At 36.2% G+C, this 144,179-nt stretch overlaps 1 long non-coding RNA gene across 1 annotated transcript; it reads left to right on the plus strand.

Moving 5' to 3' along the window:
• Positions 1-12,384: 12,384 nt before the first annotated feature.
• On the plus strand, positions 12,385-92,620 carry LOC145686135 (uncharacterized). Its single transcript, XR_014131518.1, has 4 exons — positions 12,385-12,486; positions 66,218-66,345; positions 72,420-72,558; positions 92,094-92,620. It is a non-coding gene; the product is annotated as an uncharacterized LOC145686135 (long non-coding RNA).
• The last annotated feature ends 51,559 nt before the right edge of the window (positions 92,621-144,179 follow it).

Consider the following 144,179-nt stretch of genomic DNA (forward strand, 5'->3'; position numbering starts at 1 on the left):
TCCTCATATTTTTCAATGAGCATAATAATAGCATCCCTACTCCAACTCATTTTTCTTTAATACAATTCCACACCAAGAGCATAGATATTTGGCACAATATCTTTCGCTTCCTTTTAACATACCACGACGCTGCAATCAGATCAGAAATGCTGGGGAAAATGCTACGCACTAGAGCAGGTTCTATCGACAAGAAATGCCATAGGATATACCATGGCATGGGAAATGCTATAAAATTTGCCACTTTACACGGTAGTATATCGATGATATGATTTTTGGTACGATAAATGCTTCCGTCTAAAACTAGCCTTAGGACTTTTAACAAGTCATAATTTTATAATCGTAATAGTATGACAGGACAGGAATAGCGTGCACAAGGTCTGGGTTTCGGAATTCATCTCCCTTTCAGCAATATATTATGGAAAAATAAATGTTTACTAAATCATGGTTTTATATATATACACATCAGTGTGGTAATTGAAGGGGAAAGGGGGCAAGTTCCCAGGCATTTCTGAACACTTCGCCGGAACCTCGATTCCTTTGTGCTTTCTAAGAGGGCGAAACTTGATAATGGCATCAAACCTTCATGTGTAATTTAATTTATAAACAAATAACGAATCATCAGTTTTTCAACTTACTACTAAGGAATCTGTATCGAAATGGAATCTACTCCGAGAGGGCAGAGTACAAAACTTTAGTACAGTGAGTTATCCGAAACGCTGAAAAGTAACATCTTCTGAACAGTGAACAGGTTGAAGTGTGTTGCAGTCTCTCAGGTTTAGTTCTGTGTGCCGTTGAAAACTATTTTACTGCGAACAATGGATATAAGACATTTTTCAAACGCAAAGTAAAACACTTTGAAAAATCGAAAACGTCTAGCAAACATAAAGAAAATCATGACTCGGAATTCTCCAAAAATACGCCAGAAGTTACATGTAATTCGAGGACAACCAGTTATGTTCTCGTACCAGAAATATGTCTCTCGACGCAATTCAAAAACTGATGAATGAAACGAAAATGGTTAAATACAATTGAGCATGGTAGTGGAGAAGTGAGGATAATTTGTAAAGCTTGCAGTGATTTTATGTTAAGTGGCGTAGACATTCAGAGTGGTTTCTGCGCTGTGCCTCAAGAATGGATTGACAGTTTAAGTGCAAAAGTTCTAAAAAGCTACTGGGCAAATTATACGATCACGAGAACAGTAAGAGGCATAAGAAGAGGGAAGAAATTAACCAGAAAAAAGTCCAAAGAATTTATTGCGAAATCGATTAAGTCTACTCATAAACCGTGGCTAGAAGTAAATAAATCTCGTACCAACATGTAGAGTGTTCAGAACTGCGTAGGCCTAGTAGCACAGATCTGCGTAGTAGCACAAAATTATATTCTTTTCGAACATCACAGATGTTATTTTACTTCAAGAATTAAATGGACTTGATATTGGTAAAATATTGTCACATACGAGGTGCAGCAAAATTATAAATTTTGTCTGAAGAAATGAGAAAAACACTTATGTCTCATATACTTAGGTCTGATTCACCTTTTTCATTGATGATGGATGGATGAACTACTGTATCTTCTAAAGTACGTTTAATCGTGTACTTGCGTTTTTTTTTCTTTGGTACAATTTCACACCTTGTAATGTGTTACTTAATTTGGTAGAGTTAAGTTCAACATCAGGGAAACAAATAGCAAAAAAAAAAAAAAAAAAAAAATGCTTAAAATGTAGGAAGATTTTGGAAAAACAAAATGCGTTCTAAAAGAAAGATTAATTGCCGTATGCACAGATGGTGCAACGTGCATGTAATTTCCAAGGTAAGTAGCTGTAAGGAGCAGTGAAGGTCATAAAAACACATTGGAAAAAGATTATCTTGTAACATTGCACTGCATGAGTCATAACCTTGAACTAACAGTACATGGCACAGTAAAACTTATTTCTGAAGTTTCTCATTTACAACAACTAATTGAGTAGTATCTACTCCATGTCACCAAAGAATTTACTTGAATTGAGAGAACTTCGCAAGCAGTCATCCTTAGAAACATTCAAATTAGGTAAAATATTTGACATAAGGTGGAAAGTTCTACTCACAAAAATCTGAAGGCTCTGTGGTCAAGTTATGGAACGTTGTGTCTTCATGTGGAACTTCATGTATGATAGAACTGCATACATTTTAATCATGCTCGACCCTAGCCATAGGAGCTAAATACAGTTCTGATTAGTTGAGTTATCCGTTTCTCGACATGTAGTATACATATAGCACAAATCAAACGCCAGATGCTGCCGGTCATTGTAGCTGAACGTGCTAGCGAACGAGCTAGCAATGAAAATCGCTTTTCGCGTGGGTTCAAAGTCGGTCCAAAGAAAGTTTTATTTATTTTTTAAAAAATTTTAGTAACATTTTTATCATTAAAATAAGATGAAAATAATATTTATTTGTCCTTGTACGTAATATATAATGAATAAATTGTGCTTTTTCCACAATTTACCTAGAGATATCTGATAGCTCTTATAAACAATGACGTTATAAACGAACAGAAGAGTAAGAAGTGAGGCCCTTGAGAAGCGAGGGTTTGTAGAGGTAGTGGGGAATTAGAGAGGGAGAGGTGCCGGAGGGGAAAAGATAGGCATACGTTCCTTCCCTTTCCCTGAAATGATTTACTTACGGTACGAAACAAAGGTCAGCAAGCGAAGGGGGTCAGAAGCCCCGCAGGGCTAATTTCATTCCACATTTGCCTCCATGATAATGTCACGTGACATTACGTCACACTCGGATGGTGCAACTTCGCTAACCTCACTCACTTCCTTGCGAACAACTCGAAAACAGTTGGCTAGTGTAGCGCGTGAAAAAAAATATGCGAACAAACCTAACAGACGAAGTTCTGAAAGAGTTAAGTGCAAAGTTATGTTAAACAAACTGACAAGTTATTGTTTTGGTTTAGCATTAGCACAAGTTAGCATTTGTGTATGATGCTATTCAGACTATTTATTGTTTTGGACAATTCTTACAGTCTCTTTCTTCGAGTGTGTTAGTAGCAATATCACATTTTGTCACATGGAATCTACATGAAAATGAATTACAAGGTTTAAAGAGAATTAAGAACAGGAAAGACATAATAGTGGAACAAGCGGATAAAGGGGCTGCAATAGTGGTTATGGAGAAAGATTGGTATGAAGAGAAGTTCAATCAGTTGAATGACAGTACATATGAGGAAGTAGCAGAAGCAGGGAAAGAAGAGGAGAAGAAGATAAGAAGACAGGTAATAGAAGAAGGTAAGAGAAAAGGATTCTCAAAGTTTCTTGATGAAGAAGGAAGGATACCGAAGATGAAAGGTTTTCCTAAAATACTTAAGAAGGAAATAAAACTAAGACCTGTTTTAGACTGTAGGAATAATTTCATGGAGAAAGAGATTGGAGAAAAAGATAAAGAAGATTGCAGAAGCTCTCAGAGGAATTCAGGATAGCAAGAGGGTAGTTAATTCAGCAGAAGTGAAAGAATTGATAAAAGGTTTAGGAACCAGAAAAGAAAGAACTAGTATGTTTAGTGTGGACGTAAAAAGTATGTTCCCCAGCATCAAGAGAGAAGAAGTTCTAAGAATAGTGGACAAGATAATGAAAAACAGAAAAATAGAAAACTGGGAAAAGGAGAAAATGAAAAAAAGTTTTAAGGTTTGTGTGGGACAATAGTTTCTGTAAGATAAGTGATAAGATAGTAAAAATGAAAGATGGGTTGAGCATTGGATCATGTGTAAGCTCAGTAATAGCAGATCTGATAATGAATGAATGGGAGAAAACAGTGATAGCAAAAGGTGGTGATAAATTACTATTGTTTTGTAGATATGTGGATGATTGTTTTGGAGATTGGAAAGGAACTAGAAGGCAATTAGAAAAAAATATTAGAGAATTGAATGACGAAAGAAAAGGTATCATCTTAGAGGAGGAAATAGAAAAGGAAGGTGTGATAAATTTCTTAGATATCAAAGTAATGAGAACAAAGGATGGAAATTTTATAACATCGTGGTTCCAAAAAGAATGTGCAGCAGGAGTTTACTGCATCAAAAGAAGTGATGTTGATGAAGGAACAAAAATGAATTTAATTAGGAATATGGAAGAGAAGATCAGAATGATAAATATGAAGGAAGATCAAAAGGTAAAAGATTTAGAAAGACTATGGAAACAGCTGAAAGAGAATGGTTACAGTGAAAAGGACAAGAAAAAGAGCAGGAAGAGAAAGAAGAAGAAAAAGAAGAGGACAAGAAGAAATGTTGGCATGGTATTGAAAGTGCAGGGTTGATATCAGAGAAGATAAGAAGAATTCTTAAGAGAGAAGGTATTAAGACGTACAGGAAAGGAGGAATGAAGATAATAGATATCATAAAGAAAAAGAAGATGAGAACGGCAGCGGAATTATGTAAAAAAGGAAGTGATATATGAAGTACTATGTGGGATGTGTAATAGGGTGTATATAGGGGAAACCAAGAAGAGAATGCATGAGACTCTTCAGTCCTGGCTGTGAAAAGCAAACTTGAGACAACCCTATGCTGGGGTGTCAACCTGAAACGCACGAGTCCGATTCTATGGCTGGATAAGCCGACCTGAAACAACACAATTTACGGTAATTAGATTCTGAACTGGAAAGCCAAACTTGTAACGACCTTATAATCTTGTGGCTGGAAAGCCAACTCTGTAATGTACAAGTTTATACTTATTGTTTACACTTTCATTCGTAGCTAATATTATACTGGGGGAAGAAAGAAAGAAGGAAAGAAAAAAAATCAAGTGGGTCGCCGAAACTACTTTCTTCCTTATGCTACGATCGTGGGCCAGTAGGCACAACGCTATTTAATTTACAGATCCTTGCACACCAATGGTATCATCGCTACCATGAGGGGGAAGAAGAAAAAAATCAATTTCCAAAATAACACCATATAATTTGCATATTATATTTATTTATCCTTTTAGCGAACAGCGAATAGTTGCAGGAATTATATCAATGTTAGCTATTATAGGTTCAACTAGACTCAATAACCATAGTAAAGAAAATCACCAGACATATGTACTTCAGTCTCTTGAAAATTTTAGAAAACTTCTCACACCAACGCAACAAAGTAGCCAATAACAACAGCGTTTTAGACGTTATCCTTAATAATACATTAAACAGTTGTTTACATTCCTCGACCAAACATTTGAAGTAGATAGAGAATTTAGTGAGCTACATTGTGATTAATGAAGGGAGAATACAAAGGTACATTACTGCTTACAAAACATCTCGGTACAGAGGGAGTAATTATGCGGCTGAGTCGACCAACCTTTCTCCCCAAAAGCATAACGTTTCCACTACTCTTCCGGAACCAACTGTTAAGAGGGCGCCACACCTCGATCTGGCTTACAATTTAACAGCGGCGGTAATAATACATATACCAGAAATATTCATAGGAGGTACTAGACCAGCCAGCAATCTAAACTCTACATGACAACTATAGAATAAATAATACGGAGTGCCCACTAATGAGACGAATATGAGCTAGCTGTAAAGCGAATGATACATTATACTTCTGCTCAACTTAAGAAATTAATTTCGTTTAATGCAAGAGAGAAATGGTGTTGACATTGGACTACCCCGTCGGCATATGAATTGACTTACTGGATGGAGGACTCACTTCGGTTTACTCAGACATGTTACAGACGAAACGTACGATAATAGACAACATTGTATACATCATAAAATAAATTGAGAATTGAGTGAATACACTAAGTAGCGAGGCAATTGATAAGTGATATATTGTCTTTCTCTAAATCAAGTGATTCGAAACAGAGTAAATACACGGTATTGATATTATTTAACCAATTAGTCACGAACAGAGACAAAATCAATTGTATTAGTTATGTGAATTATTGACGAGATTTCTTTACAGTTCCCAGAACGACGTTCACTTCTTCAACAAACCGTGTCGGAAATAATAATGATAAGAGTTACCTGGAGGCGGTGATCAAAGCTAGTCCAACTGCTACTTACAGTATTCCACTGGTAAACAATATCAGCACCGCAGACTAGTTCCAAGGGCACAGCTTCAGGCAGCATCGTGGACAGCAACCGATCTCCAACAATCCTTCAGGTCGCTCGACGTGAGGTGATAGCAGACTCCAGCCAATGGTGTAGATTTACCCAATGGCGACCTATTAAGTCGACAGCAAACTGGGAGCACATCTTCAACTTCAACTGGACGGACGTAAGTCAACCGTATAAGTCGTTGTAGCAATTAGTCCACACCGACGACCACAGGCGATAATCCAAGGAGGACAGCGGGTCCAAATCAAACCTGGAAGAGGAAGAGGAGAGGCCACTACGGAAAGTACCTGCGCTGACGGCGTCACAGACGAATGATCCAAGGAAACAGCAGGCCTAGATCAAACTAGAGCAGGAGGACGGTTTCCAGCGTCACTGCAATAAGTCTACACCGACAATGTCATGATGAACAGTTAGAAAACAGCAAGTAAGACCAAACAGTAGCAGGGGGAGACAGTTACTGTTATCATCCCAAGGAATGTCAACACCACGGACAAGATTACAGATGAGCTATTATCGTTTATCACATATTACGCGGATTTATACAATATCACTTCAATACACCATCTTCTATATAGAATTCTTGACAGGAACTAGTAACATCACTACGCCGGTATAAAGAAACTTCGTTTTCAAAAGATGGAACGGCGCACTATCAACTACCTTTCGACACCATAATTTCAGTACAGAGAGGTAGAACAAAGGAGAACGCGCTCAGAGATCCCGCTCGCTCTCTGATTGGTCGCTCCTAACTACGCAGCATAACGCAAAACTAAAATAAAGATTTTAATATAACGAAACGAAAGTAAAAATTATATAAATTGTTATATAATAATATATACCCACAACAGATTACTCAATCTTAATAAAAATATAAAACTCCAGTTTCAAACTGCTAGCGCCCTCTCGTGGAATTGAGAAAAATCCAACTCGACGCGGGCCATAGACTTACAAAGAAAGTAGCATACTTTAACTACACATACTGGCCCAGTTGTCGACCATCTTGAATCCTTCAAAAGGGTCGAGAATTGGGGAAAAATAAAAGAGAAAGAAATAACACTAAGAGCTAATTAAATGATTCTATAAAATAATCTCTTTGAGAAAATGCAACGTTCAAAGAGGATCGTTACATGCAACAACGTTTGAAATAACATAAAGACGATGTAAGATTGAAGAGAGACACTACTGCCATTTATAAGCACGTAGAGAAAACAGGTCACGAAGTAAACTGGAAAGGAGAGAATATATTGGAATATGAAGGGAGACAACTGGTTAGAAAGTGGAAAGAAGCGAAGAGGATAAAAGAAGTTTACGATAAAGCTATGAACTTGAATAGTGGTCTGAATATTAATGAAGAGTGGGAAGACATATTAAAAAGAGAAGAAAGAAGAAAGGTAGAATATAAGGACAATATAGGGTTAAATTTTTGCGTTTTAACAATATTCAGGTAATAAATTAATTTTCAATACTCAGGTAGAAAATTTCAATATTTAGGTAGTTAATTAGTGTTTATTTTAGTTAATATATGTTAAAAGAAATTGTTAACAATGTATTATGTATGTTAAGAATTTAAACGTTACGACACTGGACATATATATTGAATTTTAAAGAAAAGTGATTCCTGATTGGTAGAGATAACAATTTATGTAATATTATTTAATATTTCAGTTGGATTAGTAGTCTGAAGAAGGAAGTGATATACTTCCGAAATTGTAACATTTCTAATTAATTTATAATAAATATTATAGACAGCCTTGTAAGAAAGTTGTATTTAGTTTGAATTCCTCGTTGTGAAGTTTCCGCCATTCCCCATTCCCGTTCCTCTTGGGTCCGAATATTCGTCTCAGGATCTTGTTCTCAAATACTTTCAGTCTATGTTCTTCCCTCAGAGTAAGAGACCATAAGAACAACAGGCATGATTATCGTTTAATGTATTTTAAGCTTCAAACTTCTCGACAGAATTAGCGACGACAAGAGATTTTGAACTGAATAATAACATGAATTTCCTGGTTTTAGTCGACATTTAATTTCTTCTTGAATATGATTTTAGTTTGTTAATATTGATCCTAGATATTTGAAAGTATCCACTTTATCAAAAGTATTATTTAACATTTCAACGCATCCATAATATGCCGTATTACGGTCCCGACGCACTTCCATGTATTTAGTTTTCTCTGCATTTACTTCTAAACCAATGTCCCTGCAAGCGTTTAATAAGACTTCTGCATTTCTTTCTATTGTTCTCCTATCATCCCCTATTAGATTTACATCATCAGCGTACGACATAACCTGGTGAATACCGTTCAACTCTACGCCCTGGTTGTTATCTTTGAATTTCCTTATAGCATATTCCAGACAAAGTTGAATAATACTGGCTACAACGCATCTCCTTGTTTCAGGCCATTCTCGACGTGAAAGCTCGTGGACAAAAATTTTCTTGCTCGGACTTTACTTTGGGATTCATTTAAACATGCCTTAATTAATCTAATTAGCTTTTACGGTATTCCAAATTCTGTAAGAACGTTGTATAATGTTTCTCTCCTAGCCGAGTCGTAAGCCTTTCTAAAATCAATAAATAGTTGATGTACCGGGGTATTGTATTCCCACTTCTTTTCGAGTACTTTGCGAATGGTAAATATTTGGTCGATAGTTGATCGATTTTGTCTAAATCCGCACTGATAATCCCCAATAATTTCATCTGCTTATGAGGTCAATCTTGCTAATAGAATGTTTGAAAGGATTTTATAGGATGTTGACAGAAGAGAGATGCCTCGATAATTATTACAGGCAGTTTTGTCGCCTTGCTTGTAGATTTGAGCAATGATTGATTCTTTCCACTCATGTGGCAATTTTTTTTTGTTCCAGATAAGGAGAATGAGTTTATGTATCTTGTTCCATAATTTTTCGCCTCCAGCTAAAATTAACTCAGCCGGAATTTCGTATACACCCGGAGATTTGAGTTTCTTTAATTATTTCTTTAAAGCGATTTCTACTTCTATTTGGTTGGATTCTGGAATATACGGTTCTGCGGTGTATATCTCCCTTTCTCCACGCACACTAGTTTTTGACTGCGTGTTAAGCAAATCGTCAAAGAAATCTTTCCATCTATTTAAAATGCTATCTGTATCAGTGAGAACTGTTCCGTCAGCTTTCTTTAACATATAAGCACGAGGTTGATAGCCTTTCTTAAATTCGCTGATCCCCTTATACATGTCCCGAATGTTTTTATTTTTACTATTATCTTGAAGTTTCTTAATTTTAGCTTTCAAAAAATCGTGTTCCTTTGTTTTAAAAGTTTTGGAAGTTTCTCGCCTGATGTCTACGAAGTTTTGTGTAGTTACTTCATTCGGATTTTGTAGCCAGCGTAATTTTCCTGTTTTCTCTTCTCTGTTAGTTCAATGCATTCCTGGTCGAACCATTCTTTGTCCCTACGTATTTCCGCGTGTTTCAATTTTTCTTTTGAGAAAGGGTGCTTTGTAAGCAAAGAAAAGAATTTAATTGCTGGAATATTTATCTCCATAATCTTAAGGTTACATCTGTTAACTAAAGAGTATATGGCATGCGTCAGATTTCTATAACGATTCATGTAATGCTATTGAGATTTTCATCATTGTGTTCAAATAAGAGTGTTGTTGTGTCATACGTAATTGCAGGGCCGGAATTAGCATTTTGGCGCCCCTAGGCCCAATAATTTTTTCCGCCCCGTAGTCTGGTTAAAGTTACTAGTCTGGAGCAGTGATTTGAACATTGGCACGCACACGGTGCATGCGCCCCAAATCACTCCGAGCAGTAGCGCTGAGCCAGCCTAGTGGCAGTGGCAATACGATGCGTACCGCTCAACGACATCCCTACAGCCAGTTCTTCCGTGTTTGAGATCAATGTTGTAACGAAGTTGATGTATAATGTTGAGAAATAGTTTAACTTCACCAACAATTATTTGTTCCAATGAACTTCAAAATCAGAATGCTTTATTAGCCTAAGTTTTTAATCAATTCAAAAAATATGTTAAGTTATGGCTATTTATTTTTGTTTCTAGATATCTTTTTATTTTTTATCTCGGCCGTGCACCCCCTGGGACCTTTCGCCCATAGGCCCGGGCCTACCGGGCCTATTGGGAAATCCGGCCCTGCATAATTGATATTCTTTCTTCATAGTTTTGGGGAAGTCATTATTTATATTATTATAAAACAATTTTAACTTGGATCTTTGTGGATGCCTAATTAGAAACATAACAATTATAAATATGCATGTATTCAGAGTGCAGAATGTGTTCACGGCAATGATTTGTAATACTGATATATACTACTACTTCATCTACATTGCCTAATATATAATATACTCTACAACAGGTTCACCTCAGAAATCAGATTCATCTACCGTAATGTGAGTTTCATCTCCCGTCCCTAGAATAAGCCTCAAATCTGCCCACCTCCCAATGTTGAAGAAAATTAATGGCGTATTTAGGATTTTGTTTCGAGGGGCTATGTCCAACACAGGAAAGGAAGTGGGCAATTGCCCACCTGAGTTTGAGAATTAAATATATTTTAATTTATGCGTAAATTGAAGTTGTAATGGTAAGAATTGCAGACCGATAAATCCTATAACTATGATATGATACAAAAATTTAGGAGTGACTCTAACCCTTTATTTTATTCATACAAGAAAAAGGAAGCATCCTCTTGCCCTACCTAATTTTCCGGGCTAATTATTCCCCCGTTTTGATTTTCTTTAATTCAAACATTTTCTTCTTTTAAAAATAACTAAACAATATAATTTTTCCTTTGTCATAATGACTAAAGTCCCGTCATGTAGATATCCGAGCAAGTTGGTGTGGAACACCAGTTTTGCTTATCAACTCCTCTTAGTTTTGGTGTTACTGATGACGACCGACTTGAATCACAAGTGACAACGGTCGATAAAGTATGATACACGAAACGAAAGAAAGTAAACCAAGAAAAAGAAACGGAAAAGTAGAAAGGACGAAAGAAAGAACAAAAGGACGTAGTTCTTACATGAAATGAAATTTAACAAATACAGTATTATTTCTGAACAAAAAGCATAAGAAAATGGAAAGTGAATGACATTCTTAGAAATGGTAAGAAGGATTATTGTTGTACGTGGAATGCGAAAAACTAACAAATTTATTTCGGGAGAGCTTGAGCCCGATAGCCCCCTAAATACGCCACTGAAGACGATTCTGCTCCCCTGATTCTCCACAGCATTGTTTTTCAACTTCATAAATATTTTGAGCATCGCTTATATATAATGTGGGAACGGTCTTACCCGTCCCTCCAATGTTGAAGACAGATTTGCGCCGATGGCAACAGCTGTGGCTTCTTGTTTTATTTGATGGTATTCTTTGATTTTCTTCAATTCCTCTCGGCTGGGCTCTCTCAAAGTTAATTTAGTTTGGAGACGTGATGCGATATTCAGTTGTGAAAATATTTTTGATAGCATCACAGTCAGAAATACAAAATGGAAGGAATCCATGACATTCGCCAATCGCTTTGCATCTGATATTTCAATTGAGTGAAAGTTTTCGGAGAGTTTTCATTACATCACCATACCTCAACCTGATAGCTACAATGGGCTCATAGCGTGAGACCCATCTAATTGGATTGAGTTCTTTTTTCAAAGTGATATCTGATTCTTCTGTCAATGATGACAGAATATTCCACCTATTTATATTTTGACCCAAAAATATATACAAATCCTGGAGCGCTGTGAAGTAACTGGCAACTTCTTTTACACCTTTGAAGGCATAATTATTGACAAGATTTAGGTTATATATTGTAATGAAACCATGAACTAAGAATTTAAAAAATCATTTTTTCATAAAAATTATAATGGCAATTTGGTAGGCGAAAATGGAACGAAGTTTTTTGTAATATTTTAACTTTTGGATACGTGCATAACATTATTTTTAAGAATCACAAGGACAGTACTTGTAATCAAGAAATCGTTGGAAGCAGAAGCAAAATAGTCAAGAATCACCTGTAGTCAAATAACATTGCTTGTCAGTAGTAATTAACAATTCGGATAAAATCACGAAAAAAGATGAAAGCAAACCTCAGGGTAAATTAAAGTTCAAAAATACTTATCTGTACATCATTAGATAACAACAATATTTTTCAGAAAATATAATTAGGACTTTGTAAATTTTTAGATTAGATTCTATTTTTAGATTAGATTTTTAGATCCTAAGATTTTGTAAATTTTTATGTTGGCTTTTGGCAAAGTAAAAAGGAAAAATAATTAAAGTAAACGAGGACAATAGTCCATATAAAATGACCAAGTTTGCAAGTAAAAAAATCATTCTGCATTCTGGGTCCTGCATCCAGCATCGCAATGGAATGGTCTATACGAAATTACAAATACCGCAAGAAAGACCATTGTCCGGTCAAGACCAAGCGAAATATGGAATAAGGTAAAGTATGACTACAGAGAACTTTAACTGTCTATTTTGCATGTTACATGATATTAGGAGGTCTCTGAAAGTGACAGGCAGATTTGAATGTTTAAATATTTAGCTTATTTCTGTTACAATTGGCCTAGCATTGAGTGATTTTAAAAATTATCTGTTATACATTTAAGCTAACCTACTGTCTGGTTTTGAATTCAATACTCTTGGTTGTTCCCAATCAAATAATTATATTGTTAGAAAAAAAAAGACTATACACTATACTACCATTGTAAGCTAATTGAGTCATCAATAAAATATTGTCATTTGTGACAATAAGAGATTGCAACCATTCGTTTGTTTTCACTCTTTAATTGAGGTACAAATTCGCTATTCCTTTTGTAATTTATATAACACAATTTACGATATGATACAATTTATTTTGATTTTTATTTTTTTAATATTTTAATTTTTTGACTTACGGTACAATATATAGCTCGTTCCTCAATTTCTTGAAGTCTCTTCTGAACACCTGAGTAAACACCACTCATCACATTAGCGCCATCATATCCCTGCCTTCTGTATTTTTTCACAGACAATCCCAATTTCTCCACATGACTTGACATTAGAGTTGCAAGTCCAGATGCAGTTGGATTTCTTACAAGTAAAAATCCTAAAAACAGTTCAATCTCGACCCGTCTAGAAACTTCGTTTTTTAAGCTATCGTTTACTTCAGTAAAATTTGCATAGCGAATAATGAAACTTATTTGATCTTTTCATTTTGAAACTCATTTGATTAATGAGAAAAATGGCATTCATTTAATTTCCCTCTGCAAATTAGTTTCTAAGTTTGAAGACAGGCAATGGCTGATTTGATATTGAATAGGCCTATCATGGTTGAGATACTAACTCTAGTAATGGGTAAATTCCCGGGAAGATATTTTTTCGGGAATATTCCCTAGGAAAATTCCCGGGAAGATTCCCAAAATGGGAATTTATCCGGGAATTTATGTACAATCAGAAAGAAAATTGCATTCTATTATTATATTATGATTTCAAAGTTGAATTAATTTTATATCACAGCATATTATTACTGTGGTCCACAGAGGATTCTTTAAAATCTATATATTCTGAACGGTACTATATTACTTTATTAACATTTTATTATATTTAGAGAGTACGCATAAGTGTATATTTATTTACAATATGTTCTATCAATTAAATATGTGCGAAAAAATTAACAGTTTAAATTTATATGTAAGTGTATTTGCTCAACTTGACTCTATTACTGATATTATAAACACATTAAATTTATAAATGTTATAAACCAATTAGATTGGATAAATGCTAGAAGATACATGTCTCACCAAGTTATCAACATTTGTGCATACATATTTATGTTTACAAAATTTGCAAGATATTTACTTATCTTTATATTTTAGCACGCAACATTGCCATACACGACCTTTCATTCTACCTATTTCTTGAAATTCCATACGTTAATTCACATGTAAAGGAAGTCCGAATACCTCTTCAGAAATTCGAGTCAGAGAGAGGAGACAGACCGACGTCTATTACTAATAGTGGTTCAGGGTTTATTAATAGTACTTCATCTCTATTTCTACATAATTCTAAATTACTTTACAAAATGGTTCCTTTTCATCATTTGTAAATTAGTATTTTGCTAATTTTGGCTGTTCTTTAGCATTGGGGGCCAGCTTTTGCACCTACTTTTTTGCGATATTCTATTCCGATGCGGTTGTTTTATGGGTTCATACGTTAAATTAAGTTACCAACATTAAATTCAGACAGCGTTGCGAAGCGACCGTTAGCGAATGAAGACGGGTTAAAGCCCCGCATGGCACGTTGTTTTCTATCTTCGTTACTAACAATTGATTTTCTTTTCTCACATAAATCACTTCCACTTACCTTTCCGTTTTCTATAAATCCTCTACTGCCTTAAAAAAAAAAAAAAAATATGTTCGATACTTTCTTGACTACTTGAACATCACTATCAACTCATTTCTTCCGTAAATCATCCTACTTTTTGCTAGTTTTGGCCTTCAATACTAAACAATTACCCTACTTTTTAGTGCAAATGGAAATGGAACTTAAAAAATCATATTATTAGTTATATAAAGCACCGTCAAATAATTTAAAATTTTTAACCTCCAAATTATTTAAAACCTAGAAGTAAATCATCATATATTAAAATAAAGTAATTAGTCATATGATTCTTATAATTTGGAGGATAAAGTAAAGAAATGAAAATAAATTCCTTCCCGGGAATTTATAGGCCAGGGAAAGAACCCGGGAATATTCCCATTTTTAAATTCCTTCCCACCGGGAATATTCCCACTGCCCATCACTAACTAACTCTGGCCTTTGCGTAGACTGATTGATTACCCATGCCATTGTAAGATCACATGTGCACGAGACAAAATAATTCCATCGTAGCTTCCATTATGCTCTTTAGTTTCTAAATGCTAATGTGTTTTTGCTAAGTGAGTGTAACATATATATATATATATATATATATATATATATATATATATATATAACTCTCGAGAACCTAAACCCAAAAGTTTGCTTCCAATTTCCTTTCACTCTCCAGTAATCATCATTGGTTTCATCCAGAGTGTTATTAAAACACTAGAAGGACCAGATGGGTCAAAATGACCCATCACCAAATTTTAATATTCCACTGTAAACGTACTTGAAATACTAAGTAAATAATATTTTATGAATTTGTTAATGCTATTGGCCTTAACAAATTCATAAAATATTATTCACTTAGTATTTCAAGTACGTTTACAGTGGAATTTTAAAATATGGTGATGGGTCATTTTGACCCATCCGGTCCTTCTAGTGTTAAACGAATTGCGCCTGCCCATTTCAGTAGTGTTGCAAGGGGCACAATTTGCAGATAAGCTTATTTTTAAACCTCTCGAAATTAAGAAACGGCTTGTGTGTCGTTGTCAGTTCTGGTACCGGTAGCTCAGTAATTGGTTCAAGTAATTAAATTACTGTGAAAATATTCTTTCTCAAGTGTTTTAAAAATTAGTATTTACAGGCAAGGTACAGGGGGGACCTTTAAAGGTCCTTAGGGTTCGGGTCCCCCGTACCGCGAGGTCTTACGGTTTGTAGATCCAGCACTGATTATAGGGCTACTTATAATTTAGAACAAGAAAAAGATATGATGTTTAATGTTGAGTTTAAAAATTAATTTATGTCTTCTTATAGGGAATATGATCAGGGTGAATTTCGTTATAAAAAGCTGCAATGAGATCATGTTTAATTTAAATGAGAGCTAGATCTTGTTAAATTATACATAAATCACAATTTTTTTCACCTTTATGATCTGCAAATTTGCATTACCTGATTCTTAAGCAGCACTAATAAAACTTTTAGTATTATTATTAGAAATAAATTGAATTATTACATTATTTATTACTTAAAATAATTTTGGGACACTATATACCCCCTATACTTAATACGCAATATTTTTTGTCATTTCAAATATGCTCAGTAGATGGTAGCACATCCTAAAGCTCATTTTGAAAGTTTGTAAAAGAGACAAAAGTAATTCCACTCACTGTCGAAACAAACAGTGCATAAAAACTAAAACTTGATGCAGATCTTCTTTAATGATGTTACATAATTCAACAGCAGTGCATGTAATACTTTACCTTCTCTAAACAACCGTATATACACTTTATAAAAGATTTTATTTTCACATGCTCATCTTGGATGCGTAATACTAGAGTTACAGTGAATAACACAAAAGTTTCGGCCTCGTGGCCGGGGTATATGCTATTTTTTTTGAAAGCGCAATTTGTTTGTGCTTTGCTTCGTGGTTTAAAATTACTGACAGAAATGTGTGTTCATTTTAATATACAAAAGTAAATCGTTCAGCTTGTGATCAGTCTTGTTTGCGACTGTCATTTATCCATGTAGTGGCCAACTTTGATAATTTTTAAAGAGAATTGTGTCACACAAAAACAACATTTTTTTCTTTTTCTTTCTTTTTTCGAGTAAACGTCTGAACCTCTGGAAAGGATAAATTACAGAACCATTATGGGAGTTTGTTTTCCTTATACTGTATTCTGGATTCAGAGGCGCCTTTAGAATTTTAATTTTGGGTAGGCCCGCTCCCTCTCTTATGGATACATATTCACATTTGATTGATTAATGAGAGTAGGAAATTACTTTTACAGTAGTGGTTGATGCAATTTGTTAAATAATTATCTACCATTAATATAAATAGTGAAAGATATATTTATTCTTTATTGTATCTTTTAGCGTATATATTTTTCAAAATTTTTGGGTAGGTCTGTACCAACCCGGCCTACGCGCTAAATCCGCCACTGCCTGGATTGTTATAACAAATACAGAGAAAACTGAACAAAACCATAACTTTTCTCTACATCTGCAATTACTCGTTACAATAACTAGTATTATTATTAGACTTCCAAACTATGCTATGTATGTGTCGGAAGTCTGCCTGTCCCTCCATCTGTCGACATGTATCAGAGCAAAAACGGTAAGACATATCAAGATGTGGTTAATTGCAATCGATTCAGGGTCTCGAGAATATGTTCCATCTCCTCCGTTAACCCTCTATTCAAACCGGAAGATGTTCAAATTAGACATTTCCGGTTTCGAAATTTATCGCCATAGAACGAAAACGGTAACAGATACTGAGAAGCGTTTGTTTTTCTTTCTTTCTTTCTTTTTTTCTTTTTCTTTCTTTCTTTCTTTTTTTTTTTGCAAACTATTCAGCGTGTAAAGACAACAAACATATCATGACTGTCCACAATACTTTACTAAAACCGGAAGTGATCACATTTAGTATTACATCTGGATTCAATAATGATTTCCGTGGATAGGAAAAGGTAAGATTGATCAAGAAGCGGCTTTTTGCAACCGATCACCATCACAAGAATATATATATATATATATATATATATATATATATATATATATATATATATATATATATATATATATATATATATATATATATATATATATATATATATATATATATATATATTCATACAGCAAAAACTATAAGGAATATTGAGAAGTGGTTCTTTGCAATCGATTCAGCGTCCCAAGAATACAGTTATCTCCCCTAACCTTCTATTCAAACCGAAAGTAGTTCAAATCAGCCATTTCCAGTTTTAGCATTAATTTCAACAGAACGTAAAGATTAATAGATAGCGAGAAGCGGTTTTTTTTTTTTTTTTTTTTTTTTTTTTTTTTTTTTTTTTTTACAAATGACTGAGCGTCGTAAGACAATAAAACATGACCATTCACAACGCACTCCCAAAATCGATACTAATTCAAATTTACTATTACATTTGGCTTCAATATTGATTTCTGTAGAGCAAAAGCGGTAGGAGATATCGAGATAAATTTTTTCCAATGGATTCACCTTCCCAGAAATAGGTTTGTTGTCTTTCACTAACCTGTTATCATACCCGAAATGGTTCAAATGAATTATTTCCGGTTTGAACGTTTATCGCCATAGAACAAAAATGCTAATAGATAGCAACAGTTTTCTGCAATCGATTCGACCTCTCAAGAGAACATATAATCAAAACCCACAATACTAAACGAAAATCGTATGAAATAATATGAATTTCACTACTATGTCTGGTTTCAATACTGATTTCCATAGAACAAAACTGTAAGAGATATCGAAATACATTTTTTTCGTGATCGATTCAGCCTGCCAAGAATAGGTGTCGTCTTTCCCTTAACCCTTAATTTAACATTTATCTTTTCCTTAACTACTGGTTTCAACATTTATCTATGCTTTAAATTAACCATTTCCGGTTTCAACATTTACTGCCATAGTACAGAAACGGTAATAGATAGAGCAAATAATGTTTTTTACAATCAATAGAATGCATCAAAAGTAAATATATAAACTTCGAAGTGAATACTACACATTATCAACGATATAGAATCACCATGAGCAAATGAGCAAATGAGCAAATGTTCTGATTTCAAGGTTCATTGCTGTTTCAATGTCTTCATGTGATCAAAAGTGAGTTTCACGCAATGGCTCTGTCAATTTTAGCATGAGATCAAAATCGCAATGTGATAAGTCTGGCGAATAAGATGGATACTAGAATATTTTCCATCATCATTGCGCGAATTAGGATTCCGGAAAATTTTACCCATTCCTAAGTAGAAGCCGCTGCTTGCAGCGTTAGAAATCGATTTTTTATTTTATATTTTCTGCAGTATAAATATATTTAAAAGAACCCGTGTTGTGCACTTTTCTTAAGTTTGTACTTTCACACTCACCTTATATACTTATAAATTTGAAAGAAAAAACAAACTGAAAAGAGAACTCTGCATAAAAATACCTTTTAAAGAATGTTTTTTATGAGAGCTATACCTATCAAAAACGTCAAATCCAAGATGGCGGAGGTTTCTAAATATTGCGGGTTTTGTGTTAATTAGAACACTTTCCTGGACATTTTCACCAATTTGTAGCGTATTTCTCGAAAAGTCCGCGTCAAAGTCTAGTTTATGAGCCCTTAGATGCAGCAGCCATACTAGAAATGACCTCTATATTGAATGACGCAAACTTGGAGCAGCGGCGACTTTTGGGGAATGCTTGTTAGGGTCTTGCCCACCAACTTACGAAAATTCACTAATTTTCTGTAGGTTTCACTAATCTTTTATCCCAACAGACTGATCTTTAACTCCTACAGCATCACAATAAATTTAATAAGAGATTACGGCTTGCTGCACATAAAACTGAATATCTCCGTTAGGTTTAGAGATACAGCAAAGTAACTGGGCTCGTTGGGAAACTCTTGAAACAAGAAATAACGATGTATTCAAGATATTTCCTCGTATATGCACCCTTTTCCAAGCTATTTACAGTTAAATCTGAAAAAAAAAAAAAAAAAGAAACATGTCAAGAATGCACATTATTTTCATTTTGAGATACTCTATTTAAAAGCAGCGCAATTTCCAATGTGTTATCTGCAAAATGAAGCAAAAACGAAGTTCCTATCTTGAAATACGGAACAGATATAACGTTTAAAGTTTAAGGGATAATAATAATTTTTTTTTGGGGGGGGGGATGAGTGAGTTAATTAGGATAATATTCTGAACATCTCCACCAATTTTCAGCTTGTTTATCAAAATGTCTGAGATGGGTCATTTTTCTGTCTAATTTTCCTGGACTAAACACCTTGCTATCGCTTCACTTGTTACAATTAGAACTTGATTATAACTATATATGACATTTATTGAGTCCGCTAAAATCGAGGGCCTTGGAAAGTCTGAAGCCAAAATAATGATCGACGAAGCGTATGGAAAGGACTGCATTGGTACAAGTACGACGAGAGAAAGGTTTGCCAACTTCAAGAAGGAATATTTTGACCTCAAGGACAAACTAAGAAGTAAAAGACCTGAAGAATTCGAAAACTATGATCTGGATAATCTACTCTAAGAAGACCCGTGAGAAACAACCAAGAAACTGGATAAAAAGTTTGAAGTTGACCGAAAGACATGCCTGCATGCGCTTGGCAAGATAAAGAAAGCGAATAAATTGATCCCATAGGGTTTACAGAACGCAGCATAGAGACTCGTCTGAATACTTATGTGCCACTTCATGCTCGTCTCGTCGACAGCGTCACAAACTGTCGTATCTCAGTTTTCTAAACTTTATAGGAGAGCGATTTTTAGGTTTTCACACAACTTTGAACAGCCATAACTCAAAATCTATTTTACTGACAGGAGAGAAAATTTACCAAGTTATAACTTAAATCATAAGAAATCAGTGTAGAAAGTTTTATGGAATTTGCCTGTAAAAGTTTGTGAAAAATTTGGCGGGAAAAAAATACGACAGTTTGTGATGATGGTAATCCTCTCTTGTATGAAAGATACGACGCATATTTTTAATACTGGAAACTACATTAATAGATGAACAATCGGAATATATTGCACTTTTATTGAGAAACTTCGTGTTTATTACACAAAATAATTTAACAAACTCTTCCTGAGATTCTTGAGGGTAAAACGAAATTCCTGAGAACACACAAGAAACATAATATTAAGAGCATACTAACCATAACATAAAATAATGCTATCAAGTTGTCATTGTCAGAATATAAAATCTTGCAAAGTAATTTGCATGCTTTGATATTGCACTTGAGAAGGATGGCTAATGTGGTAAGTTCCTGTAAAATTGAACATGTTCAGGGTTTCGAATGATTGGAGTTGGGCCCAGACACAATGATAACGAGTACTCGTAGGCGTGGGAGACCAGGGTTCGATTCCCGGCGGGAGCTCATGTGGTTCGGATTCCACGTTAATCAGTAGGTTTACGTCTCATATAGCCTCACTACTGAAAGGGACGTTAAAAATCAATCCATTAATCAATCAATCAAAACGAGTCCTCATACTTCTCTGGAGCGATAATTTTTGGCAAGTCTGCAAAGTAGGAACTTCTATCTTGTGCATTCAATCTGCGTTCTTTTCAGGGAAATAGCTATGTAACACAATGAACGGTATATGAGTTCTTTTTCCTTGCCAGTTTAACAATCGGTTCAAGTTGCGAGGGTACAAAATTACTGCCACAGTGCTTAATAGATGTGCTTATAGCACTGTGGTCTGAATCTACCTCATTTTGTCCATGCCTAGATTCAAAGAATCGGACAGAAATTTCTCTGATGTTCTTAAATGTTTCCATCGCATACCCCATCATAGCAACCAACCTGAACTCCTACTAGGTCCATCCTGTATTTCTCTAACTCATTCGTTACGGATTTTAACGCGCCTGCCCTATAAAGAATTCTAATATTCCATGTTGCAAATCTCATGTCCATTTTCTTTTGCTGAGGTCGTGGCAAGTTATCAGTCTTGGCAGGCACGTAGCCAGGATTTCGTAAAAGGGGGGGTCCGTGACGAAATATTGCGGTTATCACACCAGGACCTTGATCATTTTAAACTATTTTACTGCAAATATATATTGGTTCGTTTAGCCAGGATTTCGTAATGGGAGGGGGAGCATGATATGAAATACTCTATTTACACGTCAGGGGCTCCATCAATCTTATTTTACTGGCAACATGCCCATATTTGTTACGGCAATAAAATGAGGATATGTTAATAAGTATTTTAACAACGAACTATGAAGAATCTCCAGTAAAAGAATATAACAAAAGTATTGAAAAAGATAAAATCTTCCGAGTTTCTTAAGTTCTTCTGAGTCTATCTGATCGAACCGGTTTATCGATAGTCATTTGCAGTCCATAGGATTAGTATGGAGTTAGATAGAATTCGGAATGCTCCGTTACAATAATATCCATTTTCAGCTTGACTTCCCCCAGTTTCCTTCACACAAAGCTCCTCATAAGAAAGAGTAACCGAACGCTTGCTGTAGCCTTATATTTTTAACCCTGATTCTTCTTTTTCTCGTTTCTTTTCGTTTCATCGTTTCTTAATTTTTTAGATTTCTGGTTCCGAAAGGGGGGGGGGGGGCTACGTGCCTGGTCTTGGTCCGAGGCTTCTGTGGTTGTTTCTGAAAAAAGTGTCTTTTTTTATATTACAGGATAACTTTGTTAGCCTCACCCAAACCCCCAAGCTGGAGGGCCACTTCTTGTCTGCCCGCGACTTCTTATTCAGTATCTTCGCAGCTGAACTCTATATCTAAAGGCCTTCTCCTCGATCCGCAATCTGGGGCCGCGGTGGCTTAGTGGTAGAGCGTTCACCTCTGGTTCATGAGGTCGCGGGTTCCAACCCTGTTCCCGCTAAGTGAACTTTGTGGTGGACAAACAGCGTATGTGGGGATTTCCTCGAGGTTCTCCCGTTTCCTCCCACTTTCTTCATTCCATCATTTCATTCATTTCTCATAATCACCGTCTCCTTTAGCCTAACCGGCATAACCGTGGGACGTAAAACTCAAAAATGTCATGTCATGTCGATCCGCAACCTGAGGACGCTCCATGCCGTGTAAATATATATGTATACAGCCCCGCATTGATCAAGCATAACATTCTAGCTGATAAGTTTATTTGCTTCGGCTGTTCCGAGCTTAAGATATAAGTAAAAATACATTAGGAACAATGGATAAAGAAACTAAGTCTACCTGATGGATAACAATAGAAATGATATAAAAAGCAATGAGTTTATCAGTACGAGACTGTATACCTACTTCTGGGCCACTTTGTATATATAAACAAATTGATTTGAATATAGGCGTATCTGTCCAGTTGCAAAAGATTTGTTGCTCACAAACTGTCGTAACTCAAGATACGACTGTTTGTGAAAATGGTTTATATGCTTCATCTTAAGATACGACACAGTGACGTCATCACCACCGTCAAAACAACGCACATTACAGATGTGTCGTTTTGGGAAATTGTAGAAGTCAGTGTATGCAACTACATAGTAAAATATCTCAATTTTCGATTTTTTTGAGATACGACACTTTGTGACGCTGACGACGTTATGTGGAAAATCGTAACGAGAGATGAAAACTGGGAGTACTACGATAACCCTAAAAGTCGAAAATCACGGATAAATCCTGATCAACCACCAATTTCCATTGTTAAAATGAATGAATGTTAATGCAAGGTTTTACATTTGCTTCCAACACTACATTTAAACAAAATTCACACGACAATCACGATCGGTAAGTGATGAAAATCGTGCAACCTACAAGATTTATGGATAAAAGGAACCAGAACACCGCATAAGGCATCAATGTCCACCAATTAATCATCACGTCTAATCTCTACGACGCCTGGTCTCTGTAAACACCTTACCACTCCCTAGGATGCCCAATTTCTGGGTTTTATCCCCCTCTCTCGGATACCTGGTCCCTGAGCTACGTACAAGCACCTTGGCTGCAAGAGCCTTGCCCTAAAACGCTTGGTCATTTGTTTCCTACATACTCACCAACAGAACATCTGAACCTCTAAAGATAATTTTATATTTTATATCAAATATTTATTACTGCCGTATATAAGAAAACTTTTATAATAAAAGGTGATTGGAAAACATCCAAAATTCCCATGTACCATCTTTTAGCTTTACCCTAAAAGAGAATATTGCATGGTAGAAGCGTCAGCGTCTATCCGACGGACACATTTAGACCTACGGGCCGTGATTTTTAACAACAATACCGGATTTACAATTTTTCACATGCGCGTGTCATTGTCAATATCTGAGGACTGTGTTAGTGTACTATAAAAAGACAGCGTTATGAACACATTATCACAGTATATGTGTTGTCAAGACATATCGCTGCGTTAGCATAGTATTTCTTTAGAACGGTACAAATTGGTTCGCTTTAGCTTGCAGGTATTTATGCCGATAACTCGTTCAGGCAAGAATACATATTGCAACATTCCGAGATAAAAGTCATACTGGAAAATGAGATGGCAAAGCCGGAAGCATTCTATTGGACTCTGATTTGTGCTGCCATCTATCTAGAAATTACGTGCGCTGTTCTCCCGCTCACAGCCGCGTAATATCGACGGGTGGTGTTGAAAAATTAGTGAAAAGTAGATATTTAAGTGAAATAAGTTTGAAGAGCGGGTAAATTGTGTACAAATGTACACATAGTGTTGAGTGGGTTGCATTTTTGCGGATCCCAAGAGTTTCAGATATCCTCTGATCTTATTGGCCGATACAGATAAGACATCAAGAGTCATGCCCTACATATAGCGGAAAGTAAAAGCCAACTGCTGACGGCCCTCGTAGCCGAACCTGCTGGCGCAATATGCTAGTAATGAAAATAGTTTTTGGAATGGGTTTAAACCCTGCCCAAGGAAAGATTTTTTATTACTTTTAAATTTTCATAACACTTTTTTCATTAAAATAAGATTGAAAATAATACTCAAAAAAGTGATTTACCGATTATTTTTTAAAAATTTCATAACACTTTTTAAATTAAAATAAGCTTGCAGTTTTACTATGCGGATCGATAGTAAAAGTAGTTATAGTAGTACTAGTAGTAGTAAAAGTAGTAGTACTGGTAATAGTAGAAGTAGTAGTAGTAGTAGTAGGAACGGATTAGAAGACCCACAGGGATTGGTTAGGTTTGTTCTCTTGCCCAAATTTATCTGTACATTTTACATGACCAACTTCAAACGCCTGGCTAGGGTAGCGCGCGAAAAATAATATAAGGTAGCGCGCGAATACTGAAACTCTTGGGATCGGCGTAAATGCCAGTGGGTTTATTTTTTTTAAATTTAAACCTAAAATATTCTATTTTTTCATTTTATTTTGACAAATAGTCATTTTAACTGAGCTTACTGAGTGCTGGTGTGCAATTGCACACAAGGAACGACACGTTATTTGGCCCTTCTGGCATGTGTAAACTTGTTTTAGGAAGATCTATTGAAATTGAGACCTTAAAATCGTGGAAATTTGTACTGTTGTCCCATTATTACTTTTCACTACTGAATTGGTAAATAATTCAACACAAGCTTAAAATTAAAGTCACCTTTCGTAAACTATTTAGAAGATTTGTTTTGTTGGAATATATATAGTCGTTCTTTACATATGCTGAAAACTTATTATAATAAAATGCATGTTTTCGAAGGGTTCGTATTTCTTATTCCACGTATGTTAGATGTTCACCTCAACCAGCGATTTACGTAAACTAATATTAGTCTTCTGCAGAAGGATTAACGTGTATGCTTCCCTACCGGGAGCAAGTTATGTTACAAATTACCTGTGGATATTGCCTAACTACTTGGTGTTCTAATGGTAACTACAGCTTAGGAAATATATGAATCGAACCGTGGAATGATAAAAACTAATTCGTTTTGAATAGTAATTATTTGGATAATATTAACCTTTGAATGCGTAACAGTTATGTGCAATTTATGGGACAGGTGTATTTTGGGTGATCCATGTAAGTGAAAATTAGACGATAGTTTGGCAATTGAAAATAGAAATGTAGAAAATAGTGAGAAATTGAACCACTTGGTAGATTTAGGCAGTAATATGACAGTGAACTGTTCTGTCTTTAATAGTTTAAGGAGCAGTAACCGAAACGTTAGTCCGCCTTTAATAAATTTAGGCGACGTGAGTAGCATTGTCGGCTGCTAAGGCGTACAAAATCCGGAAGTTGAGGATTTGTTCGACTTCACATGGAGTACGATTACCACAAGTTCGCCTGTCAATGACATTAAATAGTCCACCAGTTAAATGTAACCTTGGAAAGCAGTTTTCGAAAAAAAAAAAAAAAAACTTTTCAAGTCACTAGAATTGCAGGTATGGGAATTAGCTGAAGTTACAGGAACTAATGATATGATCGTATGTGATTTTTTATTAAAAATAAATATGATGATTGAACGTAAATTAGCACCTACAGAGATGCAATCTAGTACTCGAAATTTTAGTCATCGAGAAATGTGGAGCAGGAGGTGAATCGAGACCAGATGAGTACGAGTTCTGAGAGTAGTGGAGTATGTCCGACGCCAGATTATGAAGATGTACCACTCGGGGTTTGCACTTTTAATCCTAACCAAAAGGAATTTTGCTAGGCACCCGGAGAAATGCAGGATACAGTAAAAGGTAAAGTAGATATTGAGACTGATATTTCTTCACCTTATTTAATTCCACACTTAGTATGTTAAAAAACTCACTGTTGATTTTTAGTATGTGATTACCGAAGAGTTAGGAACAGTTAAGAATTATGAGTATGAAATACAATTAACTGATAATGGTCCTAGTATTCTCCAGGCCTACCCTGTCCCTAAGCATAAGCTTTCAAAAATTGGATGAATTTATTGAGGATCTTATAACAAAAGAAGTGGTGGAAGAAATTTCTGGTTACCCTCTTATATCACCCTGTTTTATGGTTAGAAATAACGACAAAGTTCAACAACAAGTAGTAAATTACTCGGAATTTAATAAAAAGATTTCAATAACTGGATTTCTGCCCCACATGTAGAATTCTATATGGCTAATATTGGAAGGCATAAGATTTATTCTGTTTTCAATTTAAAATTTAGTTGTCTCCATATCAACTTAAAACCTGAATCAAGAAAATACACTGCGTTTGCTACGCCTACTAGAGTGCTCCAGTTTGTCAAGATGCCGATTGGGTTCGTTTATAACCCGTTTACTATTTCTACCCTGATGCTCAGGATATTTAGGAAAATGGATGCACAGGATCATATGTCATGCTGACACATCAGAGAAACACAATGAAATTTTGCAGAAAGTAATACGGAGAGTGAGAGAGTGGGTTCGTAACTATCTCTCCACATAAAACTAGATTATGTGAGCGTAGAATAAAATTTCTGGGGTATAAGTTTTCTGATGGTAAAATGAAAATAGATAATAAAAGAGTACAAGCAATAGAAAATCTTCCCATACCAAAGAATAGGCGAGAATTAAGTAAACTTTCAGGTCTTCTATCTTACTTTCTACGTTTTGTTAAAGATTATAGGAAGCTTTAAGGTCCTATATATGTACTTAAGTCTCCAAAGTAGGAAGAATATGAACTTCTAGAACAAATTAAGAAAGCAATAAGTAATCATGTAGTATTAAAAATACCTGATTTTTTAAAACCCTTTCATTATCCATGTGGATAGTTTATCTCGCTGTTGTTGTTCCGTGCTTAGTCAATATGATGAAAATACTTTTTTGAGATCTGTGTATTTTTATTCGAAATTAATTCTTCCTTACGATTGGTCAAATAATATATTCGAAATAGAACTCCATAGTTTGGAAATTGCTCTTCGTAACTTTGGTAGGTACTTGTTTAACATATTTACCGTGTACTGCGATAATGCAAGTTTAAGTTGAATATTAAAAGATCATAAGCTCCAGAGGAAGTATTATAGGAAATGAAAGTGTGCATAAGGAAAGTAATTACAGGTGCGCTAGACACGTGAACTTTCCAACATCCATAAACATTATCGTCAAGAGTATATAATTCCCACATCGCTTGGTTCATAAACGTACACTCATGTCCAAAATGATTGTCGCATATCTATAACTGTCTTCTTGTAAGAATATAATTTGAAAAAGATTTTGCAGGGTAGTTTTAATAGTGTTACTATGTGTATAATCGAGAAATGTATATTTGTAGTAAATTTCATACAAAAAGAATTATAAATAAGAAAATTAGAATAAGCAAAAGAAAATGTTGCTAAATGAATAAGAAAGTTTTATTTTCGTTTTATTGTTCTTATTTACTGTTCTTTTGCCATGAAATTTGCCACATACATGTCTTTGCCAATTATACAGATACTAACATCATAAGAACTACCGAGCGAATTCGTTATCAAATTATATTCCTATAACAATATATTTATAGACATGCGACAATAATTTTGGACATGAGTGTACTTGGACCTCACCGAACTTAAAAGCACATAATCAAACTGATCATGTTTTAGTAGATAGAAGACAGTCTAACAGTGGTGGTCGGTCGTTCGGAAGAGCTGACTGTGACACTGATCACTATCTGGTACAAGCGATAATAAGAGAGAGATTATCGTTGAATAAATGAAATATAAGACACCTGAAAACGGAGATATTTAATTTAAAGAAATTAAAGGAGAGCCAGGTGAGAAGAAAATACCAGATATAAGAGGCGAATAGATTCTCGGTTTTAGAACGTTTGTAGCGCACTAGCGTTCAAGATTCTTGTGTTGAAATTAGTACTAACATTAACATTTCAGGAAAAGAAAAATTAGGCAGGCGGAAATTCATAGGATCAAACCATGGTTCGACCAGGAATGCATTGAACTAGCGGAGAAAAGAGAACAGGAAAGCATGAGATGGCTTCAAATACCGAACGAAATAACTACACAAAATTTTGTCGATATCTTCTGAACTTCAAAACTTTTAGAACAAAGAAACGCGATTGCTTGAAAGCTAAAGTTAATGGATTTGAAGATAATAGTAGAAAATAAACATTTAGGACATGTATAAGGGCATTAACGAATTTAAGAAAGACAATTAACCACGCATTTATATATAAAAGAAAGCGGACAGTTTAATTCTAATTGACACAGATAGCGTCTTGAGTAGATGGAAATATTTCTTTGAAGATTTAGCTCTACCCTAAAAGACAGAACTTTACAATTTCCCTTACAACAAAAAAGAAATTGTTGTAGATTTGGTAGGATATGAAGAGCGTGCTGAACGCTGCAGAAACAGTTGTTCCGTTTGAGCGAAAATGTCTAGGAAAAACTAGCTTTTACTGGCTAAGGAACGAACGAATTCCTACTGTTGCATCAGAACTCTCGACAATATGTGCGTTTGTCAAAAAAATCTTCAACTCGGGTTAGGAAATTTTTCCGTATACATCATATTCACTAGATTTTGCGCCTTCAGATTATCATCTGTTTAGGTCCCTTCTACATATACGTTCTGGTCAGGGCTTTGCAAATATAGATAATACTAAAATTTTCTTCGACAACTTCACCCCTGTAAGTCACGGTCTTTGTTTGAGCAAGGAATACACAAGCTACCTGTGTTATGGGCTAATGGGAAAGAAAGTCAAGGAAAATACCTTGATGATTAAGATAGTATTTCGTTATTTAAAACAGCAATTTTTATTCTCGGTAAAAGAAAAAACGCTGGAAATTTATGCACATACCTAATACCAAAGATGCTTGAAAAGATGATTAGGGATCCAAAATGACATTTGGGATATGGTGGATGAGTAACATACATTTGCTGGCAACAACTGTAATGCCAGTTTGAAAAAAAAATCGAGACACTCAGTTTCGGACTGAACATTGGAGATACAAGGGAAAAAGTGGAAGTTGAACCAGAAAATTTTCGTTAAAAAAGGAAAGTTTCATCTCGAAAAACCCGGCTTTTTTTGCACGTCTACTCTCAGATGAAAAATATTGATTATTGTCAAATTCTTTGTATTTATTATTCCATTCTCTGTACAGAGTGTTTGCTTTAAATTAAGTGGATTCCTAAGCATTAATCTCATAATATTAGAAGACAATGGTGAGAAAAAGTATGTAATGATATGAAACTTGAATAGTGGATTTTAAAATTCTAACATCATAAAGTTTTTCTCGAAACTCAAATGGGGCAACTTTTGTCGTGCCTCCATGTTGCGTACTCTGTGGACTCAATAGTTAATCAGTTATGCCACTGCTAAATGAACTAGTCTTTCGATTGAACTAGTTCAGAGTCCTCGGTTCACTGAAATGGGCTAAAATGTTTATTACTTATCAGAAAACATCAAGTATGAGTATTACTGGAGCTGCATATAAAGACTGCAATTGAAATACCCGAGAACATATGTAGAGCACGAATGTGGATTGGTAAAGAAAGCTACGAAGTATACGAAGTCACCCTAAGAAGCTTATAGAGGGCAGAAAGCATACTGAGTAGGGAGGACCTATTTTGCTACCACATACAGAGAAAGGAATACAAACCGGGTTGACACCTGGCCGGAAATATTGGCTATTTTGATTAAGGCCGGTGACCATACAACGATACATGTATTTATACTTGTATTTGAATCCTTGGGCAGAATTTACTTTTAAATTATGCACAAGCTGTTTAAGAAAGGAAGAAGAAGAATATGAAAAAAGGATATAGATGTAATTTCTCTTTAAGTTGTTATACGTTGCTATTTTGTTAATATAGTAATTCGACGATGTGAAATTGGTTGTCATAGCAACACAAAGTAAATAATGCATAATTGAGGATCCATCTTGTGAACTCGATGTACGATTTTTAAGGCGTGTATAAAGTTTAATGTGTCACATCCTACAATAAAAGGTAATATCATGATACCGTGTCTAAATGGTTTTTGATGAAAATCAGTAACCTTGTAGTTATATAAATATCTGAACTGTGGGTCATTATAAACGATAGAAACTTGTTACCAGCTCCTTTATGACCTGTATTTTGAAATCTGTAATCCAGAATAAAACATCGAACATCGAAATTCTTCAACAGTACCTTTACAAATACAAATTTCCGTTGTTATTATACGTTAAACGATATTTTTAAATGTATGGCTGTTTTTTTATTTATTTAACGCAAGAAATTTAATAGCAATTAGATTTTATTGTGAAATATTGTTTTTAACAACGAAGACCGAATTGTATAATTTGTCATAATTATCCGATATAAATATAGCGATAAATTTAAATTATCCATCGATTACTGGCAGATACCTCTTATGCATTTGTTAGTACGATGCAACGTATATAGAATATTACGATATAAAGTACGATGTTTGCTGCATTGTTTAGTTTCACGTCCCTAGCTATTGCATATGGCAACTTCCCTTAAAACTCCCAACTTCCTTAGCACGTCTGAAAGTAATTTCCTGTAGTTGAAATATAAGTTTATAGAATAAATTTCACTTTGTAAATGCAAGATTGTCTGTATGCATTAATATACTTTTGTTCACTGTCTCGATAATTTTAAAGTAGTAGTTACTGGTAAATAAAATAAAATGATCAATACCGACTTCAGTTTCTCATTTGTAATATAAGGTGTATGTATTATGCTTATTAGTGAATGTACTGAGGGTATGCAGAATGCAGGTGTTAATGTACCTTTGTCCACGGCATGAATGGATTCTAACAGAGATACTTCAGCCTATGTAATAGGGAATTTTGAGGGAGTGTCGGTAATTTTATTTTCCAGAGTTGGCAACCCTAAGTACAAAAATGTTCAGTTGAAAAAAAAAAGGACTTAAATAACATAAAATTTCGCTGCCAGAGGTTTGATTCTGGCCCTCAATTTGAGTACACTTTTTTGCTTTCATTCTAATGAATGCTTAGGGGTTGAAGTATGAAGAAAATTACCTAAGTAGTGTTGGAGGATTATTATTTTTTTAAAAGGCGAACTACCCATTATGCATTTTAAAATACGAATTAAGTACGCCAAAGTGAAGTATTATTTATAAATATTAGTAAGTGATTTCACTATGTGACACATTTTAGCTACAAAATCAAGAATTTATATGAAGTCATAGTTCACATTCTAGCTTAAATTGTCAAGGTTGCCAGCAGTAGTAACTTATAATGTTCGTCATTAGTCATTCTATGCAGTTAATTAATATTCAAAGACATCTGATCTAATATAAATACTCCAAACTCTGTGGATATACATAATTCTATTACACATTATAAGGCTACGTATAATTTATAACCAGAAAAAGAAATGATGTTTAATGTTTGAATTTAAAAATTAAATTATAACGTCTTCTTATAGCTCTTTCGAGATAGGGTATTTTTGGCGTTTTCTTAGACCCTCAGTTAATGAATTATAACTCAAAGACTATTTACTCGATTAATATGGTTAAGACTTGATTTTTAGAAGAATGATGTGGCAATTTTATGGCATTTCGATGGCAATGTTACCAACGGGAGGGAAATATAGGGATGAAAATTCACAAGTGTTTCCTATCCGAATTTAAAGATTTTTGGAGCTGGAACCACTGTTTCCACATGAGTCCAGGTCACCTCAAAAATTCTTTACTGTGTCGACAACACATAGTAAAAATGTAAAGTTGTTGACTATCATACAAAGAAAGAAAGAAAAATTATCTCTCATCACACAAAATTTTGATCCTTTTTCCACCTCAGAAGCACAAATCAACAGTTATGTAGGTGCTGCAGCTTCCCTAATTATTCTATTGAAACTTTCTATAATGCGTTGTGTTGGCCAAAGACGAGGCTCTCAGATAGTGATACGTTTGTTCAAATGTAGCCAACAAGAGGGAAACTATAGAGAGGAAAGTGGGATACTTTCCGAAATTTTCACCTAAAATTGGGAAATAAAATTTTCTGTGGCTGGAAACACTGATACCACCAGACAGACGAAACTTGGTACCCCACTAATATATCCTAGAAGTATCAAGACATCTAATAAACTAAACATATCATTAAAAATGCTCATTCTACCTAAAAAAAATCACAATTATCTTTCCACTTAGAGAACAAGGTCTATTGTAAACTTCAACTCTACTTTCCCTAATCCAATTTCAAGTGTTATCCAATTGAAATTTTACCTGACATGTTGTGTAGGCAAGGGATGAGGCTTTCAGTTGCTCGTACGTTTGTTTGAATGTAGCCAATAAGAGGGAAATTATAGAGGGAAAAATGGGACTTCTAAATTTTCCCCCTAAAACTGGGTATTACAATCTTGTGGCTGGAAACACTGCTGCCAGACAGAAACAAACTATTTAAAAATAAACTTTGGTACACCACTAATAAATTATAGAATTATCATGCCGATGTCTAACGTAAGCTTATAATTTTTTTAAAATATCTTATTCTACCTAAAGTAGTCACAATTTTCTTTCCACTTACAGAACAAGGTCCGCTGTAAACCTCAACTGTACCTCCCCTAATCATGTAATTGAAATTTTCTCTGGTGAATTGTGTAAGGCAGGGATGAGGTTTTCAGTTGCTGGTACGTTTGTTTGAATGTAGCCAATAAGAGGGTAATTATAGAGGGAAAATTTGACATTTTCTGAATTTTCTCTCTAAAATTGGGTATTACAATTTTCTATGGCTGAAAACATTGCTACTATATAAACGTTAATAACCTTAAAATAAACTTTGCTACACCACTAATATATGCTAGAAGTCTCGTATCGATATCTAAGAAACGAAACTTTTAATTTAAAAAATACAAATTCTGTTTATGGTAAACAGAAAAGCAAAGAAAGTCAAGGATTAGAACCTAAATTCGAATTTTTCGTGCGGCCCCTAATTACCTAATTGTAACAATTCGTTAGGATTTTAAAAACCATTTTTCAAGTTTCATATCATTACATACTTTTTCTCACCATTGTTCTATAGTCTTCTAATATTATGAGATTAGTGCTTAGCAATCCATTTAATTTAAAGTGAACACTCCTGTACAGAGAATGGAATAATAAATACAAAGGATTTGACAATAATCAATAATTTTCATCTGACAGTAGACGTGCAAAAAAGCCGGCTTTTTCGAGACGAAACTTTCCTTTTTTTAACGAAAAAATTCACCTTCCACTTTTTTCCTTGTAACTCCTATGTTCAGTCCGAAACTGGGTGTCTTGATTGGTTTTTCAAACTGGCATTGCAGTTGTTGCCAGCCAATATGCGTTACTCATCCACCATATCCGAAATGTCATTTCGGATGCCTAATCATCTTTTCAAGCATCTTTGATATTAGGTATGTGCATAAATTTTCACCGTTTCTTCTTTTAGTGAGAATAAAAATTCCTTTTTAAATAAGGAAATACTATCTTAATCATCAAGGTATTTTCCTTGACTTACTTTCCCATTAACCCAGATGAGTACGAGTTCTGAGAGTAGTGGGGTATGTCCGACTCCAGATTATGAAGATGTACCACTCGGGGTTTGCACTTTTAATCCTAACCAAAAGGAATTTTGCTAGGCGCCCGGAGAAATGCAGGATACTGTAAAAGGTAAAGTGGATATTGAGACTGATATTTCTTCACCTTATTTAATTCCACACTTAGTATGTTAAAAAAACTCCCTGTTGACAGCTTGTAGATAGCTTGTGTATTCCTTGCTCAAACAAAGACCGTGACTTAAAGGAGTGAAGTTGTCGAAGAAAGTTTTGGTATTATCTATATTTGCAAAACTCTTGCCAAAACGTATATGTAGAAGGGACCTAAACAGATGATAATCTGAAGGCGCAAAATCTAGTGAATATGATGTATACGGAAAAATTTCCTAACCCGAGTTGAAGATTTTTTTTGACAAACGCACATATTGTCGAGAGTTCTGATGCAACAGTAGGAATTCGTTCGTTCCTTAGCCAGTAAAAGCTAGTTTTTCCTAGACATTTTCGCTCAAACGGAACAACTGTTTCTGCAGCGTTCAGCACGCTCTTCATATCCTACCAAATCTACAACAATTTCTTTTTTGTTGTAAGGGAAATTGTAAAGTTCTGTCTTTTAGGGTAGAGCTAAATCTTCAAAGAAATATTTCCATCTACTCAAGACGCTATCTGTGTCAATTAGAATTAAACTGTCCGCTTTCTTTTATATATAAATGCGTGGTTAATTGTGTTTCTTAAATTCGTTAATGCCCTTATACATGTCCTAAATGTTTATTTTCTACTATTATCTTCAAATTCATTAACTTTAGCTTTCAAGCAATCGCGTTTCTTTGTTCTAAAAGTTTTGAAGTTTAGAAGATATCAACAAAATTTTGTGTAGTTATTTCGTTCGGTATTTGAAGCCATCTCATGCTTTCCTGTTCTCTTTTCTCCGCTAGTTCAATGAATTCCTGGTCGAACCATGGTTTGATCCTATGAATTTCCGCCTGCCTAATTTTTCTTTTCCTGAAATGTTAATGTTAGCACTAATTTCAATACAAGAATCTTGAACTCTTGTGCGCTACAAACTTTCTAATACCGATAATCTTTTCGACACTTGAATCTGGTATTTTCTTCTCACTTGGCTCTCCTTTAATTTCTTTAAATTAAATATCTCCGTATTCAGATGTTTTATATTTCATTTATTCAACGAGAATCTTTCTCTTATTATCGCTGGTACCAGGTAGTGATTAGTGTCACAGTCAGCTCCTCTGAACGACCGACCACCAATGTTGTTAGACTGTCTTGTATCTACTAGAACATGATCAGTTTGATTATGTGCTTTTCCGTTTGGTGAGGTCCAAGTATATTTATGAACCTAGCGATGTGGGAATTATATACTCTTCACGAAAATGTTTATGGATGTTGGATAGTTCACGTGTCTAGCGCACCTGTAATTACTTTCTTTATGCACACTTTCATTTCCTATAATACTTCTGGCGCTTACGACTTTTTAATATCCAACTTAAACTTGAATTATCGCAGTACACGGTAAATTTGTTAAACAAGTACCTACCAAAGATACGAAGAGCAGTTTCCAAACTATGGAGTTCTATTTCGAATATATTGTTTGACCAATAGTAAGGAAGAATTAATTCCGAATAAAAATGCACAGATCTCAAAAAAGTATTTTCATCATATTGACTAAGCACGGAACTATAACAGCCAGATGAACTATCCACATGGATAATGAAAGGGTTTTAAAAAATCAGGTATCTTTAATACTTCATGATTACTTATTGCTTTCTTAATTCGTTCTAGAAGTTCATCTTCTTCCTACTTTGGAGACTTAAGTACATATATAGGTCCTAAAGCCTCCTATAATCTTTAACAAAACGTAGAAAGTAAGACAGAAGACTTGAAAATTTATTTAATTCTCGCCTATTCTTTGGTATGGGAAGATATATTACTTGTACTCTTTTATTATCTATTTTCATTTTAACATCAGAAAACTTATACCCTAGAAATTTTATTCTACGCTCACATAATCTAGTTTTATGGTAAGAGATAGTTACGAACCCACACTCTCCGTATTACTTTCTGAAAAATTTCATTGTGTTTCTTTAATGTGTCAGCATGACATATGATCCTGTGCATCCATTTTCCTAAATATCCTGAGCATCTGGGTAGAAAAAATGAACGGGCTATAAATGAATCCAATCGGCATCTTGACAAACTGGAGCACTCTAGTAGGCGTAGCAAACGCAGTGTATTTTCTTGATTCAGGTTTTAAGTTGATAAGGAGACAACTAAATTTTAAATTGAAAAAGAATAAATCTTATGCCTTCCAATATTAGCCATATAGAATTCTACATGTGGGGACAGAAATCGTGTTATTAAATTCCGAGTAATTTACTACTAGTTGTTGAGATCCGTCGTTATTTTTAACCATAAAACCGGGTGATATATCAGGGGAACCAGAAATTTCTTCCACCACTTCTTTTGTTATAAGATCCTCAATAAATTCATCCAATTTTTTAAAGCTTATGCTAAGGGACAGGGTAGGCCTGGAGAATACTAGGACCATTATCAGTTAATTGTATTTCATATTCATAATTCTTAACTGTTCCTAACTCTTCGGTAATCACATACTGAAAATCAACAGGGAGTTTTTTTTAACATACTAAGTGTGGAATTAAATAAGGTGAAGAAATATCAGTCTCAATATCCACTTTACCTTTTGCAGTATCCTGCATTTCTCCGGGCGCCTAGCAAAATTAATTTTGGTTAGGATTAAAAGTGCAAACCCCGAGTGGTACATCTTCATAATCTGGAGTCGGACATACCCCACTACTCTCAGAACTCGTACTCATCTGGTCTCGATTCACCTCCTGCTCCATATTTCTCGATGACTAAGATTTCGGATACTAGATTACATCTCTGTAGGTGCTAATTTACGTTCAATCATCATATTTATTTTTAATAAAAAATCACATATGATCATATCATTAGTTCCTGTTTCTCCAGGTAATTCCCATTCCTGCAATTCTAATGACTTGAGAAGTTTTTTGTTCGAAAATTGCTTTTCAAGGTTACATTTAATTGGTGGCCTATTTAATGTCATTGACAGGCGAACTTGTGGTATCGTAGTCCATGTGAAGTCGAATAAATTCTCAACTTTCGGATTTTGTACGCCTTCGCAGCCGCCAATGCTACTCACGTCGCCTAAATTTATTAAAGGCGGACTAACGTTTCGGTTACTGCTCCTTAAATTATTAAAGACCGGACAGTTCACTGTTATATTACTACCTAAATCTACCAAATGGTTCGATTTCTCACTATTTTATAAATTTCTAATTTAAATTGCCAAACTATCGTCTAATTTTCACTTACATGGATCACAAAAAAAAAACCTTTCCCATAAATTGCATATAACTTACACATTCAAAGATTAATATTATCCAAATAATTACTATTCAAAACGAATAAGTTTTTATCATTCCACAGTTCGATTCATATATTTCCTAAGCTATAGTTACCATTAGTACACCAAGTAGTTAGGCAATATCCACAGGTAATTTGTAACATAACTTGCTCTCGGTAGGGAAGCATACACGTTAATCCTTCTGCAGAAGACTAATATTAGTTTACGTAAATCACTGGTTAAGGTGAACATCTAACATACGTGGAATAAGAAATACGAACCCTTCGAAAACATGCATTTTATTATAATAAGTTTTCAGCATATGTAAAGAACGACTATATATATTCCAACAAAACAAATCTTCTAAATAGTTTCCGAAAGGTGACTTTAATTTTAAGCATGTCTTGAATTATTTACCAGTTTCAGTAGTGAAAAGTAATAATGGGACAACAGTACAAATTTCCACGATTTTAAGGTCTCAATTTCAATAGATCTTCCTAAAACAAGTTTACACATGCCAGAAGGGCCAAATAACGTGTCGTTCCTTGTGTGCAATTGCACACCAGCACTCAGTAAGCTCAGTTAAAATGGCTATTTGTCAAAATAAAATGAAAAAATAGAATATTTTAGGTTTAAATTTAGAAAAAATAAACCCACTGGCATTTACGCCGATCCCAAGAGTTTCAGTATTCGCGCGCTACCTTGTATTATTTTTCGCGCGCTACCCTAGCCAGGCATTTGAAGTTGGTAATGTAAAATGTACAGATAAATTTGGGCATGAGAACAAACCTAACCAATCCCTGTGGGTCTTCTAATCCGTTCCTACTACTACTACTACTACTTCTACTATTACCAGTACTACTTTTTTTATTACTAATAGTACTACTATAACTACTTTTACTATCGATCCGTATAGTAAAACTGCAAGCTTATTTTAATTAAAAAAGTGTTATGAAAATTTTTAAAAATAATCGGTAAATCACTTTTTTGAGTATTATTTTCAGTCTTATTTTAATGAAAAAATTGTTATGAAAATTTTAGAAAATGTTTCCTTGGGCAGGGTTTGAACCCACTCCAAAAACTATTTTCATTACTAGCATGTTGCGCTAGCACACTCGGCTACGAGGGCCGAGAGCAGTTGGCCTTTACTTTCCGCTATATGTGGATCATGACTCTTGATGTTCTATCTGTATCGGCAAATAAGATCAGAGGATATCTGAAACTTATGGGATCCATGAAAAAGCAACCTACTGAACACTATGTGTACATTTGTACGCAATTTAAAATCTACGTACAAACCCGTTCTCCAAACTTATTTCACTTAAAGATCTATTTTTCACTAATTTTTGAGCACAAACTGTTACATGAAATGAAGCACAAAATCAAGCATCCTTCCACCTGTCGATATTAAGCGACTGTGAGCGGGAAAACAGCGCACGTAATTTCTAGATAGATGTCAGCGCAAATCAGGAGTCCAATAGAAAGCTTCCGGCTTTGCCATCTCATTTTCCAGTATGACTTTTATCTCGGAATGTTGCAATATGTATTCTTGCCTGAACGAGTTATCGGCATAAATACCTGCCAGCTAAGCGAACCAATTTGTACCGTTCTAAAGGAATGCTGTGCCAACGCAGCGATATGTCTTGACAACACATATACTGATAATGTGTTCACAACGCTGTGTTTTTATAGTATACTAACACAGTCCTCAGATATTGATAATAACATGCGCATGTGAAAAACTGTTGTCCGGTATTGTTGTTAAAAATCACGGCCCGTATGCCTAAAAGTGTCTGTCGGATAGACGCTGACGCTTCTATCATGTAATATTCCCTTTTGGGCTAGAGCTAAAAGATGGTACATGGGAATTTTGGATGTTTTCCAATCACCTTTTATTATAAAAGTTTTCTTATATACGGCAGTAATAAGGATTTGATATAAAATATAAAATTATCTTTAGAGGTTTAGATCTTCTGTTCATGATAACGTCATGATGGCTACTTGTCTGCAGTTTCTAAACTTACGTGATGTGATGAAATCAGTTACTAAGGTTACCGATTTGCAACAGAATGTACCTTTAGAATCTTAGCTAGCCACCTTTAGAATCTTAGAATCTTAGATAGTATTCTACCAGCAAGATATTTATCCATGGAAGCATCAAAACAAGAAGAACTATTACGTTTCTTAAACACTGTATCTGTATCTTTATGCTATAAGAGATTCGTTGGATGGAGTCATCAATTTGAATTTACTACACAACCTGAAATAGAAATTTGGTTTTGTCAGCATGACGTTAGCAATTGTGATGAAATCATGAATTCAAACGTCAGCACATTCTTTTCTAATGATGTTGGGAATAGTGATCAAATCATCAATGCAAACGTCAGAAAATTCCGTGTCAGCCCCTGAAATCATTCGAGCAAGTGCGTTTCAGGAGGAAAGATGTTTACTTCTAACGATAAAGAATTCCTCTTAGCAAGCTATTATCCAATAAATATATTTAAAACAAAACATGTGATGATTGGTATATGTGCTACAACACTTGAACCTGTGATTGGATTGCAGAACAATTTGGTGTACAACTGAACTTTGAAGAATGGCAGATGTTATGTACACGTATCGATCAAATGAATGATTATTTTCATGATCAGCTAAATGTGACGATAGTCAAATCATTAGGCTCAAATCATGAAGTGGTGCTACCTACAGTCCTCGAGAAGAAAATGGTGCTGTTACGTGAAAAGAGTACATTGCATGAAGCCCCAACATGGTGTATCTAACTCAAACGGAATGGACCAAATTCATCAATGTATTCCAGTGTGTAAAACACTCAGTGGAAGTGCGCAACAAAACAAGTATATTCCTGAAATGTACTATTTTCAGAAATGTGTTATGCATATTTTTACAACATATCTGTAAATGGTGTGATGGTCGTCAACACCATTCGTGGGTGCATACCTGTATTGATAAACAGTTTATTTGTGATCAAATGGTCATTGAGTTTCCGCCAATTGACATTGACATAGACCTTAAAAGACTTCAATTGGAATTAAAATTATACGCTAAAGACAAACTAGTGCAAGAAGTTCAAAATACATTGTAGCGACAATATCCAGATCCTTTATTTGGTATGGATGTAAGTGATTAACCAGTGCAGTGTAATAAAATGACCAATTTCAATGATTTGTGTTTTTTCATTTCAACTACAAACCCATGTTCTGACGTGTACTATTGCATCATGATAAACAACGTTGCCAGATGTTTTTGTTCTAAACAGTTCGAAACGATTCTTTACTAATGAGTCCACAAACTTAAAATTTTGAAATCAAAATTTTCCAAACAAAAATTTCAAACAAAAAGTTTCAAACAAAAAAAAATTACAAAAATTTCAAACAATTTTGAAAAAATGAAACAAAAATTTCAAACTAAACTTTACAAACAGAATTCAAACAAAATTTTGAAACGAAAAAATTTTCAAACAAAGTTTGGAAACGAAAATATTTCAAAAAAAATTTCAAGCAAAAATTTTCAAACTAAATTTAAGAAAATAAAAAAATTCAAACAAAAATTTGAAAAAAATTTAAAACAAAATATTTCAAACTAAAATTTTGAAAAAAATTTCAAACAAAAATTTTACTTTTCGCGGTTATACATATATACATATACACCGACAAAGCAAGCACCTATAAAGCAAGTGGGCTGATAGTATACGGTAGTGTCGGGGATGATGACGTCTTCATCTTCGACGTACCTACGAGTAATTTACTGTATATTCGTGTATTGAAACTGGTGAAACAAATTTCAATGTTTCAGCATGTAAACAAAAAAAAAAAAAAAAAGCCAGGGTCGAGAAGCCTCAGATAACTAACAACAGAGATATATTATCTTGTAAACTATTTGTCCTTGCCTTGTGAGCTTATTTGAGTTTATTTTCTAAGGCCTTTAGGCAACTTTGGCCCACTCCGAATAGATGATGATGGGAAAATTAGTGGAATGAACAAAGTGGTAGGATACAAAACAACTTCGAGAAAACACACACACTCAATGTTTGTCCACCACAAAGCTTACATGGCACTAACCTAGATCGAACCGACTACCACACACACCAGGGGTGAATGCTTCACGGTGTAGCTACCGTGACATTTCTTGTCTTGTGTGTTCTGGGTAATAACTTAGTTGTATCTTGATTAGCATGGTGCAGTCTGCTACACTTTACTTTCGTTCCCATGGTATGCTGCTATAATTTTTACGAGACAAGACGAGACAAAACGAGACGAGATATGACGGGACAGAACCTCTCGAGACGAGACGGGACGAGCACATTTTTTCGAGACGAGACACGAGACGAGACATGCTTTGCACGAGACGAGACGAGACAGCCCGAAGTCTCGTCTCGTGGCAACACTAAGGTTAATCATCTCCGTCAATTGTTTACCTTAACAGAACCAACTGTTGTCCAGAAGTGTATACTCAAACTTAAGAAGTACCACAACAAATGAAATGAATCCCTGTACACTACCGTATCAAAGAAAATAAAATAGGTCAATTGCCTTCAAAATTTCAATATTTGGCCATAAGAGGGACACCGAAATTTTCAATGGATCCTAGAGAACGTTTACCGAATTTTATTTGGTAATTGCCAAATTAAAGAACTGGCCCTATGTACCCCAACAAAATTTAAGAAGGAAACATCAAAGTATAAAGGAAATGACCCCTAACACATCCACCCTTATCATAGGTGTCAGTCACTTTCGAAATTTACATTTTTGTCAATTTTCTACCCGAGATTTATAATGGTATTTATTAGGGCACTATACTAGTATACCAAAATGGGTAATTTCCAAATTTTAAGGGGTGAGTCAATGTACCCTCCTAAATTTTCAATGTACCTATATCTTAAGAAAGAAAACAGACCTCTGTACACGTCCGTATAATCATATAAGGTAATAAGACTTTATCAAATGGAATAAGTTGGGTCAATAACCGAACACATGGTCGTACTAATTTTTATCAATTTTTTAACCGTAAAAACGAACGAGATGGATCACCGAAGTTTATAACTAGCGATACATATTAGAGTCCTATATTATTATATCAAAGTTTTAAATTGGACGATTTCCAAAATATAAGGGTGGGCCAATGTACCTCTACCAAAATTTTAAGATGGAAGCATCGATGTTCCTATATCTTAAGAAATAGAATAGACCCCTGTACATGCCCTCATAATCACATAAGGTAATAAGACCTCTTCCAAAAAGAATAATATGGGTCAATAACCTCCAAAATTTGACTTTTGACAATTTTGTTACTCATGAAAGGGAACGAGATGGACCACTCAAACATATTGAGGGCCTATACTATTATACCAAAAGTTTATATTTGGCAATATCCAAAATATAAGGTAATAAAACCTCATCAAAGGGGGTCACTAACCTCCGAAACTTAATTGTTTTGTACCCATGAAAGGAACGAGGTAGACCATCCAAATTTATAGTCGTATATATTGAGGTCCTGTACTATGATACCGAATGCTTATAATGGACAATTTCTAAAATTGATGGGGTGAGCCAAGGTACCTCTACCAAATTTTTAAAGGGGTGCATCAATGTACCTATGTCTTATGATGGGAAATGAACCCCTATACATGCCCATATAACCATATAAGGTAATAAAACCTCATCAAAGGGGATAAATTGGGCGAAAAACTAAATACGTGGTACAACGTATTACTTACGTATATATTTTAGCAATTTTTTACCCATGAAAGGGAACGAGGTGGACTACCCAAATTTATCATGATACGTATTAAGGTCCTGTACTATGATACCGAATGCCTAAATTGGTAAATTTCCAAAATTGAAGGGGTGGCTCAATGTACCCCTCCCAAAATTTAAAGGGGTGCATTAATGTACCAATTCTTATGAAAGAGAATGGACCCCTGTATACGCCCATATAACTATATAAGCTAATAACACCTCATCAAAGGGGATAAATTAGGTCCAAGACCTTCGAAATTTGAGTTTTTGGCAATTTTTTTACCCATGAAAGGGAACGAGGTGGACCCCCAATACTGATCGAGGTACATACTATGGACCTAGGCTACCATACCAAATTTTTAGATTTGATAATTTCCAAAATTTAAGGGGCGATCCTAGGTACCCCTACCAAAATTTAGGGGGTGGGCCAAGGTACTCCTGCCAAAATCTAGAGGGGATGGTCCTAAGTACCTCTAGGTCATTGACCCCGGGCCAAGGTCATTGACCTTTGACCTATGACGTCACAAAGGGCACTGAGATCAAAGTCCAAACTTCGCCATACGGGCGCCCCTACTACTGTATTTCTAGTTGAAATATTCACAGATTCTGTGGAACGAAAATTAAAAAGGTTTCTATATAATATTCATAAGAATGTAAAACACAAGAGGAATATGAGAAAACAATAAAAAAAATATTGCAGCAAAAAGAGAACATATGTACAATGGTCTTTCTTAGTTCCGGAGGTAAAATATCCCCCCATTCGTATCTCCGGAAGGGGGATGGCTTGAAAAGGACTATTGGACGAGAAAGTAATAATGGAAGGGAAAGACAAACAGAGAAAGAAAGATAAGGAAGAGCAAAAAAGTTTAGGATAGGGACATGGAACGTACGTACTATGTTACAGGGAGGAAAATTAGAAAATGTTAAAGAAGAAATCAAAGAAAATGATCTAGATTTGATAGGAGTTTGTGAAGTTATATGGGAAGGTAATGGGGTGTTGAACAGCGAAGGATATAGAATGCTTTGCTCAGGTAATGAAAAGGGCGGTCATAATGGCGTAGGAATAAGTCTTGGAAAGCGCTTAAAGGAGAAGGTAGTGAAAGTAGAATTTATTGATGATAGAGTTATGATGTTAAGACTTAAAGGGAAAATGAAGGATCTAGTGGTGATACAGACATATACACCGACCATTTTGCATGCAACTGAACAAGTAGAGGAAAATTATGAGAAAATAGAAGAAATTATAGATAGGGAGAAGAGGAATGCATGAGTAATTCTAATGAGAGATTTCAATGCAGTTGTGGGAGAAAAACAAGAAGGTAGTATCGTAGGCAAATATGGTTTATGTGAAAGAAATGAAAGGGGAGAGGGACTGGTAAATTTCTGTAGACAGAATTCATCAGTAATTGGGAACATTTGGTTCAATCAGCACAAGAGAAGAAGATATACTTGGAAATCACCAATAGACGGCGAAAGATATCAGATAGACTATGTTATGATTTAGGACAGGTATCGGAATAGCTTAAAGTACGAGAAGACCCTTCCCGGGGCTGATATTTTCTCTGATCATAATCTTGTGCTGGCCGAAGTAGATATTCAAGTGAAAAATGTGAGCGGAAGAAAAGTAGGCAACAAAGTGTTGAATACTGAAAAGTTGAAAAACGAGGAAAGAAGAAATCTTTTCGTTGAAAAATTCGAAGAAAAATGTTCAAACGAGGAAAAGATGGGAACAGGTAGTAACGCACGGTGGAAACATACAGTATTAAACGTTGGTTTCAGCAGACTGCAGAAGAAGCAGTAGGTTACCGAGAACAGAAAACGGCTAAGGAACCATGGGTTACAGAGCAGATGTTGCAGAAAATGAGGGAGAGGAAGAGGTGGAAACGTGTTGATACAGAAGAGGGCAGAAAGATGTACAGAAAGATGTACAGAAAGTTAAATAATGAATTACGAAGAGAAACAGGCAGAGCGAGGGAAGAGTTTTACAAAAGAAAATGCGAGGACAGAAGATTTAGAAGGAGTTGGGAAATATGAGGAAATGTACAAGTAGGTGAAATCTATGGAATATCGGAGGAAACAAGGGTGTGAACCAACAAGTAAGTGTTAGGATAGGTTAAGAACTGACGGAAGAGAGTGCAATTGGAAGGGGAGTTCGACAAGGATGCTGCCTCTCGTCAACACTATTTAATGTCTATCTAGAAGAGATAGTGAAAAAGAGCCTATATGATGACTGCATTTCGATAGGAGGTAGAATGATTAGATGCATAAGATTTGCAGACGATATGGCTCTTGTTGCAGAATCTGAAAAGAAAACCAATAAAATGTTAGAAAAATGAGGAAGGGCTTTGAAGAATATGGGATGAAAATAAATGTTAGAAAGACAAAAGCCATGGTGATTGGAACGAAGGGGTGTGTGTCAAATATAAAAGTGGAAGGGGAGAAGATAGAACAAGTGAATAGTATTTGATATTTGGATATTATTCTTAGTAATAACATGAAGTGCGAACGTGAAATAAAAACAAGGATAGGAATGGCGAAAGAAGCCTTTAGGAAGAAGAAAAGTCTGTTTTGTGGGCCCTTGAATAAAGATTTGAGAAAAACTCATAAAATTCTTCGTGGAGTGTTGCACTGCATGGGGTGGAAACGTGGACATTACGTAAAAGTGATGACAATCGACTGGAAGCCTTCGAAATGTGGGTGTGGAGAAGAATGGAAAGAATTATTTGTGTCGAGTGGAAAACGAATGAGAGAGTGTTAGAAATGGTGGGGGAGAAACGAACACTTTTAGATATTATTAAGAAGAGAAGGAGAAACTGGTTGGGACATTGTCTAAGAAGAAATTTCATCACGAGGGACGTCTTAAAGGGTATGGTGGCGGGAAAGAGAGGGAGGGGGCGAAGGAGACTACAATTAATGGATTATATAAAAACAGAAAGATCATACGTTAAGACGAAGAGGCTAGCAGAAAACCGTGGAGGATGGAAGTTTCTCAGCTGCGGCAGGTGACCTGGGCTGATACCTTTGATGATGATGAGTTTCATTATAATTATTTTGTGTCTCCTACCATTATACAAAATTTAATGTTTTTCGGTGTATATTTCATTTATGGTTCAAAAAGTATTTTTACGATCAATAATTGAAATGATCATAGTTGAATATTGATAAAGGTGATGATAATATGTGCGGTGTTATGCAAAAACCAGTCAACCCACAAAATAAAATAAAAAAAGTGATTAACCATGCTGGAGGGTTTGAACATATGTAAGGAACATACTAAAGGATCCTGATAACGCGTTTGCGATCGGTCTGCCATCTATGAAAAGAAAAGCCAACCCACATACGGTAATATCTTATGGGGTGGAGAAACCTATAACTTCGATTTCCCCAAAATTGAGTCGTTGTGGGTTGAATGGTTGTTGCATAACACCGCTCATATTATAAACCATATTTAGTTTTAAGTACTAGAAAGAATTCACAGGAGAACGAAAGAAAAAGAACTGTCTCTGAGATCAGCCACACTAAAAAAGTTCCAGAAATTCACCACACTTACGAAGGGTTAAGACACTGAATCAGTAGCGTAGCCAGGATGTGTGTTTGGGGGGGGGGGGGCAAGTGCTGTTATAGGTACATATAGAAACATTACAAAGAAATATATAAACATAAAAATATATAAAAAATTACGAACGTCAAAGTATTGAAGTACATTGTCGGGCCTCTTTGGGGGGGCTCGGCCCCTCTGCCCCCCTTCCCTACGCCACTGCACTGAATCGATTGCAGAAAAGCGTTTGTCGCTATCTATTACCATTTTTGTACTATTACGATGAATGTTTTAAAAAAACGTAAATGATTATTTGAACTATTTCGAGTTTGATTATAAGTTAATGGACAGAACCTATTCCTGGGAAGCTGAATCCATTGGAAGAAATTTATCGAGATATCTGCTACAATTTTTGCTCTACGGAAATCAGTATGGAAACCAAAAACAATAGTAAATTTGAATTATGCCGGATTTTGTAGGACGGTAGTGGATTGTCATGGTTTGTTGTCTTAAGGCTCTGAATCGTTTACAAAAAAACGCTTCTTGCTATCTATTAACGTTTTCGTTTAACGGCGATAAAAGCTGAAACTGAAAATGGTTGATTGAACCACTTGCACTTTGAATAAAAAGTTAAGGGGGGGATAGAACCTATTCTTGGGACTCTGAATCAGTTGCAAAGAACCCTTTCTCAATATCCCTTATAGTTTTTGCTCTATGAAAATAAGTATTAAAGTGAGAAGCTCTAATAAATGCAGCTACTTACCGAAGGGATCTTAGCAGATATCTGCAAACTTTTCTAACCAATAAATTCAGGGTTGACAGTACACCAAAACAAATCATACATGCAATGAATTCAATCATGGGCGGTGCCTTCCCGCTTTCACATAAAATCATAAAGCGACTTATTTCATAGATAATCAATAGTCTATCAGATACACGGCAATAGTGTAGCCTCATTGAAAAACGGTTTAAAAATTTAGAAATATACAGGGTTTGTCCGGAAAGTAATAGGACTAAGTCGATTTTTAAAAAAATATTGAGCCAATCGTTACAATTGTTTAAAAACTTTGAAAATAGGCTCCTTCTGCGTCGATGCAGCATTGCCAGCGCGATTTCCAAGCATTGAAGGCGTCACGGAAGTCATTCTCCGGAATAGCCTTGAGAGCCGCGGTGCAAGCTGCTTGGATCCCCTCTGTCGTCTCAAAATGCTTGCCTTTCATCGGGCGTTTCAGGCGAGGAAACATAAAGAAGTCCGGGGAGCCACATCTGAGCTGTAGGGCGGCTGCGGAAGCGTTGGGATGCCGGCCTTGGTCAGGTAGCTGTTCACAAGAAAGGCGGTGTGAGCCGGGGCGTTGTCGTGGTGCAGCTTCCAGTCGGCTCCGATGTCTGGTCGGACCCGATTGAACCTTCGTTTGAGTCTCTTGAGCACTTCCACGTAAAACTTGGCGTTGACGGTTTGTCCAGGCGGAACAAATTCATGGTGGACGGTGCCTTTGATGTCAAAAAAAGACAATGAGCATCGTTTTCACTTTGGATTTGCTCATTCTTCCCTTTTTTGGGCGTGTGCCACTCGGAAGATTGCCTCTTTGTCTCGGGATCATACTCAAAGATCCATGATTCGTCACCTGTGATTACGTTATTCAAAAATTGGGGGTCACTTTCACACATGTTCAAATTTTCTTGGCCCAATTCCACTCGCCGCAATTTCTGGTTGTCAGTGAGCACTTTTGGGACAATCTTCGCGCACACCTTGCGCATGTTCAAATGCTCCGTCACAATTTCATGAACCACAGTTTTTGGTAAATTTAACATCTGGACAATTAAACGGATACTTAGTCGACGGTCTGAGTTCAAAACTTCGCGCACACGAGTCACATTGTCGGTGTTTGTCGAAGTCGAAGGTCTTCCAGCACGGTCTTCATCGGCGACCTCTTCCCGGCCCGCCGAAAAGGCCTTGTGCCACCGAAACACACCACTTCTTGCTAAAGCATCATCTGGATAAGCCTGCTTGATCATATCACACGTCTCTGTCGCAGATTTACCGAGTTTAACACAGAATTTAATCGCGTACCTCTGCTCTAACGAACGCTGCATTTTCGGCTTGCACCACTCACAGAAACACGTCGCGCGAAAAAGCCTGTCCTGACTCTCCGTGTGCTCCGAGACAACTGACCAGCCGCTCGTTCGTTAGCTAGGAACGCCCTCTACCGGATCCAGCCGGTGCGCGCACGCACCGAAGTACAGTCATGGCGGAATAAAATCAGTCCTATTACTTCCCGGACAAACCCTGTATTTTAAAAAGACAAAAAAATAACGATTCTTTAAACATCACTGTTGACTCCCTTAGAATAACCTTACTTGTAGACAGAAAAAACTCTTTCACAAATCTTAGTACGTATCAATGTCCGTTAAAAAGCACACACAGAATAGACCATCGAAAAAAAATATATACTAATAGCTCTTTGTCAGTCTATTTCTATATCTCTGGTGATCCCCCTCCGAATTAAGAACTAAACGGCTTATTTCAAAGACAGAGCATATATCTACTACATATATGAGTATCAAAGTGCGCTAGACAATGCAAGAGGTAGAAAAAATCATAGAATACTAGTCATAATTTACATATATTTAGTAACATTTCTTTGTGAATCTCATTCTATATCTCCGGTGACCCCCTTCCGAATTAAGAACTAAAAGGCTTATTTCAAGCACAGAGCGCATATCTACCACATATATAAGTATCAAAGTGCGCTCGATAGTGCATCAGGTAGTAACAGTAATAGAATCCTAGTCATAATTTATAAATATTTAGTAACATTTTTCGTGAATTTCATTCTATTTCAACGGTGACCCCTCTCCCAATTAAGAACTACATGACTTATTTGAAAGTCAAGGCACATATCTAACACATATATGAGTATCAAAGTGCGCTCTATAGTGCATCAGATAGAAAAAAAGTCATAGAATCCTAGTCATAATTTACATATATTTAGTAACATTTCTTCATGAATCTCATTCTATATATCCGGTGACCCCACTCCCAATTTAGAACTAAAAGGTTCATTTCAAGGACAGAGCGAATATGTACCACAGATATGAGTACCAAAGTGCGCTCGATAGTGCATCAGATAGAAAAAGTCATAGAATCCTAGTCATAATTTACGTATATTTAGTAACATTTTTTCGTGAATTTCATTCTATTTCAACGGTGACCCCTCTCCCAATTAAGAACTACATGACTTATTTGAAAGTCAAGGCACATATCTAACACATATATGAGTATCAAAGTGCGCTCTATAGTGCATCAGATAGAAAAAAAGTCATAGAATCCTAGTCATAATTTACATATATTTAGTAACATTTCTTCATGAATATCACTCTATATCTTCGGTAACCCCCCTCCCATTAAGAACTACATGACTTATTGGAAAGACAAGACACATATCTACCACATAGATGAGTATCAAAGTGCGATCAATAGTGTATCAGATAGAAAAAAGTCAAAGAATCCTAGTAATAATTTACATATATTTAGTAACATTTCTTCGTGAATCTCATTCTATATCTCCAGTGACCCCCCTCCCAATTAAGAACTACATGACATATTTCAAAGACAAGGTACATATATACCACATATATGATTACCAAAGTGCGCTCAATAGTGCATCAAGTAGAAAAAGTCATAGAATCCTAGTCATAATTTACATATATTTTGTAACATTTCTTCGTCAATCTCACTCTATATCACCGGTGAACCCCCTCCGAATTGAGAACTAAAAAGCTTATTTCAAGGACAGAGCGCATTTCTACCACATATATGAGTATCAAAGTGCGCTCAATATTGCATCAGATACAAAAGGTCATAGAATCTTAGTCATAATTTACATATATTTAGTAACATTTCTTCGTGGATCTCTTTCTATATCTCCGGTCACTCCCCTTCCAATTAAGAACTAAAAAGCTTATTTCAGGGAGAGAGCGCATATCTACCACATATATGAGTATCAAAGTGCGCTCAATAGTGCATCAGGTAGAAAAACTCATAGAATTCTAGTCATAATTAACATATATTTAGTAACATTTCTTCGTGAATCTCATTCTATATATCCGGTGACCCCCCTCCCAATTAAGAACTAAAAACCTTACTTCAAGGACAGAGCGCATATCTACCACATATATGAGTATCAAAGTGCGCTCGTCAGTGCATCAGATAAAAAAAAGTCATAGAATCTTAGTCATAATTTACATATATTTAGTAACATTTCTTCGTGAATCTCATTCTATATCTCCGGTGACCCCCCTCCCAATTAAGAACTAAAAAGCTTATTTCAGGGAGAGAGCGCATATCTACCACATATATGAGTATCAAAGTGCGCTCAATAGTGCATCAGGTAGAAAAACTCATAGAATTCTAGTCATAATTAACATATATTTAGTAACATTTCTTCGTGAATCTCATTCTATATATCCGGTGACCCCCCTCCCAATTAAGAACTAAAAACCTTACTTCAAGGACAGAGCGCATATCTACCACATATATGAGTATCAAAGTGCGCTCGTCAGTGCATCAGATAAAAAAAAGTCATAGAATCTTAGTCATAATTTACATATATTTAGTAACATTTCTTCGTGAATCTCATTCTATATCTCCGGTGACCCCCCTCCCAATTAAGAACTACATGACTTATTTGAAAGACAAGGCATATCTACCACATATATGAGTATCAAAGTGAGCTCAATAGAGCATCAAGTAGAAAAAGTCATAGAATCCTAGATTTTATTATCGTGAAGGCAATGGACGATATAAGTTTACAAAATGATCTTACTTAAGCAGTTCAAACGAGATGAATGGTAAGAAACATATATCAGAGGAAAGCAGTTTCTCCCCTTTTTCCAAAAGAATTTCGTTAAGAAAAAAAAAAAGTTACATAATGAAAAGGTTTAATATAAAAGCCTAAAAGCAAAACAACAAACATCGAAAAGAAACGGAAAGAAAGAGCAAACACGGACTAAAAGGACCTCATTTGCGTAGCAGACTTGTGCACTACCGCGCAAGTACCATGCAAGATAAACCGATGGGACCATAGTTTTAAACACAATTCTTAAATTTGTTAAAATAAAAGTAGTTGTACTTTCCCCTTAATAGAAATCTGTTACTGTAATTTACCTTTTACTTCTGTTTCTGGTTGGGTCGCGGACAAACACCGTGCTCGTGGGTTTCTCGAGGTTCTATTGTTTCCGCCTACTTTCTTCATTCCACCATTTCATTCATTTCTCATCATCACCGTCTCCTTTAGCCTAACCGGGATATCCGCGGGACGTAAAACTGAAAGATTTCATTTCATGTTTTTCTTTCCGACTGTCATCACAAATCAGCGAGAGTATACATACTTTACATTGTATAGCAATATATTCTATTATTTTTCACAACCAAGCAAGCTGGAAGATGAATATCCTGTGATATTAAAGTGGAATGTTCTACAAAATAATCATAATTCTTTGTCCACATTTCAATCAGTGCTTTTGCCACGGACTGAGAGCTACAAGACTAAGAATTGGATATAGAATTAGATATAGATTCACGCAGAAACGTTAATAGGTGTATGTAAATTATGACTAGGATTGTACGGCTTTTTCTACCTGATTCACTTTCGAGTGCACTTTGATACTCAATAGTGTCGTAGATACTTGCCTTGTCTTTGATATAAGTCAATTCGTTGTGATTTCGGAGGGGAGTCACCGGAGATATAGAATTAGATTCACGAAGGAGCGGTAATAAGTGTATATATTTTGTGACTATGATTCTGTCTTTTTGTACCTGATTCACTTTTGAGCACACTTTGATACTCATATATGTAGTAGATATGTCCTTTGTCTTTGAAATGAGTCGTGTTGTTCTTATTTCTGAGAGGGGTCACCGGAGATGTAGAATTAGATTGACGCAGAAGCGTTAATAAGTGTATGTAAATTATGACTAGGATTCTATGGCTTTCTCTACCTGATTCACTTTCGAGCGCACTTTGATACTCAGATATGTGGTAGATATGCCCTTTGGCTCTGAATTAAGACATGTTGTTCTGAATTTTGAGGGGGTCACCGGAGATGTAGAATAAGATTCACGAAGAAGCGTTAATAAGTGTATGTAAATTATGACTAGGATTGTATGGCTTTTTCTACCTTATTCACTTTCGACCTCACCTTGATACTCAGAGATGGGGTAGATATGTCCCTTGTGTTTGATACAAGGCATGTCGTTCTGAATTGCGGGTGGTCAACGGGGATATAGAATTAGATTCACGAAGAAGCGTTAATATGTATATGTAAATTATGACTAGGATTCTATGATCTTTTCTACCTGATTAACTTTCGAGCGCACTTTGATACTCATATATGTAGTAGATATGACTTTTGTCTTTGAAATAAGTCGTGTTCTGATTTCTGAGGGGGGTCACCGGAGATCTAGAATTAGATTCACGAAGAAGCGTTAATAAGTGTATGTAAATTATGGCTAGGATTCTATGGCTTTCTCAACCTGATTCACTTTCGAGCGCACTTTGATACTCAGATATGTGGTAGATATGTCCCTTGTCTTTGATATAAGTCATGTCGTTCTGAAATGCGATGGTAGTCACCGGAGATATAGAATTAGATTAAGGAAGAAGCGTTAATATGTATATGTAAATTATGACTAGGATTCTATGATCTTTTCTACCTGATTCACTTTGGAGCGTACTTTGGTGCTCATGTATGTGGTAGATATGTTCTCTGTCTATGAAGAAAGCCATGTAGGCACCGCCCATGATTGCATTCATTTTTATGTAAAATATATTTTGGTGTACTATCAACCCTGAAATTATTGTTGATCAAAGTTTGCAGATATCTGCTAAAATCCCTGCGGTCAGGTTGAGTGGGTAATATTACAAGACTAATGACAATAATAACAACAATAGGACTCATTGCTAACTAGCGCTAGCATCTTAACAATGTAGAATCCCGATTGTTCGTTGCTAAGCAACATAATTTAGACCGCTTTTCCTCAAATTGTACTTTGTATTAAATCGAATATAAAAGTGGAGTTGAGTTGATTGTGAGTTTATCGTCCCGTTCAGCAGCGAGGCTATATGAGACGCGGACCTACTGATTAACGTGGAATCCGAACCACATGAGCTCCCGCCGGGAATCGAACCCGGGTCTCCCACGCCATAGGCGCGTACGCTAACCGCTTAGCCACGGAGGAGCTCTCGAATATAAAAGTGAAACGCTTTCGGCGCAACACTTTACCACCTTTGTTCTTTCTTCAATAACACGTAACTCAGAAAAGTATCTTTCGTTAGCTAGCAACAAGTGTTTCTTAAAAACTGACAGGATCCACTAAGCGCTTTAGAAAATTTCGAAAATGTCAAAAGCGAAGACCTAATATGGAGGGCGACGATTTCTCTGTAAATTTGGGGGGCCCTTTCAGATTGTGTTTGCTTGTAGAAGGCCTATATGAGATTTCAAGACAAATTGAAATCAAATTATGCTAAATATTATATTATTTATTCATAAAAACAATGCGGGAGCCCAGTTCCTCCAGGATGGGCGTCCTTGCTTAAGACTAATATGAGAAGCGTTCAGAAAGGCCTTTTAGTTACATTATTCAGGTAGTTTCGTTGGGTAGCAACGAGTCTATTGTTGCAATTATTATTATTGGGATTATAATGTGATATTTCAACGTATGATTTTATGTTTTTACAAAACAATGTGCCCAGACACATTAATGTTGTGGTGGAGCTTTATAACCATATGTGATCTTAACTTTATAGTGGAATTTGGAATTTCATTGAAAATAATTATATTGACACAAATCAATATTATATCTTGGGACAGGGGGAAGTCGAAGAGTACCCTCAGTCTTAAGAGCCGTAAGCCTCTCGGCCTTGAGAGCCGTAAGCCTCTCGGCGTGTGAGAAATCCGTATTTCCGTCGGCCAATTTAAATATATTGACACAAATCAATATATTATATCTTGGGACAGGGGGAAGTCGAAGATTTCGGCTTTGAGAGCCGTAAGCCTCTCAGCACATATGTGGGAAATCCGTATTTCCGTCGGCCAAAATAAATATATTGACAGATATTATTTTGGGACAGGGGGAAGTCGAAGATTTCCCTCGGTCTTGAGAGCCCTAAGCCCTTGGCGTTTGGGAAATCCGTATTTCCGTCGGCCAATTTAAATATATTGACCCAAATCAATATATTATATCTTGGGACAGGGGGGAGTCGAAGATTTCCCTGAGCTTTGAGTGCCGTAAGCCTCTCGGCACATATGTGGGAAGTCCGTATTTCCGTCGGCCAAAATAAATATATTGACACAAATCAATATATCATATTTTGGGACAGGGGGAAGTCGAAGATTTTCATCGGTCTTGAGAGCCGTAAGCCTCTTGGCGTGTGCGAAATCCGTATTTCCGTCGGCCAAGGTAAGAATATTTCGGCAAAATTGCAAAATGCAAAAGCTATCCGACTAAGACGTTAGCTGCCAAGGGTGAATTTTATTGTTCACCGATAGAGTGACAAACGCACTTACATTATTTTTTTGTTCACATTTTTTTTTAACATACTGTTAACATAGTGTTAGACATAATCTAAGGCGACGTATTGAAAGTTGGGAGTCCGATCGTCCCTACTCGTGTATTTTTTGTTTATGGGCAAAGGTATAAATTACAGTGGAACTGGAAACTTCGTTTGATAGTCATTTTTTTTTTATTATATGAAAAAGCTAGCTTTATGTGAGAACTGTGGATGAGTTTCTGTTGCTTTTAGCGCTAATAAGTAGCTTCTTTCTCGAATGAAAAACGAAGAAATATCCGAAGAACTTTATCTCATTTGTAATAAGAGTGTAGTGATCTAGACCTTTCTCAAAATTCAGCAAATTGACGGGGACTTCACAAAAGTGGCATCTTGTAAAAGTAAATTAAGTTGGTGTAAACGGATACACTATAATCTTCGTCTCTTTCTCGTCTATTGTTTTACCTCTCACGAAAATATACAATTTCTCTTACACATTTCAATCTAGAGACTTCAAATTTTTAGAGAAGGAACTTCATAACCTATTGAAGGGAACAGTCGGTGGTGATTTTTTATTTAGAATTTTCTTCATTGTTGAAATGGCTTGATTGTTGAAATGGATATCGGCCGTTCCATCGTAAAGGGACCCATAGACTATCCGTGGTTTGTGCAAACATCATGTTTGTGCAAAGACTCGGCCATACATGGTTCAACTGTTTGCACAAACTTCAGTTCAATTTTTAGTTTGATCGCGTAAACATGTCCACTGAAGCAGCTAATTTAGCGATAATAATCGCTTGTGCTTTGGAAGGGGAAAGACCCGTGAAACGAAAAAGGAAGAAGAGGGTGTGGATGAAAGAGTGGTTCAAGAAACGGTCTAGTTTTGCCATCAAAATATAATAGCCGAGCTTGAGATAAGTTCGGCTGTGGACTTATTTACGAATGGATTCAATTATATTTGATGAAATATTGGAAATGGTTTCATCTCTTATTCGAAAACTGGATACAAATATGAGAGATGTGACATCTCCCAAGCAGAGGTTGTTTGCCACTTTGCGTTATCTTGTGTGTGGAAACACGTACGAGGTATAAAATTTGAAACAAACAATGCACCCCAGGCGCTTGGACAAATTATTATAAAACATATGAGGCCACATTTTGAAGATTCCTGTTTTTATAATCTTCACTCTTTACTTTCCACATTTCAGGTAAATTTCGATAAAGTTCAATAATACTGTAATTTACCTTTTACTTCTGTTTCTGGTTGGGTCGCGGACAAACACCGTGCTCGTGGGTTTCTCGAGGTTCTATTGTTTCCGCCTACTTTCTTCATTCCACCATTTCATTCATTTCTCATCATCACCGTCTCCTTTAGCCTAACCGGGATATCCGCAAGACGTAAAACTGAAAGATTTCATTTCATGTTTTTCTTTCCGACTGTCATCACAAATCAGCGAGAGTATACATACTTTACATTGTATAGCAATATATTCTATTATTTTTCACAACCAAGCAAGCTGGAAGATGAATATCCTGTGATATTAAAGTGGAATGTTCTACAAAATAATCATAATTCTTTGTCCATACTTCAATCAGTGCTTTTGCCACGGACTGAGAGCTACAAGACTAAGAAATGGATATAGAATTAGATATAGATTCACAGGATTGTACGGCTTTTTCTACCTGATTCACTTTTGAGCGCACTTTGATACTCAATAGTGTCGTAGATACTTGCCTTGTCTTTGATATAAGTCAATTCGTTGTGATTTCGGAGGGGAGTCACCGGAGATATAGAATTAGATTCACGAAGGAGCGGTAATAAGTGTATATATTTTGTGACTATGATTCTGTCTTTTTGTACCTGATTCACTTTTGAGCACACTTTGATACTCATATATGTAGTAGATATGTCCTTTGTCTTTGAAATAAGTCGTGTTGTTCTTATTTCTGAGAGAGGTCACCTGAGATGTAGAATTAGATTGACGCAGAAGCGTTAATAAGTGTATGTAAATTATGGCTAGGATTCTATGGCTTTCTCTACCTGATTCACTTTTGAGCGCACGTGAATACTCAGATATGTGGTAGATATGTTTTTTGGCTCTGAATTAAGACATGTTGTTCTGAATTTTGAGAGGTCACCGGAGATATAGAATTAGATTCACGAAGAAGCGTTAATAAGTGTATCTAACCTATGACTAGGATTCTATGGCTTTTTCTACCTGATTCACTTTTGAGCACACTTTGATACTCAGATATGTGGTAGATATGTCCCTTGTCTTTGATATAAGTCAAGTCGTTCTGAATTCAGAGAGGGGTCACCGGAGATATAGAATTAGATTCACGAAGAAGCGTTAATAAGTGTATGTAAATTATGGCTAGGATTCTATGGCTTTCTCTACCTGATTCACTTTCGAGCGCACTTTGATACTCAGATATGTGGTAGATATGTCCCTTGTCTTTGATATAAGTCAAGTCGTTCTGAATTCAGAGAGGGGTCACCGGAGATATAGAATTAGATTCACGAAGAAGCGTTAATAAGTGTATGTAAATTATGGCTAGGATTCTATGGCTTTCTCTACCTGATTCACTTTTGAGCACACTTTGATACTCAGATATGTGGTAGATATGTCCCTTGTCTTTGATATAAGTCAAGTCGTTCTGAATTCAGAGAGGGGTCACCGGAGATATAGAATTAGATTCACGAAGAAGCGTTAATAAGTGTATGTAAATTATGGCTAGGATTCTATGGCTTTCTCTACCTGATTCACTTTTGAGCGCACTTTGATACTCAGATATGTGGTAGATATGTCCCTTGTCTTTGATATAAGTCATGACGTTCTGAAATGCGAGGGTAGTCACCGGAGATATAGAATTAGATTAAGGAAGAAGCGTTAATATGTATATGTAAATTATGACTAGGATTCTATGATCTTTTCTACCTGATTAACTTTCGAGCGCACTTTGATACTCATATATGTAGTAGATATGACTTTTGTCTTTGAAATAAGTCGTGTTCTGATTTCTGAGGGGGGTCACCGGAGATCTAGAATTAGATTCACGAAGAAGTGTTAGTATGTGTATGTAAATAATGAATAGAGTTTTATGACCTTTTCTACCTGATTCACTTTGGAGCGTACTTTGGTACTCATGTATGTGGTAGATATGTTCTCTGTCTATGAAGAAAGCCATGTAGGCACCGCCCATGATTGCATTCATTTTTATGTAAAATATATTTTGGTGTACTATCAACCCTGAAATTATTGTTGCTCAAAGTTTGCAGGTATCTGCTAAAATCCCTGCGGTCAGCTACTTCGGGTTTCAATAGTGTTGCGTGTGGCCGGATTTAGGGGGGTGCAAAAGTGCACGTGCACTTCTCCTTGTTGTAAATATACACTGCCTAAAGTGAGAAGTTAGCAGTGAGTTTTGCAAAATCAATAGTTTAAGTCAATTTTTAGAAGGTTGAAGGAAAATAATTCATCGGGAGCAGACACTTAGCATTTCCATAGGAATTCGTCATTCACATCGCAGATGCCTAAAGGCATTTAAAGAAGTCAAATTTAATTCAAATGTACTGGTAGTTATTGGTGCACCCCCTCAGAGAATCCTGGATCCGGCCCTCTATATATTAGTAAAGTTTTGTAAACTCTCATGATATGTTATCTTTAGAACCTGAATAGTTGGCAAAATTTAAAAAAGAAAAACTGTTTTCACTATCTATTACGTTTTCGTTCTATGGCTATAAACGTTTAAACCGGAAGTGTCTTATTTTTAAGCGCTTCCAGTTTGAATAGAAGGAACACATTGGAGATGGGACATATCGCAAGACCCTGAATCGATTGCATAAAAAAAAAAAAAAAATCTTGATACCTTTTAGCGTTTTTATCCTGATACCTGCCGACAGACGGACGAACAGACAATGCCTTTCTATAAGACTTCTAACACTTAATAATACTAGTTTTGTCCATTTTTCTCTGTATTAGTTATAACAACCCAGAACTCAATATAAGGAAATCAAACTCCCATAACTAATTTTGTGATGTATCCTTTCGAGACATTTCGCCCTTTTTTTTTTTTTTTCTGTGGTGGTTTGTAATTCTGTATTGAATTATCAAAGTTGGTCGCTACACAGATATCAGTGACATTACTCGCAAACATGACTGATCACCACAAATTAGACGGTATCAGATTAATCAGCTTATTGTTCTATAGCGAAGTGAAACATATATTGCATTTATTGATTAAGCACAAATCAGTTGCGCTTTCAAAAAAATACTCTATTCCTCGGCCACGAGGCCGAAAGTTGTTGATCTTGACCTTGAACTACTTGAAGGCCGAAATGAGTATTTTAAAATAAAATCTTAAATCCCATGTTCCTACGGTTGCTTTAGAAAAGTAAAGTATTTTGTTGACTTCTGTTAAATTACATAATGTATTTAAACACAATCTGTATTTGTTTTTAGTCTGCTGTTACCTTTTGTTCTCACGTTGAGTTGATGTGATATAATTTCTTTCAGGAATCATGAAAATGAGTCTACGGAGGTAGTGTCATCTAGTGAGCATATTTGAAATGACAAAGAAAATGTAGTGTAATAAGTACGTAAAGTGTATTTTTTCTTTACATGTGTAGTTCGGCAAATTATTTGAACTTACCCGACTGGATTTTACAGCAATATCCCTTCGTTCCTCCATCCCTCTTTTGACCGCATGTGCGGGGTTGCAATGTCTCAACATCCACTGTTTCTCTGTCTCTCGCTCGTATGTGGCTACCCGCTAATGTGAAACAGATGTCAGGCAATGTAAGAACAAGTAAACATCTTGGGATCAGGCATTTCTTTTAAAAAGGAAAATAATGGAAATCTGTAATTTTTATTTAATATATGATATGAATAACTTGTGAAGAACAGATTTCTCTGCTTACATGAGTATCAGTAGTGGTTAATTCGTAATAATCACTCCTGGTCAGGCCTGTGTTGGGATATCAATGAGGGCGGGGACAAGTCTACTAAAAGGGCGCCCATACAAACGAAATATATATATATATATATATATATATATATATATATATATATATATATATATATATACTTTGAAAGTATGGGTGCCATTTTATATCAAAATCGCCACCAAATTTGTTTCAGTATTCACGTAAATAGCTATTTTGTTTCAACCTGTAATCGAAATCCTCTTTACTAGAGAAAAACGTTTTAGTTCCTGTAATAACATTTCTGTCAAACAAAAGAAAACAAAAAAAAAAAAAGCTAAATATATCAATAACGTAATATAGCTCTATGGCCTATGGACGCAGGAGGTTCAGTGCTCTCTAGACCCTACTGATTACAAAACCTCTCCATTGATTTCTGTCCTTATCCAGCTAGACCCAGTTTCTACTTTATATTCCAATCTCTGCGAGAACCATTTTAATATTATACTTCCATCTGTACCTCAGTCTTCCTAATGGTTGTTTTCCTATTTGGATTTCAGTTAGAGCTTTGCAAGCGTTTCTAATTTCTTCCTTTCTGGCTACATGACCCGCCCACTTGAGCCTCCTAGACATAATGACCCTAACGATGTCTAGTAAACGTATAAATTATGCAAATTCGTTTTGAAGTTTCCGCCATTCCCCATTCTCGTTTCCCATTCTTAGTTGTTATGGTTTTGGTCTGTTAATAATGATCCTAGATATTTGAAAGTATCCACTTTGTCGAAAGTAAATATTATTTGGTATTTTAACGCATCAATAAAATGCAATATTACAATCCCACAAACTTATATGTATTTAGTTTTCTCTGCATTTACTTCTAAATCCATATCCCTGCAAGCGGCAATTAAGATTTCTGCATTCCTTTCTATTGTTCTATCATACCCTATTAAATTTACATCATCAGCATAACTTGGTAAATACAATTCAGCTCTAGGACCTGATTGCTGTCTTTGATTTTCCTTATAGTGTTCTCCAGAACAAGGACCAATAATAATTTGGGCTTCATTTAAACATATCTTAATATTATTAATCAAACTTTTCGGTATTACAAATTCTGTAAGCATGTTATAAAATGTTTCCCTCCTACCTGAGTTTAAAGTCAATTGATGTGCCAGGATATTGTATTCCCATTTCTTTTCAAGTGTTAGTCGAATAGTAAATATTTGGACGATAATTGATCGGTTTTATCTAAATCCGCTCTGATAATCTACAATAATTTAATCTGTGTATGGAGTCAATCTTGCTAATAGAATGTTTAAGAGGATTTATTGGAAGTTGACAGGAGAGGGGAAATGCCTCAATAATTCTTAAATCAGTTTTGTTGTTTTTCTTCTAAACTGGAACAATGATTGATTCTTTTCACTCTTGTGGTAATTCCTCCTTGTTCCAGATAAGGATAATGAGTTTGTGTATCTTGCTCTACAATTTTTCGCCTCCATCTAAAATTAAGTCAGCCGGAATTTCGTCTACACCCGGAGATGTGTGTTTCTTAAATATTTTTAAAGCGATTTCTATTTCTGTTTGGTTAGGTTCTGGAATATACGGTTATGCTGTATGCATTTCACTTTCTCCACGAACATTAGTTTTTGTCTTTTGTGTTAAGCAAATTGGCAAAGGAATCTTTTCATCTATTTAAGATGCTATCGTGATTATTGAGAACTGTTCCGTTGGCTTTCTTTAATATATAAGCACAAGGTTGATAGTTTTTTTTTTTTTTTTTAAAGTTCGTTGATGGATTTATACGTGTCCCAAATGCTTTTGTTTTTACTATTATCTTCAAGTTAATTAATCTTAGCTTTCAAAAATCGCGTTTCTTTGTTCTAAAAGTTCTCGAAGTTTTCCGCCAAATAACAATGAAATTTTATGTAGTTATTTCGTTCGCATTTTGTAGCCAACGCTGTTTCTTCTGTTTTCTCTTCTGTGGTAGTTTAATGCATTTCTGATCAAAGCATGGTTTGTTCCTACGTATTTCTGCGTGCCCCAATATTTCTTTTAATGAAACTTTAATGTTATCTCTAATTTAAACCAAGTATTCTGAACACTAGTGCATTCCGAACCTTCTAAAACCGAGAATATATTCAACACTTCAATCTGACTCCCCTCTCACCTGACTCCTCAAATTTCTTTAAATTAAACCACTTCGTTTTCAGATATTGGATATTTCCTTTACTCAACGATAGTCTCTCACTTATTATCGCTGCTACCAGGTGATACCGGTAATCAGTATCACAATTAGCTCCTCTGAACGACCGAACATCAGTTGTGTTAGACTGTTTTCTTCTGTCTACTAAAACGTGATCAATTTGATTATGTTTTCCCATCTGATGAAGTATACCGGTATTTATGAATGTCGCGATGTGGGAACTTTGTAATCTTCACGATAAGGTTTCTCAATGTTTCAAAGTTCACGAGTCTAACGCCGTTGCCACAACCTTCCTTATGCAGACATTTATTCCCTATAATCGATTTGAAAATACCCTATCGTCCTACCTTCGCATTGACACCGCCTAACAGAATTTTCATATGGTATTGCGGGAGATGATCAAATACCCGTTCTATTCGTTCGTAAAAACTGTCTTTTATATCATTATCATTATTTTCTGTTGGGACATGCATTTAAAACAATAATATTACACTACCGACCCTTAAGAGAAGTAAAAGAAAATCTATCATTAACAAATTCAACCCATGTAATTTCTTATATTATTCGATTGTGAACAGAAAGTCCTGTTCCTAGTGGGTAATTTTTAATTTGTTCCCCGTAAAAGAACGTAAAATTTCCCGACTTGACTCCTTCATTTTTTTCTTATCTAACTTCCTGATATCCCACTAAGTTAGGGTGACCAACCGTCCCGTAAAAATGGGATTGTCCCGTTTTTTCATTACCATTCCCAATGTCCCAAGAAAATCCTGGGACGCCAAAATGTCCCGTGTTTACATACATTGGTTAAAAAAAACTTTCCAATCTAAAATTTCCTAATTTATATTATTATTTTCTAAGGTATGTGATTATATTCTAATATGTCTAATTACTGAGCAACGTCATTACGACGTTTGCGATATTGGATATGGTTGCTACACTGTCTTCCCTCCTAGCAGGGGCGTCATTTAGGGGGGGCAGGGAGGGGCAATTGCCCCCCCCTGAGTTTGAGATTTCTATAGATTTTATCAACAAAATAGTAGTAAATCAGTGAAATACGCGAAATTTTACTTATATCAAGGGGTTTTGCCCCCCCCAAGCAAAATCTGAAATGACGCTCCTGCCTCCTAGGTCTCCCCCTGCAAGACTCCCACTCCGCAGATGACAGTGCAAGGGCCTGAAAGTCTTATGAAAAACAAACTGTTTTTACTCTGTTTCGGGCGGTGGAAGATTGAGGCGCTGTCATCAGTACAGTACAGTGTTTCCGTGATTTGACTAAGATGTAACACTGTCATTTACGAAAGGGGAACAAAAGTAAAGAACTATAAAAGTGAAAGTAGAAAGAAAACTAGTTGTAAGTAAAATAATGTTTAAAAGTAAGAAAAAGCAAATAAAGGGAGTTGGAATCCGATGCTGAGAGTAGTTCGTTATAAATTCTGCCGGTGACGACAGATTTTGTTGATTGACAGATGTTGATAGATTTTTCATATATTTTTAGTAATGTTTCCAAAATTTCCCTTTTTGTTAGTTGCTAATAGTTACTTGTTATTATTTAATTCGACAACCATTTCAATAGGTTTTAAAACGAAAAAGTGTAAATTTTCCCTTTTCTGTGAGAGATACAGAGAGAGGGAGAGGGAGAGAACGGAGAAGCAAAAATATATATTTAGGGGAGCAACCTACCAAAAAGTAAAAAGTTCCTGTTTTTTCTGGCTGACGATTTGGTCACCCTACACTAGGTTCATCCTCTATTTCTAAACTCATTTGTTACAAATTTTAACGCGCCTGCCCTATAGAGACTTCTAGGTATATTCCATGTTCCAAATCTCATGTCGATTTTACTTTGCTGACATGTGCCAAGTAATCAGTTCTGATCCGAGGATTCTGCGAATATATCTGAACAAACCTTTTTTTTACAGGATGAGGTTGTTAGTCCCACACCAAATCCCCAAGCTGGAGAATCACCCCTTGTCTGTCCGAGACTGCTTATTAAGTATATTCGCAGCTAACCTCTATATCTAGAGGCAGTGTGGTAATTGAAGCACTTCGAGGTGGGGGAGAAGTTATTGAGTGCCTAAACTATACTTGTACTAAGAGAGTACACTTGCAGCAGTGGCGTATACTGGTTTGATGGCTTGGGCTACCACTAACCTTTGTAACACCCTTACATTATTATTATTATTATAGTTTAGTTTCCACGTTATTATACAGTCTTCAAAATAAGTAAAAACTTACATCACCCTTTTATCAAGTAGATAAATATTTTTCTTCACTAGCAAGACTTACATTACCTTATTAGTATTACAGGGAAACGATCGTACATTTCTACCTTTATTTGTTGCATGAAGTATCGCTACATTTCGCATTGGGTAGGTGGTAACCCTACTCACTAGAGTGAATGGAAGATGTCCGAGCAATAATGAACGCTGAAATAGGCGATTTGCAAAGAAGGAGCCTCAGTCTGTGAGAGCTTCGCAAACTGCTGTAAAACAAAATTTTCTTTGCGTTAACACAAATCGCTATGGAACGAGGCTCATGATGTCTAAAACAATTCCCAGAGATCCCCAAAATGCACTGTCCTTACTTGTACAATTTCCCTTTACTCTTCCCACACGCCCAAGAAACTGATTTCTCTAGAGGCAACTGCTGTAGCCTGGCAGCCCGTTCGTACGCTGTGACCAGAGGTAGAGCGAAGGAGAATGCTCTGATACGATTCTTGCTGTAGTAAGTAGAGAGTGGTTTCTGCTGCGGTGTCATATCGAAGACCTTTTAAGTTCGCGAGACAGGCTGTGTGCAAAGAAGTTAGTGGATCTTTCTAAATAATACAGTTCTGAGAAATTTGTATCATTGAAAAACGATACTAAAGTATAAAATTATTAATATAATTTAGTTTATATTATAATAACTTTATTTTGTAATATTCTAGGGCTACCGCCGGTAGGCCCAGTAGTCCACAAAATACGCCACTAAGTGTTAATTTCTCAACGCATTCCAAAAGGAACTTTTACTCGCAGGAAAATACTCCTGTACAATATGGAAAAGATATGATTTCTCAGTTCACAGTATTTTCCTTACAAAAGACTTGAAAAATCAATATAGGGGAGACCAGGGCTGGTTGAAACACCGTCTTGGTTGAAAGAGTAGCGAAAAATTATGAAAAAAGGGGCCTAGCAACTCTGTCTTCCTAGTGTAGCAGCATTAGTCAACTGTCTTCATTGTATATGAGTTTCATGGAGGTTGCCGTGATAGTTCACAGTTTATCTGGAAAAATCTGTTTTCGAAGGTGTCGAGTAACTTTTAAGATTGTTTTTCTTTTATTATTTCAGAACAACAATGTTATGGAAATATAAGTAGTATTTAGGAAGTGATTTGAAGTATCGTGTACAATTTACATTGCTTACATTTTGATTTTACGAATTGTGTGTGTCACTGTTTTCATTCTTATCATGGCGGACAGCAGGGGATTGGTTGAAACACAAATTTTCTAGTCTTTCAACCAATCTCGCTTATATTTCCTTATAGTCAAGGCTTATGTAAACGATGAATTTATTTTTTTGAAAAATGATTTGAGTTCTTATGGTTGAAATAATTTAGTCATTTCAGAAACTACAAACATGAAGCACAAGCTTAGTAGTACTATACCGAAAAAGAAACTGTTTACTAAATCAAAGAAACTACCTCCAAACAATAAATCAAAGAAAGAGAAAAAAATATGACCCTAGTTCCAGTTCAGAAGATGAATACTTTTGTATTTTTTGTTGGAATACATATTCTAACAGCAAACCTCATGAAAAGTATGTTAAATGTACATCATGCCACTTTTGGGCTCATGAAATGTGTACTGATGGAACAGTTCCTTTCGTATGCCAGAACTGCAATTCCGACTATGATTAAGGATGCAGTTTTCGCGAAGCTACATAACAAATAATGCCGTACTGCAATGCTATGTTCTATCATTGTCACAAGCATATTTTCTATATGGCTATGAAAATAGTTTTGATCTGTTTCACAATTTGTATAGAATACACATTATATGATAGCTAATTACATTTTATAAAGGCTAAAATAAAACTTAGAATAATATATTCCCATTGTTTCAGTCAACTCCACGGTGTGTTTCAACCTGGCCCGTGAGCGGTGTAGCTTGTAACATTTGTAGACCTGAAGAAAATCGTGTTTTACTCCGTAATGTGGACCAACAAAAGGATGAAACTGTACATAATACGAGGTGAGACTTCAAACTTTAATTTGTTTGATTTTTGTGAATTTGAAATACATATTACAAAAGTTATGTGGGCAAATCTAAAAAATGTTTCAACCAGCCCCGGTGTCCCCCTACATAGCTTATAAAGGTGCTTGGATGCCTTCTGTGAGAGCGCTCAATAAAGTGTGCTCATAATTGCAATTTGTGTAATCACTAGAACACCACGTTAAATCTTAGTTACAATATGCATAACTGCAATTATGATAATTATTTATTCAAAGTAGTTAAACTTCTAGTTTAAAAGAGGTGTATTATACAAGAAATAAAAGGTAGTACAGATATTTGTGAAAAACTATCGTATATCCATTGCTAACAGTAAAATAGTTTTTAACGAAACACAGAACTAAACCTAAGATACTGCAACACATCTCAACCTGTTCACTGTTTAGGAGATGTTACTTCTCAGCGTTTCGGATAACTCACTGTACTAAAACTTTATACTCTGTCTTCTTGGAGTAAAATCCTTTTTGATACAGATTCCTTTGTAGCAAAGTGTCCAAACTCATGAGGTCGGCGCTCACGAGTTCGGAACTCACGCTCACTTGACCTCAACCTCACGAAGCGAGCGTGAGGTTGAGTGAGTGTGAGGTCCGACTGGTGAGATAAGCGTGAGGTTGAGTGAGCGTGAGGTCAGACTGGTGATGTGAGAGTGAGGTCAAGTGTACGTGAGGTCGATATGAGTATGTGAGCGTGAGGTTGAGTGAGCATGAGGGAAGACTGGTGAGGTGGGCGTAAGGTCAATTGAGCGTGAGGTCGAGTGAGCTTGAGGTCGAAATGAGTTTGTGAGCGTGAGGTTGAGTGAGGTTAGGTCTGACTGATGATGTGAGTGTGCAGTCGAGTGAGTGTGAGGTCGAAATGAGTTTGAGAGCGTGAGGTTGAGTGAGGTTGGATCAAAGTAGACACCTAATTCTTCCATTAGCAGGGAGAAGTACATTGTAATTCGAAAACAGTGTAGATTTTTTGTTCTCTACAGAAAAGCTTCTTTTTCTCTATTTGAGGATAACACCTGCTGTGAAACGACCTGCTGTGAAGGTAAGCAGGGAGTATCTTTGGTCTGCTACCTTTTTTCTTTTCATTGGCCAACTGGGGATAGAAGTTTTAGTATCTTTGTGATCATGTATTTCTTGGAAGCAAGTAGAAAATAATCATGGAATGTCTTGATGTTTTATCAGGCACACTGGAGTATTTGGCCTCGAAATCAGGTCAAGAATATTCATCATTTAGTATCATAAAATAACCGATTAAATTAAATTGTTTTGTATTTACCTACATTTTTAAAGATACATTACCGCCAAAACTGCTTTGAATATTTTCCTTTGTCCCTTTAACCATAGTTTCCTGTTGTGATTTCGCTTGCCATTGTTTAATAGGGATTTTGTAGGCTAAGTCAGTGTTTTATTTACGAATTTTCTAGGGGGGAGGGGAATCTTGAATCTTGTGCTAGCAGTTAACCACATAAGAATTGCAGCCCTCCCCGCCCTCGGACGAGGGGAGCCAATCTCTCCAACTACTTGGGCGCAATTTCCCCCCGAATATACTATTCACCCCCAAAACAGAGTGCTTAAATTCTTAGCGAGATTTCCCCTCCCAAATGAGTTTCCACACTGGTTTTCATGTCGAATACATTGCAGGCGACATCACTTAGTAGTCCTTGTCCATTCTTTCTAAATAGGATCAGTCTATACCAGGCCTGCCCATGAATTGGCTCCCGAAGCCGAAGCGTGAGCGACAACGAGCGGAGATAAGAACAGGTGAGCACAGGTGTTGGTAGCTCCGCCCCTTCCACTGCATCCGATAAGTGTTGCCAACCACACATGATGGTAAAAAACCTACGGCCAAGCCTGGTCACAAATTCGCACGATGTTGAAGCATTGAGCAGACGCAAGCGTGAAATGTGCAGGTGTGCTCTCCCCCTCCTCATTTCGAAAGCAGTGACGCGAAAACACTGCAGGAAATAAAATTGGTGCGTTTTTTGATTCAGGAAGACGCATGATAGAGGTTACAGTTAGCGTTAAAGTAACTAACAAATGAAAAAGAAAGAAAGAAAGAAAGAAAGAAACTAATATTAAACATGTCAGCTTACAGACGTAAAAACGACTGCAAAAATCGAAAACGAATTGTTTCAGGCCTTTTTTTAGCTTGCTTACACAATTCGTGACATTGTATTACATTAGCACTCAGTCTGTAACTTGTCACTCGCTTCATGTTTGCTAAGTTGTGAACGCCTTTCGTTGCTAGATTGATAGCAGAACGACGGGAGGTTGAAAATAATAATAATAATAATAATAATAATAATAATAATAATAATAATAATAATAATAATAATAATAATAATAATAATAATAATGCGTATTATTATTATTATTATTATTATTAGTAGTAGTAGTAGTAGTAGTAGTAGTAGTAGTATTCGGACCAAAGACGGATGAAAATGGGGATTGGAGGAAATTCATAACGAGGAATTGCATAGTTTATACCGCTCACTTAACATTGTTAGGGTCATTAAGTGTAGAAGGCTCAGGTGGCCATTCCGTGTAGCCAGAATGGAAGAAATTAGAAACGCTTTCATAATTTTAACTGAAAACCCAATTGGAAGAAGACCCCTAGGAAGACCTAGACGTAGATGGGAAGACAATATTAAGATGGATCTTGCAGAAATAAGAGTACAGAGTAGAAACTGGATCCAGTTGGCTAAGGACAGAAGTTAGTGGAAATATGTTGTAAACGCCGCATTGAACCTTCGGGTTCCATAGGCCATAGAGTTAGTTAAATATTATTATCTAAAAGAAATGTTCAAATGTTGTTAAGAGACAATTACACAAGAACTGAGTTCCGACCAAACACTAATTTGCCGGAAGGAAATTCCAGTGCAGTCCAGCCCACTTTAAGCGTTATCCGTGCAATCCACGTTTCATGTTCAAGACATTGGGAATAATTGTTCGTATCATTCAGTTGGAACGTTCCCTTCCAAGTTTACGCTGTTACAGTAGGCCTACAACATCGTGACTTTCAAAACCAGTCAGTAACTATCGAAGAAAGACAAGCGTGTAGCTTCAGTCGTTGATATGATTTAACATTCTTTTTCACTTTTAACAAGCTACCGGCAAGCAACCAGCCAGGGACAATATATTTTTCCTTATTAAAAAGACACTTTTTGTTAAAAAAAAACTAATGGTACCCACTAATGGTCACTCTTAAAAATGGAAAATCTCTTTGGCTCTCTTAATATTTTGTTTGATTCTTTGCGATCAAAGTAACATTAAAAGTGGAAAAAATGAAATGAAATCTTTGGGTTTTACGTCCCACGCTTATACCGGTTAGGCTAAAGGAGACGGTGATGATGAGTAATGAATGAAATGATAGAATGAAGAAAGTGGGAGGAAATGGGAGAACCCCGAGAAAACCCACGCACACGGTGTTTGTCCACCGCAAAGTTCACTTGGCGGGGGCTGGGATCGAACCCGGGACCCCAAGCACCAGATGTGAACGTTCTACCACTGAGCCACCGCGGCCCCACTTTAAAAGTGGAGTAAGAAATACTATTCTTCATATTGATAGTGGCTTCTAATCTCCACAACCAACCCCTTGCTAAGCCTATTCGTACACACATACATGCATAAGCTAATTTTCTGGAGATAATACTTAGATAATTACAAACAAGTGCTACAGTATTTTTTTTTCGTATCAACAGATTATCTGTTTTCCTAAAAAGCGAAACAACATACCCACACTCGGATTAAGAACTTGATAATATATATATATATATATATATATATTGAAAACTGGTTTTCCATTGGGCAAACTGGCAAATTTTTATAAATGTAAGCGATGGTTTGGTTCCACCACATCCTTCTTTAACAAAAGGAAAGAAAAAAGAAGAAAAGGAACGTACATAGTTTATCATTTGATTGCTGTTACCAGTTTGTGTTGTCCATAGTTAACGGTTACCACATTGTAAAAAACACTATACACTAAATGGCAATCAGTTACTATACATACTTTTTTTTTATTTTTTATTTGGTAAGCTAGTGATTACCGCCAAGGTTGACAACACTTCCGCTCCTGTAAGGACAAAACCCGAAGATTCACGAAGCACGAACAACGGTATTTGCTCGTAGAATGCTCGTGAGCGTTCACGAGGAGAGTTTCCACTATCTGCTCGCCGTGGCCAGGGCTGGTCTATACAGTATTTTCTTCCACCTTCCGTCATAATTTTATCCTTTCAAGCCAAGCCACAGAGAATACATTCATCCACCTTCACAGTTGCGTTCTTAAAAGGAAAATTATAGTGTAATTAAAAGTGTGATTCTGTCTTTTGAAAGAAAATATGTCCTTCCCCCCCCCAAAAAAAAGTCTAACGGGTGCAACCAACGCCCTGAAACCAGCCTGTGGGCACCCCTGCCTACTACCAATAGAAAATAGAATTTACGTATTTTCTGGGTGAGTATTTGAGAGACATTATTACATCTTGATAAATATATAGAATTTCATATACACAGACTATTTACTTGGAAATAAAACTCATATAGATAGCAAATAATTGTTTTTGTATAAATATAACTACCCAGAACAGCCATAAATAAATGTTTTGTATTACTAGGGTAAATGTGTCAGTCTTCGACCAATTAACTCATTTTCGGATAATCCTTTAATCGTTGTTCAGAGTGCGGAACAACTTAGGAGGATGCAACTTGCTCACGTGTGTTCCTAAAGCTATATTTCATCTATATTTTATCCAAAACGGAGGTAACTTATACCATTTATGTAATATTATACACGAAATACAGTGTAAAAAGTACATTAATAATGAAGGAAGAGTTTGGCACAAATAAATCTATTGCAAACCAATGTGGCACGTCCTGTTATTCAATGCAATTTTGATAAATTGCTGGGACAAAGTGTTTTCGTTTTAGTAGATGGCACTGATGTCCATTCTTACTTCATCTTTCTGGTTAGGTTAGATGAATTGATAAGAAGGTAGGACTTAGAATTGGAAGCTATTTTGGTGGCAAGTCTAACCCAAACTAGGGATGAATTTAATAGAACCTTTCATTCTTTCTTTACTCGGTGTAATGACTGGGAGGAAATTTGCACCAATTTGCTATGTAAATATATTTCTATGGTAGGTCGCACAAGTATGTACGAAAACTTTTCTACCGATTAATGATTGAAGGGGAAGAACTTGGAACGTTTTTCCAAGAGAAAATCAGTGTTGCCAATGTCCTTGATATGACATATACTGAACAAATATTGTGTAATACTGTTACTAGTTTGATGTGCCAGAAATTTATCAAATTGTTTTGGGAAAGCCATACCATCTTCTGTTTCTGAATTGTTAACCATTGCGCAAACTTACGATCATTTTGTAAAATATAAAAAAGATTACTCAACATTTGAAATAATGCCACCTGCTATGAATATATCGAACATTTTTGAAGAAAACCGAATACGCTCTATATCTCAAAAACAAGTGTCAGGATTGCAACCTGTGAAATGTAACCTTGTTAGATGTTATAAGTGTGATGATGTCGGACATACACAACGGTTTTGTGTTAATGAAAAAAAAAACATTCGTACATCACTGTCACCTTCAAAAACATTAATCAACAGGGAACGTAACAAACAAATATTATACATTATAGTGCTAATTGCGGGCATCACACACTCTTGCCTATTGGACAGAGCATCTTCTGTCAATTTAATTAGTAGAAAATACTTACGACAAATTATGTGTCGTCTTCCTATAAAACTTACATCAGCAGAATTAGTGACTACTACCGTAGATGGTCATTTGGTTGAACTTCATGAGAGTGCTGAAATTAAATTTTCAATTCAAGGCTGTGAATTTAGTGAAACTTTCTACAATATAAACTCTTCACATTTTGATTTACTGTTAGTAAATAACTTTCTTTTAAAATGGAAGGCGGGCATTAGTCTTAGTGAACGTCAATTTATAATAGAGCAGAATAAACTTACAGCTCCTCTTTTTTGGAGGGAGTATTTGCCCCCAAGGGAAACTACTCGTTCTCTCATTCCAGCGTCTCTGATGCTGTCCGGAGTCACTCTAGTTCGAAGCGCAATGGACAAAGGATCGTACGGGAAAGACACTGGAAACCAAACCAAACATGACAGCTGACTCAGGTAGACAGGAGGACCAGGCCACATTAAATAAACCAGGTAGTGAACGTCATGTGTATTGCCATAATAATTTAAGTACTAATACTGGAATATTTTATGAGTGTAATTTTGACAATTGTAATTTTGATAGTACCTCTTCACTTTCAGTTAAGCTTGTAGAGCAATATCCAGACTTACCATGTTATGTTGAAAATCTTTGTGAAACATATAGTGACGTTATCACTGAACAACTCGGTACGATAAAAGGATTCACCTATGAGATGAAGATGGAGGATGAAACTCCAGTTCGTCTTCCCCCTTATTAAATTACAGGTCCTAAACTTAAAGAACTTAATGAGTACATAAATCAGCTTATTGACATGTGAGTGGTCAGTAAGGTCGATTTTTTCTTATTCGTCACCTTGCTTTCTTGTTCAGAATAAAGACGGGACTAAGAGATTATTTATCGCATATTTGGAAACAAATAAGAAAGTAAGAGTTAATAGCTATCCTTCACCGCATGTTGAGGGCACGATAGCAAATTTAGGAAAGGATACCATATACGGAAGATTAGATATAAAGTCTTCATTTAATCAATTTCGTATATCCGAGGGTAGTAGAAAATATACTACATTTTGTACCCCTAACCGTTTACTAGAACATCTCGTTTTACCAATGGGATTTCGTTTAAGCCCTCATGTTCTTACTAGTTGCATGTATAAAATCTTCTGGGACTTAGTAGGTAAAAATCTTGAAATTCCTCAAGATGATTTCCTCACTTATACGTCAGGCATAAAACATGTAAGAGGGTATTGGAGAAAATCCTTGAACGCTTTAGAAAATAGGGAATTACTGTTTCAAAAAGAAAGACCAACTTTATCAAACTAAAATAAAATTCCTTGGATATGAATTTGAAGCGGGAGAAACAAGGATTGATTCGGAAAGGATTGAAACCATTTTTAATTTACCCAAACCTAAAAATAGGAAAGGAGTAAACAGTATATGTAGGTATTTTAATTATTTCCGAAAATATATTAAAGATTATGCTGAAATAATGGAACCTCTTCGCCGTCTAAGATCTAATAAGGTAAAATTTCAGTGGGCGAGAGGGAAGATGAAGCCTATAATGACACTAAGCAAGCCTTTGTTGATCATGTTGTATTAAAATTACCAGACATGTATAAATCTTTCGTTATTCATGTCGATAGCACATATAAAAAACACTCCGCTATCCTCTCTCAATATGATGATAACGACCTTCTTAAACCAGTGACATTCTTTTCTAAGAATATCTCTTCATCCTAATGGTCTAAGAGTATATACGAACTTGAACTACGTTCGCTTCTTCTTGCAATTGAAAAAATTGAAATGTACCTTATAAAACCATTTACTGTTTTCTGCGATAATTCATCAGTCACTCGGTTGTTACGGAACCATAAGCGCCAACGTAAGTATGGAACATTAATTGAAAGACTATATAAATATCCCTCAATGGTAGTTTACCTCAGAAATAAGCAGAACTTTTGGCAGATTTTATTCGCGCACAAACAATGCTGTGCAACTTTATACCAGTGATCATTCAATAAAAGCACTTGAAGAATTCGAAGGAAGACCAGTCAAAATTAGTTTCACAATTTTTTGGAGTTCATGCTTGTTCAGCAAGCTGTTAAAGGAACATCAACTGGAAGATCCTGATCTTCGGAATATCATCCACGAAGGGCAACGAGGCCAAAACGAGAATGAATTCTGCATCAAGAATGGAATCTTAATGATGAAGAGCCGTGGCAGACGAGACCGTGGTTGTAGAATAGTAATCCCAAAGGAGATGGTGTATCCTTTTATGAAAGATTTTCACATCGATGAAATAGCCGGGGTTCATGCTGGTTATTTGAAGACAACAGCACAAATGGCCTCCAACTGTACCTGGAAGACTTTATACACTGATGTCAGAGAATACGTGAAGATATGTCAGCGATGTCAACTTTCCAGGGACACCAACAGAAATAGGCAGGGTATATTACAGTAAAAAGGTTACTACGCCGAACAGCTGATATCTTGACACCCTTGGTCAGCTACCGAATTCTGGACCTTACTCTCATATCCTCGTCGTTACTGACGCAGCATCACGGTTTGTCATGCTTCAACCATTGCGTTCCTTGAATTCCAAGGATATACAGGGTGGTCTAAAAGTAGGTACCTCCTGCATTGATCAAGAATAGCATTCTAGCTTATAGATTTATTTGCTAGGGCTGTTCCGAGCTTAAGATATAAGTAAAAAGATATTAAGAAGAAATAATAAAGAAACTAAGTCTCCCTGATGGATAAGAATAAGAAATGATATAAAAACCAATGAGTTGATCAGCTCGGGACTGTATACCTACTTTCGGGCCACTTTGTATGTAAAGACTTCATGAAATTGTTCATGTTAGTAGGTCAGCCTCAGAAAATTAATCATGATCGAGCTCAAGTGTTCTGTAGTCACCATATGAAGGAATTTCACTTCAGGTTAGCTATCCAAGATGTGAGTACAGCGCTATACAATCCTAGCAGTAACCTCTGTGAGAGAGTGAATAGAGTTCTAAAGAATATGTTAAGTGTTTATGGTAATGAACATCAAAATAACTGGGCGGAACTGTTGGATAGAATGCAGTTCACTTTAAACATCAGTAAAAGTGAGAGTAGTGGATACGAGCCATCCGAGTTGTTTCTTGGAAGAAAACTTGATACACCTTTTAATGTTTTGTGGGAAATAGATTTCGAAGAGTTAACACAAGCGCATGACAAAGAAGAGAAGTAAAGAAAAGTCGTCATCAATATTGACAAAGCATTGCTAAAAAAAGAGAAATGCTTTAATAAAAATAGAGAACCTTTTAATTATTCTGAATGCCAAAGGGTATTAGTAAAAAGTTCCAAAAGACTTCATTAATGAGACATTATATATGTAAGTTATCCCTCTTGTACTATGTACCATTTGTAACCATTAATAAACCCACCTTAAACACACTTTGGTTGAGTAAATGTGACGAACCTAGTATTGTAATAAAACGTCACGATAATCATGTAAGACCTTACATTGATAACACTAGTTAACAAATTTAAACTTTTTGTTTCTTACATGAGAAAGATCACCTGATCTTAAAGGAACTTTTTGCGCTGAATTCGAATATGCACTCGGTTTCTCTCCATCACGTACAGTTTTCCCGTAAGAAAGGGATTTTCGGGAAATTCCCTCAAAAATTCCCCTTTTTCAGATATTTTATTCCCCTAGCTCCTGTCCCCTTACATTTAGTAACATAGAAATTATACCTAAGTATACCTTGATTTATATTTAATAAACCCTAAAAGTTTCGTAAAAATCGCTTTCTTCTTTCTAGAGAAATAAATATATTTGTATGTATACTGTGTGCACTGTTTATTGCACCTGATAGTAATGCTTTCAGATCTCCTGAGTTGGGGTAAAAACGATTTGCTTTATTACTACAAACACAGACATAAAAATGAATATTTACAATAGTCAACAACACACTTGTATTGCTCCCTGTAAATTAGAAACGGGTATAAAAATAGAATGTACTTCCAACGTATATTTTTTTTAAACGTACAGTATATGTATATCTTAATACATATATACACTCTGTAAAGAAAAAATAGCGACACTCGCTCGGATATAGTTTTCACAACATACATTAACCAATATGAGTTTTTACATGAATTACTGATAATATTACAATGCATATTCTTAATGAACAGTTCATTCTTAATATTTGCACCGCAGTTTCTGGTTTTTTATATGCGTATAATGAATTTATATGCATATATTAGTAACTATGCGTGTTTTCAGCAAAAACGGCTGTGGGAAGAATTATAGATAAAAGTATGAAAAATCAACAATAATAGCATAAAACAAAAAACGTAATTTCTTAAGAGTAAGACATATTGTGTACGAACATTGAGAGGTACAATACATCAAACTAGATTTTGTATGTGGACCATGGGCTTTAGGACTTGCAGGGGAATCGTCGAGGCCTTTTGGTGACAAGGCTATTGCAAAATGCAACCTTGATTTCATGGAATCACTCCCGGATTATCTGTTCCGTGAGTTCCATTCTATATGAGATAGTTGTCTACTGAGTCTTCTGCTCATATCGACCCAAACTTTACAATTGGATTCATGTCAGGTGAGTTTGGAGGCCACATGAGTCTTTGAATAGTCATATTCTTGCACCACGTATTAATGATTTTCGTTCATTGACATGAAGCATTTACGTCCTGGAAAATGAAGTAGTCCATATCTTCTTCAGGAAAGTTATCTTTAGCTGTTTGAAGAATTTTACGTACCAGAATTTGAAGACATTTTTGTACATCAAATGACTCTTCACATATATCCATTGTTCTGACATCTTTGACAGTTAAGCAAGCCCATACCATCACTCAGTAACTGAATATTTGCATCTCTTAAACAAAATCCGTATCAAGTTTCTCGCTCATTCGTATTCACAATTTCACATCACTATCGTTTCCAACTATTCTAAACCTTTTTCAACAGAGAAAACAACATGCTTCCAGTTGTCGTAAGTCCAAGCAGCATATCGCCTCACAAACGTACGTGTTGAAGTCTTCAGTGTTTTTCTTAGTTTCGACTTTCCAGGCGGTTTTTTCTTCGTAATATCCTCCTCATACAGTTAAGACAATACAGTCGTACGACTGACTGCAGTTCCAAGATCAAAACGATTTTTGGGGAAGTCATTCCTTAATTCTGCAGTGCCATTGATTTTATTTGGCGATCAGCTCGGGGTGATGCTTTCTTTTTTCTATTACACTGTTGACGAAGGGATGATTTCTTATACTAGTTTTGCTTGTGAATTACTCTTTCTGCCGTCGAATGGTAAATTCTTAGTATTCCAGCCATCTCCCTTAGAGATGTAACTTAGCTGTACAAAGCAAGAAGCTGTACAATTTTCACGTGACGACAAGTCACATTTCTTACCAATCATACTTGTTTACAGTTCACATGTAGTAACAATTTCATACAAAAACAACACTGCACAACAACAATATTGCCACTTGGCACTGTTCAAACAATTACAAAGCATAGAAGAATCACAAAATGCTAATTACCTGGGCTTACACATCACGAATGCAATGCTGAATTCTCACCCCAATAATTTACGAGACGCTCTCAGGTGCCATCTGGAGAGAATATTACTGATACATAAATAATTAGTAAGCGCCATTGTACACCATAGATGTCACAGATAATGGAAATTAATTATCACACTCATAATTTCCTTCTATTCCTCTTCTAGCCGGCTGCAACTATGGTTTTCTGTGTAAGTTACCTTGAGAATTGAGGTGTCGCTATTTTTTCTTTACAGAGTGTATATATATATATACAATTCTCCAAGTTTTTTCGTTTTGTTCATGAAATGGTTATCAATATTTGTTATCAAATGTAACAGAATGCAAAAGAAAGAAAGAATGGAATACAGACTCATTGTTGACAACAATGAACTAATGCAGTCTGAATTTTCCACTACGGTATCGTTTCCCCCCTCCCCCCGCGCATTTCTTTCTTTCTTGTGTTCTTGACACCTGGTGAGGGAGTTTTGTACATTTTTATATTGACGTGTGGTTTAACACTACTTCACTTTCAAAGTTGTCTTTGCTGCTAAGAGTGCTTTCATGTTTGATCTTAACGGCATTATACCCAACTAAGACCAGAAGTTTAGTTTGTGATCAGTACAATGGCGTCAAGAGGACGGCGTTCGTGTGTTAACTCACCAAATAGTTTTTGTTATGTGTGTGGCCAGTTTGTAGTTAAAGGATAGTGTAGATCCATTACGCCATCGGTGAAACTAGCATATTATATATATTTCGGGTGTCGTGTGGGAGATCAGGACAAAACTTGGGCAGCCAACATAATTTGTGCGTCGTGCTACGTCACTTTACTTGCATGGGCCAAAGGGAAACGGAGGTTCATGAAATTTGCTGTACCAATGGTGTGGAGAGAACCCACCAACCATCTGGATGATTGTTATTTTTGTCTCACAGTAGTTAAGGGACATTCTAAAAAAAAGCAAATACACAATAAGTTATCCCAACGTTAAATCCGCAATTAGACCTATTCCGCACGGGGATGAACTTCCACTTCCCGAGCCCCCTACCAACTGGGAAGAGATATGGCCAAAAGACTCTGATGATGATCATGACCTTGATGAACCATTGACATCAACATGTACATCCAAGGATCCAACGTTCATCCCTGACTGTGTTCGCGAGCCACATTTCATCCGGCAATGTGAACTTAATGACCTAGTCCGTGATTTGCACCTGATAAAACAAGAGGTGGAACTTCTGGGATCAAGGCTCCAGCAGTGGAAGTTATTGGATGCAGAAACGAACATATCAGTGTACAGGAAAAGGCATGTTCAATTTTCAAGCTATTTCTCAATGCAAGATAATGTGTGCGTATGTACGGATATAAATGGGTTGATGGCGGAGCTAGGAATTCCTTACGTTCCAGAAGAATGGAGGTTATTTATCGACGCGTCAAAGATCAGCCTTAAAGCTGTCCTTTTACATAATGGAAATAAAGAACCTTCTATACCACTTGCGCACTCAGTGAAGATTAAGGAATCCTATGACACCATGTCAACTTTGCTAAATCTTATAAATTACAAGGACCATTGTTGGCAAATATGTTGTGATCTCAAGGTAGTTGGTATTTTATTAGAACTGCAGTGCGGGTACACGAAGTACCAATGTTTTTTATGTTTATGGGATAGCCGAGCTGATGACAAACATTATGAAGTGAAGGAATGGGAACCTAGAGTGAATTACGTACCTGGAGAATGCAACGTCAAATACGCTCCTTTGGTAGATCCTAATAAGATATTACTACCGCCACTTCATATCAAGTTAGGACTTATGAAAAACTTTGTCAAAGCCATGGACACATCTGGTGAAGGTTTCAAGTATTTGCGAGATAAGTTCCTTAACCTGAGTGATGCTAAGATTTCAGCGGGAGTGTTTATTGGTCCCCAAATTAGGAAATTAATGCTTGATGATAGCTTTGACAGCAAGTTAAACAGTGCTGAGCTAGCTGCCTGGACAGCATTTAAGTGTGTTGTGCGCAACTTTCTGGGCAATAACAAAGCTGAGAGTTACACAGAAATCGTACAGGACATGATACAGAAATACAAAGAGTTGGGTTGTAGGATGTCTTTAAAAATCCACTTTTTGCACTCCCACCTCAGCTTCTTTCCTGCTAACCTAGGTGCTCTCAGCGACGAACAGGGGGAAAGATTCCACCAAGATATAATGGCAATGGAGAAAAGGTACCAGGGACGATGGGATCCTTCAATGATGGGGGACTATTGTTGGGGTCTTGTTAGAGAATGCAACATTTCTTACAAAAGAAGGAAGTAGTGTACGTTTTTGTAACCCAATGGAAGTTTCATATATTGTGATAGTTTTGATTGTCTTTTCATGACCTTTTGGTACATTTGTATTATTGTTTATTGTAAATTGTCACACTTGTAAATTATATTGTATTATATTTTATATATGTGTTTGTGGTAATAAAGCAAAACGTTTTACCTCAACTTAAGAGATCTGAAAGCATTACTATAAGGTGCAATAAACAGTACACACAGTATACATACAAACATATTTATTTCTCTAGAAAGAATAAAGCGATTATTACGAAACTTGGAGGGTTTGTTAAATATGAATCAAAGTATACTTAGGTATAATTTCTATGTTAGTATATGCAAGGGGACAAGATCTTGGGGTGTAAAATAAACGAAAAGGGAAATTTTTTAGGGATTTTCCCGAAAATCCCTCTGTTACGGGAAAATCGTACGTGATGGAGAAAAACCGAGTGCAAACCTTTGTTAACTAGTGTAATAATAGTGAAACTTAGTAGTTAAAGCATATGAATTTCTTTCCTTTGTAATAATGGTTAGAAATTGTCCGAGATTTACATATTTTTTTCATTGTAGAGAGATATATACCCTATACTTCTAACATATTGTAAAGCAGGTTTGCAATATTATAGTAAGGGGTTAAATATACGTTTGTAAGATAGTGGAAAACTGTAAGTAGAGAAATGTGTTTATGGTCAACAATTCTTTGTTCATTTATTGTCGACTATTACTTTCGAAAGGAGAAAATTTTTAGGGAGAGAGCGTAGTATATATTATGTAACGTAATAACCCCAATAAATGTATTTGTATCTATTTTTATATATGAAAATATTTGTAAGAGCATGGTGGTTATACTCTGAGTACAGAGAGAGAAAATCTATTGCGTACAATCCGGTGTCTGAAGTGTGCAGCTACCTAGTAGGCAATTGCGGTACTAGTGCCGGAACCTAAGCGTGCCATACAGAATTTCCAATCACTTTGGATTTAGCAGGTAATATTTAGGGATATATATAATTTACCTAGTCTGGGTTTTCGCCTAAAGTATACAATGTAGAAATATATTCTGTTTTAAAATTGTGTAAATGGGAAAGAAAGTCTCGTGGTACCATTGTGCCATAAAAGGGGCAAATTTATTTTATATTTATTCATATAAACCTTGAAAATAATTTTATAACGTTATTTTTCTACGAGGCCCTTTTACTAGGTATCATCTTGTGGTCACTATTTATATTCAAGTTCAAGTATTGCTTTCATATTTTTGGGTATTAAAGAAAATCTATTTATGGTAAAGAGTAGTACAAAGAATACGATTTATATATTACTATTTCTTTTCGATTTCTTCCGAACACCTACTGTTGAAAGAACAGAACAGTGCTCCCTTGTTAATCAAGGTGTAAAAAATCATTCTTTTACTTGTTAATAAGTACTTTGTTTTTTGCAAAATTCGTTTCATAATTCACACGGAATATACATTTATTTAGACTCGTGCTGGCTTCAGTCTAATTTTAAAAATTTACTAGAATCATTGCACGCAACAGGAGCCAGAACACCACAGGATGCGCCAATCTCTACCGATTGATTATCACCACCATCAATCTGTAGGAGGCCTGACCTCTGAGAGCACCTCAATCCTTGCCACTCTCTAGGATGCCTGGTCTCTGCTCACAACTCACCATTCTCTAGGACGTCTGGTCTCGGTGTTTTATTTCCTTCTCTAGCACGCCTTGCCTCTTAGAGGTATCTACAAGCACCTAGCCCGCAAGAGCCTTGCTTCCCGTCGTTCTAAGACGCTTGATCATTCGCTTCTTCCAAACTCACAACAAACCACCTAAGTTTCTAAAGAGGAACTTTTATTTGTGATGTTTATTACTATTGTATATAAGAGGAAAACTCTTAAAATAAATGGTGTTTGGGAGAAGTTTAAAATTCTCATGTACCATTTTTAGCTCTAGATTAAAAGACAGAATTTTACCATTTCCATGGATACAAATTGGATTTGTTGTGATTTTGGTGGAATATGAAGAGCGTACTCTATTGTCAATTACTGAAGCCTTGGGGAACCATTAAAGCCGAACGCTGCAAAGCAGTTGTTCCGTTTGAGCGAAATCATGGAGAAGAAACGATCTTTTGCTGGCTAAAAACGTAAGAGATCACACTGTTGCGTTACAGCTCTCGACAACATGTCGGTTTGTCAACATAAAAACAATGTTCAACAGGAATTGGGTAATTATTCCATATACAGCATATTCACTTGACCTTGCCCCTTCATATATAATCTGCTTAGGGCCCAACAAGATATACGTTCTGGCCACAGCTTTGCAAATATTGATATCAAGAATTCCATCTACAACTTCATCACCTCTAAGTCATAGTCCTTGTTTGAGCAAGGAATACGCACGCCTCATGAGTTATGGGCTAAGTTGATAGAAAATCAAGGAAAATATGTGTGTCTGAATGATTAGGATTGTATTTTATTGGTTAAAAATGCAATTTTTATTGTCAGTAAAAAAATACGCTGAAAACTTATGCACACACCTAATATATCAAGATGTACAACTTCTAGATGCTTGATAAGATGAATAATGATACGAAACAAACGAGATTTGGGATATTGTGGATGAATAACGTACACTTTCTGACAACAACTCCAATGTCAGTTTGAAAAAAATCAAGACTATCAGTTTCGGACTGAACATAGGATTTACAAAGAAACCAAAGTCGAAGTTGAACAAGATAGTTTTCATTAAAGAAGAAAGTTGCATCTCGAAAAAGCTGGCTTTTTGCACCTCTACTCTCAGATGAAAATTATTGAATATTGTCAAATTCTTTGTATTTATTATTCCATTCTATGTACAGTATGTTCCTATTAAATTAAATGGATTTCTAAGCACTTATCTCATAATATTAGAAGACTGCAGAACAATGGTGAGAAAAGGTATGTAATAATATGAAACTTGAAAACTGGATTTTAAAATTCTAACATCATAAAGGTTATCCTTGAAACTTAAATGAGGGCCGTTTTGTCGTGCCCTACGGACTCATTAGTTATGCCACTGCTAAATGAACTAGTATTTGGAACCAACTAGTTCAGAAAGAACGGCTCACTGAAACGGACTAAAATGCCCATTACTAATCAGAAAAATAGTGCTATTGAAATATCCGAGAACAGCATGTGTAGAGCACGAATGTGGTTTGACAAAGAACGCTATTAAGCACATTAAATCTACACAAGGCACACGCACCCTATACAAGGCTATACACCCCACTCTAAGGGCTGTAGTCGAAGTGGGACGGTATGCGGTGGTATGCCATACCGCCTCTGGTTTTTCAGTGATGGGAATATATCATCTCTGGTCTTTCAGTGATCAAGATCACCGTCACAATAAAGTGGATGTTAATATACCTTTTCTATTACCAATTAAACAAAAAAGCGAAGGAGGTAAGCAAACTATTAATGTAGCTCCAACTCTCTTACATGCTTCCACTATAAATTCATTTATTGATCATGAATTTAATCCTAATGACATGAATTTTATAATCATAATTTTCCAGAGGTTTTACCTATGGAGCGCCACCTACTTAGAACGGTGACGATTTTTGAAAAATCTTCCTACTCCTGATCCTGGACTTTTCTCAGCGTTTTTACAGGACTGTTCAAGAGACTTATCTCAGCCAAGGGTGTACAGTGTCACTGTATTAATAGGGGAACTGTCTTACCTGGACTACTATCCAAACGGATAGTCCAACCTTCAGATCTTCATACATTTAATCTCATCACACAGCACTATTGTCTTGCTTCTCTCACACGGGCGTCTGACCATCGGCTAGTCTTACACAATGGCGGACCACGGCACAAAACCGAACAAGCGAACTAGCAGTCGACATCTCAGTCTCCCTTCTGCTGACAATGGACCTTCTGTTTGTTACGCGAAGGTGGGGCCACGGAAGGGGTCATCAAAGACAAAGACTACCGTCTCATGTTCTCGCCAACGAACAGATTCTCAGACTTCTGGCGCATCTATTGAATCTTCTACCTCTGTTAGATCCATGTTGCCACAAGCAAAGGCAAGTTACGCTGCATGTCTACAAATTCACCCCCAAAGAAAAAGTAACATACTGAAATTTCTTATACAGATACGAGGGATACAGGCGTACCAAGATTTTCTACTCCTTCACCTGTTCAGTCAACGTTTTCTATCCTTCTTCGTAATTACGATACTACTTTGTCCAATGAGAAATTCGTTACACTTCAATTAAGAAAATATCTTCCACGTGTTTCCATCAAGGAAATTGTGCACACCAGAAATGGGTACATCCGCAAAACAATTGATCCTGATCTCTACAAAACTATCCGAGACAAAGTTCCTATAGATACCTTTGGGGCAAAAGCAGAGACCATACATCTCACACCTTCGACACGAAAGCAACCCCCTCCACTTCGCAGGCCATCTTTTCTCTCTGTAGTTATCCGTGGAGTCGATCCGTCTTATACAGACGAGGAAATTCATGAAGAACTGAACCTTGAAGGATACACCATTCCGAAGGTCTTTAGAATCAGAAACGACCGTGGGCCAACCTCCATGGTTCGAATTCTTACACCCCACCAAGAAACAATAGACGATTTGCTTGCTAAAGGGGTTCATATATGCAATCGTAAACATAGTCGTGCCATCACGTTCAATGGCACCCCTTCCGGTTCGTTGCGAACGCTGTCAAGCTTACAATACCCATAGTCCAGCTGAATGCAAAAATGACTTCAAATGTGATTCTTGTGCAGGACTACACTCAACACGTCTATGCAGTAATTTACATTAACCAGCACAATGTTCTATATGTCCCGACAGCCATCCTATTTACAGCTACAAATGTAAAGCAAACCCGGAACCAACGCCACAACACCTACAGTTACGTACAGCGTCCACTGTTACCACTACCCCACCTAGTCGACATTCCAATCACAGTAAACCGAATGCTCATCTTTCTTACTCTCTTACTGCAAAATATCCCCCCTTTTCTCCGGCCACACATCCTACAGCAAATCACCCTTGCAGCCAAAGCGACATTTCATATTCGCTTTTCGGTAACATATTCTGGGAACACAGTCCATTTTCATGGATTCCCAACAATCCAAACCGGTTAATTTCTGCTTCATCATGGCTATAAAGTTTCTCTTTTTAAATGTCCGATCCTTCTCAAAAACAAACTCTTATTTGAAGCCCTGCTACTTATTACAGTTATTCTCCTATGAGCCTATTAGAGTTATTCTCCTCAATGAAACATTCTTAACAAAATCAACTCCATGTCGCATACCAGGATATATAATTTTACGCGCAGACAATCCCCTGCAGCACAGTGAGCTATTGGAGCCGTAGTGGTTGGTTTCTCTTCCCATTTACCTTATAGTCAGGACAATTGTGCAATTACTGCTTTACCGGAACACTTCATTACAACGGTGTATTTGAAATTACTTATCATCACCGTAGCTACAATCTATATCCGCCTGGCGATCCCTTCCCATTACAGCTTGTACAGCACATTTCAAACACCTATCGCCATTATACTGTATTATCACGGCTGATTTCAATATGCAAAGTCACTCTCAATACGATCATACTAATTTTGTAGCATTTATCACCACAAACATCACTCTCACCATGCTTCAGCTACCCAAACCTACTCGCCCACAGTCTAACACAACACCTGACATCTAGCAATCTCCTAGCTCATACCACCATTGCTATCCTTGATACCCTCGGTAGTGCTCACGCTCCTCGTTAAACTCAGTATAAGCCTTCACTCTTCTGCATCCGCTCGCCCGCAAATGCCTTCCCGCACCTGTTATCGATTTGATAAAGCTAACTAGATCTGCTATCGCTCTTGCCTCACTCAACACACCAAGCACCTTTCATCCCCTACTATGAAAGACGATCTCTATACCTCTGTCGATATACTTACTCATTCTGTACAGGAAACTAGCCCTCGTTACACACCTACCAGCAAAAATATTCCATACCAACCTCGTTTGCCCCACATTATCTGACCATGATCTCACGTTCTTGCCAACTTTATCGAGAGTACATTCGTACTAGAAATCCTGACTCTACGTCACCCATCAACAACTACAAAGAACTGGGCACAACTACGTCCAGGCGTATAAGCTTCGTTGTTGGGTCAAAACCTGAATAAACAGTCTATTACCAGCCATCCTACCAAATACTGGAAAAGTTTAACGCTTTATGCGGAAAGTTTACAAACACTACATACCCCATTCTGATTGACAACTCCGCTGCTCACACGTATATGGAGAAAGCAAATGCCTTCGCAGATCACTGCAGAATATCTTCACGTCACCACCACCTTGAACTACACCCCATGTTGTAGACACAGCCTACACTTCTCCATTCTTCCAACCTAATCACCTACATGAACTCACTATCGATCAACCTGTCACTGCACCAAATCACTGTTCAAGAGATCACTAATACTATCAAATATAAAAGAAACACAGCGCCTGGCCTTGACAACGTCACCTATCGACAGATTAGCGAGTGTCCCCCTACATTACTCATTCTTATCGCCAATCTCTTCACTTTCATACTACGTACAGGCTACTTCCCTATGTCCTGGAAAACATCTTAAACTCTCATGTTCCCAAAACCACACAAGCCTCCACATGAGATTTATCTACAAACCGATCGAGCTTACAACGATATTCAGCAAAATCCTCGAACGCATTTTCGTTAAACGTCTTCATATTCACCTAAATAGCAGAAACATTATACCTTCCACTCAAGCAGGCTTCCGCCCTTCTTTCTCGATAAACGATCAACTCTTACGACTCACAAACCTTATCACTATGCACTATAACAGAGTGAAACCATAGTGTCTGGTGTTATTCGATCTCGAAAAAGCTTTCGACAAAGTGTGGCACCTTGAGCTTATCTATAAAATGATCAGACTCCAGCTTCCTATAGCATACATACGGCTCATCTTTAACTTTCTCTCAGTTCGTCTCATGTATGTTGCCATCAACGAACGTTTGTCTCACCCTATCTTCTTATTGTCAGGAGTTCCACAAGGTTCAGCACCTTCACCGCTATTATACATTCTGTTTGTAGCTGATATGTCACGCCTACCAGATAAAGTCTATTCTTTCCAGTATGCAGATGACACTGCTTTTTTCGCTTTAGGAACATCACTCCAGCACATCAACAACTCTTACAAACAGCCATCACTAACTTCTGCAGTTGGTGCCGACTTTGGAAACTTACGATCAATGCTACGAAAACACAGGTCTCCCGTTCTATCCTGGCAAAGAAAACCACCAAAGTCCGGCAAAATTCCCATTGTATATCTCTCCATGTGGACGATGTTCCCTTGCAGGCTACTAAGACAGTCACCTACTTAGGCATCACATACGACAAATATCTTACCTGGTCGCATCATCTTAAAACAATCCAAACTAAAGCTTATAATTGCCTGAATTTCCTTAAACGTCTCGCAGGAACTACATGGGGTCTACAATCACCTACAGTCTTAAACACTTATAAAGTCTTTCTTCGCACTACACTAACATATAGTTTCACAGTTTGGATTGCCGCATCAGAAAATTCTATAACAAACTCTTATTCTTGAACGCCACGCCTTCCGCATAGCTTATCGTATCAAATTACTTAGCCCAACACAGGAACTCTATCAGCCCATTACTTTTACTACCTTGCAATACCTTGAAGCTCTTCGACTGTCATACATACGTCGCCGTTTCCGAACTCAACATCTATTACTTTTCGACACCATGCACTACATCCCACACCCACCAGGTATTTTCATACTCCATTATCTCTTCTGTTTACATTATATCATTAGACGCCTCCTATCGATAATCCCTCACTCTTATTGCTTAACGATTACGTCAGTCATGCTCATTTGCCACTCATTTTTCCATCATTTCAAGCACAGTAATTCCTCATACTAACTTGGTTCCAATACGTCTATCATCATAGCCTAGAGTCCCCCTAGGCAAGAATATATTGCATCTGTCGCCTAATATTTTCCTATGTGTTGTCCTGTGGTTCGCATCTCATCTCATCACTCACTCTCATTAATCATTATGCTATAATACCATGAACAATCACTTAGCCCTATGCTTTCCTGATATTTATGTTCATCGTATTTGTTTATAATTTTTTCTCTATTATAATTTTTTCTTCATCTTCATAACAGCTATACATGTTATTATATTGTATCTACATATTTATGTATATCATCGAACCAAATGTTCAGGAGTGAAAAGCTCCTTGAGTCTCTTACTACTATGAATAAGGTATCTTAAATCACTTAGATCAACCACAAACCTCATACTCCTGTCTTTTAACACCACTTCCCTAAAAGATTGCGTAAACCTTTCAGAGGTAGCTAACCTTCCGCTAGCAATGTAAAAAAATATACTTCATTTCCTGAACATCTAACTAAAGCACAATGGGACCCTAAATATAAGAACAGGCGTGGCTGACATACAATTATGGTGGATTTGGTTGACCTATCTGTACAAGCGCTAAACGGAACTTCGGGTGCATTCAGATCTAAGCATTTGAGCATGGGCAGATTTAGTATTCCAGCGAGGTGGAAGAAAAATGACAGCTTGTGTTTTAAGGGGATTTATGGGTAGGTGCCACTTGTCACACTGGGAAGTAAAGGCATCTATTGCTTGCTGGAGTGTTCGATTTATGTGTTGAACAGCGTTGGATGTGTTGAGAGAAGTTATACCGTCGGTATATTGATATAATGAGACATTTTGTGGTGGAGGGGGCACATCTACAACGTATAATATATAAAGAAGTGGTGAAAGAACAGATCGTTGAACACCACAGTGAAGAAAGATCGGATGTGAAAATGATTGGTTGATGGTAATGTAAGTCATACCATTTGAAAGGAAAGAATGAATACATCTGATGCAAGAGAAAGGAAGATGAAATATGTGACGTTTTGGGATGAGGCTGCATGCCGAACTTTGTCAAAAGCCATTTTTAGATCGAACAGTAACAGGCAGAAAAGTTTGGAGATATTATACTGGTTAGTTATAGCTGTCGTGAGGCGTAAGAGTTGATCGGAAATATTGATGTGGGCGAACACCAGCTTAATGAAGAGAAATGAGTTTTCGGTCGGAAAGATGGGTATGAAAGCGACTAACAAGAATGCGTTCAAAGATTTTGCTGAGTACAGATGCTAATTGGATAGGGCGGTGAGAGTTCTGTAGGAGATTTATTGGGTTTGGTGAAAAGCAGAATTTTTGAGATCTTCCATTGGGGTGGATAAAAGCCAGTACGGAGAATGAAGTTGTATATAAGACGGGAGTAGACGATTTGATAAGATTATAGCTGATATGGTCAAAGCCAGGTGCCGTGTTACGTTTCGATTTGATGGGGGAAGAGATATCTGCAAGAGTAATGGGGTCATTAAGAGGTGAATTGGTTAGTTGATGGTGAATGTTGGGTTGTAGAAGGGGAGAGTGAGGATTTGCAAGGTGTTCGACATGTTGGGTGATAGTTGGGTTTGGTAGTTGTACGGTAAGGGTAAATATTTCTTGGAAGAATGAGTCAAAAGTATTTGCTTTACCAGTATCGGTTTGGAGAGGATGGTTATTGGAAATGATAGGGTATGACGTCTCTCGATGATTACCAGTTAACTGATGGAACTTTTGCTAGAATTGGGTAGAATGTGATGTAGTTGAGAGAGTGCTGCATGAGGGGAATCCAACGTTTTCTTCTATAGGCAGTAAGGTAATTATAAAGTATTCGAGTCCAACGCGATGCTGTGCTAAGGATATAGGATTATGAGTAAGTTGAAAGTCGTGGAAAGAGCGTCGAGAAGCAGCAAGGACGGAGTGATATTGCGGAGAGATCGGAGGTTTGTGTGGGTGACGTATACGTAAGGGTATGTTATTGTCGGTAGCTGTGTCAAAGGATGTTGTTAGTTGGTAAACAAGATCATATAGTTCGTGTTCTGTAGTGGCCTTTTGAAGATGTTGTATGGAATTTGTAAGATCCGCTTGGAAATTAGCCCAATTTGCGTGATTATAATCAAAGTAGTGAATGTGCGGTGGTTGTGATTGAACTGATTGGGTGAAAACAATATAGAGCAGTATCGGAGCATGATCTCTGGCGAAAGGTGGCAGAACCATAAGATATTGAATATCCAGAGAAGCAGAACTAATAATTATGTCTGGGGAGGTATTGCTGATGGGGCGAGATGGCGATGGGAGAGGATGAAAATCGACGGCAAGTATATTAGAAATGTATTTGTGAAACTGTCGCTTCTCTGCCTGCAGCGTGCAGGTTACAACGAGATACTTTGTATCGGTTGATAATTACTTGTATCTTGGGCAGAAAGTGCTTCTACACAAGCACTATACCTGATATAATGTTACTTAAAAAAAATAACAAAAGAAGAATGTTTTTAAGATGTAAGAAATATACATTATTATTGTATAGTCGGTTGCTATGTAGTTGTTTATACATACATAATTAACATGTATGATTGCAAGTCAGTTTGTGTGAATATACGTTAAAAGAGAATCAACGAATAAATTATCTAACACTTATCATGGACTTGTAATTCCAGTAGAAAAGGTGATAATACTAGTGAATATAATTACGGAAGATATTTTAAGGTGTAAACAATTATTGCCACTAAAAGATATACATATATTATTAGTCGAACCAGGGTTGACGACTACCTTTGGTGAGTCGTTGTAAGGTGACCATGAATATTTGTCTGCCCTGATGATGTAATGCTTAAAAGCATTGTCAAAGCATTGAAGAAGTTCATATGAAATGGGGTGGCCTGGTCGAATGTATATAGTTCATAGAGTAATGGTTTTGGTACGAAAATATAGTGTGATTATGGGATGCTCTGGAAGGTTATGTGGCTTTGGAAAAGAATGAGTGCGTACAGGGTTATTGTGATATGCTTCAGTTGCAGTGCCTCCATTTGCTCGTTGGTATGATCTAGAGCAATCATGATGGTGTAATTGAAACTGTGGAAGACGGACATGATGTTTAGATGTGAGATAGGTTTCGTTCGGGACAAAAGCCTCTACTTGTTCCTTCCTTAGAAGTTGTTGAAGAACTGTTTTGTGAGTGAAAAGAGATCGGATATTAAGGAAGAGGAAGGTGACTGCCATGATGAGTGATAGGGTTTTTAATAATTGTTTGGCGAGGGTTGATATTTATAGAGATCTGAATCTGTGTTAGTATATGTGATGGAAAAGTGAGCATGTGGACTGGTATAAGTGGCAGAAAGTTGTAGGCCAAACGATTGTTGGGTAATGTGATCGACCTGCATAACAATGTGTGGGGGTAAGAAGGGGTAGATATTTTGAAGAATAGGCGTCGTGAAGCGGAGCAAGTCATCTGCCGTGATTGGTTCCCGTAAGGAGTAAAAAGGTGGTGTGGAGGGATCGGTCGTGCGGATTGGAACGGATAATTCAGGTTTATCAGTTGGAGGAGCAGGCTTTTGATGGCATTTGTACCTGTAGGTTGGGCGTTTTTGATACATAGAGATGTTTTTTAGGTTAGGACAGTTGTTAGTGCTATGGTCCTCATTGCAGTCTCCATAACGGGGTGAGCTTGGACAGCTTTTAGTCAAGTGTGAGGTATATGTTTGACATCATTCGCATCGGATAGGAAGTGGTGTTGATGTGCGGGATGGTTCTACTCTGTAGCGTCTGCGATAGATATAGGCACCATTTTGAAGTAGATTATCTACTGTTTCCTTGGATGCTGTGAGAACTCGAACAAGACTGACACTTAATGCGAATGAATTTGTGTACTTCATAACATTCGAGTCGTAATTCGTCAAGGATTTCTTCGTCTGAATAGACTGGTGGAATGCCTTTTATCACCACTTAGAACATGGGTTGGCGTCTAACTATTATTTAAACTAAACATTCCCATTTCAGCTTTTTATACCTAGGTAATGAAATTCACCTTGGTCACATTGCCTATAAAGAAAAATTATAACTTAATTTTTAAACTCAAAATTAAACACAATTTCTTTGCTTGGTTTTAAATTAGGGCCTATACATGAAACTATGAAGTGTAATAAAGCATGCTATAACCACAGAATTTCGAGTGTATATATTATATTAGATGTGTTTGAATATTGCAGGAATCAACACCATTAGCGCAAGCACATGTTAACACAACACTTGTTACAATTTACAAACAGTCCAATCAGACGAGACTCTACAACCAGGAAGACACGAAACCAAGATGATGGAGCCCGAGGAGGGACGAGTCACCAAGAGACTATCTATAAAAGCGAAGCCTGAAGAGGGACCAGTTATCGGTTTCACCGTAGATCCAGTAACCTACATCCGCTCCCGAGATCGCTTTGGACTAAGGAGTTCACCTTCACCTTAACCCGAGGTCGCTTTGGACTAGGGATCCTAATCACAACCAAACCTTGCGAAACTGCTTTGGACTGAGAAGTTTTCCTGCAAGACTCACCTAAAACACGCAGATGTTCTGGAGGCTGCTTTGAGCAAAAGGGGCAGCTTGCAAAACACCACTTTCTTCAACTTGTTCACTCATAAGGAAAGACACTGTTATACTGATATTTGTAAATTCAAACATATTTTGTATTTAGATTTAATAATAAAATTGTTGAAGGGAAAACACCTGGACCGTTATTGACGCTACCTCAAAGACATTACATGGAGATAGGCGCGAAAAGGTTTGTACCGGACGCTCTTTTTATTAACGGAATTATAACTTTGAATTTGGGACAGAATAAATAGGTTAGTAGCATTTCCTCTACTTTTCCATTTTCTTTTCTTTTCTTCTTCTTCTTCTTCTTCTTTATCATCATCTAGTGCGATTTACGCTTCAGACAAGGTCTGGTAGACAGTCATACAGACCTGGAGACAATAGCAACGAATCTTTTGGGAATATAACGGAGGGCGCATCAAACATGTCATTCAACATGCCCCACCTGGCTAAATATTCGGGTCACTTCGGACAGATTTTTCATGTTTTACGACCACATGGCCACTATAGTCATGATCGCCAGTGATAAAAAGAAGTCTTGCTTATATACCTTCAGGATATCGCTTTGGATTTAGTTTTACAACTAAAATATCAAAATCAATACGGACACTAACCTATGAAAATCTTAAAGCTAAGCTAGTAGCATTGAGTAGACCGAAAGTACCATCCTATAAAGCTGAACAAGAATTATTTCAAATCCAGAAGGGTCCTGACGAAATAATATATTATTTTTTTTACGTAAATTAAGGACAATAAGGCAGTTATTATCGGATGCATCGGAAGAGCAAAAAAATCATTTATAATTAGGTCTTAAGAGAGATTTCCTCAATAAAATAGCAATCGAAAGATTTGAAACAATAGAGGCGCTGCAAACCAGGTTAAATTAATTGGAATCCGCCAATTATTTACTAAGAGGGATCATGTAGAATTAGCAAAGACATTATATACACTATATGACCGAAATTCAGTACCTATCCCTCATATCCATCATATTTGTTACCAAACGATTCTAAAACGGTATATACAATTCAACAACTTTATCAACAAACCTATTCTGTACAGATGCAACCCGGTTTTGAGCCATCGGGTTATCATTCTTATGCCGGGAATTATCAATTGGCCTTGAGAAAAAGGAAAAAGACGCCAATTGATTATTCCACGGTACCCCCATACTACGACAAACACCGGATACAATAATCTATCGATAGTATTAAATACCTATGTTAGTTAGGCAGTATATTGTAAAATTAAGGATTATGTTATGAGAACATATTAAGATCGTTGTGGGTACAATTAATGTTTAATGAACAAGTTAATATTATTGTTAGTCTGTATTTCACTATTGTGACAAATATTCCCGGAAGTGACTGTATTCCTGATAATGATAAGTGCATATGCCAGTAGGCCGCACATTTTTGTATTGGCTAGCGCTCTTTAAAAGGATACATTTGTAAACATACTAATTTTGTAGATATGAGCGAGCCTTAAATAATGATTAATAATTAAATGATTAATTGAACTTAAATGCTGGGCTGTAGCATTAAATTTCCTCCCTGGATAAACTCCTTTATTGTCCTTTTCATTATATTTTATTTTCTCAAGATGCCTCCTAAAGGCCTGAATGTTGACAGCCCAATTGAGGTTGGGAAATTAACCAGAATGTGTCATAGCTGTAATGCGTAAAGCATTCAGCTGGGTGGAATAAGGTCTTAGTGTAGAAGCGATTCATTCATTCATGGAGTTTAGCGACCCTGCACACTTCAGCTGTAGGAGATTGTAAGTCTGCGCCCGTTGGTCTTCGGGACCAATTCATTAACCTATATAGTTTATTAATGAGTTACAACCTGTGTTGTCAACCAATGACACACAGGATGGCACTTCGTAAGGCTTAACCGCCGTTTGACTCATTTATTTGTATTAAAATGTTTAAAAGTTTATTAGTTATGTTATATAATGATAAATATTTTAACCATTTTGCATACAATGATATAATACGTAAGAATGTTAGATAATACATATACAGATTTTACTCAATTTTAAATTTACTAATTTCATGAATACATTTTGCATATTTAGTGAAGAAAATATAATTTAGTGAAGAAAATATAATTAAACTTAGTTTGTATATTATATACACACATATATTTATATATTATATCAGTATATTTTGATCATTTTTTGAGAAACGTATATTTGAAATGGAAAAGTAATTCTAGTGTGGGAAGTATATTAAAAAATGGTTTCGTTTTCATAATTTTTTAAACAAGTTTATCTATTGCTCAATGACTCACACAAAGGAGAGAATACCTAATTTTGTTTCGTTTTGTGTTAAATATTCATACAGGTGGAAAAAATAGTTAATTCACTTTATTAGAGTTTTTAATCATTTCAATATGAGAAAGGTACTAGTTGAAGCTTTCGCTACATAATTCATTTGAATAGAATAGTCATAATTGACGAATTACTTTGTTGTTTAACCGATTGTCTTCATGTTCGAAAGTTTAAAAGGAGAGAAAATATTGTCTGAAATTAGCAGTTGTCAACAAACTGACACAGTAACAACATTATGTAACGAAATTTAAATTGAATTTGGGAATTTTCAGATTTAAAAAAATCAGAATTTTTTGATTCGTTGTGCAATCTAGTAACTGATAGGTCCCATTGCTTATGGTATGTTAAGTAAATCAGGCATAAATCTGTTCGGCACGTAGATAGTGATAATGCTTATCAAGCGAACAAAACGATTGCGAATAAAGTATCTTTGTGATGCATACGTCTCATTGCAACTGAATGGCAATTGAGCATTATACATTATTTAGGGCTATTTCTAAGATGCCAAAAGGCTGTTGTAGAGCGGTATCCTTACATGAATTTACTGTTGTGATGCATGCGTATTCTGACGTGACGTCAAAGGCCATTAAAGAGCGACTCACGTTTGGAGATAGTTACTCCTTGTTACTTCTCGAATGCCTAACTTGTAGATGCTAGATAAGTAGGAAGTGTTTATTGTAAATGTTTAATGTTTTTAGAGGTGGATTGTATATCCCTCTTGTGATGTGTGTTCGCGGTTAATGCCCACGAATGTGTTGTAGAGTTTGCCATTGCCAATAAGGTGTTTGCTCAAAACGGAAGTTAAGTAATGATTGCATCAGCCAATGATCGTGCGTTCGCTAATATTGCCAAGATGCGTGCATTAGTATTCATGCCTATATACCTGCTATGGTTGATGATTTGATTTAAAAAGAAGAAAATAAATAAAATAAAATAAAAGTTTACGTTTGTTTTGAACATTACTAGTAGTTAAAAAAAGGTGAGTTGACATGTGGTTCCAAATTTATTTGAAACATTTCAATAAATCTTTTGTTTGTTGTTCGAGCAATATGATTATTGAAACTTGAGATTTTAAATGATTTTGTGTTCTTTTAGTATTTTTACACTTAATAAGTTGTAACAGAGTATTTTAAATGATCAGTATGTGATTAATGGCATAACCACTTTACGAGTTGTTGTTTTGAAAATTCTTTTGTGTTATTAATATTTTTATGTGTATGAACATATATTAGTTGATATAATAATTTTGATGCTATATTAGATGTTTATATTTGGTAATCGAATGTTACAAAATATTTTTGAAAAAGAAAGTTTAAGTATTTATTAAATTTGTTGTAAAAAGGTGCATACATACACATTACACTACACCAAATACACATATTAGGAATTTCGACCCTACTGCACACACCATCGTCAGGCAACACTTCCAAAATCGATACACATATTTTTTTTGCAATTTTCTAGTAATTAAGTATTTTTATGTTAATGTTTATTTGCATATTCATTTGGTTTAATATGTTTAAATATGATATATGTTTAGTGAAAATGATTGGAAAGTAAATTGAAATACACATAGTCATGGTGAGAAACCGATAATTGAAAAATAAAAATAAACAAATAAAAGAAAGCAAAGGAACTACGAACTGCATATACAAATAAATGATTAATAATGAACATTTTGTTAATGGTGGCATAAAGGTGGCTTATTCAGAACTTAAAGGTGGCTTCATGAATATAATAGGTGGCTTTAACAAACGTGGCTTTTTGTCATACAGGTTGAACAACCTTATAGTTATCAAGTGAAGTGTGATCCGCTATATACAGTACGGTCCCAATATACCGAATTTTCATAGTGAGTCCCCAGTGATATTTGATTCATATACTTGGTGTTCCACAATATAGTGATTTTCCAGTGACACTTCAATACAGAGCATTAAACCTTTGACGGTCAGAGTCCTCTTTATAACAAAATACTTTGGTTTGAGTAATATTTACCTGTACCTTGGGCAGAAAGTACTCATACATGTGCACTATACTTAGTAGAATGTTAATTTCATATTAACAAAAGAAGAATGTTTTTAATATATGTAAGATTATTATTATGGGATAGTTGTTGCTATGGACATGTTTTATGGTTACCTAGTCAGTGAGTTTGTGTACTTAACAGTTTTAAGAAAAGGATATTATAAGTTATATCAAATAATAAACCAGTTTAACACCGTTTATAGACGTTGTCATTTTTATTAAAAAGGTGAGATTAATGGTATTTATATATCGAAGCTAATATTTTCATGTCAAAGAAATACTACCACTTCGAATTTTTACCTCAGCAAACGAACCAGGTTTACGACTATCTTTTTGATAAGTCGTTATAAAAATTTTGGTTTACCTCACCCGGGACTTTGTAAATTCAATTCCCGAAGAAGAGTAAGGTTGAATTTACTTTTATACTACAGTTAATGAATACGAACTTAACCATATTGCGAAGTGGTAAAGTAATCATAAGAAAAATGGACAACGAAACAATGCAGCAGGAATCAAATACTAGTGACAAAGGTGAAACTAGTGTAACACCAGGATTGACATCGGAGGATCGAATCTTGTTAGCTTTACAGCGACAAATGATGCAGATGTCTACCGAGATAAAGCAGACCATGGAACAGAAATTCAACGAATCTAACACGACCATGGAACAGAAGTTCAACGAAGCTAACAAACACAATGAAGAATTAAAGCAGACCATGGAACAGAAATTCAACGAATTTAACAAGACCATGGAACATAAGATAGAACTGAGGTTTGACGAAGCTAACAAGCAATATGAAGAATTAAGTAGACGGATAGAACAGAAATCAGATGAAACGAAACAGACAATTGTCCAGGTGGTGAACGACATATCCTCACAGTTCGAGGAAAAGTTAAAAAGGATATCCGATGATTGTCAAGAAAAGCACAATCACCAAAACCAAGAAATTAGTGCTGTAAAAAAAGATTTAGAAGTAATAGAATCTTCCATTAAACAGCAAAAGATCCAGGTCAGCAACAATTCTAATAACATACGTGTAAATACACAGTTGTTAGCTACTATTCAGGAAGAGATTAGAACGTTACAGGCTAAAGACAACATTTGCCGTAATAACTTGGGTAGTGATCGCTTTGAGTTTCCCCACTCACCAGAGATGAACTCGCCTTCGCCGGGGTCTGATGAGGATATTATACTAGAAGAAAGTTGTCCGAAGAGTACTGATGAGCGAAACATAGATGGTGTGACGACACAGCACGTTATGGATAGGAACTATCACTCAACAAGAACAAGGAATGAGAAAAAGAAGGTAAAATTAAGTGTTAAGATGAGTGAAATTCGAGCTATGAGCAAATTCAGTGGTAAGTGTAATGAGAATGCTACTTCTTTCTTAGAGAAATTCCAAGACGAATGCAATATAATGTGTATCGATCGATCACAATATATGAAATTAATACCCCATGTATTACTCCCACCTTGCTCCTTATGGTTTAAAGCAATACGTGATCACATTAGTACATATGAGGAATTCAAAGCGGCATTGATCGCAAATTATGAAAATGACTTTTTGCTGGCAAATAGAGATGCCACCCTTAGAAATCAACACTTCAATCCTCGATTGCACAAATCTGTTGTAGAGTTTGTTGTAAATGTCTACAACGAATTAAAGGTCGTTAATCCTTTGCAATCGGAATCGAGAATAATAGCATCGATTCGAAATTTGCTTCCATTTAAATTGCAACAGATCTTATTTTCCACACAGTGTATGAGTTTCAGCCATTTATTGATGCTTGTCCAATGCTATGAAACTCAATACCATGCTATGAATCAACAAGCCGGAATGGGTAAAAATAAGAATAATTCAGATCATTTTGTGCCAGTTCGGAATTTAGATATCCGAAGTGTGAATAATACGGAACATAACCTAAGCCGAGTAAATTCTAGCAATCAAAATGAGCAAAATAGGCAAAGTTATGTAGGGAATACGCCTAACCTAATTAATCGTAGCAACCCATATGTTAGATCATATAATCAAAATAGGTTTAAAAATAGACGTAATGTATGGCGAAATTCCAGGAATACAGCAAACTACGCGGATAGATGTAATTGGAGATCAAGAGATGGGACTTCATATCAAAATCAAAATCACGATGAAAGACATGTACAACATAATGTAGAACCTAATCATGATAGCGCAGTACAGTGTACTTTGTTAGAACCGTATGCAAGTTCGAATGTAACCTGATTACCGTTAATGAAATTAGGTTAAATTCATGTTAGTTGTAGATTCTTGTAAATTTTCATTTTTAAGTTTATGTGTAAATATCAATAATGAAAACAATCCTTATAATTTCGCTATACAAGCAATATGAGGAATTATAATTCAATTTATAATTGATTAAAAGCAAAGATTATTTATATTAGATTGATTTGTGTTGAAAACTTAATTGTCAAAGATTATGTTAAGAAGAAGATCTATTCTATAAAACTAATTATTCAACGACTACCTTGAATGAAATTCTTCTTTATTATAACATCTTAGTGCTACGATGTATACCTTTAAATGCAACATCTAACTTATTTATTATAATGCGCTCCGACTATTTGTGACCCACGTTTGTCCTTTACATTTTTTGAAATCGCACCCTGCGACAATTAATTAAATGAGCGACGATATTTTTAATAAGAAAATATATTAATAATATAGTGGATAATAATGAAATAAATATAATTAATGTAATTAAAAATAAATATTGATGAAATGAAAGATTTGTTATGAATGTATTTATATATATGTATATGTGAAATGTAATGAATAGATATACAAGGTGCGATTAAAATATGATGGACATATGTAATGTAAGAACACTAATGTAAACGGACCAGTGGTTCTTGAAGATAAAAGCCAAGCCTACTCATGACTTATATTCAGTCCCTTTGTCGAGCGACATTTTTATATAACAAAATACTTTGGTTTGAGTAATATTTACCTGTACCTTGGGCAGAAAGTACTCATACATGTGCACTATACTTAGTAGAAGGTTAATTTCATATTAACAAAAGAAGAATGTTTTTAATATATGTAAGATTATTATTATGGGATAGTTGTTGCTATGGACATGTTTTATGGTTACCTAGTCAGTGACTTTGTGTACTTAACAGTTTTAAGAAAAGGATATTATAAGTTATATCAAATAATAAACCAGTTTAACACCGTTTATAGACGTTGTCATTTTTATTAAAAAGGTGAGATTAATGGTATTTAAATATCGAAGCTAATATTTTCATGTCAAAGAAATACTACCACTTCGAATTTTTACCTCAGCAAACGAACCAGGTTTACGACTATCTTTTTGATAAGTCGTTATATCTTCACAAATTGGATCAATTTGTTCGGTTGCTGTTCGGACGCCAATGGGATATCACCGACCCGAATTTCATTTTTCCGAATTTAAAAGGATATTGGGAAAGACAGATTTAATTTCGAACTTTATTAACCGACCCTCATATACGAAAGGAATAATCTCGAAGCTTTCTTCACCAGTTTGTATTTTGTACATTTGTGTTGGTAAGCCTCACTTCGATTTTTACGGCCATATATGGTCGAGGAACAAGGACTGTTCACGTGATAATAACGTGCCTAGTGAATGTTCCTTTGAGTCTGATTTTCGGGACAATCACTTCCTACCTACCCATTTCCGTAACCAAAAGCTTATTGGACAATGATTCTGGTCCCGGCGCTAGGAGTGAAAATCGGGATTTTCCCGGTTGACCAAATACAAGCCTTGGCTTGCTAACTAGAAGCCTCAATGTGTGTGTTTGGTACGCGCGTATGCTTGTCTCCAAGAGCACCCACGAAGGCGAGAGGGGTGCATTACTTTTCAAGAGTAATATACCGGAGTACTCCCCTTGGAAGGGTTGAGCTGTGCGCATGGAATTGTAATTTTTATAAATCATCACCAGTTACATTCTACGCATCCGTAGAGAATAAATATTTCAATAATGTATAGAGATCTCAAGTGCGGTGATTCATATGCGCATGCGTTTACCCCTATTAGTGGAAAATTAAATTGGGACCTCGAAATTAACCTACGCAGCTCCAAGCTTCTCCTGGCCTCAGCCCAAAAACCTTCTGTGGATTTGTTGTCTAGTGGATTCAACTCCAGGACCTGAGTGATATCAGTTGACCGGTCGAAGATTGACTGTGAGTAAGTGAAACATTAATTTGTTAGGAGATCTAAATAGTCACCTCTTAGTTAAAGGAAATCAAATGAGATTAAAAATGAAAGGTTAAAACGATCAAAGAATGCCAGACAGAAGTTGTTTGTAATCTTTTAGTGTTATTTTAATTGTATACTTCATATTCAGTAATATTATATTTTGCACAGTTTAACCAGGTATTGTGATTTATATTGTTAAGTAGTTCTCGTTCGCTAATATTTGTGCTAAACTTAATCACTTATACATATTTCTATATAAGGGTACTTACGTTTTGTTGACCCCTGTACCCAGCTTCGGTTTCAATAAGATATAAGTACGGATATGACCGTGATCTGCCGTAGTAAAGCTGGGATGAGTGCAAATGAATGTTTAGGTTTATAGGATTTTAACAATGGCAAAAAACGCGATCACATCGCTTCTCAACAAACTAAGTTTGTGCCAAAATAATAACATTGTGCTCGTAAGTTTTGTCGGCATGCTCGTTTCCTCCCATTTATCATTCCACCATTTTACAAAGATTGGACTTTTTGGTATGCAAATGAACCTTGAATCAATTCTTGATATGTACCCATATCTTTAGAAAAACAGAGTACAAAAAACAACTTACAGTTATCCTGCATCACGGAAAACAGAGTTCAGATGAACACTCAAAGAGAAAAACAATCTATATCAAAATGTACGAATATGGTATATGTTAAAATTTATATATGACTTTATTAAGGAGAGATCAGGTCATTCAACCATATTTAATTGCAATAACAAATACATTTTGTCTGGAAAAATGCAGATATGCTTTCATAGAAAATTTGAAAATGACAAAAACATGATAGTTTGGAATATTGGATGTTTGTAATTTATTATAGTTTTAGTGCATAAGGGAGGGAGGGTATGTACATGTGTAAATGATTCTACATCCAGTAACAATCAATTAAGAGACAGCACATCTTGATAAAAGCATTTACAAATTCAGTTAAATTTTGAAGATGACAGGTACATAGTATTCTGGAATATTCCAGACTTGTTTTCATTGGTTGCGAGTGTCATTCACAGTTAAAGTGAATGTCCAGTTCGTATGTTGAACTCAGTTAAACATCTCAATGCAATGCAATGCTATTAAGATACGATGACCAGAAAAGCTAATAATGACATATAGTGTCATTTGTTATTGCAGTTAACGTAAATGCTCTTACAAGTACTTTCTCAAAAATTTCTTTATCAAGTTTTCAACAGACAATTTAAAGTAATCAGTCATGTTCATCTCTCTACCAATATATGAGGTAGTACGAGTGAAAGTTTCATTCCTAACGCTGTGAATGAAATATGAAAGATCAGCAGCATCAAAGGGCGACAATGTCTTCATGTCATAGCGACACACTTTTCCTCCAACGGACGGTGGAGTAAACGGAAAGATGAGCAATACCATAGAATGACGATAGGATCATTACGTCATACACGCTTTCTCCCTCTCACTCAGACTTTTCCTCTAACTCTTCAGTTAGAACCGAGCAATCCAGTTAGAACGGAAGGTTCATACAGAAGCTCCCATTTTCAACGAAGTAAACTATACAACAAGTAATTACGAGAAACATACCTTCCTTCCTTAACTGGTGTTCGATTCCTAATGAGATCTCATATGATTCGGATTGTCCCTCACGAACATTCTTTTTGTGAAAATATACAAGATACAGCCTCGCTACTAAACTCAAAATCATTCAACCCTATTTGTTAATTTCTTAACCCGTGTTTGATTCTCGGTGACAGCTCTAATCATTAGATCCACGTGTCATATAGTCCCGCTGCTACACTCAAAATCATTCAACCCTATTCCTTCCTTCCCTAATCAGCATTCGATTCCCGGAAACAGCTTATATTAACAAATCACTGTTTTCACATATGTTGGGAGTACTGGGAGGCTCCTATTGTTATTCTGTACAAGTTCAGGGTCCTGAGAGCATTGGGGACCTCATTTTAACACTTCCAAAAGTAATAGTTTGTACAGGACCCACAGAGGGGTTCCTGGGAGGGTCCTAATCTTATTCCGTACAAGAGTAGTGTCCTGAAACCATTAAGGACCACATTTTAATAGTTCCAAAAGTAATATTTTTATATAGGACCCGCAGAGGAGGTCCTAGGAGAGTCGTGAAACCATTGGGGGCTACATTTTAGCACTTCCTAAAGTAATGTTCTTATATAGGACCCACAGAAGGGCTCTGAGACCATTCTGGGAAATTCTCTACAAGCCAGGATTCTGATACCATTGAGAGCAATTCACCACAATGGCAGGGTCCTAAAACCATTTGGGGCTGGCAACCGTTCTCTGCTTCTTCATACATTCACAATCATCAATTGTTCATCGAGTAAATTAAGAGAAAGCGATTAAAAGCTTCTGGGGACCATCGCTCACATATTTTAATATTTTCGGGATATAAGTGCTCTGTCCTTCCTGTGGAATCAATTCATTAAACCCATTTTTCGCTGTCGTTGCATATATGAAACATTTAATATGGTTTGCCTTCTCTTGATCAATTTTAATATATCTTTTATAAATGTATTGTTGCTTCAAGCTGGTTTTGGACCTTATGATCTTGAAGTAAACAATTTTCAATATATATGCCAGTGTCTTCGGAATTGATCTTTTTAAAATAGTAATTTTGAGGTCAGCGGTGAGTGATTTTTGTATTTCGTATCTGGCAACACTGTCTACGCTTGAATACAAGTGATTCGTGTTACTCAGTTCTTTAATTGTTATTGTATTCGTAGTAACCTAAATATGCACTTCACGTTTACCATATTGATGTCATACGCAAAATATTTGTGGTGTACCATATATGCAACGTCAGCGAAATATGGTATATGAAATCGAATGTAGTACTCAATATGAGAGAAGTCGACCTACTTGACAATTTGGTGTCAGCCTATGGAATACGCATTCCTGGGAGGAAATGATGGTGGCCAATTTTTGTGAACATCATTGATGTAGCAGTGGTAAATGGGTGGAAGCTTTGACAGATAATATATGAAGATGAAACGATATCGGTACTGTCCTTTTGCCGATTAATAGCACGTGACTTGCTGAACTCAACAATTCGCATGACTGGAAGGGCTAATGGGAGACCAAGCCGGTTCAGTTCTGGATTTTCACTAGCTGGTATTGTTCATCTTTTGATTAAAACTGACAAGGAGAAAAGAAGAAGATACCGCCCCCAGCCCACAATAAGAATGCCCCAGCAAAACAGGATTTGAGTGTACAGTTTGTGTTTTTCCCTATACCAGGAGTATGTAGATCATCTCCGATTTCCATAATCAGTAAATTAATGGTTCTTAGTTCGTGGAATTGCCTTCATGATATTATATATATCTACTTACATAATAAGTGTTTTGAACACTATTGAGCAGAACATTATGCAAAGAAGATCCAGAAAAGTGCATGTTATATACACGGGTAAAAGTGAGGGAGAACACGAACAGACGTCGTTCCCCTACTTCCAAAAATAAATATGGCGTGCTCCACTTGCTAAAATAATTACAATGGGCAAAGATAGGCACGTGGGATGGCGTGACGTCAAGGCTTGTGTTTTTGCTTTCATAACAGTATTTCAAATATCAACATACACGTTTAATAAGATCAGTAAATTTTACTACCTCATTACGCTAACATTGCATATATGAAACAAACCAAATTTCGTATCAGCCTTGTATATTGATGAAATTTTTTCCATTTCTTTAATATATGAGTCTATAACAACATATGTAAAATTCAGCAATTTTTCAAAGCAGATTAAATTGCGGCGAAAATGGGCTAAAAATTACGAGGGATTAAAAATATACAAATGAAATAAAAGCTTCAAAAACCATGGACCATGCTCATGGGGGCCACAGAAAGCATGAAAGGTCATCATCCTCATTATAATCCTAAGGAAATAGTTAAATCAAACTAACGGTCAACCAATTAAAACAACAAGATTTTCTCTACATATTAGGAAACCGTTAATTACGTAAAAACATCTAGTTTAACGCTTTTTCGCAAGCGTCTGACGAGATTAGTGACAATTTCTACTGCGAAGAGTATTTCAAATTTAAAGAAGATTTCTGGTAACTGCAAGTTAGAGGAGAGAAAAGAAAAGAATAAATGGAGTGCTAATTTAGTACTAAATATTATTAATAAATATTTTAAGGAACAATACGATAAACAATGCACAGGCGACGCCACTGATTGAATTGTCTTGTTCAAGCTTTCTTTGTCCCTGGACAAACAGCTTTACGGTTCCTGAGTTATAAATGGTGAAATTTTGCGTTATATATTTGAAAGCAAAAATTCATAGGCTACACCAAATTCATCGAATCAGGTTCAAACTTGGCATTGTTGTTGAACTTCACCTAAAATAAAAGCCTACTATGTTGTGCAGGCTTACAGTGCTCGAATTATTGGCGGACAAATTTTGTCATTTTCGAAAACAACTCTATATTTATGTGACTTAATCGGGATTAAATTTACCATAGCGGTAAACCTTGATCAACTATATAAGCATGTGAAGCATTATATTGTGCAGGCTTAACGGATACCGAGTCAGGGGTAATTGAATTTTGCGTCGTATTTTGAAATCAAAAATCCATACACCGAACTCATCGAATCGGAATCAAACTTCGCATAGTGGAAGAACTTCATTTATATAAAAGCATGTGAAATATGCTGTGCAGGCTGACGGTTCCCGAGAAACAAATTCCACATAGGCCTATACGTAAACGATTCGCTCGAGGTCAAATTTGCCATGATGGTAGACCATCTTGACCAGCTATGTGAGAGAATAAAATGTTATGTTGTGCAGAGCTATTGTTCTTGAGTTACATTCGGTCAAATTTTGCGACATATTTGCGAAAGTAAATACCCATATACATAGGCGTAGCATCTGGGTTTGCCGTATGGACTCAGGCACAGCGTAACGGCTTTTGATGATATGTTCTCGTAAGACACGAAATCGATTGCAGAAAACCGTTTGTCGATATATATTACCATTTTTGTATTATTGCGATTAATGTTGATAATTGAACCATTTGGGGTTGATTACAAATTAATGGTCAGAATATATTCCTGGAAAGCTGAATCCATTGGAAGAAGGTTATCTCGATATCTTCTAAAATTTTTGCTCTTCTGAAATCAATATTGAAACCAAAAGTAATAGTAAATTTGAATTACTTCGGATTTTGGAAGTGGGTTGTGGATTGTCATATTTTGTTGTTTTAAGACACTGAATAGTTTGCAGAAAAGAAAAAAAAACTTCTTGCTATCTACTAAAGTTTTCGTTTTATGGCGATAAACGATGAAATTGGAAATGGCTGACTTGAGATACTTCCGGTTTGACTAGAAGGTTAATGCGGAGATATAACCTGTTCTTGGGACGCTGAATCGGTTGCAAAGAACCCTTTCTCAATATCTCTTATAGGTTTTGCTCAATGAAAATTATTGAAGTCAGAAGCACTAATAAATTCAACTACTTCGGGTTTCAATAGTTTTGTGTGTTTAAAAAAAACGTTTCTCACTATTTATTACGTTTTCGTTCTGTCGCGATAATGTTGAAACCAGAAATTTCTCATTTAAACGTCTTCCGGTTTGAATAGAGGGTTCACGTTGGAGAGGGACATATTTTTGAGGCCCTGAATTGATTGCAATAAACCACATTTTGATCCCCATAAGCAATTGTCCGCCGCACATCGTCGAGCCGATCGCTACTATGGCGGTATATAAGCGGATTTCGAGCGGGAACGAGGCGGGACATCGAGTCGGTTGAGTAACTGCAACCACTGGCGGACCGATGACGGTTTTGTCAGGGTACCCGCGAACGCGGTACTGCGACGGATGTAGCCTTCGGACCATACGTTGATCGTGGCGGTTGTCCCTGCTTACGGTCGTGTGGCGGGCACGGATTGGCTTTGCATTACCCACAATTTTTCACTCTTCGCGTGGTGAACGTCATTTGTTTTGGTTTTCATATGAACAGAAGATAACTTGGTAACGTCTACTGACCTAGGATGTAAGAGCAACAGGTTGCAGCACTGTACTCATGTAACTATTGTCAGACACTTCGTTGGCTTACAAAACTATTTTCGTGACCGGTTACAGCAGAACGTCTTACATTATTTGTTACTTGGCAAAATGTCAAATACACTGCCTAAAGCTTTGCTCATTGCAAACAATCAACTCCAAAATTACAATTCTCACTGACAATTACGAGATAGTTCAGATATGCTTGGAAGGTATTGCCTTCTACATCATACTTTTCCAGAGCTGTGCTCTGAAGCGTCGCTTATTGTATGGTGACGAATTTTGGAAAAACCTTCCTTTTCCTTATCCTGGGTCTCACCTTCTGTCTCTTTCTCACGAATCGTCTGTCAGACTTATCTAGCCAAGGGCAGCCGGATCCACAGATCGAGCCAGGGGAGTTACCCCACCTGGACAACTATCCAAACGGGTTGTCCCACCTTGCTCATCTCATTCATCGCGCATTACTGCATCATTATTTAGGCTCACGGCTCTCCATTATGTCTGATCCTCCTATTACTACTGGATCCTCGTTAGATGGACGACATCAAGGCCTTCCTCCTGTGTTTGCCGTTCCCTCTGCTTCGGCTGCGAAAGTGGCCAAGAAGAGGGATTTGAGCAACAGACAGCGGACGCAGTCAGGCAGTTCTACTGCCTCTACAACTTCTAATGTGTCCACGAGGTCCAGATCTCCACACGGTCAACAACTCTATGCTGACTCTGTTAAGCAGACTCGACAACCGGCAAAGAGACAACATCGAGAAAATGCTTCAGATGCTTCAGACATGGAAGCCCAGCCAACCAACGTCAATAACTCATCTCATCTTTCATCTTCTTCACCGTCTGTCCCGATACTTCACTCTTTTCTGCTTCAAAATTTTGACACCAAGTATAGTAATGAGAAATTCGTAACAATTCAACTCCGCAAGTATATACCGAGTGCTCCTCTTTCTCAAGTCGTAAAATCACGAAACGGCATGATACTGAAATCTCCAGACCCTAATTTCGCCATCCTAGTTCGGAATAAAGCTTCATTTGAGATCTTTGGAAAGCAGGCTATCATTACATCTCTTAACTCCGCTAAACGTAAACAAGCGCCTCCCCCAAAACGGCCTCCACTTCTTTCCGTGGTTATTCGTGGCGTTGATCCCTCGTATACCGAAGAGGAGGTTCAAGAGGAACTACAGTACGAAGGGCATACTGTTCAAAAGGCTGTTCGCATACGAAACAATATTGGTGCTACCTACATGATGCGTGCCCTTACGTCTTCTCAAAGCACAATTGACAACCTGCTCTCTTATGGAGCATATATTTATAAACGTAAACATCGTGTAGAGCCCTCCCGGTCGTCTGTGCCTCTCCCACTACGGTATGAAAAATGCCAACAATACAATTCACATCACATATCTGCCTGTCCAAATCCTACAGTTTGCGGCTTTTGTTCTGGCTCTCACCAAACTCGTTCTTGTCCTAACATGGCACAGCCTCCGAAATGTTCTACTTGCACCGAACAGCACCCAGTTTATAGTTATAAGTGCAAAGGCAAACCTTCTGCTCAAGAGTCACATCCCGAACTTGTTGTTCCGCTTAAAACCGCCGAATCATCCACTTCCACTGATAATTCCGTTGATGACCCCGTTACAGTTAGTAAATTACTAGAATTCTTTGCCCTTACTTTGCAAAACATCCACCCTTTTCAACGCCAACACGTTCTTCAGCAAATTATTGCCGCTGCCAAATCTACATTTCATGTATCTTTGTTCGCAACTTACTCTAATAACTATGTTCACTTCTACACAACTCGCCTCGAAACCTCAGTATAATCGTACCCAGTATGGATATAGTATTTTTGTTTCTTAACATCCGATCCCTTGTTAAAAACAAAGTGCTGTTCGAAACACTCTTACTCGAAGAACAAGTCACAGCTTTCCTCCTTAATGAAACCTTTCTCAAACCCACTTCATCTTGTTTCCTTTCTCGTTTCACTTTACTCCGTCACGATAATCATATGCCAGCCCTCAGAGCCAATGGTGGAGCTGCAATTGGTTTCCGACATACAATCCCGTTTCGGTCTCATAACTGTCCTCTATTACATCTCCCAGAAAACATCATCACCACATTATATTTCCGTAACATCGCCCTCACCCTTGCTACTATCTACGTGCGCCCTGGCCTTCCTATACCTCATGCCTTCTTCTCACAAATTTCCAATACTTATAAACACTTTATTATCCTGGCTGATGTCAACTTTCATAGCCGTTCAGCAGCTGATCAAACCTCTTTCACTGACTTCATCACAGTTCATACCACAGGAACTTCTCTTAATCTCCCTCGCTGTACTCACCCCATCAGTAATACCACTCCAGATATAGCAATAGTCTCAAACACAATCATTAATCGTTGTACTATTGATGTCCTCGACCTAATTGGCAGTGATCACGCACCCATCAAGCTCATATACCATTCAGGCCTGACTTCGGCACGCATCTCACTTCGCTATGACAAAGCTGACTGGACTCAATATCGTACCTATCTCTCAAACACCTTAGTTGATTCCACATCTCCAACTACGCCGGACGAACTCACAGATCTAGTACTCACTTAACCACTTCCATTCAACAGGCATCTGCACTCTATATTCCGCAATCAGAGTCAATTCCATATCGTCCAAAACTACCACCCCAATACCTAGCCTTTGTTCGTCGATCACGACAAGCTTACCGCGAATTTCTACGCACCAGGAATCCCGACGCCCTAAGACTTCATCACCAACTTCAACGCACAGTCCGTAACTATATTTCTGCTTACAAATTACGCCAGTGGGTGAAAACTTGCAATCACCTATCCGATACAGTTCATCCTAGTCGCTACTGGAAACGCTTCAATTCTCTTTGTGGCAAGCATACTAAGACCCCATATCCGCTTCTTCTACAAGATACGCCATTACATTCCGACACCGAAAAAGCTAATGCCTTTGCTGATTACCTCCAAACTATATTCACACCCTCAGCATCAGATAACATAGGCAACAATCATCCAGTAGATCAAGTAGACCTTAACTGTCCATCACTCCAACCTCATGTCGCTCATCCACTACCCAATCATGTTCTTACCAGTCCCATCACAGTATCGGAAATCACCTCTGTTGTCCAGCACAAACGCAATACCTCACCAGGTTTCGACTCCATTACCTATCCCCATATTAAGGAAAGCCCCGCTATACTACTCACCATTCTGGCGCTTATTTATACATTCATATTACGTACAGGTTTTTCCCCACAGACTGGAAAGTTTCCAAGACTCTCATGTTCCCCAAACCAGCTAAACCACCGTCTGCTGTTTCTTCTTACCGACCTATTCAATTAACATCTACTTTCAGCAAAATATTCAAGCGCATTCTTGTGAAACGTCTCCACCCATATTTACTAGACCTCCAATTACTGCCGACTCATCAAGCTGGTTTCCGCCCCTCCTTTTCTATTAATGATCAGCTACTTCGTCTAACAACACTCATAACAAATCATTACAATTCCATCCTACCATCATGTCTTGTCCTTTTTAATCTTGAAAAAGCCTTCGACAAGGCTTGGCATATTGGGTTAATTTATAAACTCATTAAATTTCAGTTACCGCTGTCATACATTCGCATCATTTATCATTTTCTCATCTGTCGCATCACTTACATTGGCATTAACGAACAGCTATCACATCCAATTTTCCTCATGTGCGGTGTTCCTCAAGGTTCTGCTCTTTCCCCATTATTGTACATCCTATATGTTGCCGACCTTCCACCTCTTCCTACTGACGTCCACCAGTTTCAGTATGCAGATGATACAGCCTTTCTTGCTCTTGGCAAAACTATTCAGGATATCAATCTTTCGTTACAGATAGCCATCGATCGTTTCACCCACTGGTGTTCTAAATGGAAACTCAAGATTAACGCCACAAAAACTCAAGCTATTGTATTCATACCACCACGTAAACGAACTAAAGTCCACCGGAATCCATCTCGTCTGTCACTTCATGTCCATAATACGCCCATTATTCCCACACGAATCGTTACATACTTAGGTATCGTTTTCGACCATCATTTAACAAGGAAACCGCATCTTCATCATGTTAAAACTAAAGCTTATAACCGTCTAAACCTCCTGAAGAGACTAACCGGCACAACCTGGGGCCTCAAAGCACCCGTTGTTCTCAACACCTACAAGGCTTTCCTCCGACCCATTCTTACATATGGTTTTCCGGCATGGATTTTCGCCCCTCCCTCGTACTACACGAAACTAGCCATTTTAGAGAGACATGCTTTTCGCATTGCCTTCCGCATTTCTCTCCCCAGCCCAACCCGTGATTTATATTCCTTAATATCATTCCCTATCCTCAGCTACCATCTCGAAACTCTTCGCTTAAAATTCATTACCCAACGCTACACACATCACCATCCTCTACTGTTTGAAACTATGCACCACCTTGCACTTCACTCCTCGCCTGCACGATACCATAATACTCCGCTTCATCTCCTCTTTACATTATATTGCTACACAGTCCCTCCAGACCATCTCGATCTACAGATCCTCGAAGAGTACCGTTTGCATGTACATCTTCCTCATATCTTCCCATCATATGCACAGTGATTCCATTTCTCTAACAGGGTTCATCATGTCTCCATTAGCCTAGAGCCACCCTTAGGCAGAAGATAACTACATGCGTCTTTCTAACAACTCTCTATTGTGTTGTGGCGTCAAGTGCACTTCACCTCATCCCTCATTTTCATCATGTCTTCTGATTTGTTTCTCTGCTCTTTAACTTTGTATTAGATTTCTCACACCCATTATATTGACTATTTTCTACTCTCTTTCTGCCTTATATACTACGTTGTCTTTATGCTCACGTCTGTATCTTGTTTATGTTCCAGTGTAACCTCCAGTATGTTTATGATCGCAAAGATCGTAATGACCTTTCCTCCAACTGATGATAAGAATAATAAAGATTAATAAATAAATAATAAAGCCCATAGCCCAACAACCAATCCTTCAGTCCTCTAGTAATCCTCTCACTTCCCTTCCCTAAAAGAGGGTGTAGCCCTCTTAGAGGTTGCTAGCCTATGGCTAGCATTAAAAAGAAAAAAAAACTTCTACATCATCACTTTAATCAAGTAGCCTAGCCTCTCTTGTGTTAGTTACTGTGCGAGCGAGGACCAAGTATTGCAAAACGTACTTGTGAGCATAGCACACTTACGCACTTAGAGGATCGCCGGAAGTTCTCAGTTTCGGAGGGCAAGCTTGCTTTTTGAACATCATTTAATCATCTTTCATTTCGCTTCCATCTTCATTTGGGCTTCGGCCCTAGGGTCCATTCTCATCATGACGGATCTTGGCAACGCTTCCGGACAACTACATCTCGACCAACAAATTCCTATTAATATAGGACCAAATGGACGTCAGAAAACTCATCCACGTATTGTTACTGGCACTAAGGGAACCAATAATGCACAAACAGGAGACAACACTGGTACTGGGGACAACTCACTTCGAGATCAACGAATTCGTTCTCGATCATCACACGGGCGTGACTCTATCTCTGAACCTCCGAAACGACGACGCACTAATAATATCAACAACCAGCAAACAAGTAACATGGATTGGGCTTCGACAACTAATCAATCAGATACCTCAGCAACCTCTACTCAAGACATCACATATAACTTCTTACTAACCGATTTTGACACCAAATATGATTCGGTACGTGCAGTGACGACGCCAGCTTTAAGTTCTTAGGGGGGCAAAGGAGGGGCAGATACATTTTCGGGAGGGGGCAGCTATTTGCCATACCAAAAATGACATATTTATTAAGTTTGACTTATTTTACATTACATCGTGTAATTTCGTTGCTGTTTTCATATTAGACCTATATGGTTATAAATTAAAGTTATTCCAAGTAAAATTTGTAACTAACAAATAAGTAACGTCTGGAGAAGAAATATTTTTCAATGAATCTTTTGAGGCCTAAACATAAATTGAATTACTTTCGCGTATGCTACAAGTAACACATTCGTCTAGTACTATATGCTACGTCTCTCTCTCTCTCTCTCTCTCTCTCTCTCTCTCTCTCTCTCTCTATATATATATATATATATATATATATATATATATATATATATATATATATATATATAGAGAGAGAGAGAGAGAGAGAGAGAGAGAGAGAGAATTTACGAGAAGCTGCCGAAAATGTCGTAGTCCAATACAGAAGGAGTGTAGGTACTAGGTAGAAAAATGAAACCGTAGTTTAGAAAAGCATATCTCTGTATGTACAAATACAAAGTTTCATATTAATAATGGCATTCTTATTGTTTCTCAGGCCTCTGAAGTGATTATTTGTGCCCAAACAGATAATTTCACAAACATCCAGATCCTATTATAACATTTTTGTTCCACCAAGGAAAGTCATCGAAGTAAACTAATTAGGAAATCAGTGAAACACCACGGGACTCTCCTCCGTTATACAGTAGTGAGGAAGTAAGTGGCTTAGTATAAACATGGCGATTTCTCAACAAATTATGCTTTACATCCAGGATGATTAAAAGCAATGACTCTCCCCGAAATCATGGATGCAATTTGTGACATTATTCTTGAAAATTGCAGCATTACAGCCAGTGGTGGATATAGCCCGGGGCCGGAGGCCCTAGGCTACTCCAGTTTTTGAGTGACAAAAATAATTTAAGCTATTATTTATATACTTTTTAAAGTGTATAGTGAACTCACGATATACTTATTATAGTCTGAGGTCTGCCTGCACCCCGCTTTCTCAGCCTTTACCTTCTCAGCAAAACTTGTGTCAGAGATTCTGGGCATTTCTTTAGAACTCGTCGGTAGCATAATTCAGAATGGCTTGGGTATGCGTAAGTTCTCGGCATAATGGGTTCCCAAAATATCTGTCAGGAGAATAAAAGAGTGACGGCATTAAGAGAAGTCTTCTTCCAATTTGACCGTAATGCTGATCAATTTCGCTTACGGATAGTAACCATAGATGAAATATGGTTGTAACACTATGATCCTGAATCGGAACAAGAATCAATGGAGTAGTAACACTCATTTCTCCATCGCCCCAAGAAGTTCAAGACACAGAAGTAGGTTAAGAAACTGTTTGCAACATTCTTCTGGGATAAGTATGGAGTCTTGCTCATAGACTACCTCCTCAATAGTCAGATATTTAATCCAGAATCTCTACATTACTTACAAAACTGAAAGAAAAATGCAAAGTTCAACGCCGCGGAAAATGAAAAGAAAGGAATTTTGTTAATTCAGGAGAATACACCTGTCCATCAAGCCTCTGCGAACACAACTGACATTGCATAATCTAGGATTTCAATGTCTAGATCATCATTCTTATTCCGCAGATTTAGCTCCGTCTAACATTTACGTGTACTTATTTCCCAAACTTAAATAACATGTGACAAAATGCCATTTTAGATCTGATAGGGGTAGTGCTACGAACAGTGGTGCGAGGAAATCTTCAGATTTTTTAACTTCTCTGCAAAAACTGGAGCACTGCACAATGTAGTACATTGACTCTCGGGGGAAGTGTAGAAGAAGTAAAACTTCACCATTTTTTTAACGTGCACTCCTTCTGGGTTGGGCTAAGAATTTTTTCAACAGTCTCTAGTCAATATGGTAGACGTCACGTAAGTACTTTGAAACAAAATAAGTAAGGGAGCATTAGTGTAAACCAATTACTAACTAAAGATCACCACTCTGACAATACGTTTTATTGGGAATCAATTCCATAAATTTATTATTATCATTTGCAGGAAGGGAAAACACAACTCTTTTTATCCTCTTCAAAAAATTAAGCCCTGGTAGTTGCAAACTAAGCTGTTATAAGCACATCCTCTGAATATTGAAAGCCGAGAATAATGTTTCAGAAAACTAGAAGTAGGGCCTATAGAACCTTGAAATAAAACAAAATATGAAACTGAAAACTTCAAACCTGGATAAATGCAAACAAGTTACGTAACTAGTTTTACCTTTCTTTTGTTTCCACACGAAGTTCATCCAATAAGAAGAAAACAAGTCGACCAAATCTACTATTGTTCTCTAGACACAATAATTAAAAATCATAAGAAAGAAGTATAACTAAAATTTACCTCAAAAGGCGCTAAATTAGAAAACAGAAATATGCGTGCATACCCAGTCGCTCAAAGAAGAAAGCTTGAGGACTAATCTGCCACATAGTAAATGAATGGAAAGTAGACTACAATTTGTCAATGGGATTGGTTATGATACTGATATAAAATACTACATGTAGAATGTTTTAGGAGTCTGGGGGGCAGTCTAGGTGGCAGTCAGGGGGGCAGAAGTGGCTACTAGGGGGGCGCTCGCCCCCCTTTCCCCCCTCTGGGGTCGTCACTGGGTACGTGCCGTCTTTCAACAATTAGTTAAATATGTACCAAGACCGGAGATCCGTGAAATAATCAAGACACGTAAAGGCATTATAATAAAATCAACCAGGTCTAATTTTGCGACGCAAGTACGGAATAAGGCCACTTTCGAGATCTTTGGGCCAAAAACAAAACTCTCCGCTTTAACTCCTACTACACGTAAGACACCTCCGCCTCCTAAACGTTCACCAATGCTATCGGTGGTAATACGAAGAGTAGAGCCAGACCTCACAGACGAAGAAATCTACGAAGAACTGCATCAAGAAGGGTTTCCTGTCAAACGATGCATCCGAATAAAGAATAATTTAGGAGCAACCTATCTGGTACGTGTGCTTACAGACCAACCACAACTTATAGATCGACTCCTGTCTAAAGGAGCGTATATCTATCGCAGTCGCTATAAGGTCGAGAGTAGTAGAAAATGGATCGATCTGGCTCAGTATCACTCAACATAGAACAACTCAGGAGCCCCTGGGAAATTGAGCACCTTACACCGTGAACCCACGGTCTTTTACGACCTCCATTTTAGGGGTGTATTTGTTCCCTTTTATGAGCACTTTTTAGGGGGTGTATTCGTTCTCTTTTATGACCACATTTTAAGGAATGAACTCGTTCCCTTTTATGAGAATATTTTCCAACCCCTATGAACACACAGCAAAGCAGATAACACACAAGACTACGTAGCACACAGCAGAACAGATAACACATAAGAGTACGTAACATAGCAAGGGGTGGACTCGTTCTCTTTGATGAGCACATTGCGAACACACAGCAGATAGCGAAGATTAAACATAGTCCATTTTAAAGGGTGTACTCATTCTCTTTTATGATCACTTTTCCAACCCCTATTTTAATGTAACATAGCAGTTGGCCTATTTTTCCACCCCTATTTGAACTCGTTCCCTTTTATGAGCACTTTTTCAACCCCTATTTGAACTTAGCAGAGAATACATAAAACTACTCCAACCCCTATTTTAACTAAGACAATAATGAGGTTGTATTCGTTCCACCCCTATTTTAACATAGCACTGATTTCGTTTCCCAACCCTTAATTGAACATAGCGCATCAGACAGAGACTACGAAACATAGTGAACTCGTTTTCATCCCCTATTTTAACATAACGAACATAGCAGAGAATATGAAACATAACAGGGGTGAACTTGTTCTCTTTTATGAGCATATTTTAAACATAGCAGAACTAGTAAAAGAGTATGGCTCATTTTTCAACCCCTATTTGAACATAACAGATAATACATTCGAACCCTATAGCAAAGATTCATTTTAGGAGTGAACTTGTTCTAACCTCTATTTGAACATAGCAGAGATTATTTTCTTTTACGAGGGTAGCAACACCCCCAACCCTCCTCCTTTCTCATCCAGGGCTTGGGACCGGCAATGGCGGAGTTTTAAAAAATAACATCATCATACTCTCATAAATGAATAATGCATAATATCATTAGCATCAATACTGGTAAGTGAGAATTTGTTTAAGAAATCGTGCAGTGAATAACCAGATGCACGACATGCTAGATATAGAGAACAGTAATATCCACAAAGCTGAGATAAATCACCTTGAATACGTCTATTATTCCATGTATAATACAGACAGTTTCGTTTTAAAAACCTTATATGATGTTGTATATAGGGAGGTATACCATAGCTATCGAAATACTCTCGCACACACATATTAGATATATAAACAGCAACCCAATGTTCACCAGGCTTATCACTAGAATCAGTATTTATAATTATGGCGGCTGGAAATGTATGAATAAACAAAGGTAACTCATCAGCAGCATATACACCAATAAAATGATCGTTGGGCAAATTTTGTTGTAATGCTTCATAAAGTTCAATTGTATTTAACATTTTTTTAATTAATATATATTTTTCTCTGGAAATCAATTTCTAATTCTGAATAGAATTCACCAAAAAAATTGCTGTTACAGGAGATGGCAGTGCTTCTTTAAAATGAACCTCTAAACGTACACTTCCTTGCCGTTGTGGACTAGTATGAAATGCAGCACTTGCGCTTGAATCAGGAGTTAAATCAAACACCAGTAGAGTATAACCATTAGGATATTCAGCACGTGAAATATCATTACCTTGATTAGAATAATAAATACCTGAACCTGTAAATAACGTAGAATATGCTTGTACATATAGATTATTATCAAAATCCGGTTGTAATGGTTTGAATGGGACTTGCGTTCCATCAACATACAGTGTAAAAAACGTCATACTAAAATGTTGAAAATTGAATGGATTTGTTTGATAAGTACCATTGAAAGCAGTATTAGTAACAAAACCAATAATAATACGTTTAAGCACTATGCCTGAAAACAGATCTGGAAGTGTACTATCCATAATTCCTTGTGGCAGAGTTTCTGTCTTCACCTGCACTTTTGTTATAGGATATTTTATTCTAAATTTAGGATTTTGTAATACTTTATTTTGTGCTATTTTAACGGCTGGTGATACATCAACCTTTTTCATAAGCAATGTTGTATCTGTAATTACAACTTTTCCATCAGCATCTGCGTCACCCATTAGACAAAATGTAGGTTTAGCTGGAATTAGTTTAATACGCAATTGTACACCATTCAGTAAAAATTTCTCCTGATTGAAAATATCAGCATGAATATAACCCAATAATTCAAATGACTGACTTAAAGCAGTGAGAAGAAAACTTTGTTTAAATCCTACATTTCTATCGGCCACACTGTCCATATGCCCTGCAGTATCTTTAAACCACATTGATGTTTGAAGATGGGTTGTTTTAGCTTCAGCATTATAATTTAGTAGTTTTTCAATATACGATCGATATGGATATGTATGTGAAGAGTAGGAAATAAGTTGATTATTTAAATATAATTGCACTTCACTGAACATTGCGTTGAGAAAATCATTTACAGGGCCGATTTTCTTATCGGCAGAAGTTAAATTAGAACCATCTGATTTAGTAATTTTACCTTTAACATATAACATTGTGTGCGGTAAGTCAATATGGTCATCCCCATGACCGGGGACTACAAATTCTATTGGTGCATTATCAGATATTGAAGCCACAGGCTTATATGGAACTATTTTATTACCTATAATACTGGTTTGAGTGGGTAAACCAGCAAATAAATCTAATTCTGATTTCATACACTCACACTGCATTTTTGTCTTTTTCTTACTATTAATATTCACACATGGTAAAATTTACAATACCGTATTACGTCTACGAAAATGTAATTTTACACATACACTGCCATATTGGAAAGGAAGTGGATTACCTGTACTATCTCTTAAATCAATAATAATTTGATCAAATTGTTTACGTTGCACTGGCACATAATGAGGATTATCAAAAATATGTACATTATTAATACCATGCTCTGTAATATTTCTATTTATAATACGTAACAATGGAGCTATGGTGTCACCTACCATTTGTGGTTCTACAATATCACTGTAAATATACATAAGTGTAGGTAGCGCTTTTTGTAAATCAGGTGGATAACGAGCATGATGAACAACTGCTATATCTTCCTGCTGTATATGATCAAAACCTAGTATTCTGGCTAGTTCAGGAGATAGGCGTACTTCTATATGCTTCTCTTGATCCTTTATTACTCTATTAACCTCAATTCGTTTTACAGATGCTTTGACTTTTAATTGTAAATTTAATATATCACTTTTATGATTAATTTGAGATAGAATATCATCAACATGATAATAGTGGCCTGGTAAGATTTGAGTTATGTTCCAGTTTTTTGTATTCATGATACGGCAATAAATATTATTTGTATATTTGGAAACATTCTGAAATGAACTTGTATAATGTACTTCAACAACAGCTGTTTCCCACACTCCCCTCTCCAGTACAATAGGATGATATAATTTAGTTGTATAACAAGCAAGAGTATTTTGAGGAAAATATTTCATAAAACTATTGCTAGGAAGTGTGAGATAAAAACTATCACTTTGCTCCATAATCAATCAATCAAAACTATCTTTGGATCTTTTTATTCGCTTCACACCATCACCACCACTAAAATGAACTTTCTTTCTTTTTCTTCCAGATCCTTCCAACACCTGATTTAATTTATTTTGAGTTTTATTTTTTAAATTTGTTTTAGCTTCTTGCCACCGATTTTGCAAAGACTCTTCAATAGGTCTATTATTATCTAGTACATCTCCTGCTACATTAATTCCTGTACGTATCAACTCTTTACCAACCGTTTTTGCACCTTGATTTAATAAAGGAAATACAGTACGAAATAAACCTCCTAGTAAACTACCAATGCCATAACCTTCTTGATATGCTGTACCTTTATACACGTTATAATCACCTCCTGCTTGATGCGTGTAATAATTAAAGTACGGCTCATTCATCTTTCTTTCTTTCTATATACTTAAAAATATTAATAGATTACAATAGAATATTAGTATTATTGCTTATAAGTACACCATTTGCGTTTACGGGGCGGAGGACCATCCTCTTCGTTCTCTTCGTCATCTGTTAGTTTTCTAATATAATCTATTAGTTGAGTATTACCAATGTACTCTAAGGGTATATTGGCTTTTGTAAATAATGTAGCAAAAGGTTTTCAGCCGGCAACTGAAATATTTTTCTTACGACATCTAACAAAATCGGATATCAAATCCACTATATTTGCACCTGGAATTAATTTATTATTAATATTCACATTTCCATTATCGTCCCATTAAATATTTGGATTTTGTTTTAATTTACGTAATAAAGGTCTTGCTTTACGTTTACAAATTTCAGGGAGAGTAGATATTATTTCACCCTCCTCCTCCTCCTAATTCTCTTCTTCTTCTTCTTCCTCCGTAGTAGTAGTAGTAGTTGCTGTTGTAACTGCTGCCGGTTTTTTAATAATATTTAAATATTTTTGTAAGACTTCTCTATATCTTATCCAATTTTCTTCTGCATTTAAACTTTTATTATTTAAAATTTCTTTCATTTCATCATCAAGATTAAATATCGTTTGATAATGATGTAATTTTTCTGGTGAGATTAAAATAAGTTTTTGTGCGTTTTGCATAATTATTTAATTAAACTAGATAGTATACCTCCTAAAATAGGTGCAAGCAATGCAGTAAGAAAACCACCTTTTTGTATAATTCGTTTTTTCTTTTGTTTTAATGATGGACCTTTTTCACCAAATATCTCAGTTCCTTTTTATATTTTTTAGCTTATTTATCTCTGTTTTATTTAATGGAACATTTCCCTGTAATACGTTATAGGAACATTCACAAATAGAGCGAATTAAATCAGGATCTGCATTTTGTAAAATTGCCTTACGTGCTTTCGATTTTGACTTTGCTAAAAGTTTTAACAAATGTGCATTTTCCTTACTAATCATTTTTACGGCTATTAAAGCACAAATAGTTGTTAGAATATAAACCATATTGCAATTATTTTTTTACAGGCACATAAACATAATTAAAAGAATCTGTTGGAAAGATATTTGTTTGAACTCGCTGCTCATCAGGAGTATTTTGTTTTAAATCAAAAAGTAAATCACCATGTGCAATTCGAGTTGCATCTTGATATGCTTCTTGAGTAAATTTTGTATTACCTGGGTACAATTGTCGTGCGAGATAAATAATTTGAGCTTGGTCTCTAGGATTTTTGAAACAAACAATATAATGACAATTTAACGAAATATCCCGCATTCATTTTTGTTGATGAAAAATATTCTGTGTTATAAATATTACACTTATATTTTTATGATCTCTACCCTTAGTAAAAATATCTACAATCCGATGGTCACACTCACGCATTAAATCATCAATAATGACAAGATGTGGACCTTCGTGTGCTTGAAATTCATTATTTTGAGGTAAACCTTATTATTTTGAGGTAAACGTGCAGTCTGAAAGAGTATCATACAATGGTTGCCATTCACCATAACACCATACAATATTTTTAAATAACTTACTATAATGGTCAAGAAACGTTTTAACAAAATATGATTTTCCACAGCCTGTAGGACCTGCTACCATACATGTAAAAGGAATTTTCCATTCCATCTCTATTACAGATATATCACATTTATTTTAAATAGCGTTTTTAAATATTTTGCTTTCTTTTCTCCTTGACATAAAAACACAGCGTTTGTTGAAGAACAAATTTGATTTAATAAACTTTTTTACTTGTGATACTGATAGACCTCGTGATGATGATGACAATTTAACTAAGCAACGAAAATTTACAGTGTTGCTAGAATTTAAAATATAAAATTCACCTTTTGAAATTATAAAATCTACAAGAAATACTTGTGACGACATGCTTCATCTATGAATTCTTGACTTTTCTTTGTTTACAATATAGTATGCTTTAAATCAATCCAAGAATTTTCACTTTTTGGCAGACCTAACCATTTCACATTGGCCTTATTATTTTTCTTTCGCAAAACTTTTTCAATTAAATATGTTTTTGGAAATTTCGTTAATTGTAATTCGTGTCCGTAAATTCTTCCTTCAATAGGTTTATTATTTGAGTCTACTAAGTGATATGTTGGAGGATTAGTGAAGAAAACTTTAGCAATTCGAAAAATTTCTGTACTCCAATTGCGTGTAAAACCTCTATCAAAACCAGGACGCTTAAGTTTACTAATTCTTACATATTCACCTATCTTAAATTTATTTTTCTTTTTATCACAGAAAACTTTTTGCAATAGATGTTTGTTAATAGATGTTATTCATTTTCTTTTTTAATAGCGTCGATAGGTTTCATTTTAATAGTGGAATGAATAGTATTATTATATTTATGTAGTAATTCCGGCAGAATGCCAATCCACTTATAATTTCCCTGCAGTGTAAATTGTCTCCACATTAAATTACATAATGATCTATTAAATCTTTCAATAATACTTGCTTTCACATCACTGTACGTGGAATAATGTTTAATGTTATTTTGGTTCATCGCCTTCTGAAACTCTGAATTATAAAATTCTCGACCCCTGTCAGTTTGAAAAATTTTGGGGCTTTTGTTTGCTTTTCTCAGTACTGTTATAAATGCTTGTGTAATTTCTTTCCCAGTTTTATTTTTCACAGGAATAGCCCAAGCATATTTAGAGAATGTATCTATCACAGTTAATAAATATTTGAAATTTCGATTAATTTTTGCTAGACCTTTCAATTTTCCACTATTCATTTCAACTAAATCAGCTTGCCATAAATCATGAATACTTTTCGTTATAACGGGTATTCGAGGATAGTTTCGTCTTGCACCTTTATGTAATTCTGCAACTATTAGTTCTCGAACTGATTGTGACATATTTTTTTGTTTATCAATACTAATATACACAAAAAATAAATTATCATATTTACAATATACAAATCTCACATGTTAAATCTTTATTATGATACCCCAAGGAACAGTATGTATATTACAATTTAAAATTTTTCTCTTGTCATCATACGGATCTAGCGCTAATTTTGTTACCTGATTTGTTGTTAAATTGTGATATTTGCTTTTAATTTCAAATTGTGTTTTATGAATCGTTTCGTTTTGAAATAGACATGATTTATAATCGTCAAACGTAATTTGTTTTTTAACTACATTTTTCTTGATCCCTTTACATTTTTCCAATTCCTTACTTTCATCAGTTTTTATTGCATAATTTTTTGCTCGTAAACCAACATATTCAATGATAGGAACTCCACTTAATTCATCTTTCATTTTACCCAAAACATGTTTATTTTTTGTGTTATGTAAAGCATGATTTTCCGCATAATTAGAAGTATCAAAATATTCGTTCATGTCTTTTATGTCTTTATAAATATCGTTGGTTTTAATGTAGTAAATGAAAGAGTCAGTATCCATGTAAGTAATGCTAATCTTATCTCCATATCGAGGTTTCATTATATGGTAATGGAATTCATACATTGCTAATTTTGATACTTCCAAAACTATAGCTCCTACATAGATCGGTTTATTTAAAGTTACAGATTTTTTTAACATATGGAATAATGCAAGATTATCTCCTAATTTTACCCAATTTTGAAACTGATCTTGCGCTACTAATTTTTTACACTTCTTTCATTGTTAATTAATTTTATATCAATTCGTTTTCGTAAATTTTCCATTGTCTTTCCGTATACAGAATTATTTAATAACTTATAGAAATCTTTTTCAAATTCAATTGTGGCATTTGCACGACGCTGAGTATTTTCTTGTATATAAGATGCAAGCCATTTAGATTGACGAAACCATAATATTTTATGTACTTTTACCACTTTAGACCTTGTTTTAGATAAAATTGTAATACTCTATAATGCAAGATATAATTCGATTTCGATTTAAGTGTCAATAGTAATTTTGAGTATTTACCATTTGGTGGAACTTCATTAGTGGGAGCACACGGAAAATCAGAATGGTATTCGTGTAAATAATTCCGATACTCTAAGTCCACTTCTAGAAAAAAAACCATTCACTATCCGTGGGCCAATTGATAATTTTATTCTTGTCTTGCCAATTGTCAATTTTATCCTCCCACCGAAAACCACCATATGGTAAATAGTCAATCATTGATAGTCCGTACAGATTGCTCATGTCAATATACAGTAAATAGGATTTTTCTTTTTCTGCATCAAAATCATGTACGTAATTATTATTAGCTTTGGCATACCTTAACACAGCTTGTGTAATACCTCCGCGAATCGATTTTTCTACAAACATATACATATAGATATCTGATAAAAGTTGAAGTTCAATTTTTGTTTTATATAACATGGATTGCCATGCCAACCCAGGTGCAGTAAAACAATTAATCGGATCAATGCAAAAAGCATTTAAACATGTCTTTCGAAAATTCTCCAACACATCTGCTGTGAGAAGTACATCACATTTTAAATATAGATCGTGGTAGTCCCCTAAATTTTCACATTTAAACACACGCCAAATCAGTTTTGCATATTGATAATCAGTCTCGGAAATTTGTGTTTTATTCAATTTGCTATTAAATGCCTCTGTTTCAGGAAATTCAATTTCATTAAATGTATCTAAATTTGTTATGTAATCGTAATAATAAATTCCCTTACGAAGAATTAAAGGGAACTTATCATCAGAAAAATATTGCTTTGTATAGACGAATTGCTCAGGTTTTAATTTTGACACCAAATTTTCGAGACTGTATGGAAGAAATTTAAATAGGTCTACAAAACGTAACTCGATAGGTCTACCATTAAAATTAAAGTGCTTAGAGAATGTTATGTATTTCTCAGTGCTTTCAGCAATTACGGAAATATTGCCAGGTGTGCAACCTAATTCTTTCACAAATAAATGTGCATCATAGGCAGACAAATTATGGAAGAAGACAGGAATAAAATTACTTTGACGTTTAATTTGCAAATTGCAATTGTTGCACACCGTGGCAATATATTGACCAGTTAAATGGTTATGATGTTTAACTTTTCTATTGTTACTCATATATTTACTATCGCAAACTGAGCATTTAGTGGATTGATTATACTCCTGTAACTGAGAACTATTTAATGGTATTATTGGTTTTTGTTGATCTAATATGTTTATGATTTTTCTTAATTCATTCTCCATAGCAAACATAAACTTCATCGATACATTTTCTCCCCGATAAATAACTAAATCTGATTTCATATTTTTGTTACTCCAACATACAATATAACCAAAACTGCATGGTATATGTTGCTGAATTTGTATTGTATGAGATCCACTTCGTTTATTTATAGGTTTTAATAAACTTTCAAAATCTGCAACTATTATCACATCATTCTGTAATAACAATTTCAAATTTCGAAATTTTAAAACTTCTCCTTGTTTCGGCATGTTAATTTTGGTTGGAGTGTGTTCTTTACATAATTTCTCATGTTCATCTAATTTTGATTTGTTATAAAAAGATACTAAACATCGTCTACAAATAAATGTTTGATGAGTACCTAACTGGTGTCTAACTAAACCATTTAAATTTGTAATTAAACAATAATGAGAGTTTAAATACAATAAATCTATATGTTTAAATACACCTGTATTTCCGCTTATACGTACCGGAAAAATTGTTTCATTATCATAATTAATGGCATATATATTAATAGAAATTTGTTCCTTAGTAAATACGGAATTATACATATGTTCAAATTTGCTTATGTGTGCTACTTCAACGGAGAATTTTATATTCGTTTTTTCAAATAACGGTAATAAAGTATTCATATATTGTATGTAATTATTCACACGCAGTGGATTATCTTTTGCGGGATATAATGCAGCTAGAATACTATACATAAAACATCTATTATCGTTATTTTGAACATTTAAAACAATTATTTTTAGATAAAATCCATTGAGGCAATTTTACATAAGTTTTCTCTTTATGACTTTTCAATAAGGCATTGAGATTTTTTATAAGACAATAATGACTATTGCAATTTTCTTCACAATACAGTAAATCTATATGTTTAAATACAGATGTGTTTCGCTTATACGTAACGGAAAAATTGTTTCATTATCATAATCAATGCCATATATATGAATAGAAATTTATTCCTTAGTAAATACAGAATTATACATATGTTCAAATTTGCTTATGTGTGCTACTTCAACGGGGAATTTTATATTCGTTTTTTTCAAATAACGATAATAAAGTATTAATATATTGTATGTAATTATTCACACGATGTGGATTATCTTTTACTGGATATAATGCAGCTATAATGCAGTACATAAAACATCTATTATCGTTATTTTGAATATTTAGAACACAATTCTTTTTACATAAAATCCATTGAGGCAATTTTATAAAAGATGAAGCTGACAGGGGATCATATTTACTGATTTTAATTTCTAAGTGATGGTTTGGTTCAGAACATAAAGACCACCCTGATTTCTTAATTGCTCTGTTTTCTTGTTCAACTAAAATTTTATTAAATAGTTTTTCAATTATAGAATTCACATCTGTACTCGGTAAAATGATTTCGTTACCAGTATTTACAAAGAATCTACATGTTTCTAAATCTACTGGTTTTACAGAAGTTGTAGCCAATAGTGTTGTAAATAGAAAACAAACCGTTCGTTTTTTTTCAGAAATGTACGTTTTTTTAGAAAAAAAACATTGCCTCTCGTTTTTTTCTGAATTTCGTTTTTTTTCAAATAGTCATTTGTAATGTATCTTACGTCATTTAAGTCTGAAGTATTTTAATGTAGGTGTAATTACCATAAAATGCAACATAAATTAAACACTAGATACTGATACGGTACAAATATTTTACAATTTATATGAGTAGCGTACCTACTAATAATCCGTGTTTCTGTACTGTTTCACCAATATCAACGAAGAAATAAAAGTATAAATGAACATTTGTTTTTTTTTCGTGAAAGTAGGCCTTTAATAAGTACGAAAATGATATCACGAACAGTATAAAATGCAAATAACTTGTCTAAAGGTAAAAACTAATACTAATTTGCCTACTAATATTTTCTGAATATCATATAAATAATTTGTCGACTAGATATATGATATGCATTGCTGGCTCTACTATATGTGCAACACGTGCATTTGCACTGGGCTGCAATATCTGTCATAAGTGTTTTACTTAAAATAAATATTTCTTGTTGGAGATAGACTTCATGATCATGGTAGCTAAATTTACTAAGCCAAGGGGGCTATGACGCAAATTGCGTCATTGAAATATTTGGGGGGATTAAAAATCTATATAAATATGCTTGAGGGTGTGTAAAAATTAATCGAAAAGATTTTTTTTCACGGAAGAACACCTACGGATAGACAATTGAGGGGGGGTGCGTCATGGACATGAGGGGGTGGGCACCACTGACTAAGCTGACCTTCTATTTGAATACTACATTCATAAATTATGTTTAGGTCGCATTAGTTTAAGTAACATGATCAGTGCTAAAGCAAATGGTAAAATAAATCCCAGAATAAATTGCTTGATTGTTGTCAAATGCAGGAACTCAATTCTCGAATGCCTGTCCCCTTTGGTTAGTTATCAAAGTTCTGATACGAAAGCTTCTCTTGTCTTTGTCGCAAATAAGATTGTTATCATGGAAAGTGGAAACACTTTTTTAAAAAAAAAATAATAATAGCAGATGTAGAAGGAAAATAAGCAAATAAAGGTAAAAGAGCTAGTTGCACTATAATTGCAAACTGATATGTTGAAATTGAAACTCGATATTGAATTCTATAAAAAGGATTACCATCTTTCAGATGTATTTGCTTCATCTTTCACTAACATAATAGATTAATATTTAAAGAAAAAAACAGACACAACAATATTGTATTTGTAGTAAGTATTTAAGCCTTTCTGAGTGCGAGTGTAGTTTCCCTCCCTTTCGTTGTTCATGCTGGAGTAGCATACTTAAAATCGTGACTTTTAAGATTTGTTCTTTCTGGAGAAAGATTTAGGCGGCAAATTACGTCATTGCGCGGGCGACAAATTGCCTGGGGTCGGCCCGATGATATGTACATTCATGTCCACAATGATTGTCGCATATCTATAACTGTCTTCTTGTAAGAATATAATTTGATAATGATTTTGCAGGGTACTTTTAATATTACGTGTATAATCGGAAAATGTATATTTGTTGTAAATTTCAAAGGAAAAGAATTATAAATACGAAAATGAGAAAGAGTAAAAGAAACTGTTGCTAAATGGAAAGAAAGCTTTATTTTCGTTTTATTGTTCTTATTTACTGCTGTTTTGACATGAAATTTGCCACATACATGTCTTTGCCGATTATACACATACTAATATTATAAGAAATACCAGGCGGATTCGTTATCAAATTATATTCCTACAACAACATATTTATAGACATACAACAATAATCTTGGACATGAGTGTACATACAAGACATGAATATAGGATGACATAATTTGAAGTAATGCAGGGTGTTTCAAAATGAATATTGGGGTTTTGAAACTTTGTAGTATCTATTACAATTAACTTACAATTATAAGTATTATAAAATAAAAGAGCAACTCAAACAGTTTTGTACACACGCATGCCATGCATTGTTTCCTCTGTCTGTCGTTAGAAAGAGCAAGTAGCAAAGATGGAGACTAGAGACCAGAAAGCTTTCTGTGTTTTAACTTTGCAAAGACTGAATCTGTAGTTACAGTGCAACCGTCTGTGTGAATTGAATGTTTTGTGCCATATGGCGGAAAGTTTATCGGCCTTTCTCACCTATTGACTCTATGTGTGCCATGTGACGAATGAAGCTCACATCGAACACTTGAAGCAAAAACTGTTTGAGGTGTTCTTTTATTTGATATATTGTTTATAATTGTGCGTAAAATGTAATAAGTACTGCGAAGACTTAATTCCCCGATATTCATTTTGAAACACCCTGCATTTCTCAGCATCAGTATTGGAACTAAAATGTAAAAAGGAGAGATTGTGATTGTTTACAACAACGATATTATTATTAGTCAAGACTATAATTAATACAACAACACAAGTTAGTAGTCAAAAAATGTAATTAAATGTACACTCGTAACCCTTTCGGACCCAGGTGGCCAAAGTGGCACATACGGATATGTCAGTTTTTTAATCCGCTCCTGTATGGTCACTAATTAAGATATCGGTATATATATATTTCTTGCCAAATATGGTTGGTCCATAGTTTATCATTTTAGTTTCTTTTTCTTCTGTGTGTCGAATTTCCCTCTCAAATTTCACCCCAGTCAAAAATTCGAGAATTTTCGAATTTTCTTTATTACTTTTCCCCTGTAGCTTCATTCGTTGTTGAGAGACCTCCTTAAGACTTGTCAGGTAGATACGTCGGATGGATACCTAATTGTTGACATCAATTGGATGGGCTTGCGCGCAGTGTTGCCAACTACGGAAATTAGAATCTCCTTAAATTTGGGCAAAAAATTCGAAATTTTTGTTATAAACCGTACCTATACGTCGGAATGCAAGTCAACTTACGTCAGTCGAACATTTGTTCTTACTGAACAAACTCGGGTGGGTGATTCCACGAAAAAGGGAAATTTTCTGTCACGGGCATTTCTTCAAACTACTACTAGAAAGAATCACCTCATTTTTATTTTGTTTGGTAGTAACCGTCACAAAGTAGGTATGCCATGTATAGCGGTTTGCAAATATAACACGAAACATACGTAAAAAATTAATTATTACCCAATTTCTCAACACCGTGGGCTGTCACAGACTACAGTTGACTGATTTTAATCAATAAATTACAACTGAAGTCGCAAATCAAACATCATTTAATGGTAATTAAATGGAAGAGAACACTTCAATGTTTCGGCTTTGTGGAAAGTAAACCTTTATAACGATTATTTTCGAAAGCTTGACTATGCTTCGTTTCTGTCACCTCTATTTCGTCTCAACTCCATGGCAATAGAAAAAATTACCGTTGCTCTCAACAGATAGCATGGTCGTCCACATTGGCAACACCCACAAGAAGACAAGGCAGATATGTTTGACTGAAGAACAGAAAAAGTTGTGTGCATGTGTTAAAAGCTATAGGAAAAATAGTTCTGTGTGTGGAAAGCAGGTGCGTATATTAATTGATACTCAACACCATGGTATTTATTACTGAATGTATTTGTATGGTATATACCTTCTTTCCCTTGAGGAACCTACGCCTTAACGTAGGAAATTCGTACACAATTACTCACATGTATTGGTTAAAAAGTGGGCCGGTAAAGATAAATTATATTCGATTTTCTCAACTCCATGGTTCTCAACTCCGTGTCCATCTGAAAACAGGAATCCACGGTGTTGAGACAAGTTCACGGAGTTGATAATCCTATAGTGTTTGTTATGCTCATGCTCTTCCAAATATTTGTTCTTTCAATATATTGATAGAAATAAAGCTCGTTTATGGTCTAGTGACTAGTATGCTCGCCTTTCGTGCGTGGTTCTGGGTTTGTTTCCCGGTGGAAGCTCAAAAATTAATGGTGTTTACTTCGCACAGTGAGGCAATTGAAAAACTCATTTGAGTAGAGATGTACTGAAACCTGATCGCGCAGACCACCGCAACGGTCGTAGGAGCCGACACGCTGACCACGTGTCATTCACACTCAAAGGCCGGCTGGTGGGTCCTAGCCCATTTAAGGAGTGTTTCGCGGAAGTTTAGATTTGGGGCTGTAAGGTAGCCGGAGGTAAAACTTCAGTCAAATCAAGATGGATGGTATCTGTTTTTAACTTATTGACGTCTCAATCTTATGATCAGCTAATTGTTTTCTTTTCAGGGATTGTCGAAGAGTCTGAGGGCAATGTACGGACAGTCAATTTTATGACGCGGATCGGGAGGAATTTCTACTGGCCTACTAAACCTGACGTTTAAAAAGCGTTGGCAGTTGTCATTCTGTGTAGACTAGAAAAGCCCTTCGCTGTTTCCTCAAGACATTTCCTTCATTGGAGTGGAAAATGAGGGCTACTTAACAAAGAACATTGAATTATCCAAAGAAAACAGAAATGATGAGTGTCTTACACTGTCATTTAGTGTGCATTATACAGGGCGTTTCAAAACAATACCGACAACGTTTGGAAGGTGATTCCTAACACCAACGGTATTGCACTTTCGACGTGTTGACTTGATCACACAGAGAAGACAGAAGGTTTACATAAGCTCAGAAAACAAATGAAGTAGACAATAGACAGGTTTAGTGACTACTTCATCTGTTTCGTAAGCTTATGTGAAAAGTTTGTCCTCTCCATATGATAGTCAACATATTGAAAGCGCAATAATTTTTCAATATTCGAGAAGTGTATGTGTATTTCTTTTTTCCTTATTTACGTCACATATTCATATTATATATATACTCAATTTTGGTACCTTCATTAGATATATTTTCAGATGTTTGCAGTATTTTCTGGAGTATTTTTGTATAACAAATTACGTGTCATCTAGTTTGTTAGAATTTTATTCAACATAAGGAGAATAATTCTAACTTACAAAAACTATTGGAAAATTATTTCAATTTTTATGTAAATTATAAGCTTAATCACTTGTAAACCAAAACTTATCACCCAGATTTATCACGTTTCTCAACTCCACAGCAATTTTCAACTCCGTGTTTACTAATCTCAACTCCGTGACCTATAGTCTCAACTCCGTGGGTGCTGAAATGTTTATTATTTTTTATTTACTACACCAATAACGATTCAGCTCTGCTGAACACCTAATTAACATGTACTTAGTAATAGTAAGTGCATGTGATATTTTTATCGAAATAGGCGACCATCAACGGAACAAAAATTTTCCAAGTGAAAATTTCCCTTTTTCGTGGAATCACCCGGGTACATATCGTTACAGTGGGGTAATTAGGGTACGCACGAAAAATTCTGATTTAGGTTCTAACTCTTGATTTTCCCCTACTTTTCTCTTCATCGAAATATATTTTTGGTAATTAAAAGCATTGTTTCTTAAATATCGCCATGATACTTGTAGGATATATTAGTAATGTACCAGGGTTTATTTTAAGATAGTTTTCGTCTGTCTGGTAGCAGTATTGCCACCTACGGAAAATTTTAATTCAACGTGTTAGGGGAAAGTTACGTGTTTTGTCTATTATATCCCTCTTGTTGGCTACATAGGAACAAAAGTGCCAGTATCTGAAAGTCTTATCTTTACCCTTCACAACGCACTATAGAAAGTTTCAATAGGATAGTTAGGGGAAGTACAGTTAAGGTTTACAGTAGATCTTGTTCTCTAAGTGGAAAGATAACTGTGATTTTTTTTTTTTTAGGTAGACTGAAATATTTTTTAATGACCTGCTTACTTTATTAGATATTGTCACAATACTTGTAGGGTATACTATAGGGATTCCAAAGCTTCTTTTAAGATAGTTTGTTTGTGTCTGCTAGCACTGTTGCCAGCTACAGAAAATTTTAATTTCCGATTTTAGGGAGAAATTTTGTGAAAAATCCCTTTTTGTCTCTATTATTTCCCTCTTGTTGGCTACATTCGAACAAACGTACCACTCTCTGAAAGCCTCGTCCTTGGCCTACACAGCACACTATAAAAAGTTTTGGTAGAATAATTAGGGGAAGTACAGTTAAGGCTTATAATAAACTATGTTCTGTAAATGTTAAGAAAATTGTGAATTTCTGAGGTAGAATGAGATTTTTTTTTTAATCATGCTTACTTTGTTAGATATCGCCATGATACTCGTAGGAAGTATTCTTGGGGTACGAAGGTTTACTTTCAGATACTTTACGTCTGTTTTATGACAGTGTTTCCAGCCAAAACAATTAATTCCTGATTTTAAGTAAAAAATTTTGGCAAATTTCCCTTTCCCCTCTATTATTTCCCTCATGCTCGCTACGTTGCAACAAATGTACCACTACCTGAAAGCCTTCTCTTTAGCCTACAGAACGCACCATAAAAAGTTTCAATAGGATAATTAGAGAAGCTGTAGCCCCGGCATATCTGTTGGTTTTTGCTTCTGAGGCGTAAAAAGTGTCAACATTTCATGTGTATGGAAACAGAGAATTTTTTCTTTCTCTCTTTGAATGGAAGCCAGCGACTTTAGATTTTCACTGTACCTTGTCAACGCACCAAAGAATTTTTTTAGGTTACTTAGACCCATATGGCATCAGTGGTGCTAGATACAAAAATCTTGAAATTCGGTTAGGGATTTTTTGTAAATTGTCACCCCTACATTTCCCTCAGTAATTTCCCACCCGCTCGCAACACTGCAATGTAATGTACACCAAAAAATAGCCACATTCCTTTTCTAAAAAACAAGGTCTTAACCATATCAATAGGGTAAATGGTTCTTGAGCAATAAGTCACTAATTGACAAAGTAGGAAAACGCCAAAAATGATCTGGGTCCGAATGGAATAATCACACGATTTTGCTCGTATAGGTACAAGGAAACAAACGATTTGTAAGTTACGAGGGTTTCGATTCAAGTTCTATTGATTATTTCAATAATCTTCAAGATAAATCAATAAATAATAGCTGCCAGAAAAAAAACAGACATTTGAAAAAAACATGAAAAAGAACGATGTTTTTTATTGAAAAAAAAACTTCACAGAAAAAAACCGTTTTTTTACAACACTAGTAGCCAAAGAAAAATTTACTTTAAGAGATGTATTAGTTTGTTCCTGTTTTAATATATCTAAACAGTCTTTTCTTTTATTATTTAAAAAACATCCACTATCCTCATTTAAAATAGTATCACATTTTAAAATGATTTTTTTAGATTATTATTAAATAGAGTATCAGTTGGTGAATTGATAGTATTTGGTTTAACCTTTTTTTGTTGCCATTTTTTTTTTAAAAATAACTCAATGTTACTATAATAATTCTGAAGTGAGTTTTTATAATATGATATTATTGTTATAAGATGTCTTTCCTAAAAACAAAACCACACTAATAATATAAACACACACAAAAAAATCAGAACTTTACACCTGAAACACCAACAAGGAACTGATTACAAAAAACATCTCGGTCAGTCTTTTATACCTGTGTGATCGCATTGCGCAATATTGTGCAATAGAGATGAGTCACGGTCGGGAATTCCCCTCCCTTTTTTAATCCTATCGTTGAATGACAAGTTATATCGCGAGCGATCAACATATACCTTTGTGATTGATTGCATTACGTAAAATTACGCAATAGACATGATATCATCAAGTCACGTTCGGGGATTCCTTTTTTTTTCAATCCTATCGTTGAATGACAAGTTATACTATTAAATCCGTATTGTCTGTTGAAGAGAAAACTAGCTCAATGTTTGTTAAAATCCGGATGAATGACGTAATGAGAATTATCCACATATGGCGGAAGTTATTATGTAACTGATAACAAAACAAGGAAGTTCGCATTCCTTTGCAATCTTTAAATAATCTCTGTTATGTTCAAATATAGATTAGAACAAGTTCACTCCTTAAATGATTATATTTGCTATAGAGGGTTAGAACGAGTACACCCCTAAAAATGGACTATGCTCAAATAGGGGTGGAAAAATAGACCAACTGCTATGTTACATTAGAACAAGTACACCCTTAAAAGGGAACGTACTCTGTGCTATGTTTAAAATATGCTCATAAAAGAGAACGAGTTCACCTCTGTTATGTTTCATATTCTCTGCTATGTTCGTTATGTTAAAATAGGGGATGAAAACGAGTTCACTATGTTTCGTAGTCTCTATCTGATGCGCTATGTTCAATTAAGGGTTGGGAACGAAATCAGTGCTATGTTAAAATAGGGGTTGGAAAATAAAAATGGACTATGCTCTAATAGGGGTGGAAAACTAGGCCAACTGCTATGTTACATTAGAACAAGTACACCCTTAAAAGGGAACGTACTCTCTGCTATGTTCAATTAAGGGTTGGGAAACGAAATCAGTGCTATGTTAAAATAGGGGTGGAACGAATACAACCTCATTATTGTCTTAGTTAAAACAGGGGTTGGAGTAGTTTTATGTATTCTCTGCTAAGTTCAAATAGGGGTTGAAAAAGTGCTCATAAAAGGGAACGAGTTCAAATAGGGGTGGAAAAATAGGCCAACTGCTATGTTACATTAAAATAGGGGTTGGAAAAAGTGATCATAAAAGAGAATGAGTACACCCTTTAAAATGGACTATGTTTAATCTTCGCTATCTGCTGTGTGTTCGTAATGTGCTCATCAAAGAGAACGAGTCCACCCCTTGCTATGTTACGTACTCTTATGTGTTATCTGCTCTTCTATGTGTTCGTAATTTCTGCTATGTTAAAATAAGGGTTGAAAAAATATGCTCATAAAAGGGAACGAGTTCACCCCTAAAAATGTGCTCATAAAAGAGAATGAATACACCCTTGTTATGTTACGTACTCTTATGTGTTATCTGCTCTTCTATGTGTTCGTAATTTCTGCTATGTTAAAATAGGGGTTAGAAAATATGCTCATAAAAGAGAATGAACACACTCCTAAAAAGTGCTCATAAAAGAGAATGAATACACCCCTTCTATGTTTCATATTCTTATCTGTTATCTGATCTTCTGTTATGTTACGTAGTCTGATGTTCGTAAGAGTTGGAAAATATGCTCATAAAAGGGAACGAGTTCACCCCTTAAAATGTGGTCATAAAAGAGAACGAATACACCCCTAAAAAGTGTTCATAAAAGGGAACAAATACACCCCTAAAATGGAGGTCGTAAAAGACCGTGGGTTCACGGTGTAAGGTGCTCAATTTCCCAGGGGCTCCTGAGTTGTTCTATGTTGAGTGATACTGAGCCAGATCGATCCATTTTTTACTACTGTCGAACCATCCCGTACACCGGCACCTCTTCCCTTGCGCTGTGAGCGATGCCAACAATATAACTCACATCCCAAGTCGGAATGCACTAATACAATTAAATGCGGCTATTGTTCCATGCAACATCCTACCAGGGAATGCCCTAACCAAAAGGCACCACCGCAATGTAGTGCATGTCCTGAAAAACATCCGACATACAGCTATAAATGCAAAGCCAAACCACAACCTGAACATTCAAAGCCGGAACTGGTTGCTCCTATTCGCTCTGTAGATCCTCCGACTCCATCTGCCAACTCATTACTTCATCCAGTTACTGTTGAAGTCTTATTACGCTTTCTGACCATTACTCTACAAAATATCCAGCCTTTTCTACGCACACACATACTTACTCAAATCATTAACGCAGCTAAAATCCTGTTTAATATTCAGCTTCATGCCACCTATTCTGGCCCCACAGTACACTTTCAAATCCAACCCCTTGAAGTTTATGTTTAATATGGCGAAATTCAACTCTAAACTTTTCTGTGTATTTATTACTAGCAGCGTTCACCCCGCTTCGCTGCGGTCACCCCGGAACGCAATAAACTTTGTTACTTAGATAATTTTTACTTTTTCGCTTTCAAGTGATATGATAAAAACCATAGAAGATTGCAGTAAATGTTAACATTATATCGCCTGTCATTTATGTTAACCCGCCCCGCTTCGCTGCGGTCACCCCAACCCGCCCCGCTTCGCTGCGGTCATCCCGGAACGCAATAAACTTTGTTACTTAGATAATTTTTACTTTTTCGCTTTCAAGTGATTTATAGCGCCTGTCATTTATGTTAACCCGCCGAGTCACAGGGTCATGCGGGTTGCATATAAGTACGTTTATTTTTATATGATGAACTAATAACAAAGGATTTGTACGTATGGACACCTGAATGGTCAATTATCTCAAGACACTGGTAATTGAAAATTAAAGTGATATGATAAAAACCATCTAGGGTCCACATCCTAACAACCCCCCAAAAATGAAAGAAATCGGTTCAGCCGTATTAGCGTGATGAGCGGACAAAGGATTTTTTGTACGTATGGACACCTGATTGGTCAATTATCTCAAGACACTGCTAATTGAAAATTAAAGTGATATGATAAAAACCATCTAGGGTCCAAATCCTAACAACCCCCCAAAAATGAAAGAAATCGGTTCAGCCGTATTAGCGTGATGAGCGGACAAAGGATTTTGTGCGTTCTCTTTTATATATATAGATGGCTTACAACTTACTCTTTATGAACATCCGCTCATTACTGACCCATCAAGTGCTTTTTACGCAGCTACTACAACAAGAACGAATATCAGCTTTTGCACCGAAATATACCATACTCCGTCACGATGCCCCTGCAGGACCACGTCTTTATGGTGGCACATCTATCGGTATTTGGAATCGCCTTCCATATCGATCCGTAACAGCACCTCATAATATTACTCTTCCTGAATATAACATAACTACAATATACTTTCGAGGCCATACTGTCACCTTTGCTACGATCTATTTTCGTCCCGGTAAACAACTCAATTATGACTTCTTTCGCTTCATTGACTCTCACTCTAGGCATTACATTATTATGGCAGACCTAAATTTTCATAGTCGTACCCAAAGAGACAAACAGCACTTTCTTGATTTTTTTCAAAATACTACTACTGGTGAATTTCATATTCTACCTAAGCCAACACGACCAGCTAGTAACAGTACTCTTGATGTTGTCATTACCTCATCTTCTCTGACTCAGTTTATCACCATCTCGATACTAGACTCCATAGGAAATGATCATGTTCCTATTAAGTTAGAACTACGTTGCACAGCACAATCTTCATATCCATTGCCAACTAAGAAAATCTACTGTTATAATCAGGCTGATTGCGATCAATACCGCTCTGCACTTAACGATGCTATCATTTCGCTCACTGTACCTAATTCCCAACATAACCTCGATTTAGTAGTCGCTACACTAACTGAAGCAGTTCAAAATGCGGCTGACCGCTCTATTCCTACTACTACCGCACATCTTCATAAACCCACATTACCGCCACGATACCTTTCATTAATAACTGCATCACGTAGAGCTTACCGAGAGTACCGAACGAGCGGCAACTTGGAAGCACTTAGACTCCATCGTCAGTACCTACGCATAACACAACTACATCGTTGCGTACAAGAAACGACAATCGATCCGCACATGTAATACTCTGGCTGCCGAAACTCATCCAAGCAAATATTGGCGAAAGTTTCGTCAACTTACTGGCACAACTTCATCCACCCCATATCCGCTAGTTCAAAACAATCAAGCTCTCACTACTGACTCAGAGAAGGCAAATTCGTTCGCCCTCTTTTCTCAAGATATCTTTGCTCCGTTGCCTGGGTGGCACATGCCACAACGACTTCAAACAATCATCAACCGCCAAACTGATTCGACCTCAGCTCACTTACAACCGTCGGATAATCATATTCTTGAACCAAATAATCCACTCACGCAGTCTATAACACCAGACGATATCACTACAAGTCTACAAAAGAAACGGAATACTGCACCTGGCTTTGATTGCATCACCTATGTACTCATCAAAGATGCGCCTCCTTCTTTTCTTCTATTCCTCAGCCAACTTTACACTTTCATACTTCGTACTGGTTTCTTTCCACTTGATTGGAAATACTCGAAGGTTCTTTTATTTCCCAAGGCAAAGAAACCTCCATCGGATGTTCAGTCGTATAGACCAATTCATTTAACTAGCTGCCTCTGTAAAATCTTGGAACGGATTCTTGTTCGCGGTCTTCATGACCACATTCGACGTCACAATCTTCTGCCTATTCATCAAGCTGGCTTCCGGCCTCATTTTAGAACTATAGATCAGCTCTTACGTCTTACCACGGCCGTTTATAACCAATATAACCGGGGTTTTCCTTCTTGTTTAGTCACATTTGATCTCGAGAAAGCGTTTGATAAAGTTTGGCATCCTGGGCTTATTTATAAACTGCATCACTATCTATTACCTATTTCCTACATACGCTTAGTGAATTCCTTCTTAACAGGACGTCTGGCATACATATCCATAAACAGCGCTCTTTCTCATCCAATCTTCTTACACTCTGGAGTACCTCAAGGTTCGTCTTTGTCGCCTCTCCTCTATCTCTTATACGTTGCCGATCTCAGATTACCAGCCAATATCCAAATTTATCAGTTTGCTAATGATACAGCTTTTCTTTCAACAGCCCGTACTATTCAGCAAATTAATCGCCTTATGCAAACTGCTATTGATAGATTTGTCGACTGGTGTAACATATGGAGACTGAGTATTAACTCTGCGAAGACACTATCAATTGTATTTTTACCACCAGGACGACGCTCCAGAGTGTACCGTAACCCGACATTACTACGCTTTCATGTTGAGCATACATCAGTTCCGGTTCATTCGACTCTGACTTATCTTGGTATCGTCTTTGACAGTAAATTATCTTGGATCCCACATCTTAAGAAGGTTGTCACCCAGGCTCAAAAACGACTCAACTTGCTTAAAAGGCTAGTTGGTACAAGCTGGGGCTTACAACCCTCTACGGTACTACATACCTACAAAGCCTTCATGCGAAGTACCTTAACTATGGCCACACTGTTTGGGTCTCTGCATCTGATAAATATCAAAAATTGTGTATCATGGAAAGACATGCCTTACGGTTAGCGTATAGAATCAGGTTACCAAGTCCGACTAGGCTCCTGTACGATCTTATCGATTTTCCGTCCTTACTCCCACACTTGGAGCAGCTTCGAACCCGATACATTACTACTCGGTTTGAGTTACACCATGTAATGCCACAGGACATTATACGCTACGATAGAGATAACGATGCACCACCACGATACATCGACTCTCCGCTGCAACACTATATGACACTATATCACCTCCAATTGGACCCTGCCACTAGAGACCCAGAGATCCTTTCCATATATCATCCACGTCATCTATCACCTCATGTTTATCCATCATACGCACAGTGATTACCAACTAATATGGGCCTCCCCTGTCTTCATCAGTTCCTGAGTGGCCCCAGGAACCGAAAATAACTGCATCTGTCCATTAACAAAACCTCGTGATGTGGCGTCTGTGCAACTCATTCATTATCATCATATCGTCCTTTCAGTTATATATAATGTTTTCTGCTTTGTTACCGCTTTTTCCCTTTGTTAGCCTATATGCATATATATAATATTGTTCTACTTTTTACTTATATTGTGAAGTATCTGTCTATTGGAAATGAAGTGACTGTGTATTTGATATAAAGAAGCATGAACTTTTGAAAACTTTGAAAGAAAACTTTGTTTAGAAGTGTACATTCTCAGACACATGTTGTAAATGTACATTTGTTAAATAAACTCGACTAGCTTCCTTCTTTCGTTTCCGCATACCTTTGAGCACAGCCTGATACTTCCCGATTAAGTCATCATTCTTGAGTTAGACAAAACTAGGAGGAACAGAACAACAAGGGGTATTCAATACACGATTGGCATAGGCGCAGGATCATCGGAGAGAAGCGGATCCCACCATTGGAGGACCACCGACTCCACAAGACAAAGAGTACCATTCTGACGGTTCATCGCCGCAGACATCTTTAAGTTTGTCACCAGAGTAGTAGAATGAAGGTGTAGGAGGACAACATCGCAAAGACGCATCATCGACGCCCCTTGCAGTTCAACAGGATTAAGATCCAGATGTTGACTGTCACCAGCTAATCCAGACTTCTCCAGATATTCATTCCAGATGACCAGGACGACACCACCTTCATTGGATATGTCAGGCTAGTGCTCATTCCTATTCTTTAATTACAACCTTTCTCTTTCTCTCACCCTTTTCCCCCAACTAGTCATTTTCTAAATTAAAACATTTGAATTTTATTTAAATTCAACCACAATTTTACAGTTAAGTACCGTGTTGTGCATCAGTTCCATCCCCATTTGGTTACATTTATTTATTTCGTATTCTGAGCTATAACTGATGACACAGCACCGGCACAATATACTCATTGTGCACCTATCACCTTATATATTCGTTTTGTCCACCTATTACCTTTTGTTATTATTGTTATTGTTTAGTTATCGTTCCCTTAATTAATCATTATCAGTATTGAATGTATGTATAAATTATTTAATTATTAATGAATAAAGAAAAATCCCATAGACCCACTATAATATTATGGAGCCCAAAATGTATATGAATCACTTCCCCGAAGAAAGGGCAAAACCCTTTAACCGGGTAAACGAAAAAAAATTGCCTTCTACAATAAAGTTTGGCACTATGGCCTAATTCAAAAACTGCAGTCATTTAAACTCCTCATCTGCTATTTAAGGTTAATCTACTCTTTCATTACAAATCGGATTGCGTATGTCGCAGTTGGTAATACATTCTCTTGGCCTATATTTCCACTTACTAGAGTTCCACAGGGATCTGCACTCGGCCCATTATTATATATTCTTTACGCTTCAGACATTCCTTCAGTACCACGTAATGTTTTCACTTTCCAATATGCAGACGATACGGTTTTTTTGAACTTGGCAGCACTGTCCAGCATATTAGCCGTGCTCTACAAACAACTCTTGATAACTTCATCAAGTGGTGCCAGAGATGACATTTAACTATCAACAATGACAAAACGCAAGCATTGGTCTTCCTACCACCTAACAGACGTTCCAGAGTCTACCGAAATCCGACACTCCTGCGAATAACTGTCGATGGGTATCTTGTACGCACTACCAACACTGCTACGTACTTGGGCGTCGTCTTTGATTCAAAACTGACTTGGAATGCACACTTGCAAAAACTGACAGCTAAGGCTACTATTCGATTAAATCTTTTACGTCGTCTTACAGGCACATCTTGGAGCCTCAAACCCGATGTCTTACTCCATACCTATAAGATGTTTCTCCGACCTATTCTCACTTTCGGACATACGACCTAGTGCAATGCTTCTACTTCCTTCTACGAAAAACTTAGCATATTGGAGCGTCATGCTATTCGACTAGCTCATCGGATTAAACTTCAATATCCTACGTGGCTCACGTATGAATTTAACGACTTTCCGAAGATCACAGACCATATTGCACAATTTCGAAATCGTTACATTACATCTCGCATTGAAACGGGCCATCCACTATTCTTGGATATTCTTCGAACTGATGCTCTCACTGATGTCGCATATCGTTACAAGCATACCCCATTGAATATGCTCATTTCCTTATATGTCCGCCATGCAGACCTCACAGTAGCAGAACGCGACATTTATGCCATTTATATCATTCATGCTCATATTCCTCATGTTTTTCCATCTTAACACAGAGATCCTCACAACTAACAAGAGCTTCCCCCTCTGATCATTAGTCCCGAGACGCCCCGGGACAGAAGATTTAACCTGCATCTGTCTGACTAATTTCTATCTGTTTGTGATGGACGGTACTTCATCTCATCTTTCATTTTCATTATCGTACATTTTCACAACAGCACTATCTCACATTATATTGGTATTCTTGCACATTTGCACCTATTTTCTCCTCAATTATATTTCACTATTTACGTGATAACCTGTATTTATAATTTTTTTGCTAGCCGTAGCTAGCACCCACCCAAAGGGTTACGCCCTTTATTTGGGAAGCGGATTTAATAGGAACTGCAGGTGTAGGTTGATTGTCGTGAGGCAAAAGAGATTTTATTAACTTTATTATATCCAAGTTCATTCAAATGAAAGGACATCATGGCCGTTAACCATAATTATAAGGACTGGAAAACATATTAACAATGGCGAGCATTTCATCAAGGAGAGTGTGAGAGCAGAACAATGTTGAGAAATGAAACAATGAGGTGCACTTGACGTCACAACACAGAGAGGAGTGTTAGAGAGACGAATGAATGTTATCTTCTGTCCAGGGGCTACTTTGGACGTAATGGAGACGAGTGGAGCCCTGTTAGTGCGGTGAAATCACTGTGAAACATAAGATGGAATGATATATGGTGGGAGGATTGCAATGAGGAAGTCTTCAAGAAGTTGAAAGTCAGGACTATTTGGTGGGAGAACGTAGTGGTACAGAGTAAACAGCAGAGAGAGTGGAGAATAGTTGCAGGTTTACGAAGAGTGGCTTCGTGGTGCATAGCATCAAAGAGCAATGGATGGTGATTCTGGAATCGCTTCGTAACGTACCGGAGTCGGAGGTCTTCTAGGTGATAGAGGAGGTGTGGAAAAGGTGTTCTCTCATATAAGTCGCGTGTAGGGCTTGGTAATTTAATTCTAAAGGCAAGGCGTAGGGCATGGCGCTCAAGAATTTGTAGCCTGCGGTAATATGACTCTAGAGCTGATAGCCAGGCTGTAAATCCATAAGTCAAAACAGGGCGTAAAAAAGCCTTGTAGGTGTTTAGAAGTATGTTAGGTTTCAGGCCCCAGGTAGTCCCAGTTAGGCGTCGCAGTAAGTTCAGACGGTTGGTCGCTTTAGAGCAAGACTTTTGAGATGAGCAGACCATTTCAGATGGGAGTCGAAGATAATGCCCAGATATGTGACTGTGGGACTAACAATAAGTGGTGTACCTGCAATCTCAATACTGAGATTGGATGGATTGCGATGAACCCGACTGCGTTTACCTGGTGGTAGGAAGATAATGGCTTTGGTTAAGTTTGAGGCGCGACGTATCACACCATTGAATGAAAGCATCAATGGCGGGTTGAAGGAGGCGATTGATGTTTTGAATAGTATGTGCCGTTGCCAGAAAAGCCGTATCATCCGTATATTGAAATAGATTGACGTTCGTAGGAAGAGCAGGAAGGTCAGCAACATACAGTAGATAAAGAAGCGAATACAGAGCCGAGCCTTGAGGAACACCAGAATGGATAAACACCGGGTGTAAGAGAGCAGTATTGATGGAAACATAGGTCAGGCGACAGGAGAGAAAATGATAGATGAACCGAATGTAACATATTGGAAGGCGGAAAGAAAATAGTTTGTATAGAAGACCTAGGTGCCAGACTTTATCGAACGCCTTTTCTAAATCGAAAAGGACAAGACAGGAAGGCTTAGATTGGTTAAACTGAGCAGTAATGTACTCATATCCAAAATGATTGTCGCATATCTATAACTATCTTCTTGTAAGAATATAAGTCAATAATTATTTTGCAGGTACTTTTAATACTGATATTATATGTACAGTGGGAAAATGTATATTTGTGGTTAATTTCATAGGAAAAGAATTATAAATACGAAAATTAAAATAAGTAAAAGAAAATTTTGCTAAATGGACAAGAAGGTTTTATTTTCGTTTTATTGTTCTTCTTTACTGTTCTTTTGACACGAAATTTGCCACATACATGTCTTTGCCGATTATACACATAGTAACATTATAAGAAA

Source organism: Thermobia domestica, chromosome 5 (assembly GCF_964235325.1).
Source record: "Thermobia domestica chromosome 5, izTheDome1.hap1.1, whole genome shotgun sequence".
Taxonomy (NCBI): Eukaryota; Metazoa; Arthropoda; class Insecta; order Zygentoma; family Lepismatidae; genus Thermobia; species Thermobia domestica.